Source organism: Phacochoerus africanus, chromosome 11 (assembly GCF_016906955.1).
Source record: "Phacochoerus africanus isolate WHEZ1 chromosome 11, ROS_Pafr_v1, whole genome shotgun sequence".
In the NCBI taxonomy this organism is placed as follows: domain Eukaryota; kingdom Metazoa; phylum Chordata; class Mammalia; order Artiodactyla; family Suidae; genus Phacochoerus; species Phacochoerus africanus.
In genome coordinates this window covers 50,134,406-50,269,231 of record NC_062554.1, presented here as the reverse complement: position 1 = coordinate 50,269,231, position 134,826 = coordinate 50,134,406, and the positions used below count along the sequence as shown (strand labels likewise).

General features: G+C 44.2%; 4 protein-coding genes across 9 annotated transcripts; all 4 read left to right on the top strand.

Annotated features, from left to right (window-relative positions):
• Nucleotides 1–7,560: 7,560 nt before the first annotated feature.
• On the top strand, nucleotides 7,561–8,554 carry LOC125112015 (olfactory receptor 6M1). The gene has a single exon (XM_047754252.1). The coding sequence runs from the start codon at nucleotides 7,705–7,707 to the stop codon at nucleotides 8,521–8,523; it is 819 nt and encodes a 272-aa protein (XP_047610208.1). The 5' UTR covers nucleotides 7,561–7,704; the 3' UTR covers nucleotides 8,524–8,554.
• A 20,216-nt stretch (nucleotides 8,555–28,770) lies between these two features.
• Nucleotides 28,771–29,795, top strand: LOC125112220 (olfactory receptor 6X1). Its single transcript, XM_047754461.1, has one exon. The coding sequence runs from the start codon at nucleotides 28,793–28,795 to the stop codon at nucleotides 29,729–29,731; it is 939 nt and encodes a 312-aa protein (XP_047610417.1). The 5' UTR covers nucleotides 28,771–28,792; the 3' UTR covers nucleotides 29,732–29,795.
• A 7,289-nt stretch (nucleotides 29,796–37,084) lies between these two features.
• Nucleotides 37,085–57,577, top strand: ZNF202 (zinc finger protein 202). The gene is made up of 7 exons (XM_047752941.1): nucleotides 37,085–37,207; nucleotides 51,097–51,590; nucleotides 52,248–52,458; nucleotides 52,804–52,892; nucleotides 54,097–54,226; nucleotides 54,755–54,865; nucleotides 55,449–57,577. Exons 2-7 carry the CDS (start codon nucleotides 51,189–51,191, stop codon nucleotides 56,438–56,440), a joined length of 1,935 nt encoding a protein of 644 aa, XP_047608897.1. The 5' UTR covers nucleotides 37,085–37,207; nucleotides 51,097–51,188; the 3' UTR covers nucleotides 56,441–57,577.
• A 642-nt stretch (nucleotides 57,578–58,219) lies between these two features.
• On the top strand, nucleotides 58,220–134,471 carry SCN3B (sodium voltage-gated channel beta subunit 3). 6 transcript variants are annotated; one of them, XM_047752982.1, is made up of 7 exons: nucleotides 58,220–58,408; nucleotides 104,749–104,841; nucleotides 111,519–111,598; nucleotides 118,434–118,597; nucleotides 122,558–122,783; nucleotides 126,015–126,153; nucleotides 130,066–134,471. In XM_047752982.1, the coding sequence occupies exons 3-7, from the start codon at nucleotides 111,544–111,546 to the stop codon at nucleotides 130,127–130,129; spliced, it is 648 nt and encodes a 215-aa protein (XP_047608938.1). In that variant the 5' UTR covers nucleotides 58,220–58,408; nucleotides 104,749–104,841; nucleotides 111,519–111,543; the 3' UTR covers nucleotides 130,130–134,471. The 6 variants fall into 6 exon arrangements, with proteins under 6 accessions (XP_047608938.1, XP_047608937.1, XP_047608940.1 ...); XM_047752981.1 differs by lacking the exon at nucleotides 58,220–58,408 and adding an exon at nucleotides 97,200–97,376; XM_047752983.1 differs by lacking the exons at nucleotides 58,220–58,408; nucleotides 104,749–104,841 and adding an exon at nucleotides 110,758–111,093.
• Nucleotides 134,472–134,826: the final 355 nt, after the last annotated feature.

The following is a 134,826-nucleotide window of genomic DNA, read 5'->3' as shown; positions in this document are numbered from 1 at the left end:
TGCAGTTGTGGCTTACGTTGGGTCTGCGGCTCAGATCCAATCTGGATATGGCTCAGGTCGCAACTGCAGCTCAGATCTGATCCCCGGCCAGGGAACTCCATGTGCTGCAGCATTGTCAAAAAAAAATTATTGTTTTGAATGGTTAAGGATAGGGGATTGGTTTTGCATTTGTGACTGGGGTATTTAAAGCGGTGAGCATGGGGAAGAAAAGTGTTTAAATGACAATTATTAATATTATTTAAAGGCAATCAGGAGATGCCATTCTATACAATTTACCACTATTCACATTTATTATTTCTTATATATTTTCTCACCATATTTCCCTCTAAACATACACACACCCTCACGTGTTCAGGAAGTGAAGTGTTGCACTCCTCAGCCTGTTCGCCTCCTCTTCACCCGACAGGTGAAGAGGGAGTCCTGGCCTAGGGTTCTGGGGATGACTGAATACATAACACAAGATAGATGAAATGGACTGGACCTTATGAGTCACTTATGTTCACAGCCCAGGGAGGAGGACAGAGCCTGCCACACACAACCACACAGGGGCTGAAGCTCACAAGCAGAGTGAACAATTAACTGCTCAGCTGGCAGAGAACTGAAGCCTTTTAGGTTGAGGCCAGGGTGGGATGCAGGTGGTCTGGCTAACAGGAGAACTAACCAGGTGGGAGACTTTCCTGTTATGGGGAGAGCTTATCTGGCAAGAGCAGGGGAACTCACAGGCTTTAAGTTGTGAGGCTCAAAGATGTCAAGACAACACAAAATGTTAGAACTTAGAATACATCTCCCCAATGGTACTTGAAGTATGTTTTTTTAAAAATGCCCACTCACTCAGAGTTCCTGCTGTGGCTCAGCAGTTAACAAACCCAACTAGTATCCATGAGGACATGGGTCCGATACCTGGCCTTGCTCGGTGGGTTAAGGATCCAGTGCTGCCATGAGCTGTGGTGTAAGCTGCAGACGTGGCTAGGATCCTGCTTGCTGTGACTGCAGTATAGGCCAGCAGCTACAGCTCTGATTTGACCCCTAGCCTGGGAACTTCCATATGCCGTGGGTGTGGCCCTAAAAAGACAAAAAATAAAATAAGATAATAAAATAAAATAAATGCCCACAGGCTCATGTTTTTATTTTGGCTCCATTTTAGAGCTGTTCATTCCACCTCAAGGACCTATGTATTTTCAGTACCTCTCTCTCAGCCTCTGTCTCCCTCTCTCGCTCTCCCTTTCCCTCTCCTTCTCCCTCTCCCTCTTGCGTCCTTTCTCTCTTTGTAAAGATATATATATTTGGAGAAGTATGTATTTTTTATATTTTCAGGCAGAAAAATATTTTTATTATTATTATTATTTATATTTTCGGTCATAAATATTGATAAGGAGGAAATAGGGTCATCCACAGGCTGCACAGCTAGAGGAGGATGTGGAGTAAATGTACAGGAGCAAAGAACAGTAGAATTGGGAGATTATGGTCCAAGACTGATACCTTAAAGTTTGTGATTTCAGAGATTGAGTAATTCAATGTAAAGGCAAAATCTAGTTATAAAAATGGAGTTAATGATTTATGAGGAATGCAGGTGATACTGATGGATAGTAAGATTAAGACATTCAAATTTTAGGAGTTCTCTAGTGGCGTGGCGGATTTGGCATTGTCACCTCTGGTGCAGGTGCCATCCGTGGCCTAGGAATTTTTTGCATGTCACAGGCACAGCCAAAAGAAAAAAAATCAAATTTTTGCATCTTTTTCTGAGCTGTTCATACAGCTATAAAGATTTCCCATAATGACAAATTCTTAGGATGAAGCAGAAGACCATGAACCACTGAAAAAGTCTTTGCTAATTGTGTTTCCAATGATTTCCATGTTTTCCAATGATTTTTACGTTTTCAAAAAGAATTAAAAAAAAAAAAAAAAAACTCCCCCCATTATACTCTTATTTGAACACTCTATGGCAGTTGTTTACTTCATCCTTCTTTCATATGGAAGTTCCCAGGCTAGGGATTCAATCAGAGCTACAGCTGCCGGCCTACACCACTGTCACAGCAAAGCCAGGTCTTAGCCAGACCTACACCACAGCTCATGGCAACACGTGATCCTTAACCCACCTATCGAGGTCAGGGATCTAACCTGCGTACTCATGGATTCTCGTCGGGTTCGTTATGGCTGAACCACGACAGGAACTCCCAGTTTACTTCATTGTTGAAACTCTGTTAGGCACTAAATGACAGAAACAAGGAGACCTTATGAGATTGTGAAATATAGCCTTGGGGTAATCTTATCCAAAATCAGAAGAAAGCGGATATTGGGAGCGAAATAACACCTCCCCCAATAGCAAATAATGAGTGGGAGTTCCCACTGTGGCTAATTGGAAAGGAATCTGACTAGTATCCATGAGGATGCAGGTTCCAATCCCTGGCCTTGATCAGTGGGTTGGGGACCCAGCAGTGAGCTATGGCGTAGGTTGCAGAGGTCACTCAGATTTCACGTTGCTATGGCTGTGGCATAGGCTTGCAGCTGCAGCTCATATTCAACCCCTAGGCCCCTAGCTTGGGAAACTCTATATGCTGAGAGTACCGCCCTAAAAAGCAAAAAAAAAAAAGAATGAGGCTGTTCCTCCAGTTGTATGCCAACAGCTGTGCTCCCCTCCCCCAGCTGTGCATGCAATGGAGGATGTGCATGATCAGTTGAAAGAGACTTAATGGAATCACCGTCCTCACATAAAAGCCAGGTTTAGGATAAGATAAAAGTTACCAGCATTTTCAGTCCTGTGGAGAAGGGTTTTTTGTTGTTTTTTTTTAATCCTATTAGAAAAATATATGCATATTAGAGGATACAGTGAAAGTCTGTGACAAGCTTGTGATTGTGAGAGATAAGCCAGGAGCCTGGAATATCCGTTGAACTAGGCTGAGTTCAGAATAAGGGCTTATCTTTTTTGAACAAGGACAGGACAACGATGAGAAACATAGTGGAATTTACTATGGCCTTATTTTCATCCGGAACTTTAAAAAAAAAAAAGCTCTCTGCTGTTATAGACAAAGTGACTACATGGTAACTGAAACTCTAGAATATTCATTGCTGGAGAATATTTCCTATTGTATCAATAACTTAAGAAGAATGAAAAGTCTGTTTTTAGCTCCTTTGTAGATTTTTCTCAAGTAATCTTTTTTTTTTTTTTTAAACTGGATAAAGCAAAGTACCTGAGAAAATCCCCAAGGAGCCCCTAACAGGTCTATTTGGCACCTTCTAAAACTTTGTGATTAGGTTGTTCAGAACAAACATTCTTTTATAACAGTATTATTAATTAACTTCTTTTGACCCATATCCCCAAGAGCAGTTCCCCATAAATCCCTAAGTCACAGAAGTTGATTTTAAAAATTAAAAGCTATATGGTTCATCTACTTGGAAAGAACATTCATGAAAGAAAAGAAGCTTTACTTTATTTAAAAAAAAATGGAAAAGAATTAACTTTTCTTTCTTAATTCCAGTCATCTTTAACCTGGTGGTTTAGAGGATTCAAGATCATCTGGTAAAAGCTCCAATGGAAAGATTAATATTCTAGTAACCATGAAGGTGGCGTGAGATACCAAAAACTGTACTGACTTCCTTTCACTGGCCATCACCGGGTGAGGACGCTTGAAGAAGGATTCTGCATCATATGATTTAGCTGTATAAGAGGCTATATCTAAAACAGCCCAGGTACTAAGCAATTATAATGGTTGAGAATTAACCAAAGAGACAAAATAAATCCTTCTTGCATGGGGAAAAGTGCTTGAGAATTGAAAATCAATGATTTTGCAGGATAAAAGTACGAATGGAGTCTGAGATGATCTATTCTAATACAGCAATGACCGCCTTATTCACGCAACATTGTCAAGCCACTTAACACAGTTACCACACTCTTTTCTGAAGAAAAACAGACTCTAGAATTTGTATTGTGCTGAACTCACTGGGATGTTGTGGGGCAAAGAGGATTTCAAGATCGTAGAGGTGTTTGGGGATTGTCATGGTGCAAAAGATTAGTGTTCGGTCCATAAGGTCAGTACATGAATATGTATTTGGAAGTTAGAGGGCTTCCCATTCATGATGAGAGCTTTTCATTTAGCCAGTGAGGAAGCACGGTAGTCATTTCCCCACCACTGACGTCATCCAAGCAGTAGTAGCTAGGTGGCTTCGTGCTAAGGACGCTTATTAAGAGGACTCAGGCACTTTAGGATTAGATGGTGTGGCAACCTAGTAAGGCTTATTTTATCTTTGAGATATAGTTCTATGAGCTAGGAATAGATATAGCCAAAAAAATTTTTCAGTGTACAATGCTTAGAATTAATTCATGCACTTAATAATCAAAGTTTGAGCATTTTACTATGTCTGAATGTTAAACACATATTGGGAGAATTTACATCATCTGTACAACTACTGAGATGTAAGTATAATTTTCACGTCTTATTTTTTTATTTTGTTAAATTAATTTCTCTGTGCATAGTCTCTGATCTGTCAATATTCTTAGTGGAGTCAGATGCCAAACTGGAGGGATTCAAATTAAGTGTGCATTAAAAATATTCCTCAGTTAGAAATTAAAATTTTCATAATTTATTGTTATTTATTCAGAAAAAAAGTCACTTTAATTGTTAAAGTTTAAATCCATCCCAATCCTTTTAGACTGAAACCATATTTTTTAGCAAGAATCTGTTAAATATTGTCATACATGATTTAATTTAAACTTCACATCAGCTTATTTTGAATGTTATAATTACTTTCACTTCTCTGATGAAGACACTATGACTTGTTGAAGAATTTAATATAACAAAGATAAAATGATATAAACTGGGACTGGAACTCAGGTTTTTTTTAACTTTATATTAATCTAATTATACATGAATCTTAAAATGTGAAATATCATTGGCCAGTTGAATGACTTCATGGAAATAGTAATATAAAATACACACGAAAATGGCAACAAAATGCCTCATAAAGTTACAAGAGATTTCAATGCTTCTATGTTTGTATACATCCTCACAAGTGGCCATTTCTGGGCCATCATTGATAGAATCACTTGAGAGCTTGTTTTCTAGAAGAAAAGAAGTTGGAATCTTTGAGATAGGGAAGCATGTTGAAAAGTAACTGGTAGTAGGACTCTAAGACATTGAATGGACCTAATCAAGATGTTATCTAATATTCTAATTTTTCAGATAAGATCATTGTAGTTCGGAGCATAAAAGGAGACTTTAAAAAGCACACAAGAGTTCCCGATGCAGGAGTTCCTGTCCTGGTGCAGCAGAAGCAAATCCGACTAGGAACCATGAGGTTGCGGGTTCATCCCTGGCCTTGCTCAGTGGGTTAAGGATCTGGCATTACCATGAGCTGTGGTGTAGGTTGCAGATGTGGCTCGGATCTGGCGTTGCTGTGGCTGTGGCATAGGCCAGCAGCTGTAGCTCCAACTTGACCCATAGCCTGGGAACCTCCATATGCCATGGGTATGGTCCTAAAAAAAAAAAGAAAGAAAAAAGAGTTCCCAATTCGGTGCAGTGGGTTAAGGATCTAGTGTTGCTGTGGCGTAGGTCGCAGATCTGGCTCAGATTCAATCCCTGGCCCCGGGAACATCCATATGCCATGTGTGCAGTTGAAAAAAAATAAACAAAAAAAAATGTTTAAAGCACAGCAGCTTAATCTTGTTAAAGCATCAGCTACCCAGCCCTAAGTATGATGTGGAACTCTTTATTACCTCAGAAAAATAACTCATGAAAGCAATCTATGATTTTATGTTATCTGATGATCTAGGAAGGTAAAAATCTTTCTTGGATTTTGATATGATAGAAATAGTGAGAATAAATATCCTATTGGAAATAAGAGTATTCTAAGGAATGATAACTTCACAAAGACATATGTGCAAGAATATTTACTTGATCATTATATATATAAGCAAGAAATGTCAATCTTCTAAATTACCAACACTAAGCAACTAGCTAAGTATATCACAGTCCCATCCATAGAATCAAACTGTATGACACTTAATAATGATTTTGTAAAGGAAATTTTGGGAGGTGTTAGGTGTGTTTGTTACCCTGATTGTGATGATCTCCTGGGTGTTTGAATATGTCCAAACTCATGAAATTGTACACCCTAAATACATGTGATTCCTTGTATATCAATTGTACCTCAAAAAGCCATTTTTAAAAAAATGACTGTGTAGATTTCTAGTTATTGACGTGAAAAGATGATTGTTATTATTTTAAAAAGCAAGATAAAGCTGATTACCAAAAAATGTTAGTCGCTTATTTTATATGTATATATAATTATTACTTTAAAACAGCCTGGAAATATATACACTAAAATGTGGTCACTGTATCTCTATCAAGTTGAAGTACAGATTATAATTTTTTGCATTTGCATTTTTTATTCTTTGCATTGAAAAAATGTATTTTTGTAATTTAGGAAAAACTTTGAATAAAAAATGAAATAAGGAGAAGTTTTTATCTTGGAGAAAAGGTCAGAGAGGAGGTGGAAACAGGGAAATGAGGGAAGCAGCTGTGACTTATTTATTACAGAGACATTTAGTAAAATCTAGACAGAAAAAGCACTGAAGTCTAAGTTCAAGAATGAGTAGTTTGTTTGTTTGAGGGGGTTGTCTTTTTAGGACCACACCCATAGCATATAAAGGTTCCCAGGCTAGGGGTCGAATCAGAGCTATAGCTGCCAACCTATGCCACAGCCACATCAACTCCAGATCTGAGCCGCATCTGTGACCTTACCCTGGCCTCAGATCCAGTGTTGTCATGAGCTGTGGTGTAGGTCGAAGATGCGGCTCAGATCTGGCATTGCTATGGCTATAGTGTTGCAACTCTGATTGGAGCCCTAGCCTGGGAACCTCCATATGCCATGGGCGCGGCCCCTAAAAAAAAAAAAGACACACCCACCCACAAAGGAAAAACTAGAAAGTAAGAAAATTTCCCTCAGTGACCATAAACTTCAGAATAATAGAAAGGAGTTCTAGTTAAAGCATGAGTCAGTACTTTAGCATGTTTTTAGCTGGGAAAAAAGAAGGTGGACGCATTGAAAAGAACAGAAACTGCAATTAATGAGAAAATAGATTTTTCAATCCAATCTTACTCCTTCATTTTACAGAAGAATTTGTGTCTAAATGGATTTTTTTTTTTGGTTTTTTGGTTTTCTTGTCTTTTCAGGGCCGAACCCGTGGCACATGGAGGTTCCCAGGCTAGGGGTCCAATCAGAGCTGTAGCCTCCAGCCTTCACCAGAGCCACAGCAACACCAGATCCGAGCCGTGTCTTCGACCTACAACACAGATCATGGCAATGCCGGATCCTTAACCCACTGAGCAAGGCCAGAAATCGAACCCACAACCTCATGGTTCCTAGTTGGATTTGTTTCCGCTGAGTCATGCTGGGAACTCCTCTAAATAGTATTTTGACTTTCACAAGTTTGTGCTATAACGACTTTCAGATCAAGGAATATAGCCCTTGAGTCATTTCCCAACATGACACCTTCCACAAGACATTTTCAAAAGATATTTATAAAATTACCTTCTAGGCTGATTTCCTTTTTCTCATTTCTTCAGGGAGACCTACCAGCCACACGTCCCAGTGGCCGAGGGAAATTGGAGCACAGTGACCGGATTCACGCTGACTGCCTTCCCAACCCTCCTGGAGTTTCGAATCCCCCTCTTTGTGGTTCTCTTGTTGACTTACATTCTAACGGCCATGGGGAACATTATCATCATCTCCCTAATATGGGCTGATAATCGCCTCCAAACCCCAATGTACTTCTTCCTCAGTAATTTGTCCTTTCTGGATATTTTATACACCACTGTCATTACCCCAAAGTTGTTAGCCTGCCTCCTAGGAGAGAAGAAAAACATATCCTTCACTGGCTGCATGACTCAGACATATTTCTACTTCTTTCTGGGGACAGTGGAGTTTATCCTGTTGGCGGTGATGTCCTTTGACCGCTACATGGCCATTTGCAACCCCCTGCGCTATACCATCATCATGAACAGCAGGGTCTGCCTCCTGCTGGTCCTGGGCTGCTGGGTGGGGGCCTTCCTGTCCGTGTTGGTACCAACCATAATAGTGACAAGGCTCCCCTACTGCAGCAAAGAAATTAATCATTTTTTCTGTGACATTGCCCCTCTTCTACAGGTGGCCTGCATAGATACTCAGCTCATTGAGAAGATAAACTTTCTCCTGTCTGCCCTTGTCATCCTGAGCTCCCTGGCATTCACTACCGGGTCCTACGCCTACATCATTTCTACCATCCTGCGCATCCCCTCTGCCCAAGGACGTCAGAAAGCTTTTTCTACCTGCGCTTCCCACATCACTGTCGTCTCCATCGCCTACGGGAGCAACATCTTTGTGTATGTGAGACCCAATCAGAACCATTCACTGGACTTTGACAAGGTAGCCGCTGTCCTCATTACTGTGGTGACCCCTCTTCTGAACCCTTTTATTTATAGCTTGAGGAATGAAAAGGTGAAAGAATTATTGAGAGAGGCAATGACCCGAATCATGTCCCTTTACTAAGGAGAACCAGGCATTCGTGCTGAGTACATCACACAATGTTTCTTATCTTCAGCACATTCCTTCTGCATAAATATAGTGCCATGTTGGTATGTCACAAACCAGAGACTATGTCAATAGGATGAGCAATGCGCATACCAAACTTAAAGAAAATTCTGCTTATGTCTGGGGAAAAAATTTTCTTTTTTTTTTTTTAGGGCCACAGGTGCAGCATATGGGAGTTCCCAGGCTAGGGGTCAAATCAGAGCTGCAGTTTTAAATAAGGTGGTTAAGAAAACCTTCTCTGAGAAGGTGACCTTTGAATAAAGATTTGAAGATGAGCATGTGAGCTAAGTGGAGAATACCTGGGAGAAGATGATTACATGAAAGTAGCACAAAGACCTCAAGATTTGGTAAGAGTGTGGGAAGCAAACTCGAGTTCTGTAGCAATCAGTCCCTGGGGGGCAGAGGTCATCGGAAAAGTTCTGCTGTCAGATTCCAGGCACCCGTGCAAGCACCAAGACGAGGAGCCGGGTCCATCAGCACACTGCACTAGAACTAAAAGCCAAGACCCTGGACTCTACTGATCCCATATTACTAATGAATTGGTAATTAAACATATCCACATATCAGCAATAAATATTGACTTCCTGTCAGAAAATGTATAAAGTAAAATTATACATGATTTACCCATAGGATCATTTTGATTTCTTTCAATGAGTTCCTTTCTTAACAACTTTGAAGTTAAAGAATATTTTATGTTTTTAAAGATACATCTGAAATAGTGACAAACCAAATGATTTAGTTGCTTAGTAGACAAATGATTTAGTTGCTTAGTACACTGGTTATCAAAATCTGTCCCCCAAACCAGCAACATCAGCCTCATCTCGGAACATGCTACAAATGAAATTTCTAGGCACATCCCAGGACAGCTGTATCCGAAAATCCAGAGGCAAAGCCCAACAATCTGTGTTCTAACAAGCTTTCCAGATGCTACATTAGCAAGCAAACATTTGAGCCAGGCAGGTAATCATTTTCCAAGACACATATATCATTGTTATTGCTCAAAAAAACCTTTAAACATCACTGGGAAACTTGCCTTGCAATGTACTTGCTATCTGACTTTTTAAATCATGTAGAACACAGTATTATTACTTATCATTATTATGATGATTATCCTTATTCTTATCACAGGTATTAATTAGATCTTATTGGTATCAAATGATTGAATTAGTTACCAAAGCTGAGTTTATTCCTGTCTATGGAGAAGTACTTCACTAGAATACTAGAGAGAACTGCTTAAGTGCTTTTGCTTCCACCCCCACATTCCCCCACCCCAACCCCCAGAGTGGCATATAGACTTCCCAGGCCAGGGATAAGGTCCAAGCCACAGTTTCAACCTCCTACAGTTCCTTAACCCACTGTGCCAGGCCAGGGTCGAACCTGCATCCCAGGGCTCCAGAGACTCGGCTGACCCTTTTGTACCACAGCAGGAACTCATAAGTGTTTTCGTTTTTATGAGGTTTGGACACTTGGTAATGAAATAAGGAACACTGGCATTCTTGTGGCTCAGCAGTAACAACCTGACTAATACCCATGAGGATGCAGGTTTGATCCCTGGCCTTGTTCAGTGGGTCAAGGATCCACCGCTGCGGTGAGCTGTGGTGTAGGCTGGTGGCTACTGCTCTGATTCGACCCCTAGCCTGGGGTTTTTTCTTTCTCCCTCATCTGAGTTATAGTTCTCTATCTTTTCATTTTTATAGGTTTTTGGTGTGGTGACCTTTTTACAAATGATAGAGTTGTAGCCTCTCTTACTTCTGGTGTCTGCCACCTTTGTGGCTGACGTTGGTAAGGGGGCTTGCTGTAGGCTTCCTGATGGGAGGGACTGATGCCTGCCCCCTGGTAGGTAGAGCTGTTTCTTATCCCTCCGGTGGGTGGGGCTTTGTCTCGGGGTGAAATTAGAGGCAGCTGCGTGCCTGGGGGTCTTTAGGCAGCCTATTTACAGGTGGGTGGAGTTGTGATCCCACCTGATTATAGTTTGGCCTGGGGCTTTTCAGCGCTGATGGGTGGCGCCAGATTCTCCCAAAATGGCCACCTCCGGAGGAACTCCCGCTGATGAATATTCCCGTGAGCCTTGCCTCTAGTGTCCTTCCCCCACAAGGAGACCCTGTCACCCCCTGTTTTCCCAGGAGATCCTGCAAGAACTGCAGTCAGGTCAGACCCAGACTCTCACAGAGCCTCCGCTTTGCCCTGGGACCCAGTGCACATGAACGTCTGTGTGCGCCTTTTAAGAACGGGGTCTCCGTTTCCCCCAGTCCCGTGGAGCTCCTGCACACAAGCCCCACTGGCCTTCAATGCCAGATGCTCCAGGGGCTCTTTCTCCCAGTGCCAGATCCCCGCACGTGAGGGTTAGATGTGGGGCTCAGAACTCTCACTCCTGTAGGTGAGTCTCTGTGAACCAGTTAGTTTCCAATCTGTGGGGCTTCCCACCTCGGAGGTATGGGGTTGTTTATATCACGCAATCACCCCTCCTACCTCTTGATGTGGCCTCCTCTTTGTCTTTTGAAGTAGGGTATCTTTTTGAAAGTTTCCAGTCCATTTGGTTGAAGATTGCTCAGCATTTAGTTGTGAATTTTGTTGTTTTTAGGAGAGAAGTTGAGCTCCAGTCCTTCTATTCTGCCATCTTAATCCCATCTCCCCTCGACACCTAGCCTGGGAATTTCCATATTTCCCACCTGTGGCCCTAAAAAGACAAAGAGGAAAAAAAAGAAAGAAAGGAAGGAAGGAAGGAAGAAAGACAGACTTTCAAACCAAGAGTTCCCAGTAGTTATGTTAAAAGCCAGATTTTTTTCTTCCTTTTCTCATTCACCTAAATCATTTATGATTTAAATCTCCTCTCTGGCTTTTTCTGGTTTTGGGGGGGAAGCTTTAGTTTATATGGTTTAATTACCTTTGTGTACGTGATGATTATTTTTCCTCATAACTCATTATTCAGTTGGATATTTAATCATAAAAGATGTGTTGAGTACACTCATTGAATCAGTATAGCATAATCTCTGAATTTATATCTTCATTCTGCTGTTTACTGCCAATAAGACTGTGGGAAATTTATTTGATCTCTCTGTACCTCAGTTTCCTTATCTATAAAATGAATTTTCCTAGTGATTCTATGCTGTAGGGTTATTATATAATAAACTTGAAAGCACTTATATCAGTGCATCACTGAATAAATATTAGCTATCTTTTTAGGACCTTGTAAAAAATTGTTTCTGAAGATACAAAGATATCTTTGTATCTTCATACAGGACATGAAATCTAACCCTAAGTAATTCATACTTTAAGAACAAAAAAATGAGATATAAGAAAATATTGTGAATGACACATTCTAAAAATAAAGGAATTAATACCTTTTTTTTTGGTCTTTTTAGGGCCACACCTATGGCATATGGAGGTTCCCAGGCTAGGGGTCAACCCAAGCTGTAGCCACTGGCCTATACCACAGGCACAGCAAAACCAGATCCAAACCACATCTGCGACCTATACCTCAGCTCATGGCACCGCCAGATCCTTAACCCACCAAGCAAGGCGAGGGATCAAACCTGCATCCTCATGGATACTAGTCAGATTCATTTCTGCTGAGGCACAAAGGGAACTCCAGGAATTAATACTTTTGATTTGGGCCATGGTGGAATCACAGAGGTTTTCTTTAACTTTTTGACTCAAGCAACTAGAAAATGGCAAAAGTACATAAAGTAACAGTTTTCAGACATTGAACAAGTTGTGCAGAATTTTAAAGATCGAGAGAAGTAAAACAAAGCCTTGCAACTGTCCCACTTGCAGGCCGAATGCCGTTCCCTGGCTGCAGCACAAGGATGGAGCTTTTAAACAGAGCCTGGCAGTGTCTCTGAATTGAATAGACAGAAATTAGTGTTCGGGGAGGCCGCTTTGCTCTTTGTTTGTCTTCATAATTAAATTCCATGAGGATGTCCTGACCTTCTTGGGGTTAAATCTGAAAATTGTTTAGTAACACACTCCAACCAAAAGACAGAGTGTAAGACACACACATGCCACCCACCCTCCCACCTCCACTTTTACCTCCCCCTCCAGTCACAGGAGGAGTAATTAACACGTTCACTGAGTTGTACAAAATAGGGGTCACTGCTCACATTGTAGTCTATGACATATTTCAAATTCAAGACCTATTAGGGCCTAGGTGTTTTGGTGCTTTGGATGTGATCAGTGAATCAACTACAAATTTTGATCTTAAGAATCTTTGGATTCACCTTTTCATACATATGTGGGTGATACAGTAAGAGAAGCCTGGAGTTCAGCACAACTGGAATCAGTGGTGTCTCTGCAGAACCAGGAAGCAGGATCAATCCCCCTGCTAGGCACAGTGAGTTGAAGGATCTAGGGTTGCCGCAGGTACGGTGTAGGTAGCAACTGTGGCTGGGATCTGATACCTGGCTAGGCAACTCCATATGCTGCAGGGCAGCCAAAAAAAGGGAGCGGGGAGAGGCCTGAGGTTTCCTGCCACTGAAGACAGGCCCCCTTCCCCATTGTATTTCCCACATTAAGACATTACTGGTATAAGGAAAAGGAGCATGAAGTCCTTATTTCGGGTCTGTGGCTCTAGGTGTTAGGCACAGATGTTCTTTCTTTCCCTGTGAAGCTTTCCTTTGGATTCTTTCCATGCTTCTTTTCTTTTTAATCTTTAAATGCCTTGAAATATTTCTTTCTTTTTTCTTTTTTTTTTGAAATATTTATATCTGATAAATTTTAGATATTTGTTTATGTCCACTTGAAAAGTCAGTTTCTATTTGAAAAGTTTCTATTTGGATATTTCTATGTTTCTATTTGGAAAGTAATTTTCAAAAAGTAATTTTAAGGAGTTCTCTTGTGGCACTGTGGGTTGAGGACCCAGTGTTGTCACTGCGGTGGCTTGGATCTCTGCTGTGATGCAAGTTCCATCCCTGGCCCAGGAACTTCCACATGTCATGGGCACAGCCCAAAAAAGGAAGGTAATTTTATAAAAATGTAAAATAATTTAGGCTCAGGGGGTGGGGGGATGTGCTTGGGCTGTGGGATGGAAATCCTGTGAAGTCAGATTGTTATGATCATTATACAACTACAGATGTGATAAATTCATTTGAGTAATTAAAAAAATTAATTAATTTAAAAAATAAAAAAATAAAGATGTGTGAAGCAAAAAATAATAATAATAATTTAGGCTCATGTCCATTAAAATAACCTTTCTAAATATTGAAAATTAACATATAGAATGAATATTTTTCTACATGTGGTGTATGCACTTTAATCAGTTTTGCCAAAGAATTCTTTTTTTTTTTTTTCAGTTCAGTGTTCCTTTTTTTTTTTTTTTGGTCTTTTTGCCTTTTCTAGGGCCGCTTCCCTCAGCATATGGAGGTTCCCAGGCTACAGGTCTAATCGGAGCTGTAGATGCTGGCCTATGCCAGAGCCAAAGCAACTCGGGATCTGCACCACGTCTATGACCTACACCACAGCTCACTGTGACACCGGATCCTTAGCCCACTGAGCAAGGTCAGGGATCGAACCCACAACCTCATGGTTTCTAGTCGGATTCGTTAACCACTGCACCATGAAGGGAACTCCCAGTGTTACTTTTTAAACATCTACAGTGTTTTTTTTTCAGTTCAGTGTTACTTTTTAAACATCTACAATATTTTTTGCATTCTTCTTTTTTATTCAATGAATTTTATAATATTTATAGTTGTACAACTATCATCACAACCTAATTTTAAAACATTTCCATCCCAAACCCCCAGACATTTTTCATAATTTAAAAAATTGATGTATACACAAGGAGAATGACAAACACAATTTTTGTCATGAGGTAACAGTGACAACATTAAAATAATTGAGTGGAATTACTAACTTCATTCCTGTCACCAATTTGATTTTATACTGTTTGAAACCTTTAAATTTTGGTTTCATTTTATTCAAAATAAACTGGCATCATTCCACAAAACTATTAAGAATTGGAGTGCCAAATATGTCCATGTTTTAAGGTGTTAGGAAATAGCAACTATTGAAAATAAAATCTTACAAACATTTAAGACATTGAAATTTATACATATTAAAAGCAAGGGAAGAATTGAACGAACTATAAAATAAGAACTCCAATGGTGTACAAGACAATTTTAAAATTCTTTAAAAATTTAGGGTAATTTTGTGCATCTATTAGCTCAATTTTTAGGTAACAAATTTCCAGAATTAAAACTACTAGTCTTGGAGTTCCCTATGGTACAGTTGGTTAAGGATCTGGTGTTGTGTCTGCAGTGGCTCAGGTTGCTGCTGTGGCCCAGGTTCCATTCCTGGCCCGGGAGCTTCGGCATGCCAAGGGCAAGGCCAAAAACCAAATAAATAAATAAATAAATAAATTGTCCCCCAGAAATTTCACATTAATTTTTACTAGCAAAAAATATTTATAGAAACTGCCTGTGACTTAAAAAGTATTCCTGAAGGAATATATTAAGCCTATGAAGGTATAATCTTAGAAAACAAAGTTAGATCAATAGATATTAACACAAATTACTGATTATTGCATTATTTTTTTTCTTTTTTTTCCTTCTTTTTTTTGGCCTCCATGCATCATATGGAGTTCCTGGGCCAGGGATCAAATCCAAGTGGCAGCTTCAGCAACGCTGAATTCTTTAACCCACTATACCTGGTGGAAATCAAACCTGCTGTCATTTTGCAATTTTTTTTTTTTTTGGTCTTTTTGTCTTTTTAGGGCTGCACCCCCAGCATATGGAAGTTCCCAGGTTAGAAGTCTAATCAGAGCTGCAGCTGCCAGCCTGTGCCACAGCCACAGCAATGCAGGATCCAAGCTGCTCCTGCAACCTACACCACAGGTCACGGCAACGCTGAATCCTTAACCCACTGAGCAGGGCCAGGGATCGAATCTGCGTCCTCATGGTTACTAGTCAGGTTCATTAACCACTGAGCCACCATGGGAACCCCTCACTTTGTAACATATTTTATTTGTTGTTGTTGTTGTTGTTTTGTCTTTTGTCCTTTTTTGGGGGGGGGGGGCATGCCCGCAGCATATGGAGGTTCTCAGGCTAAGGGTCAAATCAGAGCTGTTGCTGCCGGCCTACACCACAGCTACAGCAACTCTGGATCCGAGCCGCGTCTGTGACCTACACCACAGCTCACGGCAATGCTGGATCCTTAACCCGCAACCTCATGGTTCCTAGTCAGATTCGTTTCCACTGTGCTACAATGGGAACTCCTGTAATATATTTTTAAATGAGGAGATTTTTTTTTAGAAAGGAGAACAGTTTTGTTTGGGGGGGGGTCTTTTGTGGTTTCACATGAATTTTAGAATTTTTTTTCTATTTCTGTAAAAATAAAAAAATGCCACTAGGATTTTGATAGCGATTGCAATGAGTCTGTAGATCACTTTGAGTAGGATGGACACTTTAACAACACTAAGTCTTCTAATCCATGAACATGGATGTCTTTCCATTTATTTGTGTCTTCTTCAATTTCTCACATGAGTGATTTATAGTTTATTTATGATTTTCAGTGTACAAGTCCTTCACTGCCTTGGTTAAGTTTATCTACAAGTATTTTATTCTTTTTCATGGTATTGTAAATAGAATTGTTTGCTTAATTTCCTTTTGGATAGTTTATTGTTAATGAGTAAAAATGCAACTGATTTTTTGTTGCTGTTGTTGGTTCTCTTCTGTGCTTCTTTAGAGCATCAGAGTGGTAAGATATCAAGGATAAGTATGAGAGTGTGAACTTAAGTTATGACCTGAAGCTACTTCTCATCATAAATCCACCTCCTCTAACAGACATGAGGAGCCTGAGTTCATCTTACATCATCTATCATCCAACTCAGCCTATCAAAGAAATCCATTGAGATTGGGCTCCAAGGCCAGCAACAAAGAGCATTCCTTTCCATGGGCTTATCCTCTAGGCGCTCATGGAAGAGGCTGCATCTGCTGAAGACAATTAGTCACAAAATTGAGAATTTGGAGTCCTGGATCCCAACCATCTCTTTCTATTGCTTTCCAACTTAGACACAAATATTAAAATTTTGAGAGAAGTGTATGAGCAAGCATGAGTAATCAATGTTTTTATTGTTTACAGATTATATCATGAATAACAGGAATTTAGTGATGAAGAGTTTAGAGATCAAGTTTTAAATAGTTGGCATTGAAAAATTCAATAACTCACAAAGCAATTTATTTCTGACGTCCAACCTAGAACTGTCTTGGTTTGGGAACAGAATCAAATTCACAGAATGGGAAGACTAAACTTTCATTTAACAAAGAATGATTTTTTAAGAAATTGAAAAGCAGAAGTCTTCCCTATCTGGTGTGACAAGGAGGTCATGCTTGAGCCAATTCTATAAACTCATAGACATATTCTCATTTTCATGAATATCATTAAGGCGTAGGTGACAGAAACTTGTAATTTGGACCTGGGTCACATGGCATGTTGATAGAAAGTCTAGCTGTGCTCTCTGTTCTTCATGTATGAGAATGTACAGCAACTACCTAATGCCAAAAACAGCACTGGCAGAAGGAAGACACAGCTGTCTCCTACACATGGGCTCAAACTGGGATGGACAGAAAAAAGAGCAGCTGACAGAAACAGCTGAGGCTGATGACAAACTCATGCAAATTAAAAGCAAAACCTGACCAGAAAGTAATTCTGGGAAGCCTGAAAATGACAAACTACATGGTGGTTTAGAAATAATCCTGGAGGAGTTCCCATCATGGCTCAGCAGTAAGGAACCTGACTAGTATCCATGAGGACGCAGGTTTGATCCCTGGCCTCACTCAGTGGGTTAAGGATCCAGCGTTGCCATGAGCTGTGATGTAGGTTGTAGATGCGGCTTGGATCTGGCATTGCTGTGGCTGTGGCATAGGTGGCAGCTGCAGCTCCAATTCGGGAACTTCCATATGCCACAGGTGTGGCCCCAAAAAAAAGAAAAGAAAGAAAGAAAAAGAAATAACCCTTGAATGAGAAACAGTTACGCGGGGTACAAATCATGGTCCAGCCACAAACTTGATCAATAGCTTCATGTAAGTCACTAAATTCCCATTTTTCTCAGTTGCCTCAATTATAAAATAAGGTAGTTGTGTCTACTCTATCAGGGCTTCAGCAAATATGTAACAGTGCTTCTCAGTGTCAGGGAGGGGAAAAATTGCCACCCCAACCCCTTTTGAATTCTCGTGGCTGCACTCATAGTAAAATTGGCACAAGACAGATGACCAGGAGAAAAAGAAAAAAGTTTAATTCATGCACACAGAGGTCTCATAAATACAGGACCTGAGAAGTGGACAAAGGAGGCAGTTTTTATACTTTTTAGCCAGAGAAACAACAAATTTGAGAGAAATTGCTAAGAAACTTAGGTTTGAGTGCCTAATTAGTAAGAAATTTAAGCAAAATTTAGGCTTGGGAAAAAAAATTTAAGCTTGGGTAATTAGTTTGTTTTTTGTTTTTTGTTTTTTTAAGTGACAAGATTTGTTTATACAGGCTTCTTGGACCTGAATTATCTATCTCTGGTGATAAGAATATCTTTCTACCTCCCATCATAGGAAGGGTACCTTTCTATGGGATATTTATTCCCTGATTTCAGGGAGATAGTGTTCCTCCTGTATTAGCCATTTCTTAAAAGTAACTTTATTTCAAAATAATAAATATGCAATTGAGTCATATTTAAGGACGGCCTGCCCTGGGCCCCAAAGTCAAATTTAATGTGCATACAAATGGTCTAAAGAAACTTAAAATTGCAAATTTTTATTTACTAGGTTTTGACTGGGGCCCAGTGTTTTTTATTTCCAGTAAGCTCCTGTTAGAGTCAATATTATGTACTTGCATACCACACTTTGTGTAGTAAGGTGCTAGAATTTGTTGTTCCAGTTTTCTTTGTAGGAGCAACCAAATAGAAAACAGCTAAGTGTCTGATTGCCCTTTTAAACTATAGGATGAAAGAGGCAGGTGAGTAGTGCAGAGATTGGGCCAGAAAATTTTACAAGGATCTAAGCACTATGCAAAAATACAAACAACTGAAACCAGGGTTTACCATGCAAATTGTATCAAATATCAAAAGATATGAGGAGTTCCCGTCGTGGCGCAGTGGTTAACGAATCCAACTAGGAACCATGAGATTGCGGGTTCGGTCCCTGCCCTTGCTCAGTGGGTTAACGATCCAGCGTTGCTGTGAGCTGTGGTGTAGGTTGCAGACGCGGCTCGGATCCTGCATTGCTGTGGCTCTAGCGTAGGCCGGTGGCTATAGCTCCGATTCGACCCCTAGCCTGGGAAACTCCATATGCCGCGGGAGCGGCCCAAGAAATAGCAACAGCAACAACTACAACAACAAAAGACAAAAAGACCAAAAAAAAAAAAAAATGAGAGTTGCTGGGAGTTCCCTGGTGGCACAGAGGTTAAGGATTCAGCATTGTCACTGCTGTAGCTTGGGTTCAATCCCTGGCCCCTGGAAATTCCACATGCCATGGTTGAGGCCAAAAAACAAACAAATGAAAAGATATGAACCTCTCTAAGAACTTTTGGGTCAGTAAGGAGAAGCAACTCTAGGGAAATTTCATTTGTAAAATGAGTTATGCTGCTAAAGATAAAGAAATTGGCAAATTTATAGGCAACATCATACTAAACAGGGAAAGCTGGAAGCACTTCCACTAGGGTCAGGGAAAAGATAAGGATGCCCACTCTCACCGCTTTTATTCAACATCATATTAGCAGTCTTAGCCACAGCAATCAAATACAAAAACAAAATTATACTTCAAAAAACAAAGAATCAAACTCATAGGAAAAAAAAAGCTCAAATTTGTGGTTGCCAGAGGCAGGGATTGGGATAGGGGAAATTGGATGAAGGTTGTCAAAAAGTAAAAACTTCAGAGTTCCCATTGTGGCTCAGCCCATTAGAACCTGACATAGTGTCCATGAGGATTCATGTTCAATCCCTGGCCTTATTCAGTGGGTTAAGGATCTGGCATTGCCGCAAGGTGCAGTGTAGTTCATAGATGTGGTTCGGATCTGGTGTTGCTCTGGCTGTGGTATAGGCCAGCAGCTATAGCTCCAACTCGATCCCTAGCCTGGGAAATTCCATATGCCACAGGTGTGGCCCTAAAACAAAAAAAAAGTACAAACTTCCAGTTACAAGATTAAATAAGCACTAGGGATGCAAGGCACAACATGATTAATATAATTACACTGCTATATGTTTTATATATATATATATATATATGAAAGTTGTTAAGAGAATAAATCCTTGTGGAGCAGCGATTTAATGATCTGGTATTGTCACTGTAGCAGCTCAGGTAGCTGCTATGGCATGGGTCTGATCCCTGGCCCAGGAACTTCCACATGCCATGGGCATAGCCAAAAAATTTAAGAAAAATTTTTTTTTCTTTTTCTTGGATTTTGTATCTAAATGATATGATAGACATTCACTAAATTTTGTGGTAATCATTTCATGGTGTATGTAAATCTAATGGCTACTGACCTCCATCAGACAACACCTCTGATCTGGATTTCACCTTTGAGGTAGCTCCCCTAAACTGTAATACACAAGTTTGTTTCCTGAGAAACAGTTAAGGCAGACAGGCATGTTTGTAACTGGTCGTCCTATACCTGTCCAGCTCCTCATTCAGTCCAAAGTTTTGCACTGCCCTGGTTATTTCGTGGTTGAATTGTTGCTACATATTTCTGTCATGAGAGAGCAGGCAATGATTTTCTAAAGGCTCTGCAGGTAAAAAGCAAAGAGACTTTTAAAATACTCTTCCCAGAGTTCTTGTCGTGGCTCAGTGGTTAAGGAATCTGACTAGCATCCATGAGGACCAAAGGTTCAATCCCTGACCTTGCTCAGTGGGTTGAGGATCCAGCATTGCCGTGAGCTGTGGTATAGCTTGCAGACTCAGCTTGGATCCTGCATTGCTGTGACTGTGGTATAGGGTGGCAGCTATAGCTCCAATTTGACCCTTGGCCTGGAAACCATATGCTGTGGGTGCAGCCCTAAAAAAAAAAGCATCATCATCATAATAATAAAATAATAAAATTTAAAAAAATGTTCTTCCCATCTAGCCTCACAGGGCCTCCTCTTCCTGAACTAGGAGCCAAGTTGCAACTCCCCACCTTCTCCCAAGAAAAAAAGATAAGCTTCTGTTTCCATGGAGTTTTTCATGCATGATTTTTGTTGTTTCATGGTAATTGTTGTTAGATTTTGGAAACCATGCTTCCCTCTTGCTTCTTTAGTTTCTCCCAGATTTTTTTTCTGTGAGGGAGCCAGCAGCACATATTGTTTCACCCTGTTGATAGAAACCAGAAGTCTCCAATGTTTATACATATTAACCCAATCTCCATGGCAACATCTTTTCTAAGTCCTTCTCCACTTATTCCTAGTCCCTCCCACTAAGCAAAAACCAATAACCTAGAAAAAGAAGTGGAGCCAAAAGATAAGAAAGAGTAAAACAGTCAGAGATTTTCTTCAAAATTCTTGCTTGGTGATCCTTCCTTCTCACGGGCCCCAAGCTTATACAGAATATCACTTGCTTTTACAGACTGAATTGTGTCCCCTCAAAATTTATAAGTTGAGGCCTTCAATGTGACTATTTTGAGATAGGGCCTTTAAGGAAGTAATTAAGGTTAACCAACGTCATTAGAGACCTAATCCAACACAATCCATCTATAGAAGAGGAAGAAACACCAGACATGTACACAGAGGAAAGGTTACATGGGAAAAGCATAGGAGAAAATGACCAGGAGTTCCCACTGTGACTCAGTGAGTTAAGAACCCAACTAGTATCACTAGCATCCATGAGGATGTGGGTTCGATCCCTGGCCTCTCTCAGTGGGTTAAGGATCCAGCGTTGCCATGAACTATGGTATAGTTTGCAGATGTAGCTTGGATCTGGTGTTGCTGCGGCTGTGGTGTAGGCCAGTAGCTGCAGCTCCAATTGGACCCCTAGCCTGAGAACTTCCATATGCCTTGGATTCAGCCCTAAAAAGATTTTTTTTTGGGGGGGGGGGAATAGCCTAAACATAGATAAAGAAAGCAAGTTAAACTACAGGTACCACCTCACCCTGGTCAGAATGGCCATCACTAATAAGTCCACAAATAACAAATACTAGAGAGGTTGTGGAGAAAAAGGAACCCTCCTACACTGTTGGTGAGAATGTAAATTGGTATAACCACTAAGGAAAACTGTATAGAGTTTCCTCAAAAAAACTAAATATAGAACTATCATATGATCCAGCAATCCCACTGCTGGGAATCTATCCAAATAAAATTATAATTCAAAAAGATACATATGCCTATATATTCATAGCAGCACTATTCACCATAGTCAAGACATGGAGACAACCTAAATGTCCATCAACAGATGAATGGATTAAGATGTTGTACACATACACAATGGAATATACTACTCAGCCATAAAAAAAAAAGAAAAAATAGGGACTTCTCATCATGGTGTGTCAGGAACGAATCCGACTAGGAAACTTGAGGTTGCAGGTTCCCAGCCTCAATCAGTGGATCAAGGATCTGGCATTGCCGTGGGCTATGGTGCCGTGGCTCCAATCCAGCGTTGTTGTAGTGTGGTGTAGGCCAGCAGGTATAGCTCCTATTTGACCCCTAGCCTGGGAACTTCCACATGCCACAAGTGCGGCCCTAAAAAGTAAAACAAACAAACAAAAAGGAGGTCCTATTGTGACTCAAGGGGTTAGGAATCCAACTGGTATCCATGAGGATGCTGGTTGGATATCTGGCCTCGCTCAGTGGGTCAGGGGCCCTGAGTTGCTGTGGCTGTGGTGTAGGCTGCCAGCAGTAGCTCCAATTCGACCTCTAGCCTGGGAACTTATAAAAAGCAAAAAAAAAAAAAAAAAAAAAAAAAGGAAAGAAAATGGGCCACAAAAGAACTTTTTGGCATGCCGAGAACATTCTAAATTTTAAGAAGTGGGAGTTCCCGTCATGGCGCAGTGGTTAATAAATCTGACTAGGAACCATGAGGTTGTGGGTTCGGTCCCTGCCCTTGCTCAGTGGGTTAACGATCTGGCGTTGCCGTGAGCTGTGGTGTAGGTTGCAGACGCGGCTTGGATCCCGTGTTGCTGTGGCTCTGGCATAGGCTGGCAGCTACAGCTCCGATTGGACCCCTAGCCTGGGAACCTCCATGTGCCTGCCGCAGGAGCAGCCCAAGAAATAGCAAAAAGACAAAAAAAAAAAAGTGGTGGTTACATGGGCACATACATTTGTCAAAATTCATTAAATGATAAATTTGAAAAGATTGCATTTTGTTCTGTGTAAATTATAACTCATTAAAATTTATTTTTGGAGGTTACAATTCCAACCCTATTTTCCTGCTTTGCAGAGAGTCCCCCCGAACAACACACCATATCCATCAACTCTCTACATGATCCTCAATACTTTAGGGTCTTGTCTTCACTTATCACGGTAAGATAGTTCCTAAGAAAATCAAATAGTTTTGTTACTCTTGCATTCCTGTATACCTGGCCATTTTTCACATTATCAATCAAAAATCCTACCCTTTATACAATTCAGTTCATCAGAGGATACCATTTAATTATTAAGATACCACTGATTTCTCTTCTTGGAGAAATAGAGAAACTCAAGATCTAAAATTCATAACATAATTGCTTCTCAGACTTCAATTAATTATCTCAGGAGTGCAGGGATGACTGGTACCAATTAGAATTTAGAAAACTGCGAGTTTATGAATTAAGCATAAACTTTTAGCAAGACCTCCCTTTTCTCCTGAGAGTCTCTAGAGCACATCCATGGAGAGTAATATCCCAGAGGAATCAATGAAAATGTCCCAGTAACAAATCATTATTTTGAGACAAAAACTCTTGACCTAGACCAGGGTGAACTGATCTACTAATCACTTAGAATACAATTCTCCTAAACACTGCAGAAATCTTGCCATTTCTTGAAAGCTTCATGAACAGAATTTAATTGCATGACAGCACTTGCCTTAAATTCTAGGAAGAAAGATTCATTTTTCTAGCGCAAAAGAAGAAGGAGATTTTTCTGTTTCAATTAGTCTGCTTTTATAACCAGTCGCTCCTTTTCTTTCAGTCCACTTGTGGACAAGGACACACCTCAGGACCGAAGTGTTTCCCTGGGAATCATTAGTGCTGTGAGTATTGTGTGGCCACAGAGAGGGAATGAATACTATTTGGGGTAAAGCTTTGCTCTTCTCTAGAATGAATAGTTACAGTAGCTTTAATGCCTCGAAGTCTTGATATAAAGTCCAATAAGTGAATTTCAGTCTCATGTAAAAAGTCATAATGATAACTTGGAACTTCCTAGATAAAAGCAGTCCTTTTTTGTTCTTTTTTCTGTCTTTTTAGGGCTGCACCCATGGCATATGGCAGTTCCCAGGCTAGGGGTCATCGAATCCGAGCTATAGCTGCTGGCCTGCCTATGCCACAGCCACAGCAACACAGGATCTGAGGTGCGTCTGCAACCTACACTGCAGCTCATGGCAACACTGGATCATTAACCCACTGGGCAGGGTGGGGATCAAAATTGAATCCTCATGGATACTGATCAGGATCGTTACTGCTGAGCCACAATGGGAACTCTAAAAGCAGTCTTAATTCACTGCATCTTACCCCAGATCATCAGTCCCCTCGGATGAATTTCAAACTGGTTGTCTAAATTCTCATCCCAGCTTAACACAGTTCCCCAAGTAGTGATCCCTGATCCACTTGCCTTGTGCAGCTTATAGTATATATTCTGGGTGCCCCTACTTAAAGGCTGAACTCCATTGGGCATCTTCCAATTCACTACATGATCAAAGTCTTTTAAAAAATTGAACTTGGCCTTTATCAATAATTAAAAAACAGAATAAGGAGTTTCTGTTGTTGCTCAGCAGGTTAAGAACCCAACACATTGTCTGTGAGGATGCAGTCTCAATCCCTGGCCTTGCTCAGTGAGTTAAGGATCCGGTGTTGCCACAAGCTGCTGTGTAGGTCACAGATGTGGCTCATATCTGGTGTTGCTTTGGCTATGCCATGGGCCAGCAGCTGAATCTCCAATTGACCCCTAGCCTGGAAACTTCCATATGCCACAGGTGTGTCCATAAAAAAAAATAAAATAAAAACCAAAATGAAAGAGAGTTCCTGTTGTGGCACAGCAGAAACAAATCCAACTAGTAACCATGAGGTTGCAGGTTCAATCCCTGGCTTTTCTCAGTGGGTTAAGGATCCAGCGTTGCTGTGACCTGTGGTGCAGGTCACAGACGTGGCTTGGATCTGGGGTAGCTGTGGCTGTGGCATAGGCCAGCAGCTGTAGCTCCAATTGGACCCCCAGCCTGGGAACCTCCATATGCCTTGGATGCGGCCCTAAAAAAAAAAAGAATAAGCAAACAAGGCAAAAAAAAGTAAAAACAAGACTTGGGACATACTGCCTTAACCTAAATCCAAAAAAGAAATATGTTAGTATTTTTCTATTTTTTTTCCTTCTTTTGAGACTATGAAAAGATGAAGAAACATGCAGGATGCTTGATTGCAACAACATGGCTCAGAAGAAAATGATTCAACTCCATCCCAAGCCATTGAGCACTAAGTAGGTTAAGAAAGCTATCTATACTCAGGGCAGTCTTGAGAGCTGGGAGAATAACTAGAACCCAGCAGGAAACACATATTCCTGACTGAGGAAAGATGGAGCAGAAAGGCTTGCATGCAGCAAAAATTAGATAAAGAAAATCTGGAAGATGGAGTTCTCTTGTGGTGAAGAGAGTTAAAGTTCTGGCGTTATCACTGTAGAGGCTTGGCTACTGCTGTGGCAGGGGCTCCACCCCAGGTTTGGGAAATTCCACATGCCATGGGTGTGGCCAAAAAAAAAGAGAAAAGAAAAGCCGGAAGTGGCAGTAGACTCGGAGACAAATTATTCAGCAAACAGTCCCCGTTATAACACCTCTCCAGCATTTAAAATATATAGATAGTAACATTTTTAAACCTATGCATGTATCAGTTTATATAAACTTATAGGTAAAGGACAGGGTGTCAACAAACTTTCCACTTATATAAGCATTCAGAAAACATCTTTTGGGAATTTTCTTGTGGCTCAGCATGTTAAGGATCCGGTGTTGTCACTGTAGTGGTCTGGGTCACTGCTGTGACACCAGTTCGATCCTTAGCCCAGGAAATTCCACATACCTTGGGTATGGCCAAAAACAAACAAACACAGAAGACATCTTTTGAATGCTTATTTTGTGCCAAATTCTATGCTTAGGTCCTGCAGATACTATCCCTGCCCTCAAGGGCCTTAGAGTTTATGGAAGAAGCCAAATAAATCATAAACACAATTTTCTAAGTGTTTGTATATAGATAAGCACAAGGCATTATAGAAACAAATAAGAGTAGCACCTTTACTAGACTGGAGATGGGAAGTTAGAGAAGGCTTCCCACCAGGTGGCTCCTTAGCTGAAATGTAGATGTCAGACAGGACTTAGATAATGAAGATATTGGGGAGGGGTCTTCTAGACAAAAGGAACAGAATGAACGATGATTAGGAGACAAGAGAGAGGCTGGCACTTTCAGGGAACTGGAGCAGGGATCAGCAAATTGCTCCTGTAAAGGGCTTGATAGTAAATATTTTAAGCTTTAGGGGCCATGTGATCTTGGTTTCAACTACTCAACTCTGCCACTGTGCACAGAAGCAGCCACAGGCAATATGTAAATGAATTAGTGTGGTTCCAGTAAAACTTTCTTTACAAAAATTAGTGTGGGTCCAGTTGAACTTTCTTTACAAAACATTATATAGTTTGTCAAACTCTGAACCTGGGTCATTCAATAAGTATGGACCATAGATGGGAGAAAGAAAAAGGAAAAATGGCACAAGATCAGGCTGGAAGATGAGGTAGGTAAGGCCAAATCATCAGTAGCCTTGAATGTCATGCTAAGGAGTTTGGATGTTACCCTCAAGGTCCTGACCGTGTCCCCTCTTAAGAGAGCTCAGTCAGCCACCACCTGCAGCCCCTTCCTCCATAAAGCATAGATGAATGTGTATGTGTGCTGAGGAGGAAGGCTGACATCATATTTTACACACACACACACACATTTGTCCCATGTTAAACTCCCTGACTCAGATTCTCCCTTCCAAAAACCACATGAATCCATCTTATAAACTGACTGACAGGAGGCCTGTCCCAGGTGATTAGTTTATGAGAAAATGCCTGGACAAATCTGACTCCTGCTTCAGGCTGGATTCTCTGCTCTGCTCCAGTTCAATTGCACCAACATAAATTGAATTCCTATGTGGAATGCATTTCCCTTCCATTCTCCATTCTCTTTTCCTATTGAACTCCTCTAGGGCTCAGCTTAGGCACCACCCTCTCTGGAAAACCTTCGTTAACCCCCATCTGGGCTGGGGAAGGAGTCTCTTCTGGCTGTTTCCAAAACAATCTGTGCACAACTCCACTTCTTCACTCATTGTGTTATGTTATCATTGTTGTATATGGCCTCTCTCCCAACTAAATGATAAGCTCCTTGATCCCCTAGCAGGACTTGGAACATGGAAGCGCTCAACAAATAAATGCCACTGGTTAATTTCCCAAATTGTGGACTCTGTCTGTCCTGTTTAGAGGGACTAGGCACATGGCCAGCTATATTGGCCATTAGTACAAATTCAGATGCTTCCCTAACACTTGTAGTTTCATGGAAAAGACCTGGTGCTGGTGACATCATAGACTTTCCTGGTCTAGAGAAGAGATGGGATGAGGAGAAAGGACTTTTCTACCCTAAGTTCTCAGAGAATTCATGCTCTCTCAGATGGGGATAGAATTAAGCCCTCTATCAATCAACTTGTAACCTGCCTCTTTAAGCTAAATTTCCTGTTTGAACTTCATGTGATTCATTTCATAGCAATTTACCTTACCCACTGCCAAGAACCATATGAAAGAATATCCTCAATAAGAAAGGAAATAATTTTACTATTCTCTAGTGAATTTTAGTGGAACAGAAAGAAAGTGCTTAGCCTATGAATTTACGTATACAGACAGGAATGCTTGCCTTGGTATAGAAAGATACTTAGAATTACAAAGTAAGGTTTTGATAGGAAATACTTTCCAGGATTTCCAGCTTGTAATCCTTAGCATTTGCTAGCCTTTTCACTTTTTTTAGGTTTCTGTCTACAGATTTTTATCCAGTATACATTTATTTGGTTGTTCTATATATTAGGACCTGATTTAGTTGATCTTGGAATTTTGAATTAAAGTTTACTAAGTTTCCCTACATGCCAAACAATTCTATTCATTTAATTTTGAATATCTTTTTAGTCTACTTTTAAAAAAAACCCTGAGTTAGGAATTCCCGTCATGGCACAGTGGAAACGAATCTGACTAGGAACCATGAAGTTGTGGGTTCAATACCTGGCCTCACTCAGCAGGTTAAGGATCCAGCATTGCCATGAGCTGTGGTGTAGGTCATAGATGCTGCTTGGATCTGTTGTTGCTGTGGCTCTGGCGTAGGCCAGCAGCTATAGCTCCAATTAGACCCCTAGCCTGGGAACCTCCATATGCCACAGGTGTGGCCCTGAAAAGACAAAAAAAAAGTCTGAATTAGAATTTGTAAGGGCTTCTTTAGAAAAACATCTATTATCTGAGTTGTATCTCCCTGCTAATAAAAACAGCAATGATTTTTAGTTATATAAATACATACACATGTGTGTGTGAATAAAATCAGCTCTCTTAAATATATTTGTGATATGTCACTGAGTGGGGGCCAGGGATCAAACCCTCATCCTCATGGAAACCTCGTCAGGTTTGTTTCCCTGTTCATGTTAAATGATCGTGTGGATTATGGACAGATAAGCCATTCCACTCCCACTGCAGTGATTATTCTCATAGGTGTAAGGGTGAAAAAGTACTTTTCCAGTCAAGTGTACTTAGTATTTTCAAAGTCCATTAAAAGCTGGTTTAGGAGGTCCCTTGTGGTGCAGCAGGTTGAGGATCCAGCGTTGTCACTGCAGCAACTCAGGTTGCTGCTTGTTGTGGGTTTGATTCCTGGCCTTGGAACTTTCACATGTCATGGTTGTAGCCAAAAAAAAAAAAAGGCTGGTTTAGGTGGCAAAGAAACAAGCCAAATGATGAATAAGGAAGGAGTGTGTACGTACATGTAGGAGGTGGGGTGTCTGGAAGGACCTTGAATAGAAACAGAATCTTTTTTTTTTTTTTTTTTGGTCTGAACTATATTTGAGTGTGAAATTTTAAGGAGCTGCTTTCTTGCCTGTCTTTCTAGAGTATCCGGGGACATGAGAAATGGCACTGCAATAACAGAGTTCATCCTCCTAGGCTTTCCTGGTATCCAAGGACTACAAGTCCCTCTCTTTATAGTCATCTTTTTCATCTACATATTAACCCTTGCAGGCAATGGGCTCATTATTGCCATTGTCTGGGCTGAGCCCAGGCTACACATTCCCATGTACTTCTTTCTTTGCAACTTGTCCTTCCTGGAGATCTGGTATACTACCACGGTCCTCCCCAAACTGCTAGAAACTCTTGTGGTGGCAAGAACAGCAATCTGTACCCCCTGCTGCCTGCTGCAGGCCTTCTTCCACTTCTTCCTGGGCACCACTGAGTTCTTCATCCTCACCATCATGTCTTTTGACCGTTACCTGGCCATCTGCAAGCCCCTTCACTACCCCACCATCATGTCCAGCAAGCTCTGCCTGCAACTAGCCCTCAGCTCCTGGGTGGTTGGCTTCACCGTTGTCTTTTGTCAGATGGTGCTGCTCATCCAACTGCCATTCTGTGGCAACAATGTCATCAACCACTTCTATTGTGATGTTGGTCCCATCTTGAAAGCTGCCTGTACAGACACAAGCATTTTGGAGCTCCTGGGTCTCTTAGCAACCATCCTGGTGATCCCAGGATCACTCCTCTTCACTATAGTATCTTATATCTATATCCTGTCCACCATCCTACGGATTCCTTCAGCCACTGGCCGCCAGAAGGCTTTTTCTACCTGTGCCTCTCACCTGACCGTTGTCTCCCTGCTCTACGGAGCTGTTTTGTTCATGTACCTGAGACCCACGGCACACTCCTCCTTTAAGATGAATAAGGTGGTGTCGGTGCTGAATACTATTCTCACACCCCTTCTGAATCCCTTTATTTATACAATCAGAAACAAGGAGGTGAAAGGAGCCCTAAGGAAGGCAATGGTTTGCCCAAAGACTCATCATCCAGTGTAAAACATGCACGGCATGGAAATGAACTTAATGCAGATACAAAAATTAAATGGGAGAGAGGATTGTGCAGAAGATAAAGAGGTGAATGCATACAACGATGATTAGGGTCCTCTATAAGAATTTGTTACCTATAAATGGACTGAGAGTCCTGCCGGAAGTGGAAAAGTGACTTAATTCTCCAACAGGGAAATCCCACAATACCTTCAGATGCATGAGGGAGAACTCAGGACTTTCTCAATTATAAGCTGAAAGTAGAAACCACTAAAGTCAGAGACAACTCTTTTTTTTTTTTTTTTTGGTCTCTTGCCTTTTTAGGGCCGCACCCTTGGCATATGGAGGTTCCCAGAATAGGGGTCCAATTGGAGCTGAAGCCGTCAGGCTACACCACAGCAACAGAGGATCTGAGCTGCATCTGCAACCTACACCAGATCTCAGGGCAACACTGGATCCTTAACCCACTGAGCAAGACCAGTGATCAAACCCACGTCCTCATGGATGCTAGTTGGGTTCGCTAACCTCTGAGCCATGACAGGAACTCCCAACTGCAACTTTTTTTAAAGAAAATGTAAGAAAGTCTGTCTTCCTCTTTGTCGAGAATAAGCCCTCTTTGCCTCATCTCCTTGTCAAAGACATAGGCATTCCACACTCCTTTTTCTCAGTACTTAACTTTCTTCTTAGTAGAAGTCTCCTGAAGTCTTCTAATCAATTCTAATGGTCTTTCAAAGACATTTGAGTTGAACCAGGTTTTTGTTTGATAATGTCTCAATAAGAAAACTTCTATCTTGATATGATTCAAATTTTTAGATACACTTAAAGATGTTTATTTGCAGATAACACCAAAACCTGAGGGCCTCATGTGGAAATTCTCAGTTGGATTATGCCAGTTCCTATGCTTCAATCTAGGTAAGCCATGTATTTAGGAAGCCAATAGAAGTCTCAGAGCCAATATAACTCTGAAGCCTTTCTTGCTGGAAAACTTGGCCCCAGGGTTACAGTAAGTTCAGAGCTTACATGTAGAGTTAGCATCTAAGATTCCTTAACCTTGTTCTGGGGGAAGACCACTGGCAGAAAAAGTTTTTTAGAGAAAGATGTTGCAAGTAGGTCAGAGCTATAATAGTATTTGGTTTGTCCCTCTTGCAACAGCAATAAAAGACTATCATTTAAAGCCTATTAAAGTATGATTTCTTTCTTTCTCTCTCTCTCTCTCTTTTTTTTTTTTTTTTTTTTTTTTTTTTGCTTTTTAGGGCAGCACTAGAAGCATATGAGAGTTCCCGGGCTAGGAGTTGAATTGGAGCTGCAGTTGCCAGCCTAAGCCACAGCCACAGCATTGAGGGATCTGAGTCACATCTGCAACCAACATCATAGCTCATGGCAACGCCAGATCCCCAACCCACTGAGTGAGGCCAGGGATTGTACCCACATCCTCATGGATACTAGTCAGATTCATTTCCCCTGTGCCACAATAGGAACTCCAGGATTATGGTATATTTCTTTTAGTATTAAATTGAAAACTGCCAGGAGTTTCCTGGTGGCCTAGTGAGTTAAGGATGCAGGGTTGTCACTGCTTGGTCACTGCTGTAGTAGAAGTTCCCTGGCCTGGGAACTTCTGCAAGCTGTGGACATGGCCAAAAAAGAAAAAAAAAAGAAATTTTCAAATGCGAAACAAAGTGTAGTGAGGTAAAAATGTAATTACCTGATTTTGTCTTAGAGGGGAGCTATCTTGGGGCTGGGCAGGGGAAATTGGTCATTTGAAGGCAAAGAGAAAAATCCAAAGTCCATGAATATTATCAAGATCCCTATCATCAATAAAATAGTTTAAATTGTCCTGAATGAGAAAAAATAAGGGTAATAGCTAGTACCTCTCAGAGAAGAAAATGACAGAGAAAGAAAAGAGCCAAAAAAGATGGAATGCTAGCGGAAAAGCCTGTGGGAGGAAACTGGTAAAATTCTCCTAAGTGGGGGAGCATTATAAAAAGGAGATGCTGGAATTCCCATCATTGCTCAGTGGTTAATGAACCCGACTAGTACCCCTGAGGATGCGGTGTCAATCCCTGGCCTGGCTCAGTGGGTTAAGGACCCAGGGTTGCCTTGAGCTGTGGTGTTAGTCACAAACTCAGCTTGGCTCCTGCAGTGCTGTGGTTGTGGTGTAGGCTGGCAGCTGTAGCTCCGATTCGGCCCCTAGCCTGGGAACTTCCATGTGCCGCTGGTGCAGCCCTAAAAAGACAAAACAAAAACAAACAAAAAACCCACCTTCAGCTAAAAAGAAAGGAAATTGGAGTAATGGTTTGGGGCATCAAAGGGAGGAAAGCAATTCACAAGGAGATGGAAAAGCAAATGTTTTGTAAACACGTTTATGGGTCATGCAGAGACAGTGGGACCCAGGCCCTGCCAGATCTCACCACCACACCTAGCCTGTAATCTTCGCAGACACTGCAACGGAAACACCTCTGGCCTGCACCCAGCCTAAACCCAGATTGGGACTTGAATCGACACAATGGGACTTACTGAGGTTCAGGTTCTTTGCATCTCAGCACAGAAGGAATTCAGCAAGAGACAAAGTAATGAGCAAGAAATAGATTTAAGATAGAATGCTTGTGAGGAAAATAAGCAGGCGGGTGAGGAGCCTCTGCCCCAGAGGATTAGGTGGACTACATTTCTATAATCCAAGGAAACTGGGGAGAGGGAAAGACTGCCTGCTTCCTCATTCTTTGAGTAGACGATAGGCTTACATCATTAGCTTCTCCTTCATATCCGATAAGAGTGTTTAACCCTATGAGATCAAACTAGGACTGTCACGGCCCTTATTCAAATCAGTAGATGGAGAGTTCCCATCCTGGCTCAGTGGTTAACGAATCCCACTAGGAACTATGAGGTTTCGGGTTCAATCCCTGGCCTTGCTCAGTGGGTGAAGGGTACGGCATTGCCGTGAACTGTGGTGTAAGTCACAGACACAGCTTGGATCCTGCGTTGCTGTGGCTGTGGTGTAGGCCCTCAGCCACAGCTCCAATTCGACCCCTAGCCTGGGAACCTCCATAGGCTGCAGGTGCAGCCCTAAAAAGACAAAAGACAAAAAAAGAAAAAAGAAAAAAAAATACACAAATCAGTAGATGGATGGTAACATATGCTATAACGGTGAATCATCTCAGGTTTTCATATAATGAGGGTCTCCTTACTTTGGAATGTCATCTTTCCCTTAAATTCCTCTCCTTGTTCCTTAGGATCTTTATCTTGCTGAACTTGAATGCATACTTCATTTTCTATTTCACTTAATAACCTGAGGCACATCTCGTGCTTTTACTTATGGTTTTATAGTTAAGCAAGGCAATCATTAACTTACAGTGATCTTCCAAAGGTTCCTAGGTTTCCCTCTCTATCTATGGTCCCCTGACTGGAACTTCTATGACTACCTGGGTAACTCTCCTACTCTATCCCTATCAATATCTCTGGTGATAGTGCTCTTCTGGGAATGGGTCCTTTATCTAAATTCCTTAGGCAGCCAAGGGGGAGATAAAAAGAAAGACTTCTTGAATCCTTGTTTCTTAAAAATAGTCAACCCGGGGAGTTCCTATTATGCCACAGTGGAAATGAATCTGACTAGTATCCACAGGATGCAGGTTCAATCCCTGGCCTCACTCAGCGGGTTGAGGATTCCGCATTGCTGTGAGCTGTGGTGTAGATCACAGATGCGGCTCAGATCTGGTGTTGCTGTGGCTGTGGTGTAGGCCGGCAGCTGTAGCTCCGATTTGACTCCTAGCCAGGGAACCTCCATATGCCACGGGTACAGCCTTCAAAAGACAAAAAGCCAAAAAAAAAAAAAAAGTATGGAATTCCCATCGAGGCTCAGTAGAAAAGAATCTGACTAGTACCCATGAGGATGCAGGTTTGATCCCTGTACTCCCTTAGTGGGTCGAGGATCTGGCATTGTTGAGCTGTGGTGTAGGTCACAGACAAGGACTAGATCTGGTGTTGCTGTGGCTGTGTCGTAGGCCAGCGGCTACAGCTCTGATTCGACCCCAGGCCTGGGAACCTCCATATGGCTTGGGTGTGGCCCTAAAAAAAAAAAAAAGTGTATACATTTCTTCAAGTTCCTGGTGGCTCAGTAGGTTGAGGATCTGGCATTGTCACCACTGTGGCTCTGGCTACTGCTGTGGTGCAGGTTTTATCCGTCACCCCAGAACTTCTGCATGGTGTGTGGGCAGCCCAAAAAAAGAGAGCATATGTATTTCCCAGCATTTGTCCCCTAGTGACATGTGCACATATGCATGTAGAATATGTTTATTTTAGAATTGTTCATGATAACAACAGTTGTAAATAACACATATTATCACTAGGCAAATGGCTATTCAGATTGTGGAATGTTATGCAGAAAAGTAGAAGGAATAATGCAGAACTGTAGTATGGGAAGAACTCCAACACCATTTGCTGGGAGAAACTGGCTAGTTGAGGACTTCAACATGAACACACAGACACACACATGCATGTACACACAAAACAGTATATATTCCCCTCTCTCTCTTCTTTTTTTCTGTCTTTTTAGGGCCACACCCGAGGCATATGGAGGTTCCCAGGCTAGGGGTGGAATCAGAGCTGTACACCGCAACTGGCCTACGCCAGAGCCACAGCAACTCCAGATCCGAGCCACATCTGCGATCTACACCACAGCTCATGGCAACACCGGATCCTTAACCCACTGAGCAAGGTCAGAGATTGAACCCGCATTCTCATGGATGCTAGTCAGATTAGTTTCCACTGAGCCAAGAAGGGAACTCCTCTTTCTCTTTTTTCCTTTCTTTTTTAATGGCTGCACCCTCATCATATGGAAGTTCCCAGACCAGGGATTGAGTCTGAGCCACAGCTGCAGGAACACAGGATCCTTTAACTCACTACACCAGGTGGAGGATCCACCCAATGTCTCTAATCAAGCTGCTGCAGTTGGATTGTGTGTGTGTGTGTGTGTGTGTCTGCACTTTTTAGGGCCACACTTATGGCGTAAGGAAGTTCCCAGGCTAGGGGTCAAATTGGAGCTGCAGCTACCGCAGCCTACACCACAGCCCCAGCAATGCGGGATCCAAGCCACATCCGCAAACTACACCACAGCTCATGGCAACGCTAGATCCTTAATCTACCAAGTGAGGCCAGAGATCGAACCACACCTCACGGATACTAGCCAGGTTTATAACCTGCTAAGCCACAATGGGAACTCCCACTGCAGTCTGATTCTTTTTTTTCTTTTTTTTTTTTTTGTCTTTTTGGGGACACACCTGTGGCATATGGAGGTTCCCAGGCTAGGGGTCCAATCGGAGCTACAGCTGCCGGCCTACACCACAGCCACAACGAAGCCAGATCCGAGCCATGTCTGCAACCTACACCACAGCTCACGGCAATGCCGGATCCTTAACCCACTGAGCAAGGCCAGGGATCAAACCTGAAACCTCATGGTTCCTAGTCGGATTTGTTTCTGCTGCGCCACGACGGGAGCTCTCCTGTAGTGCGATTCTTAACTCACTCTGCCACATCGAGAACGCCATCACTATGTATTTTCTATGAATACATACATGTATTGTGCGTAAAAGTACAAAAAGTGGAAGAAAGGGTCATAAGAAGAAACTCATGGTGAGAGAGATGCAGAAGCCGGGATTAGTAAAAGGTCATTAGCTTTATCTGTAATGTTTTAAATATTTAGAAGAACAGATTTATGTATTATTTATGAACTTAATACTTAAAAATACTAAATGAGATATAAAAAGAAAATATCTGGCACACAACAGGCTTTCAAGAACTGCAAATTCTCCCTCCACTGAAAGTGATAAACACCTTGGGTATGAGAAATAAAACACTGCCTGCCATATTGGTAAGCAAAGAATGTCAGTCATCAGAGAGCCATCTCCTAGGGAGAGCTGGAGAGCCCCGAGCTAACTCAGGAAGGAAACAAAGAATACCTTCCATCTAGCAGCCATCAAACTGCAGTCACTCCTGGGAGTTCCTATTGTGGCGCAGCAGAAACAAATCTGACTAGTATCCATGAGGATGTGGGTTCAATCCCTGGCCTCGCTCAGTGGGTTAAGGATCCAGCTTTGCCGTAAGCTGTGGTGTAGGTCCCAGATGCAGCTCAGATTCTGTGTTGCTGTGGTGGCATAGGCCTGCAGCTGTAGCACTGATTTGACCCCTAGCCTGGGAACTTCCATGTGTTGAGGGTGCAGTCCTAAAAAGGAAAAAAACAAAAACAAACCCCCTTGCAGTCACTCCCAAATGTGAGCCCTCAGGATGTAAAAACATAGGACACTGGCCCCAGATAGAGGAGGTGCATATCAAGGAAATGATTTCGGTGAATCCGGACACTTCCATCTTCCCATACATAGAAAAGGGCTAAATTCCTTAACTCGAGATGTCGTTTCCTTTTATTAACAGTTATCTTTTGTTCCTACTCCTTGCCCTTCGTTTCAAAACTCCTATATATCCCAGCCCCCACCTTGCCTTCTCAGAGGGGTTTCTCAAGAGTTGTTTGAAATGCTACCACCCAGGCTACCGCCCTGATTTTACCTCAAATAAAACTTAACTCACAACTCTCGTGTTGTGTATTTTCTGAAGTCAACAGGTTCAAACACAGTAACCAGATCCCTGAAATATGCCCTCTGAAAATAAAAGAGTAAGAGTCCAGGAAAAGAAGACCCTCACGTGGCAAGTGCTGAGTGGTAACTTGGGAGGTGGAACAGAAGGAAAACGGCAGTCACAGGCCGAAACGTCACATCACTGCCCATACAAAAATGAGCAAAGGAGCTCAGGGAAGATAGTCTCTAAAAGACACGAAGAAACACTCAAGGAAAATAGAGGCGATCCATGATGCCATCATTATTCCCTTATTAAGGTTCTACTATGTTCCAACCAGTTCACTCAATGTACCACGTAGCCCTCCGAGTAACGGTACCACAATACCCATTTCAGAAGAGCACTGAGGTTCAGAAGTGGATCTGAGCGATCCCCTACAACTAACGGCGAATACGAGACAGCACTCAACCCCCAAACTGCTCTTTTCTACCACGCTTCGCAGACAATGCAAAAGAAGAAAAAAAAGGAAAAACAAGTCAAGGTATCGGCACCAGAATAAAAACAAAGATCAAAACAGAAACGCGCATAGCCCCTTGGAAAGGGGACGTGTGTAAATCGCGGGCCCCCTTGAGCGAGGGACTGGCGAACAAGGCGGAAGCGGCCGGGCCCAGGCTCTTAGTCCTGGATGCCCCCGGCGCACGACGCCTCAAGGCACGCCGGGCACTGAGAGCCATGCAAACCTCCCAGAGCCTAGAAAGGCTCCAGAGCGGCTAGGAGGCGGGGCGGAGAGCAGCTTCCCGTTCCGGGTGCAAAGGCCCCACGTGTTCCGACCCGCCAGGCCCGGCGCAGCTCGGATCCGGCGGCGCTGCTTCGCCCGGGAGTGGGTGGGGGAGAAGCCGGGGCAGGGGAGGAGCCGCCGGAGCTGTCGGAGCCGTGAGTCCTGGGGGCAGGGCCGGGCCGGGCCGGGCCGGACCGGGCTGGGCTGGAGCGGGCTGGGCCGGACCGAGTGGAGAGGAGGGGGAGGGGTCGGAGACCCCGCCCCCCAGAGCCTGGGGAAATCGTGCAGTCGTGGGGAAGGAGTGGCGGCAGTGTGCTGAGGTGGTCTAGGCGTCGTGGTCTATGTGTCTCCTGGCGGCCGAAGCTCGAACCTCCTGGGACGTGGATGGTCCTCCGGGTTTCTTTCTTTCCAGCCACCGCCCTCCGCCCCCTCCTGAGGCCTGCAGAAACGCTGTTAGTCCGTACCTCCCATTGCTTCCGCGCCAACTGTCCCCCACCCCAACCGTGGGGGGAGTGGTCTAGGCCCCTTCAATTGCCGCAGCTTTCTCCTTACCCCACTTCTTAGTTGGCTCGAGAATCCACCGTAGGCTCCCTGCCCAGGCGAGCCCCGTCACTTTTCAGCACTGGCTGCGCGGCAGCACACGCTTATACACTCACCCGTGATTTTATCACCCGTGATCGTACTAGGCCTTGGAGACCATCCGGCCTGTGGCTTTTCACCTGCTGCTGTAACCAACCTCTCAAGTCAGTGGCTGCTGTCTCTCTACTTGCAACTTTCCTCCCCCCACCCCTACGGCCAGTTTTGGCACTTCTGGGCGCCGCCGCTACCTCCTGCTAGGCAGGAGTATATGGGTCCTGCTCTTGTGTGGTTTGACTAAAAGTTTGTTAGTTCGTATGAAATGGATTTGCTATGTTTTCTCAGAATGGGGTCAGCTAGATTTTCATTTTTCTGGCATTGGATGTTCTTGTCTCCTAGGCACTTTGATAAATAGCACTGTTTTGGTTCTGGGGAGCGATGTTACATCCAGGCTGTACCTTAGAGGCTAGACTTAGGTTGCTTTTTCTCTGTCCACGCTCTGCAAGTGACACTCGGGGCAGCCTAACTCAGAAGCCACAAGGAAAGCTAGTGGAGTCCCTCATCCCCCAACTTCTCTTGCAAGCTGCCCCTTGAGCCTTGGTCCAGAAAGCCAACCCAGAAAGGTTGTGGGGCAGCCATGGGAGGCTTGTTGGTGGGAAGTGTGTGACGGCAGAGCAGTTAGGGTTTGTGACCATTTGTCTTGAGTAACTTTCAGCTTTACTAACTAGTATAAGAGGGTGAGCAAGGTTGGCGGGAGGAAGGGAATTTTTCCTCCTAGGACCACAAACACCTGGAGTTCATAATCTTTCTCCCCTTCTCCTCCAGCTGTACCCCTTTTGCACTTTTTCCATATACTATATTGCAGTAGACAGTCATTTCAAGGGGACATCAAAGTTTCCTATGATGTGAGGGACTCTTGGGCATTACACACAATACAGATGAGGTAGGTTACAGGTTTACAGCATTTTTTTTCCACGTTAATTTGGTGCAGACATAAAACATCTAACAGTCCTAGACTCTTTCTCCTTTAAATTTAGCCAGCACTGGCCAAAGTTGGATCCTTTCTGGCTTGAACCTCCTTTGCCTTAGGTACTGGTGCTCAGACTGATGCATTTTGAGCCTTCTAAGGGCTGTTAAACACAGATCCTTGGGTCCACCCCTAGAGTTACCGATTATAGGTCAGGACTGGGGCTCAATCATTTGCATTTCTAACAAGTTCTTAGGTGCTGGTGCTGCTGGTATGGGTTTCTCACCTTGAGGTTTAGGCATCAAAAGACGTGTGTGTGTGTGTGTGTGTGTGTGTGTGTGTGTGTGTACGTACTTCTGTGCCTGAAACTAGTAATATGATCTTACGTGAGTAATTTAACCACTTAGGTATGAGTTCTTTCATTTGTAAAATTAAGAAAGTGGACTTCCAAAAAACTCCAAATGCTACGTTATCTTATGCCAAATTAAAGCTGGAATATATATGTGTGTGTGTGAGATGAGGCTGAGATCTGGTGTGGGCTGTGGCTGTGGCATAAGCTAGTGGCTACAGCTCTGAAGACCCCTAGCCTGGGAACCTCCATATGCTGTAGGTATGGCCCTAAAAAGACAGGAAAAAAAATAGTAATAACAATAAAAACAATTTCTTTGTGGCATTCAGTGCTGTTGGCTAACTTTTTTTTTGTCTTTTGTCTTTTTTGTTGTTGTTGTTGTTGCTATTTCTTGGGCCGCTCCTGCGGCATATGGAGGTTCCCAGGCTAGGGGTCGAATCGGAGCTGTAGCCACCGGCCTACGCCAGAGCCACAGCAACGCAGGATCCGAGCCGCGTCTGCGACCTACACCACAGCTCAGGGCAACGCCGGATCGTTAACCCACTGAGCAAGGGCAGGGATCGAACCCGCAACCTCATGGTTCCTAGTCGGATTCGTTGACCACTGCTCCACGATGGGAACTCCTAACATTTTAACCATAGTAGAACTTCTTTAAAAATTGAAATCACTCCACTCAAACCCTGCTGCTGCTATGTCAACTAAGTTTGTATAATTTTCCAAATCCTTAGTTGTCATTTTGATAGTCCTCATAGCATCTTCACCAAGATGTAATTCTATCTCAAGAAAATACTTTCTTAGAGTTCCTTTTGTGGCACAGAGGGATCAGTGGTGGGGTCTTGGGATTCTGGGACGCAGGTTCAATCCCCAGCCTGTCATAGTGGGTTAAGGAACTGGCATTGCTACGGCGGCAGCTTAGGTCACAACTGCAACTCAGATCTGATCCCTGACCCAGAAACTCCATGTGCCAAGGGGAAGCCAAAAAAGAAATAAACTTTCTTTGCTCATCCATAAGAAGCAACTCCTCATCCTTGAATTTTTTATCATGAGATTTTAGCAGTTCAGTTGCATCTTCAGGGTCCACTTGTAATTCTAAATCTATTGCTGTTTCTATCACATTTTCAGTTACTTCCTCAAGTAAAGTCTTGAACCCCTCAAAGTCATCCATCACAGTTGGAATTGACTTCTTCCATACTCTTGTTTTTGTTTTTTGGGTTTTGGGTTTTTTTTGTTGTTCGTTTGTTTGTTTTTTTGTCTTTTTATGGCTGCTCCCACAGCATATAGAAGTTCCCAGGAGTTCCTCTTGTGGCTCAGTAGTTAACGCATCTGACTAGGAACCATGAGTTTGCGAGTTCGGTCCCTGGCCTTACTCAGTGGGTTAAGGATCCAGCATTGAAGACTTGGCTCAGATCCCACATTGCTGTGGCTCTGGCATAGACTGGTGGCTACAGCTCCACTTGGCCCTCTAGTCTGGGGACTTCCATGTGTCACAGGTGTGGCCCTAGAAAAGACAAAAAGACAAAAAAAATAGAAGTTCTCAGGCTGGGATCGAATCCGAGCTGTAGCCATTGGCCTACACTGAAGCCACTGCAATGCAGGATCCAAGCCGCATCTGTGACCTACACAGCTCACAGCAACGCTGGACCCTTAACCCACTGAGCGAGGCCAGGGATCAAACCCGCATACTCATGGGTGCCAGTCGGATTTATTTCTGATGAGCCACGATGGGAACTCCCTTCCACACTCCTGTTAATGCTGATATTTTGACCTCTTCCCATGAATCACAAATATTCTTCATGGCATCTAGAATGGTGAGTCCTTTCCAAAAGGTGTTCAATTTACCTTGCCCAGATCCATCAGAGGAATCACTTTTTATGACACCTATAGTCTTACCAAATATAGTTCTTAAATTATAAGAAAGATACTTGAAAGTCAGAGCTGCAGAATGGATGTTGTGGGAGTTCCCATTGTGGCTTAGCAGTTAATAAACCCAACTGAGCCAGTAGCCTGGCAGCTATAGCTCTGATTGGACCCCTAGCCTGGGAACCTCCATATGCCCTGGGTGCGGCCCTAAAATACAAAAAAACAGAGAGTTCCCTTCGTGGCACAGTGGTTAACGAATCCGACTAGGAACCATGAGGTTGCAGATTCGGTCCCTGGCCTTGCTCAGTGGGTTAACGATCCGGCGTTGCCGTGAGCTGTGGTGTAGGTTGCAGACGCGGCTCGGATCCTGCATTGCTGTGGCTCTGGTGTAGGCCAGGGGCTACAGCTCCAATTAGACCCCTAGCCTGGGAACCTCCATATGCTGCAGGAAGTGGCCCAAAGAAATAGCAAAAAAAAAAAAAAAAGATAAAATACAAAAACAAAAAACCAGAATGGTTGTTGTGTTAGCAGGCATGAAAACCATTAACCTTATTGTACATCTCACATCAGCGCTCTTGGGTGACCAGGGGCAAAGTAAAGGAACAATAATACCTTGAAAGAAACCTTTTTTTCTGAGCAGTATATCTTGTCACTGGGTGACAAGTATTTAGCAAACCATGATATAACAGATATGCTGTCATCCAGGCGTGTCGTTCCATTTGGAGAGCGCAGGCAGAGTAGATACAGCATAATTCTTAAGGGCCCTAAGATTTTCAGAGCTTTGGCTTCAGCTTCAAGTCACCAGCTGCATCAGCCTTTCCTTTGAAGCATTGAAGCCAGGCATTGACTTCTCCTCTCGCTACGAAAGTTCTAGATAGCATCTTCTTGCAGTAGAAGTCTGTTTTGTGTACATTGAAAATCTGTAATTTACTGCGGCCACCTTTATTAATTATCTGAGCTAGTTGTTGTGGGTAACTTGCTGCAGCTTCTATATCAGTACTTCTTGCTTCCCTTTGCACTTGGATGTTACAGACATGGCTTCCTTCCTTAAACCTCATGAACCAACCTCTGCTAGTTTCAAATGTTTCTTCTACAGCTTCACTTCTCAGCCTTCATAGAGTTGAAGAGCGTTAGGGCCTTGCTCCGGTTTAGGCTTTGGCTCAAAGAATTGTTCTGGCTGGTGTGATCTTCCATTTACTAAAAGGGGAGTTTACTGAACAGATAACTTTAGTTTAGCTGTCCATTTCTCCACTTTCTTATCATGTATGTTTTCACTGGAGCAGCACTTTTGATTTCCTTCAGGAACTTAACCTTTGTATTCTCACTTGGCTAACTGGTACAAGAGGCCTACCCTTTGGTCCATCACATCTTTTGACATGCCTTCCTCACCAAGCTGAATCATTTCCAGTTTTTGATTTAAAGCAAAAGACATGCAACTCTTCGTTTCACTCGAACACTTAAGGCCCATTGTAGGGTTATTAATTGGCTTAATTTTAGTATTGTTATGTCTTGGGATAGGGAGGCCAAAGAAGAGGGAGAGAGAAAGAGGAATAACCAATGAGTGGAGCAGTCAGAAAGCGCACATCAGTTAAGTCTGCCGTCTTTTATTTACTTTTCTTTTTTTTGGCTGCCCCTCGGCATGTGGAGTTTCCAGGCCAGGGATCAGATCGGAGCTGCGGTTGCAACCTACGCCACAGTTGTGGCAACGCCGGATCCTTTAACCCACTGTGCTGGGCCTGGAATCAGACCTGCATCCTGGCACTGCAGAGATGCCACCAATCCTGTTGTACCACAGTGGGAATTACAAGTTTGCCCATCTTAAATTGGTGCAATTTGTGGCACCCCAAAACAATTACAATAGTACATCAAAGATCACTGATTGTAGATCATTGTAACAAATAAAATAATAATTTAAAAGTTTGAAGTATTGTGAGAATTACCCAAACATGATTACATCAAGTGAACAAATGGTGGAAAAATGGCACCAATTGACATGCTCAACTCAGGGTTGCCACAGACCTTTAATTTATAAAACAAAAGCAAAAAACCACATTATCTGTGAAGCCTCATGTGAAACACATTATAAAGGTGAAACACAGTAAAACAGAGTGTGCCTGTACTGACTGGGTTTTCCTCAAGTTGTCTGTTCTCAGAAGGAGGAGAAAGGACTGTGTTATTGGTAAGAAGCATTGCTAATACAGTCTTAAGCAAAAGAACCTGTCTTTAAAGTTCCACCCCATCTGTGTTCCAAGGATCTTGTTTATTTTATTTTATTTTATTTTATTTTTTGTCTATTTAGGACTGCAACTGCAGCATATGGAGATTCCCAGGCTAGGGGTCAAATCTGAGCTGTAGCCATCAGCCTACACCACAGCCACAGCAACACCAGATCCAAGCCACTTGTGCAGCCTATACCACAGCTCACAGAAATGCCGGATCCTTAACCCGATGAGCGAACCTTCATCCTCATGGATACTATGAATTCAGATTCATTAACTGCTGAGCCACGACAGAACTCCTAAGGATCTTGTTTCAACTTAGCTGATAAGTGCTTTCAAAGCAAGAACTCCTCTTGATTTAACACTTAACCTTGTGTGTAACAGTAAACAGACCAAGATTTTTCCCTGTGCATTTTAACTTTTTTGAATATATGATGAAATTGAATTGAATGAATTTATGATAAAGGGCTCCTTGCTTATTAAAATCTTGGCTTCCTCTCAAAAGGATTTAATGCAACTTGAAGGTAACAGAACAGAATGTGTTGAGCTACCATTTTGCAAGCCCCATGCTGAGCAATTCTGTGTTATTACTTCATTTACTCCTTAAAACAACCATGTGAGGCAGGTAGTAGTAGCCACATTTTGGGGGTTTTTTATAACTTTTTTTTTGTCTTTTTGTCCTTTTAGGGCCGCACCTGCGGCATAGGGAGGTTCCCAGGCTAGGGGTGTAATCGGAGCTACAGCTGCCAGCCTACGCCACAGCTCACGGCAACGCTGGATCCTTAACCCACTGAGCGAGGCCAGGGATCAAACCTGCAGTCTCATAGTTCCTAGTTGGATTCTTTTCCACTGTGCCACCATGGGAACTCCAAGTAGCCACATTTTGAAGTTGGGACTGAGGCTTAGGGAATGTCACCTGGCTAATAAGTGGAGAGAGAGACCCAAACCAGGGCTCTAGGTCCCCTAGCCATTATGTGGAAAGCTGGGTAAACATGTGTATAAGGATAATTAATAGTAAAATAAAAGACTGTTTCCAGTAGGAGGGTCGTAGTGGATAATCTGTAGTTTTAAAGAACAGTGCGGTAGTGGGAAAGGGCAGATGGCAATTTTTTTTTGTCTGAAGGGGTATACGCATCTGCTGAATATAATCATTCAAACTTCTCTGATTACTGTTTTCTCCTGACAGTTAATTATCTCCTTTTACCTAGATACTGTAAGACTACAAACCTTGCTATTCAGGGTCTCAGAAGATCACCCCAAGTAGTAACATTTAGGGTAGAAACCCAGGTATCTTTTCACTGCCTGCAGTTTTCTGTTCTTGTCAGTAGAATTGAGTTAGGGGCTTCCTTCACGGGCACGTGGCATGGACAGAGACGGCTGAACAAAGACTGGAAGAAGGTCTTGCCTTTTCCACACCTCCTCCTCAGTCCTGCCCTAGATGTCCTAGAAACACTCAAGAGACTAGGTTTGGGGCCTGCCCAGGCCTAGGCTTGTGAAGCACCTCTCCAGACATCATTTTAGAGCCTTCTGGAACCACATCTTTCATTCTTCCTGGCCTGGCTTCACAGTCTCTCTGTAGTATCTTGTTGGGTTTTTCTCTTGTCACTGTGGAATCCTTCCAAGGACAGACATTGAGGGAAGGCGTTAGAACAGCAAAGGCAACAAATTACAAGGCAGACTTGTAGTGTAAGCCAGAATAAAATGCAAAGCCCATTTTCTCTCTCGGGTCTGTAGTTAATAAGTTCTCGCAGATCTCAATTAGTCCTGTGAAGTAGGAGAAAGTGGTTGTCTGCGGAGGGCTTTACCCTTTACAAGGCCTCTTGTGCACCTTATTTCAGGAAACCCTTAAAGCAGTTCCAGGTACGTGGGACTCTGGGCTGGGTCGTACATCTTTGGATACCTGATCCGGTGCTCCTTCCACAGCACTGCCCACCTCCTCTTCCATCTCTCGCCCTACCAGGGACAACTCTGGCTCCCCTTATTCCACTGTTGCTGATCTGTTTGCCTCCGTCTCATCTTCCTAGGCTGCCAGAGTAAATACAAAACAAGCAAAGGAACTCGCAATCCATGAATTTTGAAGAGCATTTACAATCAGCAGGTTTTATGTGATGCAGTTGAAATCTTTCTTTGGTGAGCAAAGCCCTCTTAAGAGCAATGCATATTTTATAGAATCTATAGTAGGGAATCTTGTGGACTGAGCTATATGAAAACAATGAGAGTCCCTAGCCTGCTTCACTGGGCATGTTCTCCAAATTTTAAGATAATAGAGATCCCTTCATTGCACCCAGACACCCCGTAAATCAGTTCCATCTCTACCTGCCTTGCAGATGTTGGGATTGGGAAGCTTGAATAAATTATCAGTTTTTGTAGTTGCATTAAGTTACTTGGTGTCTAGTTTTCTGCTTATTAAGGTTGATTCAGATCTTCATTGGAGGGAGTTCCTGCTGTGGTGCATAGATTAAGGGTGTGAGTTGTCTCTGCAATGGCTTGGGTTGGATCCCCAGCCCAATGCAGTGAGCTAAGGATCTGGCATGTCCACAGCTGTGGCATAGGTTGCGGCTGCGGCAAGGGTGTGATCCCAGGCCTAGGAACCTCCTTATGCTTTGGGTGTGGCCAAAAAAGAAAAAAAAAAAAGATCTTCAAAGGAATTTTTTTTTTTATTTCAAACACACAGCTTTGTGTGACTTGTATATGGGTTATTCCAAGGCAGCCTGATTCCTTGGGATGAGTTGTAGTTTCATGACTTTAGGAACCACTAAGAGTATCCTGTTTTATTCACAATCCAAACGACAAATGTTTTTTCCTTATTTATTCATTTGTCTACCACTGTTTAGTGGACAAATGAACGAATAAGAATAAGCTACTGGATCTCTTCTTCCGAAGCAAGACTTAAAAAGACTTAATGTGTTCTGTGCCCGAATACTTGTGTGATAGGCATTGAGCTGGTGTATGGTCCTGTCCTCAGAGCTTTACAGTCTGGAGAATTAAACAGGAGGATGAAGGTTCTTACTGCACAGAAAGATGGATATTTATGTGTGCTCTGAGATAGGGTCCAAGTCCCTGTGCAGGCAATCTGGAAGGACCAAGGAAAGCAGATTTGAAGGATGAGGAGATTTAACCAAGTAAAGGGGATGGAAAAAGGGTATTTGGGAGTTCCCGTCGTGACGCAGTAGTTAACGAATCCGACTAGGAACCATGAGGTTGTGGGTTCGATCCCTGGCCTTGCTCAGTGGGTTAAGGATCCGGCGTTGCCATGAGCTGTGGCATAGGCCGCAGACGCGGCTTGGATCCCGCGTTGCTGTGGCTCTGGCGTAGGCCGGTGGCTACAGCTCCAATTAGACCCCTAGCCTGGGAACCTCCATATGCCTCGGGAAGCGGCCCTAGAAAAGGCAAAAAGACCAAAAAAAAAAGGATATTTGAGGTAGAGTCAACAGCGTTATGAAAGCCCAGTGAGGGCGTAGAAAAGAGCAGTACATTTTGAGCAGTGACCTTCAACCGAGCGGCACTTATGGGCGAAGAGCGGTGGGTAGGGCCCAGGTCTTGAAGGCCCTTGAGAATCAAATTGCAAGGAGTTTAAATTTTGTCCTGTGGAATGTATGAAGCTGTTGACTGATTTTTGTATGTGAGAAAGTTCACCACTCCGACATAACTGCAGTTCTACAGGAGGAGTTAATGTGGACATGGCTGTTGCCCATTTTTAAATGCTGTCGCTCCCCTGTTCCCCTGCCCCCAAGCTAAAGGTGAGTTCCAGAAATAAAAGCTAGAAGAGGTTCCAGAAATAAAAGCTAGAAGAGGGAGTACATTCTGACTCTGCCACAGCCCATGAAAATTTCAAATCAAAATAAAGGCATCTAGCATTTGGAGTTCTGATCTCCAGCAAGGAGATAAGAATTGGGGACTGGCAGGGATGGGGTGGACTGTGGAGTAGAACCAGCTGCCAGCCCGGAGCCATCAAGGGCTACGCCATAAAAATCTGTCTACTAATCAAGCAGAAAGGGCCAGGAAGTGTTGGCTTCCTTAGCCTTGGGTGGGACAAAAATTGCTCAGAGGCTGAGGCCCCAGTAGTACGCTGTCAGCATAATTCAGAAATACTCCGAGAAGTTCAGATCATTGAAACCATTAGTACTTAGGTAGAAGCAAATTAAATTTTGTTCAGAGGGCTCACTTTTATAACTTAGGGCTCTCAGGACTCTCAAAGAAAATAGTCAGAAAACATAAAAAATTACAAACCACCAGTGAAAACAAACCACCATAAAGTAGGGTAGATTGAGTAAGTAAGAAAATTAGCACATGAAGATCTAGGAAGTAACTAAAACACCATGGTAGTGAAGTAACAAATATCAGAGGGTAATGGAAAAATGAAATAGGCGCACATGAAAAGCAATTTAAGAGACAGATAATAAAAATGAATAATTTGGTCTTTGAGATTAAACGCTTTTGATGGGCAGCAGTGCATGGTAACCTCAAAGGCGAACCTGAGGTAGTTGTAGTGAAGCACGAAAAGATTGGAAAATGAAGAACCCCTCAGGTGGCACATGGCAAGGAGACTGGAAGGGCTGGCACCAGGAAGACCACTGGTGAAACTTGAACCAAGTGGTTCACCTAACATGTAAGTGCCAGTGCCATCACAGGGGCTGAGGATATCTTTTTTTTTTTTTCTTTTCTTTTTTGGCCAGCCAGCAGCATGTGGAGATCCCAGGCTAGGGATTAGATCTGAGTCACAGTTGCTCTGCGGCAAGGCAGGATCCTTAACCCACTGTGCCAGGCCAGGTATCAAACCTGCATCCCAGTGCTCCACACACACCCCCTTGCCATCCCATTGCAGCACAGTGGGAACTCTGTACCATCTTTTTATTTTTATTTATTTATTTTTATTTTTTGCTTTTTAGAGCAGCACCCGCAGCATGTGGAGTTTCCCAGGCTAGGGGTCAAATGGGAGCTACAGCTGCCGGCCTACACCAGAGCCACAGCAATGCAGGATCTGAGCCGCGTCTGCGACCTACACCACAGCTCACAGCAATGCCAGATCCTTGACCCACTGAGCGAGGCCAGGGATCGAACCCGCAACCTCATGGTTCCTAGTCGGATTCATTTCCGCTGTGCCATGACAGGAACTCCTGTACCATCTTTTTAAAAAGAGGTCCTGTCTGCTCATTAGTGGGTCATAATGGCTCTACCAGGGGAATAGCGGTGGAGATGAGATGGGTGGATTTGAAAGATTTAGAAGGTAGAATTAACAAGATTTGGTGAATAAAAAAGAGTAGAAACATATGGAAGAAAAGATTGATTCTTCCTGTTAAGGTAGGAAGAAAACCCCAAAGTAGAGGCTTATTCATTTAGATGCATTTTTTCGGTGTGTTTTGTTATTTAGATATTAGAGGTTGGTCAAAGCACAGTCCCCATCTTCAAGGAGTTTCACAGGAAAGATAAACAATAGCTGTGTAACCTGACAGGTTTTGTGATACGGATGTGCCCAGGTTGCTAGGGAAGCAGAATAATTTCTAACCATGTCTAAGGGTAGAGGGGGAATGGAATCAAAGAAGCATCTAGAAGATGTGGAGCCTTAGCTAACAATATCTTGAAAGACAAGTTTAACCTAATGAAAGAGGCAGAAGGATTGGCGTGTTCAAAATCCTAAAAGATAGGGCTTTTTTGTGTTTCACATGCACAGTGTGTGTGTGTGTGTGCATGTGTGTGTGTGTGTGTGTGTGTGTGTGTTTGAAAGGATTGGAGAGGAAGGCAAAGGAAGTAACAGGGTGAAGGTCAACCTTACACATAATACTTAGAAGTTGGTATTTCACTTACCAGATGCGGAGGAGTGAGGATCTTAACTAGAGAAGGGGCAGGACCAGATTTGCCAAGAGCACTCACTTTTGTGATTCACTCACTGAGTGGTAACTTAAAGGAAACAAATCTGGAGGCAGGTAGCTCACACTTTAGAGGCAGTTGCAGTAAGTAATCCAGAGAAGAACGGATGAAGACCTAAACTATAAATCCTGGGAGTGAAGAAGAGGGAACCTGTTGAGAAGAAATAGGAATACACACACAGCATTTCATGCAGGAGGAACAGACTTACGGGCTTGGAGTCCTGGAAAGATACAGGGGGGAGGTCAGAAGTGCATTCATTATAGCAGGTGATACAGGGAAAAGGGGAGACTCTGAGGCTTGAAAAATAAATTGTGGGCTGGTTGAGAAAAGCTTCATGTGCCATGCCAGGAATTTTGGCACTGATCTTACTAACAGTGCACAGTTACTATTTTTAAATGTTGAGTGATGCTGTTGGAACTACAATTTAGGAAGATAAGAGTTACCACTGGGCACGGCCACTCTTCTAAGCCCTTCCCAGATATTCATCATAGTAACCCTGTTAGATGGATCCCATCTGTACCTCCCTTCTGCAGATGGGGAAACAGACAAAGAACTTGACCATGGCCCCACACCTAGTAAACAGTACAGCCAGGATTCTCAGTCTTTTTTTTTTTTTTTGGCTTTTTGTCTTTTTAGGGCTGCACCCATGGCATATGGAGGTTCCCCAGCTAGGAGTCCAATCAGAGCCGTAGCCACCAGCCTACGCCACAGCCACAGCAACTCGGGATCCAAGCCGAGTCTGTGACCTACACCACAGCTCACAGCAACGCCGGATCCTTAACCCACTGAGCAAGGCCAGGGATCGAACCCGCAACCTCATGGTTCCTAGTCGGATTCATTTCCTCTTCGCCACAACAGGAACTCCAGGATTCTCACTCTTAACCTTCCACAGCCTAGGTGTTTCTCAGCCAGGACGCTCATCAGAACGACAGGTAGCATTTCTAAAGATACAGTTGCCAAGATTGACTTGAACCAGAATATCTGGAGGATTGACGTAGAATTCTGCGTTTTGCAAAAGCTCCACAAGTCTGTTGTGCTTTGCTCAGAACTGAGTACTACAGGGATCCCAGATAGGAAGTTATGGCAGTAAGCCAGGCAAGAGATGAGGGCTCAAACTCAGGCAGAAGGAAACAGATTTAGAGGCTTAAGAGGTAAAATTGGTTTAATGAGCCGTAAACAATGGGGAAGAGTCAGAGTCGAAGCCAAAGATTATAAAGTTGAGTGTTTACTTAAAAAGTGATGATCTTGGCCAAGAGAGGGTTCCAAGAGGAGGGGTGGGTGTGGGAGCCAGAACTATGAATTTAGTTTTGAGCACTTAAGTTTGAGGGTCTGGAGGTCTTCCACTTAAAGATATCTTAAGAGGAAGGTTGCTTTTGGGGGTGTGCCTATGTGCCACCCACTGTGTAAGTGCTTTCTTCACTTTATCTCATACAATCCTCCCTTCAAATCTCTGAGAGTCCCCGTTTTTTAATTTTTTTGTCTTTTCTAGGGCCGAACCCGTGGCACAAGGAGGTTCTCAGGCTAGGGGTCCAATCGGAGCTGTGGCCGCCGGCCTACACCACAGCCACAGCAATGCGGGATCCGAGCCACATCTGCAACCTACAGCACAGCTCATGGCAACGCCGGGTCCTTAACCCACTGAGCGAGGCGAGGGATCGAATCCACAACCTCATGGTTCCTAGTTGGATTCGTTAACCACTGAGCCACGACAGGAGCTCCCCGAGAGTCCCCGTTTTACAGAAGAAATTAATACGGAGTGTGGTTCAGTTCACAGTGAAACTCCATCAAGCATTTTCCCTGTTTATTTCAGCCCTGTTGATGTATCTCTCCTTAGACTATATACCCTGGTGTGTGTAAAACATTGTGGTCAGTACCACATTTTTAGCAGGGGATTGTGAGTGTGCTTTCTCCTAGCCGTTTTCCTATCAAGTTCAGAAGTTTCATGAAGTAGAAATGCAGTGTTTTTGTATTTTCCTGTGGTGTGTGAACCTTGCCTAGGAAGAGGAGCGGGAGAACCTACCCTCAGGCGTAGATCAAACTATTCCAACTAGATCTGTTTACACCATGTAGTTATCGAGATGGGGGGAAGGGGATTTAAGTTTGAGCAAGTGTGATGTGTACAGAATTACGATCGAGCTCAGAACTCTTATTCCTGTGTTTACTGCCACACTCATACTACTGTCTGTCTTTCCTTCTTTACCCCAGGTCCCTTGGGAGAAACCCCTTGTGCCCAGGCTGAGACGGAGGGAATGACGGTGTGAGCTCTAGATGGTGTGAGACCACCCTGGAGCCGGACAATGGCTACAGCCTTGGAACCAGAGGACCAGGACCTGTGGGAAGAAGAGGGAATTCTGATGGTGAAATTGGAGGATGATTTCACCTGTAGGCCAGAGTCTGTCTCACAGAGGGATGACCCTGTGCTTGAGACATCACACCAGAACTTCCGACGCTTTCGCTACCAGGAGGCAGCAAGCCCTCGAGAAGCTCTCATCCGACTCCGAGAACTGTGTCATCAGTGGCTGAGGCCAGAGAGGAGGACAAAGGAGCAGATCTTAGAGCTGCTCGTGCTGGAACAGTTCCTTACCGTCCTGCCTGGCGAATTGCAGAGCTGGGTGCGGGGCCAGAGGCCAGAGAGCGGCGAGGAGGCAGTGACACTGGTGGAGGGTTTGCAGAAACAACCCAGGAGACCAAGGCGGTGGGTGAGGAGGGGGAGTCCTGATCTGTGTGATGTGGAGGGGGTCCATTTGCTGGAAGGATGGATTTGCTCACAAAAATTACCCCATAAATTTAATTGGCTCTGCCCTTGGCCTGAACCTAGATCCATATGCTCCCGGGGACAGAGGAGTGCACATGTTTGTGTGTGTGTGAGTGTGACTTTCTGGTTTTTGAAATACCTGCCTAGGGACCATCTTTCCTGACACGTCTTTAGTTTTCCCATCTTTGGATCTTGAATCTCCATTTCCTGGGGAGGACAATTTTGTGACTTGCTCAGAGGTTCTCAGACCCTCCGTCAGAGAATCCCCCTTCCAGGACACCATAGAGGGAAGCACACAACAGAGAGTTGCAGGTGGGGTAGGCGAAGATGGGGAGGTCGGACCTTAGAGCCCTGGGGATGGACAGGGTTTTGGGAAATGAGAAAGCTGCACAGTGTCTGACTGTTGACTGTCTCCCGTCTTGTCCTGGTGGGATTAACCTCAGCTCTGTCCTTGCCTGGCCCAGGGGGCCCAGAGTTTCCCCTCCTCATCTGGGTCCCTCTGGGAGTTTTTCTCTCGGCAGCTTCTCCTAAAATAGTCCCTGATGACAACCAAGACTTTCCTCCTGACTCCATGGTGACTGGAAGTTGGAATTATTCCCAGGTGACTGTCCATGTTCATGGCCAGGAGGTCCTGTCAGAGGAGACAGTGCATCCAGGAGCAGAGCCCGAGTCACCTAGTGAGCTTCAGGATCCTGCACAGACCTTGACCCCCGAGGAGTCCCCTGAGGAGACCACACAGAGCCCAGATCTGGGGGCACCAGAAGAGCAGAGCCTGTGCCAGGAGTTGGAGTTCCAGCCCCTGCAGGAGAGCGGTGGGAAGCCTCAGCAGAAAGGGGGGATTGTGGCAGAGTGAGGGGAGGGGGCACTTTCTCCCATACTGAGGAGGCTGGGTAGATGGTAAGGGGAGGAAGTCATAGGACACAGGGAGTCGAGAGGAGTCAGCACTAGCCAGAGGCCCCCTGTGAGCAGGTTGTCTAGCAGGGCTCTTGGTTATTCTCCTGGCATTCCCACAGGTGGTGGCGTTGGGATGACTCGAGCTACCCTTAGGCCAGTGTCTTGATCCCACCTTCCCACCAAAGACGATGGGGACACTCAGCTCTTTGCCACCTGTAGGGCTGCCCTGCCTTTAGCTGATCTCTGCTTTCTTTCCTTCCCAGAGGTTTCAGTGCCCCAGAACCCAGCCCTTCCCGAAGAGAGGAACCCTGCAAACCCAGAGGTGGTGGCCCTTCTAACTGCTCTATCACAGGTATGCCTTGGTTTCTGTTTATACCACAGAGAATTTGAGGAATCACTAGGCATTAGCCATCACTGAACAGGTCAGAAGGGACACAGATTTCCACTCTCCTTTTGCCAGTTTGAGTCCTCACTTCTGCATGTGCCAGGGGTTGAGATCATTTATAACATCGCAGTTGGCTCCTCAGGCTCCAAAGCCTTTGGATTTCCCACCAACCAGAGGGACAAACAAAACGGGATTATTTTGTAACATCCAGTACCACTTGGAAGTTGTCCAGCGAGAGTTTATGTTTGGTTTTAAGGAATAAACTTGATAGTCATTTGCAAGGATGCGGAAATGATTTCAGATTTGGGGTGCTGTCCTCTTCCAGGGGCTGTGTTCAGTCAGGCCATGACATTTATGAAGCATCCACCATGGTCAGGGACCTCGAAACTAAACTAGACTAAGCTAATGTGGCTGGAGAAAAAAGGAAGAGAGTTCATCTTTGTTTTATAGTTTGTAGTCTAACTGAAGAAGCAAGTCCTGTTTATGTTATGCTCTGTGAAAGGGATGTGTGATGAGGTGAAGTTGGTTAGGGAAAGTGTCCTAAAGATGAATTTCTGTAGAAAGGTAGGTAGCATTAGTGCATCAGTGGGGAGTTGAATGATGACTTCTAAGACTGTTCTTGTGTTTTATTTTTTATTTTTATTTATTTATTTTCTTTTTATGGCTGCACCTGTAGCACATGGAAGTTCCAGTGCAGATTGGGACTGCAGCTGTGGCCTACACCACAGCCACAGCAACACTGGATCCGAGTGTCATCTGCGACCACACTGCAGCTTGCAGCAACACTGGCTCCTTAACTCACTGAGCAAGGCCAGGGATCAAACCTGCATCCTCACAGCAACAACACAGGTCCTTAACCCGCTGAGCCACAATGGGAACTCCTTTTCTTGTATTTAAACAATATCCTCAGGAAGAAGAACATAGTCTGATGCTGAGCGAAAGTTGTGGGATGGAGGGAGCAGGAAGAGGGCCAGTGCAAAGGCAGGAACGTGGGAAGTAGTGACAGAGGGTGAAGCACAGATTTCCTGAAAGGGAGGGAACCAAGCATCGCATTTGAGTGTCTTCGTCTCCTGGGTGGACTCTGCCCGTATCAGTACCCCTTCATTCCAAAGAACAAAATACGAGGCTCCATGAAGAATCAGATTTTAATGAAATCCTTGTGTTGTTTCAGGGATTGGTAACTTTCAAGGATGTGGCTGTATGCTTCTCCCAGGACCAGTGGAGTGATCTGGATCCAACCCAGAAAGAGTTCTATGGGGAATATGTCTTGGAAGAGGACTGTGGAATTGTGGTCTCCCTGTGTAAGGAATTTCAAGTGTTTCTAGAGTGTCAGATCTTTTCTTGTTGGAAATTAAGGGCGTCTTGAGACCTTAGATTTTATGTATTCCGCTTCTCTTGTGGCAGCCCCGCCAGTGAGGTTGAAGGAGAGCTGAGGAAGATGATGATATCCTTCTTAGTTAAAGGGAAGAGACAGTGCCTAGAAAGTGGTTGAAAACCTCTAACAACACAATAAAGCTAAAGTGTAGATTTAGTATGAGTTTTAGTTTAGTGTAAGTGGGTAAGCATCTCAGTTTTGAAACAAGCACTGAATTAAGTTGGAGATCATCTGCTTACCTGAGTATGGGAAAAGGATGACACTGACAGCTGTGTGATTATTGAGTTACGGGTGAAAGGCCAGAGCTATGCAGCACCCATGAGAGGTGCTGAAGGTTTGCCCTACTGACCTGCCTGTGTGTTTGTCCTATAATCTGTCAAACAGAAAAGATCTGCTCTTGACACAGGGAACTGTGGAACCAGTCGTGATGTCCTGTTTTCCCTCTCTCGAGCAGCATTTCCAATCCCCAGACTAGACGAGATCGCCCACATTGAAGAAGAAGAGCGTTCGACCCCAGATATCCCAGAGCCTCAAGAGCCAGACATCCTGAGTTTCACATACACAGGTGAGAGGCGGTGAAGGGAGTCTTCCCAACTTCCCTGCCCCACCGCCGCCCCAGCTGGCAGTTCTCTGGCCAGCGTTCCTCTCGCCTCCAGGGGGACCCCTCTCACCAGTTCTTCTAACAATGTCAGCCAATCCTGCTGTCTCCCTCGGAAGCCAGATTCTCCCGTTGCCCCGCCCCGCTTCACCCCATCATGGTTTGAGGGATCTGTAATGCAAAATGGTAACAGAAAAAATAATAATAATTAAAAAAAAAAAAAAAGGAACATGTGGAATTACAGCTCTACCATTTTCTAAGCAGTTCACTTAAACTCTTGATCCCCAAGTTCCACATTTGTAAAAGGAGGATAATGGTATGTGTCCACATGAAGGCTGGTGGCAGCACGAGATCATCTCTGAGAAAGTGCCTAGCACATGCAGGCCTTCGGTGGACTGGTTATTTCCTTCTTCCCCGGCCTCTCGCACTGAGAAATAAGGAACTCTCTCTGTATGGTCTTGCCCTCCCCAGACTCTTGTAGATCTCCCCGTTATGCAGAAGGCATCATCGCCTCTGCAGCTTGTCCTCTCCTCCTCTCTCCCTTCTCCAGGAGACAGGAGTGAAGACGAGGAAGAGTATCCTGAGCACGAAGATGTGAGCGTGGAGGATCTGCACAGGTCTGTTCTGGGAGACACGGAAGTTCACCAGACCCCAGACTGGGAGATCGTCTTCGAAGACAGTCCAGGCAGACTTAACGGAAGAAGATGTGGCACAAACACATCTCAGGTTAATAGCTTAACGAGTCTTCGGGAAACCCTGCCTCTCCAGCCCGTGTCAGGGAGGCACCATGACTGTCCTGTGTGCGGGAAAAGCTTCACGTGTAACTCGCACCTTGTCAGACACCTGAGAACTCACACAGGGGAGAAGCCCTATAAGTGTATGGAGTGCGGGAAAAGTTACACTCGGAGCTCACACCTCGCCAGGCACCAAAAGGTTCACAAGATGAGCGCCTCTTATAAATATCCCCTAAACCGCAAGAATGCAGATGAGCCCTCCCCTCTGGTCCAGGCCGAGAGAATCCCACCCATTGAGAAACCCTACAGATGTGACGACTGTGGGAAACACTTCCGCTGGACCTCAGACCTGGTCAGGCACCAGCGGACACACACAGGGGAAAAGCCCTTCTTCTGTACTATTTGTGGCAAAAGCTTCAGCCAGAAATCCGTGCTCACAACACACCAAAGAATCCACCTTGGGGGCAAACCCTACCTGTGCGGGGAGTGTGGCGAGGACTTCAGCGACCACAGGCGGTACCTGGCTCACCGCAAGACGCATGCGGCCGAGGAGCTCTATCTGTGCAGCGAGTGTGGGCGCTGCTTCAGCCACAGCGCCGCCTTTGCCAAGCACCTGAGGGGACACGCCTCGGTGAGGCCGTGCCGATGCACCGAGTGTGGGAAAAGCTTCAGTCGCAGGGACCACCTGGTCAGGCATCAAAGGACACACACTGGTGAGAAGCCGTTCACGTGCTCTACCTGCGGGAAGAGCTTCAGCAGAGGCTACCACTTAATCAGGCACCAGAGGACCCACTCAGAAAAGACATAGCCAGGCCCCCATGGGCAGACACCTGCCTTCAGCCGCTTGCCAGGGGTGGGCCAGGAGAAGCCCGCTTGTCGGCCTGGGAAGACCTTTTCTAGGGGGTCGGCCCAGATCTCTGTAACCTCTTCCCATGACTAAACAAGCCCCTGGGCAGAACCTCTCAGCCTTCTACACCTTGAGGAGATTTTCTTGCCAGAGTTCACCTGAATTGAGGCCTCTCCTTGCCTTCACCTCACGGGTGCAAAGTGGGAGCATTAGAAGACTTAAGAGGTTGTGGTTTTATATTTGCCCCCCAAACAGGCTGTTACTTATCCTAAAGACTTGTTAACAGCCTCCAGTTCACAGTGGCCCAGGACAAGCTCTGAGGTTTGGTAAGGGACCAGCCTTTAGGATTCTGTCCTTACTGGGCTCAAATTTTAAAGCACACAGCCCTGAACTCAAGGCAGGTGATCGGCATCCTGATGGCTCTGCCGCCCTTACCCAGGTCAACTGCACACACCTCTCACTGATTCCCCCCTTCACCATGCACTTTGCTTTCATTCCGGGGAGAGTTGCGTGAGGTGTCTGATGGGCAAAAACGTCAAGGCTACTTCCTTTGGACCTTGTTAGGCTCCTCCCTTCTCCATTGTCAGAATGACACCAGGTGCCAGATGCAGCTTGAAAGGAGGACCTAGTCAGAAGCCTCTTTGCTCGTGGGGTTTTTTCCCTGTCAGAATGTTCACACCTAGCCCTCCTGTTCTACCAGTCTCTTGGCTTTGTCCCCAGTACTTACTCTGCCACAGGTGAGATTTGGGTGCTGAGGGATTCGGTCAAGCCTAATTAAAGTCATGAAATCATATACACTCCCACACACATACAAGCCCACCCACCCCATCCTCTTCACATGGGTCTGTGAGGGGATGTTGAAACAGTGTCAGAGGCACTTTAATCATTGTAGGATCGTGATGGACTGGGTCACTTCATTTATGTGAAGAAAGCTGGAGATCTGAGCTCAGATTCTGGGAAAATTAAAAAGTTGTTGCTGCTGTCCAAGGCCATCCAGACTTCTCCCGATACCCCACCCCCATCATCCCCTCTTCGTTCTCTGACACCAGGGAAACCTGGGCCCTGAAGAATTTCCCTGGAGTAAATGGCTTTCATGTATTTGCATTGTTTGCTTTGTCTTAAGTGATTCATTTCCATGTACTTAAGAATGAAGGAGCCTGGTAAAGGATGAGGCATAATAGTTTCGAACCTCAGCCCTCGATTGTGGGCTTGGCAAGGACCGGGGAGCCCGTCCTCCATAAATGGAGCACAGGGTGCGGGATTAAAGCATGAGAAGGGAGACTGTCTTCTGTGCCTGGTTTCTTCTGCTTCTCAAACCAGTATGTGCCAGTGTTCACCAGAGGGACGTGGGTGGGATTAACAAGGCCACAAGCTTAAGAGCTCAGCAAGGAAATTCTCATTCTGGTCAGTAACAATACTCTAGGTGACTGGTTTGGTTAATTCGGTCAGCTGTTGTCTTTCTGGAAGTACACACACAAGAAATTAAAAAAGGAACACTGGGGAGTTCCTGTTGTGACACAGTGGAAATGAGTCCAACTAGTATCCATAAGCATGTGGGTTCAATCCCTGGCCTTGCTCATTGATCTGGTGTTGCCATGAGCTGTGGTGTAGGTTACAGACGCAGCTCAGATCCCGTGTGGCTGTGGCTATGGCGTGGGCCAGCAGCTGTAGCTCTGATTTGACCCCTAGCCTGGGAACTTGCATACTCCATGGTTGAGACTCTGAAAAGCCAAAAAAAAAAAAAAAGTTGGCAGCCAGGTTCCTTGGTTTCTGGGGCTTTCTATTTCACCCATTCACTCTCCCCAGGTTCTGGAGACTTCTGAAGATTATCCATACAGAGAGCTCTGGGAGGACAGAGTAATTTTCCATGAGGATAGAGAAAGCTTGGAGTGGTTAGCCGAGCCACTGGGGCAATCTGTGCTCATTGAGGTAAGATCTGAGTCTGGGGTTTGCAGAAGAGACTTCTGATGTGCAGACATTTCTGAACCATAGCTAAGATCTCAGCACGGTTTGTCCTGGGCAATATGCCACAGTGGTATAAAGTAATTTCTCCTAGATCATAATTTATGGACGTTGATACAATTCTGGAGGTAACAGATTTGACTTTTAATTTGCTGATTTGTCTGCCTTACTGCAATAGGTAAAACTCTATCAAAAGAATTACCCATAAAGCAAAGTTTGAGAGATGGCCCAATGTGTTGGGAAATCAAATCGTTCTTTTATTGCTGATCCCCCCTGCAAAGTCTCATATGTTGGCACTAAATCTCTGGTCTCTTGTAAATGACTGTGTTTTCTGAGGTTCCTGGAGGGGCATGTCGTCTCCTAAATCTGAGCATGCACAGAACCACAGTCTCTAGCAACGGTTCCAGTACAGGAGCCTGGAACCAGCCAGAAGCAGTACAGTCAAACACAGGCCGTTGGAGCCCAAGATGCCCTGACCTTCCCCACGGGGTTCTCTGTAGAATTCTGTGCAGGTTCCTGAACACCTTACTAATAGTAAAAGTGTCTTGAGGAGGAAAAAGGCAAGACTTTGAAGGTCTTTGGAGGAAGATAGAAGGTAGTCTAAACAGCCCAGAGAATTGCAAGATTGTCGGAAATGAAGTGATTTGCTAACAAAGTTATGAAAATATTAAGAGCACTTGGCACCTAGTTTAAGAATAACCCAAGGAGGAGTTCCCGTCGTGGCGCAGTGGTTAACGAATCCGACTAGGAACCATGAGGTTGCAGGTTAGGTCCCTGCCCTTGCTCAGTGGGTTAACAATCCGGCGTTGCCATGAGCTGTGGTGTAGGTTGCAGACGCGGCTTGGATCCCGCGTTGCTGTGGCTCTGGCGTAGGCCAGTGGCTACAGCTCCGATTCGACCCCTAGCCTGGGAACCTCCATATGCCGAGGGGGCGGCCCAAGAAATAGCAACAACAACAACAACAAAAAAGACAAAAGACCAAAAAAAAAAAAAAGAAATAACCCAAGGAAAATTCACCTTCTCCACTGTGAAGTCCCAAAAATCAATGGAAAGAGATAAAAGGCAAAATATACTTTTATTACCTGGAACTTAATCTTCAGACTTTAGAGTAGAATCTAGTGATCTCAGGATATCTGTTTACACAACATAATTTAATTATTTATGGGCAATAAGGATCCATGTTTCAAGGTTATAGAATACATTCTCAAACAGGTTTAAAATAATTGCCAGTGTAAAGAGTAATGAAGTAAGTCTTTTTTTTTTTCCTCTCTGTTTTAGGGCTGCACCTGCGGCATATGGAGGTTCCCAGGCTAGGGGTCAAACCAGAGCTACAGCCACTGGCCTGTGCCATAGCAACACCAGATCCAAGCCACATCTGCAGCCTACACTACAGCTCATGGCAACACTGGATCCTTAACCCACGAGGGAGGCCAGGGATCAAACCTGAAACCTTATGGTTCCTAGTGGATTCATTTCTGTTGCTCCATGACGGGAACTCTCCAAGAGTAATTAAGTCTTAACAAATACCAGATGAATATTATATAGAAGAAATCTTGGAGCACAATATTTATTTGAAAACCCACAACAAAAAATTTAAGTTATATGTTTGGAGACTTTAAAATGTCCATATGAATAACTTGCCTTAAAAAAGATCACTTGAGAGAAAGTAGAGTACCATTGACTAAGATGCCAAAACCAGCCTCTACACTGGTACCAATTAAGACAAGAGTTGGGTGAAGCAGAAGGAACAGCTTTATTTGTTTTACCAGGCAAAGGAGGCCACGGCAGGTTAATGCCTCAAAACTGTGTCTACCCTTGAGAGGGGATAGCAAGAGATTTTATAGGTTTAGCTTGAAGCAGGGTGTGGGGGGCTGTTGATAAGGATTAGGGTGCCCACATTCTCCCTCCATGGATCATTTCAAAGTCATCAAGGCGAGTCAGGTGGTCCAGTGACAACTTCTGGTGGTCTTCAGGGTTGTTGCACCTTGACCTTCTCTCTCCAGTGAAGATGACTCACAAAAGAAAGGAGGTGTTAGAGAATGTTTCAGAGGAAAGGAAAACACCAGCTGCAATATAACCCTGACGAGAGCTACTTTGGGAGTTTCCAAAGTAGCTCAGTAACAAAGCCGACTAGTATCAATGCGGTTGAGGGTTTGATCCCTGGTCTTGCTCAGTGGGTTAAGGATCCGGTGTTCTTGTGAGCTGTGGTGTATACAAAGACACAGCTCGGATCTGGAGTTGCTGTGGCTGTGACATGGGCTGACTCAATTGACCCCTGGCTGGGGGACTTCCTCATGCCATGGGTGCAGCCCTAAAAAAACAAACAAACAAAAAGTAACCATTTGTCAAAGTAATTAATGATGAAAGAAATCCTTTGTGAAAAGCTGGTTAGAGTAAGTTAGTGGACCAAGGCAGGACATAACATAATGGAGACTGTTTAGTTAGTTTTTGGCTCTAACAATATTTCCTAAGCAAGAACTCTTGAGTCAGCCTTGTGAGACTGAGGGGAGGCCTGGGAGGCTAAGGGAAAAGCCTTTTTGTTGCTGGTCCACTGGTGCTGAATAGAAACTCTCGGAGAGGTTTGGGTGAAGGAGAAAAAAAATAGCTTTATTCCTTTGCCAAGAAAAGGAAGTTCACAGCATGCCTTAAAGACTGCCCCACCCCCACTCCCTTTGGGGGAGAATAGGAGATGGTTTATAGTTTAGGCCTGGAAAATAGGGCCGCAGATAAGGATCAGGGTAGGTACAAGCTTGTATTGTCTTTCAAAGCTAGTGTTTAGTGGCTCCAGGACTGGTTCTGGTGGTCCTTCTTTCTGGAATGAAGAATGCTTCATTAGCGAGTTTCCGTCAGGTCTCAGTGGGTTAAGGATCTGGCGTTGCCGTGAGCTGTGGTGTAGGTTGCAGATGCAGCTTGGATCTTTTTTTTTTAATATATATATATATTAAATGGTTTTTTTTTTTCATTATATCTTTTACAGTGTTCTGTCAATTTTCTACCGTACAGCATGGTGACCCAGTTACACATAAATGGTTTTTATTTTTTTTTCATTATAGTTCCCCCCGCCTCCCCGGCTTGGATCTTGTGTGGCTATGGCTGTGGTCTAGGCCAGCGGCTGTAGCTCCAATTCAACCCCTAGCCTGGGAACTTCTGTAAGCTGTAGAAGGGGCCCTTAAAAAAAAAAAAAAAAAAGAATGCTTTATTTACATCTTCCATTTGTTGGGAGTTTTAGTTCTGCAGAACTCAAAGATATTGTTAAATTCTTTGAGGAGGGACCAGGACCCTGCCCTAAAGCTGCACTGTTATTTCTGACTGCTCCTCCATGGTCTCTACATCCCCTCCTTTCTCTGGTTTGATCAAACTCATGGGAGGTGAATGAGGCCTATTTCCTAAAAAGCAATGGAGGGCATAGAAGGGCTTTTGCATCCCAGAGCCCCATAGGGGCCCTGCTCGGTTACATTTTCAAAACACAAGGATTCAGGGGCTTGCACACGGTTTCAGTAAGTCTGAGAGGGAGTTCCCATCATGGCACAGCGGAAACAAATCCAACTAGTATCCATGAAGATGCAGATTCAATCCCTGGCCTTGCTCAGGAGATGAAGGATCCGGTGTTGCCGTTGCGTTGTGGTGTAGGTTGCGGACACGGCTCAGAATCCGTGTTTCTGTGGCTGTGGCGTAGGTTGGCAGCTGTAGCTACGATTGACCCCTAGCCTAAGAACCACCATATGCTGTGGTGCAGCCCTTAAAAAAAAAAAAAAGTCTGAGATATCTACTAGATATCTAGTGGAGATGTTGTGTAAGTAGCCATATATGAGTCTGGAGAGAGGAAGTATAGTATCCACCCATTCATTTATTGCTTGCCTGCTTGTGCTAAGCATTGTGTTAGGTACAATGATTACTAAGAGCTTTGCTTCCAAGAATTCTTGAGCTGGTGGCAAAGAATGGCCTCTAACCTAGCGTATAAGATGTGCTAAATAGATACATTAGCATAGGAAAGGGGTGGTCAGCTTTGCCTGTAGAGACAATTCACAGAAGACCGAGGCAGAACAGAGGCAGTAGTGGTTAAGGGGTGAGGGTGGAGGCCCCCTGGATAAATAGACCTAAATTTGAATCCTGTCTCCATCATTTATTAGCTATAAGACCTTGAACATGTAAATTACTTCACCTCTCTAAAGGTTCTCAAATGTTAAATTGGGAATATTCATAGAACGCTTAGAAGCCGACACTTTTATTAGTTGTCATAGTTACCCAAATTGCCTGGTGACTGGACAGATGATAAGCCTGGCTGCTACTGCCCACCTGCCCCACCCCCCCCATCTCCCCAGAAGAGATCACCGGCAGATCTGGAGAGCCTTGGCTTTTCTCAGTGGCTCAACTCCCTTTTTTCTGTCTTTTTAGGGCCACATCCTTGGCATATGGAGGTTCCCACAGCCACACGGGATCCCAGCCTCATCTGTGACCTACACAGACCATCACAGCTCATGGCAACTCTGTATCCTTAACCTACTGAGCAAGGCCAGGGATCAAACATGCGTCCTCATGGATGCTAGTCAGATGCATTTTTGCTAAGCCACGATGGGAACTCCCAGTGGCTCAACTCCTTCCCACCTTTCCTTAGGATCATTGAGAAAGCGGCTTGTCTCAAGACCGTTTGAATGTCTCTGTTCTTACAAATCCAGAAGTCATTGAAGGAGAGAGTGTTATACTTCAAAACAGTTTTCCCTAAGGCACAAAATACAATGAGGAAAAAAAATTCTCTCTTTACTTAGATTCACTATGTCTACACCGACTTGTCAGAAGGAGTTATCTAAGGGGGCCCAGATAATCAGTATCAGCCTTAAACTATCCTGAAGTTTGCAGCCACCCTTTAAAATTTAGTAATATAAATGCCTTCCATTTTCAAGTAAATCTTTTTCTGCCTCAGATAAAGTAAGTTCCACATAGTCTCGTCCTTTTCCACAAAGGATCTTAAATATCCCAACCATGTGTTGAATCTTTCCATTCTAGTCCCAGCGTGGTACCCAGATATCTTCTCCAACCCAAGCCAAAAGCGGCACACTATTAGGACCCAAAGTGTCTCCAACCTACCTCTCTCATTTGTCCTACTCTTTCAAGAATCCAGAGAGTTAAAGGACAAAAAGGATTAGCCCAGCACCACCCCCACACCCACAAAGCTTAGAAAATGCAGAGGTGCCCAGAACCAGTGCTATTGCTGCAGCATGACCAATTCCATTCCACAGATGGACTGTTCCCAAACCACGCTGGGTTATTTGATGCATATTGCCTTCTAAGCCCACTGTCGACTAAAAAAAATGGCACAACCTGAAAGTTAAGTTTTATTTGGGGCAAAATTAGGACTTAGCCCAGGCGTCAGGATGTCAGGTAGCCCTGAGGAGGTGAGGGGAGAGCTAAGATATATAGGAATTTTTGCAACAAAGGGAAGATAGTAGGAACAGAAGATTTACGAAAAAACCAGATTTCCAAAACAGTTTCTATGGGAAAAAGTAAAGGTCTAGTCTTCCTGGAATCACTCCTTTGATATGCACCTCAGCTGAGGGCCAGTGTTTGTTTCCTTTCTGAGTTCCCTCAGGGCTCACCCAGCCCACTCTTGGGAGTGGCTGCACTCAAGGAGGACCGGCACTTGTTTTGTTTTGTCCACTTAACTCCAGCCCAGGAGGCAGTATTTCAGACAGCTCTGAAATACTCCCTCTGCACCCCCACCCCCCCAAGAGGAAAGGGGGAGTATCAAGATAGAAGTCAGGTGAAGGGGAAGGTTCCTGCAGCCAGGCACACATCTTACAGAAGGTTGCTGCTCGTCTTGTGAAGGTTACTTCTAGTCACAGACATCAGTCATCATGAAGGACTTTGGTGTTTTTCTAGATATGAGAGGATGCAAGAATTGGGCTCATAAAAATCTCCTAAAAACATCTAATGATCTGAAGACGTGTTCTTCCGTTTTCCCAGAGCACACTCCTGGCCTCCACACTGAGCTCCGCTCAGAGGGTGCTGCGGGTGGGCAGTTGCTTATGATTTAATCCCTGTTGAGGCTGATGGCAAGTGCCAAACTCCAGTTCACAGCCCATTGCTGTTTCCAAGTGTAATTAATAGCAGAGATTTATGTAACTAAAGGGAAGAAAGCGTAAGTTTTAAAAAATGATAAAAAGATGATGGTTTTGGCTTCTCTGGAGTACAAGTCAATCCAAGTCCATAATTTACACTGACAGAAACCCCCTCTTAAAAATATTCCTATGTCCTGGGGGGAAATTCATCTGCCAGGCTCCTCTCTTGAAGAACTGCTTTTGAAATCCTGCTTTTCTGGCATGATTTTGAAGTTCCTTGGCCAGTTTGTGGGTTTTCTCTGAGAAATCCCTTCTTTTAGAATTTATGCTATGTATTTCAAATCTCTTAATTTCCCTTCCAGCTACCACTTAATTCCTGCACATCTGGCTTCTCATTGCTGAATTCTTTGGTGTGAGCGGTAGTAAGAGTCTTTCCCTTGATTTACAGCCCCCACTTCCTTATGTTCCAAAGTCCCCCAGGCAGAGTTGATAGGTTTGTGTCTCTGCCCCTCCCCAAATCCCAATCCTTTTATCTTTTTTTTTTTTTTTCCATTTTCAGCAAAATCCAAAGTCTTTCCTAGCTCTGTGATGCTGATTCTTTCCAGTCTTGTAAATCAGGGATTCAAAATTAAACAATATGGTAGAAACTTGCTCATCCTATATGACTGGAATCAGTAACTTGTCAGTTAATCAACAAACCTGACAGATCATTTAAAATAATGCATACTTTCATGCTATACATTTTATTTTAATTTCAAACCTTTAAATCTGTGTTTATTTTGCAATTTGTCAAGTCAGGATTGCCTGGTATTTAGTCTGAGTTTAAATCTGGTCCCACTATTTACCACTTAGGTGATTCTGGAGATTAATGAGAACAAACACTAAGTGTTCTGCAAACATTCAATTCCTTTTTTTTTTTTTTTTTTTTTGCTTTTTAGGGCTGTACCTGTGGCACTTGCAGGTTCCCAGGCTATGGGTCAAATCAGAGCTACAGCTGCTGGCCTATGCCACAGCCACAGCCACGCCAGATCTGAGCCATGTCTGTGAGTTACACCGCAGCTCATGGCAACACTGGATCCTTGACCCACTGATAGAGGCCAGGGATCAAACCCGCATCCTCAGGGATACTGGTTTCTGCTGCGCCACAACCAATTTATTCTTTTTAAGATCACTATTTTATTAGCTTTTTTAGGGATGCCCTAGCAAGACAAACTGAGCAGCTTAAAACAACAGAAATTTATTCTCTTAAACTTCTAGAGGCTACAGTTTCAAAATCAAGGTGTCAGAAGAGCCAGGCTCTCTGAAGATTCTAGGAAAGAACTCCTGCTTGCCTCTTCCTAGATGTTGGTGGTTACTGGCAATCTTTAGCTTACACCTGCATCACTCTGATTTCAGAGTGACAGCAGTGCATGATGGCTTGAAGCAAAATCTTAATTCTCTGCTCAGGAATTGAACCTGGGCAACCTGGATTAAAACCAGGAGTCCTAGCTGAAACTGACAGCACTAACGGCCTTACTCTAGCCAAAACACAGACTGGGACTTGAACCCACAGTTTTTTAATTTAATTTTATTTTATTTTATTTTATTTGTCTTTTTGCTATTTCTTTGGGCCGCTTCCTCGGCATATGGAGGTTCCCAGGCTAGGGGTCTAATCGGAGCTGTAGCCACCGGCCTACCCCAGAGCCACAGCAACGCAGGATCCGAGCCGCGTCTGCAACCTACATCACAGCTCACGGCAATGCCGGATCGTTAACCCACTGAGCAAGGGCAGGGACCGAACCCGCAACCTCATGGTTCCTAGTCGGATTCGTTAACCACTGCGCCACGACGGGAACTCCAGAACCCACAGTTTTAAATTAAGATCACTCACCTGGTGTCGGGACTCACTGAGGATCAGGTTCTTCATGCCTCCATGCGGAAGGAATTCAGTGAGAGACAAAGTGATAGGCAAGAAATAGATTTATCAAGGGAGTTCCCATTGTGGCGCAGTGGAAATGAATCCGATTGGTAACCATGAAGTCTCAGGTTCGATCCCTGGCCTCTCTCAGTGGGTTAAGGATCTGGCTTTGCCATGAGCTGTGGTGTAGGTCAAAGATGAGGCTTGTATCCCCAGCGTTTCTGTGGCTCTGGTGTAGGCCGGCAGCTGTAGCTCCAATTCGACCCCTAGCCTGGGAATCTCCATATGCCTCGAGTGTGGCCCTAAAAAAATATTTATTTATTTATTTATTTATTTATTTATTTATTTATTAAGATAGGACACTTGTGAGAGATGCAAGAGGGCAGGCAAGGAGGTGAGGAGGCTCTGCCCCGAGGATTAGGTAGGCTACAGTTTTATTATCCAAGGGGAGTAGGGGTTGGAAAAGACCACCTCTTCCTCTTTGAGCAGTATCTCCTCCTTAAGTATCCAGTAAGGTGTGTATTCAGATCAGCAGAAGAGTGGTCCTCAAACTCCTGCCCCTGGTCTGAACCTGAATGCAGGCCTTATCCCATCCCCCACCCAATGACTTTTGACAGTTGTCACACCTCCACTAGTCAATCAGGACTGCCTTGTTCTGATGGCTTTCTTGAGCAATTATTAACTTATAGTGGTCTCCCAAAGTCCCCTAGGTTTCGATCTCTATCTGTGGTCCCTTATTGAACTTCCACAACTACCTGTTCCTACTCCATCCCTATCATAGCCACTAGACCAGCTAGAGGCTAGAAGCAGAATTGCCCTTATTCTTGCCCCCCTGTTGAAAGCAAGAATGTTTCAATGAGGCAAAGACTGTAAAAACAGGTATAAAGTTTATTGTTAGAAACACAGTACAACATGTGGGAGAGCACACAGAAAATACTCTATTTTTCTGGAGTTCCCGTTGTGGCGCAGTGGTTAACAAATCCGACTAGGAACCATGAGGTTTCCGGTTCGATCCCTGGCCTTGCTCAGTGGGTTAAGGATCCGGCGTTGCCGTGAGCTGTGGTGCACGTTGCTGACAGGCTCGGAACCCGCGTTGCTATAGCTCTGGCGTAGGCCGGCATCTGTAGCTCTGATTAGACCCCTAGCCTGGGAACCTCCATATGCCGCAGGAGCGGCCCAAGAAATGGCAAAAAGACAAAAAAAGAAAATACTCTATTTTTCTAAGCAGAAGTGAAGCAGTAATACACACCCAAATGAGTGAGGGTGCGGGTGTCGCTCACAGTGAAGAGTGCACCAGAGAGGTGATTTAATTCACTGATATAGGGCAGTTCTTCTGGGTCTCTGTCTTCCTTTGGCCAGTTATTTTATTTTTCATACTTGGCCCTCCCGGGCTCTCTCCAGATCCACGTGCGCATCCTTTGGCCAAGGTGGATTCCAAAGCATGGCAGGAAGATTATCCAGACTTATTAGGGCCTGGCACTCCCTCACTTTCTGACCCAGAAGTTTGGTTGGGGTCTCCCTAACCCTGAGGATGGGGAGCAGGTGACCTCTTTGTTCTTCTGTCCAAGCAGGGCTCAGCCCCTCTTTTGATCCTGTCATTGCAATTATTTAACTGTTCACAGAAGACAAGTACCAGTTACTTGCCTCGTGCCTGTTGTTATTTCTACCTTGAAGTAGAGATAGGTGGCTGGTAGTAAATGCTTGTCCTGGAGCCCACCTATCTCCCGCCTCAGAAAGTGTCAACAAGAGACTAGTTGTACCTATCTTCTGCCTCAGGAAGTGTAAATACGAGGCTAGTTGCAGTTGTCTAATCCTGGAGCCCATCCATCTCCATCTCAATTCTATCACCTGCCTTTGGCTTCTTGTGGCAGTCTTCCCTCTCTGTGTGTCTCTATGTCTCCCAATCTCCCTCTCCCAGTAATTGGATTTAGGGCCAATCCCACTGTGACCTCATCTCGACTTGATTGCGTTGGCAAAGACCCTATTTCCAAATAAGGTCACTTTCATGGGTATCAGGATTAGGACTTCAGCAAATCTTTTGGGGGATCCAAATCAACCCACTAAACCTGAGAAGAAAAAAATTACTGACTATCTGATTTCACAGATAAGGCAATTACAGCCCAAAGAGATTAATTTCCCTAAGGTTATGTAACTGGAGAGTAGTAGAAATTATATTTAAATTCATCTCCCACTCGGTCTTTCAATTCTGTTCTTAACCAGGGAGTCTAACTAAAAGACTCCCTCTAAATAGAAGAAAGAACCTAAGGGTGGGGAGTGCTATGCCTGACACCACCAAACCAAAGCCAGGGAGTTCCCGTCGTGGCGCAGTGGTTAACGAATCCGACTAGGAACCATGAGGTTGCTGGTTCGGTCCCTGCCCTTGCTCAGTGGGTTAACGATCCAGAGTTGCCCTGAGCTGTGGTGTAGGTTGCAGACGCGGCTCGGATCCCGCGTTGTTGTGGCTCTGGTGTAGGCCTGTGGCTACAGCTCCGATTCAACCCCTAGCCTGGGAACCTCCATATGCCGCGGGAGCGGCCCAAGAAATAGCAACAACAACAACAACAAAAGACAAAAGACAAAAAAAAAAAAAAAAACAACCCAAAGCCAGAACTCTGATCTGCCCTGGGCCAAGCAAATGAATCTAAATCCCCAAGGGCAGGTTCCTCTGGCCCGCAGACCTGCAGTTGCACTTGCAGTTTAAGGAATTACCACTAGAGGTCGAAGCCCACTCCTGGAGGCTCTTTCCCTCCGCAGGGACCCCAGGTCTGCAAAGCCATGCATTAGGTGGAAAAAAAGAGGGAAATGTCTGGCGTCCCAGGTTTTTGAAAACTCCCTCTTGCTGCCTCAAATTGTCAGAAGATAGATGTACAAAATCTGTTGTCTTTGGACCTCAACAACCACCCAGAAACATTTAGGCTGAGAGATAGTCTGTTCACCTCTGACACTGATCTGAGATTGCTGATCTAAACAGACAGTAAAAGTGATCATGGTGCCTAAGGAATTCCATACAAAAATACAGCACAATGCCCATGGACTTTTTTCTTGTTACACCTTAAACCCAATAGCCTCTCTCAGAAATGAAAAGGGAAGGAATTGTGTCCTCACTAATGCCAGCATCACCAAATCCATTATTCTTCCTGAAAGTGACCAGCCCCTATCCACCAAAATCAGAAACTTCTGGTTTGCCCAAGATTCTTTCATCTCCCCTCCACCCTATGTCCCAGCAGTGATGCTAATTGACCCACATCTGTACCTTCCTCTCATTTCTCCTCATTCCCCCACCCTCACTGCAAGGTTCAGGCCTCATCAGGTGCTTTATTATAATGTCATTCCAATGGACTTCGCTGCTTCCTCTGTTACCCCTCCATGACTCTCGTCTATATGATTGCCAGCAAACATTCTAAATATTAAATTGGATGATGTTACTTCTCAGCATAAAATTGCTCAGTGGGAACTACCATATAATCCAACAATCCCATTCCTGGGCATACATTCAGAGAAAACCATAATCTGAAAAGATACATGCACCCCAGTGTTCATTGCAGCAGTGTTTACAATAGCCAAGACATGGAAGCAACCTAAATGTCCATCGACAGAGAAATATATACACACACATGCCTAGAGATGATTATACTAAGTAAGACAGAGAAAGACAAACATGTTACCACTTATATGTGGAATCTAAAAAAATGATACAAATGAACTTATTTACAAAATAGAAACAGACTTAGTGTTTGAAAATAAGCTTATGGTTACCAAAGAGGACAGGTGAGGGGAGAGATGGGTTGGGATTTAGGATTGGCATTCGCACACTATTGTACATGGAATGGATGGTCAACAGGGACTTGCTGTATATAGCAGAGGGAAGTTTACTCCATACTCTGTGACAGCCCATATTGGAAAGGAATCTGAAAAAAATGGGTAAATGTATATGTATAACTGAATCACTTTGCTGTACAGCAGAAATTAGTACAACACTGTCAATCAACTATACCTCAACTTTTTTTTTTTTTGCTTTTTAGGACCACGCTTGTGCCACATGGACGTTCCCAGGCTAGGGGTCAAATCTGAGCTACAGCTGCCATCCTGCGCCATAGCTACACAGGATCTAAGCTGTGTCTGTGACCTACACCACAGCTCACAGCCATGCCAGATCCTTAACCCACTGAGCAAGGCCAGGGATTGAGCCCGCAACCTCATGGTTACTAGTCCGATTTGTTTCCACCGTGCCTCAATACAATTTTTAAAGAATGAATAAAATAAAATTGCTTCCCAGCACATTCAAGGTGAAATACGAACACCCTAGCATGCAGGCTCTTCTGTCCATGTCCTACTTGCCCACTGGTTCCTTTTTATTTTGAAAAACTGAATTCGTGGCTCACATCCTCCCAGAAGTTTGCTCTTCTTTTTCCTTCATAAACTTCTCACAGGGCCCTTTGATCGCTGTAATCCTCTGTTAACTTCTCTCTTGGTTTTATTTGCCTAACACCAAGCACAATTCTTGGTGCACACTAGGAAGTCAATAGCTGATTACTGAGTAGTGATGTGATGTCTGCAAAAGTGTAGGAGAGTGTGTGAAAGTAGAATCATCCAGTCATAGCCACTTTTTGGGAACTGATATAGTAGAGGATAAAAAGATGTGGAGACCCCGCCCCTACTCAGCAACTTCGTGAAGATATTATTTGGGGGAGAGGACCAGGAAATACTTCCTTTGACCAGGTATCACATAACGACAAACTCCTCAAGGGGAAAGAAGTGGAGAAGAAAGTAAGATAATCGATTGAGAATTTAGCTCCAAACCCCATCACAGAACTTGAGTTAATGTGGCTGAACCCCATGTCCTGCCTTCTCCTCAAAGCCCAAATCTGAGTGTCACCTCTGAGCACTCCATGTGAAGAAACTCCAGAATAAATCTGCTCACAAGTAGTGCTAGAGGCAAGGCATGAAAGAATATGCACTCTGTGCTTAGAGTAGAGCAAGTCTAAGACACCCGCAAAGGCTTTTCTCAGAAAGGAGTCATGCTCCGCCCCAGACCTGTGCTATCTAACAACATGGCAGCGTCCAAGGCGTTTTTATCTGTGGGTGAAGAGACACTACCATGTTTCAGCCTGATCCATCCATTGCTGTCATTCTTCTGTCAGTCAGTGGATTGAGAAATAGAAGGACTGAGAAGAACAGTGAGCTTGGGCACCTCCCCTCCACCTCAGTAGGCTTCAGGGAAGAGTATTTTTACCTAGGACCATCTCGTTTTATTGTAACCTTAATAAAGGCTGGGGCCTTATGTGGCCCACTGTCTACGATATTTTCGTTCAAGGGAAAAATGTATATAAATCCAAATTTTGAAATATAATGTATATTTTTACTGCAGGTTTCTTTAGAGCAGTCAGGTTTTAGAGCACTTTGGGTTCTTAGTACCTAAACAATACCTGGCACATAGGAAGAGCCTGATAAATATCTGTTGAGCAATGAAGGAAGGAACAGATACCTTACTTTAAAGCCATTTATTAACAATACCTTATTACTCCAGGAGTTCCCATCGTGGCTCAGTGGTTAACGAACCCAACTAATATCTTTGAGGATGCGGATTTGATTCCTGGCCTCCCTCAGTGGGTTAAGGATCTGGTGTTGCCATGAGCTGTGGTGTAGGTCGGAGACATGACTTGGATCTGGCGTTGCTGTGGCTCTGGTGTAGGCCAGCAGCTGCAGCTCCAATTTGACCCCTAGCCTGGGAACCTCCATATGCCACAGGTGCAGCCTTGAAAACACAAAAGATCAAAAAAAAAAAAAAAGAAAATAAATACCTTACTCTGACTTTTTAAAATTTCTCCATTACTTGTTTATGAGCTCCTCGTCTTGAATATACTTTGGGGTATATCCTAGCACTTACCAGGAGGCTGGACTATAATAAAAACAGATTATTTTGGAATTCCTATGTGGCATAGTGGGTTAAGGATCTGACATTGCCACAGCTGAAGCATAGGTCACAGCTGCAGCTATGTATCTATCCCTGGCCCAGGAATTTCCATATGTCTTGAGTGTAGCTGAAAAAGAAAAAAAAGAACAGATTGTTTTATTTATGAATATCACATAGTTTTTGAAAATGTGATTACTGAAGAAGTTTAAGTCCCTCAGTGGACTTGAAGAAATTAAAGTATGTATGCAAAAAATATTTACTTTTTTTTTTTCTTTTTAATCTTCTGACCATGCCTGGAGCATGTGGAAGTTCCAGGGCCAGGGATCAAACCTGCACCACAGCAGTGACCCAAGCTGCTGCAATAACAATGCTGGCCCTTTAAACCACAGCACCACAGGAGAAATCCTGAAAAAAAGTTTTAAATCAAGTATTAAGAGGAGGAGTTCCCTTTGTGTCTCAGTGGGTTAGGATCCAGCATTGCCGTGAGCTGTGGTGCAGGCCAGCAGCTACAGCTCCAGTTAGACTCCCTAGCCTGGAAACTATCATTTGCCACAGGTGTGGCCCTCAAAAACAAACAAACAAACAAAAAAGGTGTCCAGCAACAATATAAAGTATAATTTAGAAGTTCCAGCGGGATTGGTGGCATCTTGGCAGCGCCAGTGCGCATATTCCATCTCCGGCCCTGCACAGCGGGTCAAGGATCCAGCATTGTCGAAACTGTGCCTCGGATCATATCCCTGGCCCAGGAACTCCATATGCTGAAGGGCAGCCAAAAAAATAAAAAAAATAAATAAAAATTTAAAAAAATCATATGTAAGGGAAAGCTCAAACAGAAAGCCTAATGAATTACCTAGAGCACTGGCTTTGCAACCTCCACTTCTAATTCACTCTGTTGACACCAGATGGCGGTATTTTATCATGATCAACAGTGGTGGCCTTTTGCTAATTTCCAGTGGGAGGCACAAAGAATTCACAAAAGAATGACACATAGACCTTGATATCAAAAAGTTTATTATCTATTGGGAGAGTAGATAGCTATACAGGTAATGAAAAAGTACCATAATAATGACACAAAATAATGGCTAACATATTTTAAGGGACAAAAATTCTGAAAAGGCACTTCAGAAACAAGAATACAGATAGAAAGTACAAAAAAGTGATCAACATTATTAGTCTTCAGAATGCAGATTAAAAGGTCAGAGAAATGCTAATATATCCCCAATAAGAATGACTGAAATGAAAAGGACTTAGAAAACCGAGTGAAGTTGAGGCTGTGAAGGGTCTGGGAACCTTACACACTGCTGTGGGGAATGCAAACTCAAAGGTGATATATCTGTTTGGCATTTCTACTAAAGCTAATCTTACAAACACCTATGACCTAGCAGTTCCACTCCTGGGTGTAAACCAACAGAAGTGAGTGTTTATGTGCACCAGAGACGTGCACAGGTATGTTCATAGCAGATTCTTTATGATAGCAATATCATAGCAGATATATTATGACAACATATGTATGACTGGATCACTTCACTGTGCAGCAGAAATTGATAGAACATTGTAAATCGACTATAATAGAAAAAATAAAATCTTAAAAAAAATCACAGGGAGTTCCCATTGTGGCTCAGCAGTGACGAGCCCAACTAGAATCCATGGGGACGTGGGTTCCATCCCTGGCCTTTCTCAGTAGGTTACAGACCCAGCGTTGCCATGAGCTGTGGTGTGGGTTGCTGGTGCAGCTCGGATCCTGCATTGCTCTGGCTGTGGCTGTGGTGTAGGCTGGCAGCTGCAGCTCCAATTCTACCCCTAGCCTGGGAGCTCCCGTGTGCCACAGGTGTAGCCCTGGAAAAAAAAAAGTAATGCAAAATATGAATAAAGTATGGTACCTACACAGTATATGCGATAAGTAAAATACTATACAGCAATGAAGAACAAAATACTGCTTCCCAAAGCAACAAGGATGAATCTCACTAAATAATGTTGATTGAAAGAAGCCAGACCACAAAGATCACATACTATATGATTACATTTAGGTGAAGTTTGGGAACCAAAAAAAAAAAGAATCTAGACTGATAAAGGTCAGAATATTGGTTATTTGGGAGAGCAGGGTAAATATTGAGAGAAAGGAGGCAGAAATGAGCAGAAGGTTGTGCTAGAAATATAAGTCTTGATCAAGGGGTTGATACTCAGGTAAATACAGATATAATGTTTTGAACTGTATAAGATTTGTACACTTCATCACATGTTATTCTTCAATAAACAAATTTAAAAAGTAGCAGTAGGTATGGATGAAAAAGGAAAAAAAAAAGCAATAGTTAACATCACTGAATGTTTATTAAGTACAAGGCATTTTGTCAATACATACATTATCTCAGTCATCGCAATAATTATTTTTTCCCAGCTCTACTGAAATATGACATATAGCATTATATCAATTTAAGGTGTAAAGGTGGTAATTTAATATATATACGTTATAAAACCATTACCATAATAAATTAGTTAATCACATCCATCATTTCACAAAGTTGCAGTGTGTGTATGTGTGTGTGTGTGGAGAATTTTTAATATCTACTCTCATAGCAACTTTCAAGTATACAATATGGTATTGTAGGTTTGGGTTTTTTTTGATGTCGTTGGGTGTTTTTGGTTTTTTGTTTGTTTTTGCTGTTTAGGGCCACACCTGCGGCATATGGAAGTTCTCAGCCCAGGGATCGAATCAGATCTCTGCTGCTGGCCTACACCACAGCCACAGCAACACAGGATCAGAGTCACATCTGCGACCTACACCACAGCTCACAGCAATGCCAGATCCTTAAGCCACTGAGCAAGGCCAGGGATCGAACCCACAACCTCATGGTTCCTAGTCGGATTTGTTAACTACTGCGCCACGACGGGAACTCCATGGTGTCATCACAATAATTCTAAGAGGGATGTCCAGATACTAACCCAGTTTACAGATCAGGAAGCTGAGGCTTAGAGAGCTTAGGAACCTGCCCTGGTGCACATAACCTGTGTATGGCAGAGGGGGCACCTAGACATGTCTGGTTATAAAGTCCAAGCTCTAGTCCATTATTTAATGGTTTTCCCATTTTACAAGGCTCAGTAGGAGGAATGACTTCTGTCTTACGGGGAAATAGATTAGCAAAGACTTCAAAGAAACAAGTAAACCAAAATGTTATTGGTTTCTTTGCCTCCTACTAGAACTACGGAACCCTGGATTTGAGAGGATGTGTAGACATCATCTATTCTAGTCCAATCCTTTATTTTATTTGTGAAGGAAATAAAGTTCAGAGTGGCAACGATACTCATGTAAGCCTAGCAAAGAACAGAGTTAAGATCAATTGGAAAGGAGTTCCCATGGTGGCTCAATGGTTAACAAATCCTACTAGGAACCATGAGGTTGTGGGTTCGATCCCTGGCCTTGCTCAGTGGGTTAAGGATCCGGCATTGCCGTGAGCTGTGGTGTAGGTCACAGATGTGGCTCGGATCCTGTGTTGCTGTGGCTGTAGTGTAGGCCGGCGGCTACAGCTCTGATTCGATCCCTAGCCTGGGAACCTCCTTATGCTGCGGGAGTGGCCCAAGAAATGGCAAAAAGACAAAAAAGACAAAAAAAAACAATTGGAAAATAGCTGACCTTAATCAGAGAGCTGGCCACCCAGAAGTAACTGATAGAGCCAATATCTGAATCCAGACAGGGGGGACCCCAGAGCCTGTTCTCTTCACCACTGTGTTATACAGGGCTCTGACTCTTAGCTCCGTGCTCCAGCCACTGCCCTAGGCTGTCTCCCCACAATACACTGACAAGTCAGCACATTCAGAGAGTGGTCACAGTCAAGTAGAGGTGGGGAGGCAGCCAGGGAGACTGGCATACTTGCAATGTCAAATCGGGCCAAATCCAAATGCAGACAAATTGGGCAGCTAATTGAGAATCGCCAAAGTCAACTTTGAGCAGAAAGAAAGCAGCATTGGGACACCACCTAATTTAAACCAAGGGATGATTTCAAGACTTGAATTTAGACCCAAAGGGAGAAAAGCTTAGCTTCAGAAAAGTGTGATTAAGGCATAAAAAATCCAGTTTGGATCAATGCCGAGACCAGCTCAGCAGGATGAGGCTGAAGAACGGGTGCTGTGGAACTTAAGGAAAAAAAGTTAACATAAAACAAGACACAGAGACATTTATCTTAAGTAAAGGTGGGAACCAGGGGACTCAAGGTCTCAGGGACCAAGAGCCCTGCCTCAAGAAACCACACTGCTTTTATTGTGCTCTTGAGGATTACGTCAAGTGAAAAGGGGGTTGTAGGTGCAGGATATAGGTTTTTAAAATTATTTTATAAGTTCTTTTATTATTTTAAAAGTCACTTAGCTGGTAGATGGTTAAACTTTTACTCTAAACTTTAGGCATTTAAGAATCATTAGCATTTGAGTTACCTATCTATGCATAGCGTTTCAGAGAATCCTCACTGTGCCTCCGCAAACAGCATGCCTCTTTGCGGCAACCCTTTTTGCCTAGGTTTGTACCTTGGTCCTCTTTGCTAATGCATATTCTGTTAACGATCACTCATAAACCACTTGGCCATGAGGTTACTCTTTCTCTTATTCTTTAGAGGGCATATCATGCTTATGCAAATGGCGTGCCAATCTGCACAGGTCCGGAGTGCCTAGACCAATGTATTATGTCTTCATTTAGGTGACCCTGCGAATAACCCATTCCTTTAGGTCTTTGTTCTTAAGCTTAAGTCATTTACCATCACCGTGACTGTTTCTCAAGCAGGAAGACGGGACAAAGTAAGGAAGGACAAGATGGAGTCTTCAGCAAAGAGGCTAAGAAAATATTATAAAAACATGTCTCACAACACATCAAAGTAGTAGATGTGACTTCCTCACAGCACTAGAGTAAGATGCCACCAACGCGGGATCAAAAGCTTATCCCAGGAGTTCCTGTCCTGGCACAACAGAAGCGAATCTGACTGGGAACCATGAGGTTGTGGGTTCGATCCCTGGCCTTGCTCAGTGGGTTAAGGATCCGGCATTGTCTTGAACTGTGATGTAGGTCACAGACATGGCTCGGATCTGGCGTTGCTATGTTGTGGTGTAGGCCAGCTGCTGTAGCTCTGATTTGACCCCTAGCCTGGGAACTTTCGTATGCCATGAGTGCGGCCCTAAAAAAGCAAAAAAAGCTTGTCTCAGCCTCCCTCTCCTGCTCCCTCTCCACTCTTTCCACAGGCCCCTCCCTCTTCCCCAGCAGAAGTTCTTCCTAGCATTTCTTAGAACTTCTGCAGTACCTTGCCCACTTCTCAAAGTTCCATTTCATCTATCTATACTGATGGTCTTTGCCTTGGTACAGTTGACCTGTTGAATCTTGCCTGCATTGTATTACTCTGTTATGGCAGCTGTAACAAATTACCACAAATTTGGGCTTAAAACAATAGCACTTTATCCTCACATAGTTCTAGAGACCAGAAATCCAAAGCCAGTATTGCTGAGCCAAAGTCAACCTGTCATTGTCGCTGCACTCCCTCTGGGGGCCCTAGGGGAGACTGTTCCTTGCCTCTTCCAGCTTCAGGTGGCTGCCTCCACACTCCTGGGCTTGCGGCTGCCTCCGCACTCCTGGGCTTGCGGCTGCCTCTCTCCAATCTTTGCCTCCATCCCAGGCCTGTGTGTGCTTCATCTCCCTCTGCCTCCCTCTTATAAAGCCCCACCCAGACCATCCTGAGAATCTCCTCCTTATAAGCTACTTAATTTAGTCACATGTAATCATAAAATAGTATGCACTCTGTTTCCAAATAAAATGATCTTTTCAAATTCCAGGGATCTGGATTTAATCTCTTTGGGTGGCTCTTATTCAGCCTACTAGTTTTTCGTTTGTTTGTTTGTTTGTTTGTTTGTTTGTTTGTTTTGCCTTTTGTCTTAGGGCTGCACCCTTGGCACATGGAGGTTCCCAGGCTAGGGGTAGAATTGGAGTTGCAGCTGCCAGGCTACACCACAGCCACAGCAACGCCAGATCCTTAACCCACCAAGTGAGGCCAGGGATTGAACCCACATCTGCATGGATACTAGTTGGGTTCGTTAACCACTGAGCCACTACAGGAACTCCCAGCCTACTGATTTTTAAGCCCTAAAACTGCAGAAAGATAGATTTAAAAATAAAAAAAATAACCCAACCCTTTCTAAAAAGCCACTAAAAATATCACCACTATCCAGAAGAATTCCTCTCTTAAACTCTCTTCAATCTGGCTTTTTCCCTCACCATCCCCCGAAAATACCCTTGTTTAGGCTGCCAAATCCAGTGATGGTTTCTCAGCTCTGATGCTATTGTAGCAGCACTTGACACAGTCGAGCACTTCCTCCTTCTTTTCTGGCTATTTCTTTTCAGCCTTCTCTCCCGGACCATCATTTTCATATGGCTTCGGAGCATCAGAGTGTCCGTGGCTCCATCCTTGGACCTCTTTCCACTCTTACTTGTTGAGTGATATAATTCAGTCCCCCAGCTTTAAAGCCTCTGATAGCCTGATGGTTCCCAAGCTTACATCTCCATCCCAGTCTTTTCTCTAAACCTCCAACTTTAATATAGAAGAGCTGTTTCTCACTGGCCTGGGAACCTCCACATGCCGTGGGAGGAGGAGGAGGAAGAGGAGGGGGAAGGAGAGGTGGGAGGAGGGGAACTTCTTGACATTGCCGTCTGCCTGTCTAACGGGTATCTCCGTTTTAACATGTCCCAAGCTAACCTCTTTATTCTGCGCTCCCCAAACCTCCACTTTCCCCAGTGTTCCCCCTTTCAGAAGATACTGCCCAACCACTCACTCCAAGAAACTGGGGGATCATTCTTGACCTCTCTTTTCTCATATATCCTACAGCCAATCTATCAGCAAATGTTCCTGGTTCTGTCTTTCAAAATGTTCTGACCAGTACTACTTCTGTCCAGCTTGACCACTATCACCTAGTCTAAGCCTCTGTCACTTCTTTCCTGGACTGTTACATTAGCCTTCTCATTGGTCTCCCTTCTTTTTCCCAGGCCTCCTTTCAATCTGAGTAACCACAGAGATTATTTTAAACTCAAACCCATCATATATTTCCCTTCTCAAAATGTTCCAATAGCCTCCCACCATATTTAAAATAAAATTGAAATTCCTTCCCATGGTCCACGATGCATCTCCAGTCTTCATTCCTTAATATTTCTGACCTTACTCTTTACACCCCAAGCAATTTGGCTGCCTGCTGTTCCTCACATTTGCTGTTCTCATCCCTGGCCTCCAGATCTGTGTACTTCCTGTTTCCTCTCCTGGACCGCTTTTCCCCAGTGTTGGTCCAGCTCACCCCTTGACCACATCCAAGTCTGTTCAATTGTCATTTCCTCCAGGAGATCTCTCCTGACACTCTACTTAATAGCATTCCTATCACCCTCTTGCCAAAAATTTTATTAAGACCTAATGTTAAAATATGTGTCTGTTTACCTAATCGATTTTTCTATCTCCCCCACTACACCATTGGTTTTCTGGGAGCAGGGAATGTGTCTGTTTCTGTTCATCACCAGATTTCTAGAGCCTAGAACAGTGCCTGACAGAATAGGAACATGTTGGACATTTTAAAAGAAATGAATGAGTGAGTGTTTTAAAGATTTCGGAAGGCAAATGACTGGGCTATAAAAGGTAAGCTTTTGGAAGGGACCGCTCTCCACTCCTCTGCAACCACAAACTCAGAGGCTAGTAGCTGTGCTTTCTTCCAGCTTGAACACACCCACATGCTGGGGCTGAATGTTAGCTCTGCATCAGCAGCAGCTGCCTCCTCCCCCATCTCAGCTTTCCAGCCAGCCTCCCAGGGGAAGTGGGCAGGGAGGCCATGAGGTAGAAATAGCTACCTCCCGAGAGCAGAGCTAATAACAGGCTGTCCTTCTGTTACAGCAACTGCTGTGACATGCAAATGCTATGTTGTTTCAAAAAAAGAAGAGTAACCTATTGGGATTCTTTGTAAATTAATTTTTATTTTATTTTATTATTTATTTATTTGTGTCTTAGGGCTGTACCCACAGCACATGGAGGTTCCCAGGCCAGGGGTCCAATCAGAGCTGTAAGCCACCAGTCTACACCACAGCCACAGCAATGTGGGATCCAAGCCGCATTGGGTTTTTTTTTGTCTTTTTGTCTTTTTGTTGTTGTTGTTGTTGCTATTTCTTGGGCCGCTCCCGCGGCATATGGAGGTTTCCAGGCTAGGGGTCGAATCGGAGCTGTAGCCACCGGCCTATGCCAGAGCCACAGCAACGCGGGATCCAACCTGCGTCTGCAACCTACACCACAGCTCAGGGCAACGCCGGATCGTTAACCCACTGAGCAAGGGCAGGGACCGAACCCTCAACCTCATGGTTCCTAGTCGGATTCGTTAACCACTGCGCCACGACGGGAACTCCCAAGCCGCATTGTTGACCTATACCACAGCTCAGGGCAACGCCGGATCCTTAACCCACTGAGCAAGGCCAGGATCAAACCTATATCCTCGTAGATCCTAGTTGGGTTCGTTAACTGCTGAGCCCTGAAGGGAACTCTGGGATTCTTTGTAAATTCTTAGCAGACAAAGCTTCATCCAATGCCCACTGGGGCAGTACTTGAAAAAGAATGCAGCCACAGGGTAAATGCTGTCCGCATTCCCCCGAGAGGGGGGCTCCGGGGCTCAGAGGCCCAACAGAATGCCTTTCTTCCACTTCAGACACTACTTCCACCCCCACCCCTCCCCCCAGGGGAAGTCGGTGTTCAACCCAGGGGCCAGGAAAAACCCATATAAAGTAGAGGAGCAGCATAACACATTAATGAACAACTGAAGTTTTAGAGGCAAGCCTCAGTTTGAATTTCCAAAGTATATTACTAGCTGTGTATTTGTGAGAAAATCACTTAAGAAGCTTCAATTTCCTTATCCATAAAATCAAAATAATGTCTACCTCCCAGGGCCATTAGGAGGATGGAATGCTCTAGCCCAGCACAGGATGGCAGTGACGAGTACTCAGCATAATTAACTGTATTTGGCTTTACGAAGATGTGGAGGGCAAGGAGGGGAGCAGTCCAGGCTGGTATACAGGACACCCTATGACATGATTGACACTGGAGTGTGACCAGTCAGTGCTGTGGAAGCCATGAATTATAGAATGATAGGGTCACAAAAGACTCTGGAGATGTTAAAATGAAAACAAAACCAAAATCCTCGCATTTAAAGAAAAAAAAAAAGAAAGAAAGAAAAAGGAAATAGGTCTAGAAAGATGAACTGATTTGCCCAGAGTCACACAGCTCACAGCTGTTTAATGGCAGAGCCAGAGCTGGATCCCGGATCTCAGACTTCCTTCCCTTCTTTCGCTCTTACCAGTGCTCCTTGGTGTTTCCAACAGCCTAGGTGACCTGTAAGCCCTCCGGCTCCCACCTCTCCGAGGCTTCAAACAGCACAGCAGGTCCAGCTGTTTCAGCAGAGGAGCTCAGACCCAGACTTTCTGCCCTGCAGTCCCCACTCCCCCTTCCTTCATCCATTATGGCTGATGACCCCCAAACTCCTAGCACCCTGCTCCCTCTCAGCAGAACCCCGGGTGGCCCTCGGGCCTGTTGCAGAAGAGAATGTTCACTGGGGGTGATGTCAGGGACTGCAGGGTGGATCTGAAGGCCCTGTGCTTGCTCGCCTGGCTTTCCAGGAAAGGCCTTTGTAGAGCCTCTGAGTCCTTTCCTATCCTTAATTAAGCCCTTAATTAAGCTGGTTGGTGATGCCGCAGAGATAGAGTTTCCATAAATGGAAAACAAAGACAAACCATCCAAATCTCTTAGGTCAAAGGCCACATGCCTGGAACTGTCCATCTACTCCTCTCGTCTTTCTGCTCCTTCTCCTTCAAATGTTTGTTGAAATAGCATCTCTCCTGCTGAGTCTTTCAAATGGAGGAATCATTCTGAACCAGGGTTCAAATCCTTAGTTGCCCCTCACTGGGCCTCATTTTTCCCATCTGTAAAATGGGAACAATCATATTATTTACTTCACAGGGTTATCGTGAGATTGTGGACTCATAACTGCAAAGCATTTACATAAATGTCTGTAGCCGGGCAGACCCTTAATAAACACACTCTATGGTTACGATGATGATGATGATGGAGAGGAAGACAGACCTCTCCCAATTTAAGCAGGAATTTACTGTGGGATTCCAACTGCCCCATAATATGTATTTCTCCGTCTTCCTGCCCATAACTAAGTATATTTTAGTGCATTATCTAATATAATCCTCTTCACTGGTCTCTTGACTATTGGTCAGTGTCTGATTTAGGAGAAGGTCCCCGCTGGGCAGGAACTAGACCTAGTTAATCTCTGAACCTTACTCCCCTCCTCTGTCAAATGGATCTAATCCCTTATGATTTGCTTAAAAGATTAACCAAAATAGCATCATAGAATAACTGGTAAATAATACTGTCACCCTCATCCTGATTATCTGTCTAGGTAACCTGACTAGTATTAGGTTTATTATAGGAAATTGACCTTTTTATAGATAAAAACAGTCAAATATCAGCAATTTCATATGGCTCAATCTTATAGTAGTAACAATAATTGTAATAAAAACAATAAGAGCATCCAAGATTTATTTAATGCTTTTATTTATTTATTTATTCACTTATTTTGCTTTTTAGGGCCGAACCTGTGGCATATGGAGGTGCCCAGGCTAGGGGTCTAATCGAAGCTGTAGCTGCCAGCCTACACTACAGCTATAGCAACGCCAGATCCAAGCTGCGTCTGCAACCTACACCACAGCTCATGGCAATGCCCAATCCTTAACCCGCTGAGCGAGGCCAGGGATCAAACCTGCATCTTCATGGATGCTAGTCAGACTTGTTAACCATTGAGCCAGGACAGGAACTCCTATTTAATGCTTTTATATGCCAGGCACTGCCCTGGCATGACATGTTTCACGTGGATTATGTCATTTAGTATCTATGACCCTATGAGGTATATACCTTTATCACACCATAAATCAAATGAAAAAGCCCTGAGAAGTTTAGTAAGTGTCCAAAGGCAACACAGCTAGTAATGGGACACAAGCCTAGGATGTTAAATTCTGCGTTCACATATCAAACACTCTCTAGTGCTAGGTCTTCTTCATCCAGGATGCTACCTTGTCCTTTTTTTTTTTTAATTTTTTTTGCATGTGGTTGAGTTACATGTTTCATGTGTACAGCAAAGTGATTCAGATACACACACACACACACACACACACACACGCACGCACGCACGCACGCTCTCTCTCTCTCTTTTCCAGATTTTTTTTTTCATTATATGTTGTTGCAAGATATTGAAAATAGTTTCCTGTGCTATACAGTAGGTCCTTGTTGTTTATCTATTTTTATATATAGTAGTGTGTATCTCTTAATCCCAAACTCCTAATTTATATCTCCCACTTCCTCTTTGGTAACCATAAATTTGTTTTCTTTTTTTTTTTTTTTTTTGTCTTTTTGCTATCTCTTGGGCCACTCCCGCGGCATATGGAGGTTCCCAGGCTAGGGGTCGAATCGGAGCTGTAGCCACCGGCCTACGCCAGAGCCACAGCAACGCGGGATCCAAGCCGCGTCTGCAACCTACACCACAGCTCAGGGCAACGCCGGATCGTTAACCCACTGAGCAAGGGCAGGGAATTTGTTAACCACTGCACCACGACGGCAACTCCATAAATTTGTTTTCTATGTGAGTCTATTTTTGTTTTTTAAATAAGTTGATTTGCACCACTTTTTAGATTCTAATATAAATTATACCATGTGATATTTCTTTTTCTGACTTACTTCACTTAGCATGAGGGTCTTTAGATCCGTCCAAGTGGCTACAAATAGCATTGTTTCATTCTTTTTTTGTGGCTGAATAACATTCCATTGTATATATGTACCACATCTTTTTATCCATTTATCTGTCAGTAGACATCTAGGTAGCTTCCATGTCTTGGCTATTATAAATAGTGTGCTGCTATGAACATTGGGGTGCATATATCTTTTCCAATTGAAGTTTTCTCCACATGCAGGAGTGGGATTTCTAGATCATATGGTAATTCTATTTTTAGTTTTTTAAGGAAAGTCCATACTGTTTTCCATAGTGGCTGCACCAGTTTACATTCCCACCAACAGTGCAGGAGGGTTCCTTTTCTCCACACCCTCTCCTTCTTCCTATACTTGCACCCTTAAGTCCTCAAGGACCCAGGCAATGACTAGACTCCTGCCACCTGATGAGAAAATGCCCTAATGCTTCCTTTTGTCTGCCGGGTCCCTGAGTATGGCTTACTCCTAGTTTCTCCATCACTGCCTTCTATCTATCCAAGGAACACTCCACCATTGTTCATGTTGGGCCTCCCCGATGGAACATGCTTCACTGGAGCAGCTCCCCATCATATGTGCTGTCCTTTTCATCATACACCATGTCCTGCTTACCAGACTTCAGCTAAGTCTGTCTCCTCAGCCCCTCCCCATCCCTAGGAGGGTGCTAGTGTTATATCCATATCCATCTCCTCTGTCCTGCTGGCTTAGGCAGATCACACCTAACATTGCTCATGCGCATGATGCCAGGGGGAGAATCCTGGAGATGGTGAGAGCATGAGATCTGGTCCCTGCATACAAAGGGCTTGCAATCTTATTGGCAGACAGAATACAGAAAAAGAAATACAGGAGTTTCCGTCGTGGCTCAGTGGTTAACGAATCTGACTAGCATCCATGAGGACGAAGGTTCGATCCCTGGCCTTGGTCAGTGGGTTGAGCATCCAGCGTTGCCGTGAGCTGTGGTGTAGTTCACAGACGGTGGCTCGGATCTGATGTTGCTGTGGCTGTGGTATAGGCCAGCCACTACAACTCTAATTAGACCCCTAGCCTGGGAACCTCCATATGCTGCGGGTGCAGCCCTAAAAAGCAAAAAAAGAAAAAGGAATACAAGCTAGTGCATGGTAAGCAATGATTGAGTGGCACAAACATTTATCATGCAGTAAAGATTTAGCATTAAGAAGAAAGTGAAGAATTGTGGCCAGGAGACAGTCCGAACAGTTGCTGTGCCAAGCCCAGTATCCCAGTGTTAAAAGGAGTCTGATTGCGTACAGGGGGAGCTCACCTAAAAGGTCAGGGTGGCAAAGCAGCTCTGTGGCAGTAGCTGAATCCCATTTCTTTGCCCACTACGTGTGATCCTGAGCCTCTCATTCACAAACAGTCCAGCGACCGAAATTGAAATTCTCCCCTGTGCCTAGCCTGACTGGGCCAGAGTAAACTGCAGCCTGAAAAGCCACTCTTTCTTTCTGTTTGGACCCACACAAACCAGGCATTTCAGGCAATTTTTTTTTCCAGCCTCCCTTCTCCTAGCTGAATAAACCTCATTTATCTGACGCTATTAAGTCTGTGCACAGGCAGGTATCAGGCATGACCAGGAAATCAATATGAGCTGGTTAAATAAGATATTTCCTCCCTCTTCTGCTCATCTAAATGGGGAGCGATTCCAGCGGTGATCAGAGAACCATCACTCATTGTCTTCTTCTCTCTCCATGCATATGGCAAACACAGAAATTATTTTCTGCCAAGAATATGTACTAAAGTTAAATTCAAAGACTTTCATCATGTGATGAAGCCCCATCTAAAATTTCCTTTATGTCTTGGAGTTCCCATCGTGGCGCAGTGGTTAACGAATCCGACTAGGAACCATGAGGTTGCAGGTTCGGTCCCTGCCCTTGCTCAGTGGGTTAACAATCCGGTGTTGCCGTGAGCTGTGGTGTAGGTTGCAGACGCGGCTCGGATCCCACGTTGCTATGGCTCTGGCGTAGGCCAGCAGCTATAGCTCCGATTGGACCCCTAGCCTGGGAACCTCCACATGCCGAGGGAGCAGCCCAAGAAATGGCAAAAAGACAAAAAAATAAAATAAAATAAAATTTCCTTCATGTCTTGAAAGCAGTTATAGAATTGGTTCTAGAAAAGGATGTGAAAGAGAGATTAGAGATTCACTGGGTGGAGGTGCATGAAATATTCAGTCCCTCTATTTCCAGACAGAACTACATGGGAACCATCTGTATTTGTCTCTAAGATTCTCAGAGACCTTTACTTCCACACTCCATTCTAAAGACTTATACCTGTGTTCGTCAGGACTTTTTTCCTACACCCAGCTTTCATTCATCCAAGAAGATTTATCACTGATGATAGCATTTTTCCTGAGCCTCTGTTGTTCAGTGGGGTTTTAGAACTTGGCTGCCTTGTGACTAAAGAACAGGCTGCATTCACCATCACTGGAAGAAATGGGTGCTGGACAGAGTTGAGAAAGAAAGACACTGCTCTTAGTCATATCACAGGAGACGGAGCGGCCTAAACAAGATGCTTATTTTCTCACAGTTCCAGAGCTTAGACATCCAAGATCAAGATGCCAGCATGGTTGGTGTCTTGTGAGAGCTCCCTCCCTGGGTGGCAGATGGCTACCTGCTCACCATGTGCTCACCTGACCTCTTCTCTGTGCAGCAAGAGTGCTGCTGTCTCTTCCCATAAGGACACTAATCTTATGGTAAGGGCCCCACCTTCATTACCTCATCTAACCTATTACCACCCAAAGTCCTCATCTCCAAAACCATCCTATTGGGGGTAAAAGGAGGAGACAGTTCCATCCAAGATAGCACTGTGCTATAGATTCTCTCGGTTACTCTGTGAACCATGTGATCAGGTACAGAAGGGTCCATTAGGTACAGGATCACAAATCTTTTTATTATTTTATTGAAGAATAGTTGATTTACCATGTTGTATTAATTAATTTCTGCTATAGAGCAAAGTGATTCAGATATATATATATTCTTTTTCATTTTTTTCATTATGGTTTATCACATGCTATTGAATACAGTTCCCAGGGCTATATACAGTAGGACCTTGATCAGGACCACAAATTTCTTTGACGGCTTTTCTTACGTTTTCTCAGGCAGCTGTGGTTGGTGTGATGTGGGTAGTTTCAGTGTTGTGGCATGATCCACACTGGACTTGCAGTCAAAAGAAAAGGTTTCAGAGTTTCCATTGTGGCTCGGCGGGTTAAGAACCCAACATAGTCTCCCTGAGGATGTGGCTTTGATCCTTGGCCTCGCTCAGTGGGCTAAGGATCCTTGCGGCAAGCAAGCTGTGATGTAGGTCACAGATGCGGCTCGGATCTGGTGTCGCTGTGGCTGTGGCACAGGCTAGCAGCTGCAGCTCTGATTTGACCCACAGCCTGGAAGCTTCCATATGCCACAGGTGCAGCCCAAGGAAGGAAGAAAGAAAAGGCTTCAATCATCTTATACCCATTAGGATGCTATTATCAAAAACACAAAATAGTGTTGGCAAGGATGTGGGAAAATTGCAACATTCCTGCAGTGCTGGTGGGATTGTTAAATTGTGCAACCACTACAGAAAACAGTATGGCGGTTCCTCAAAAAATTAAGTGTGGAATTAGCATGTGACTCAGCAATTCCACTTCTGGGTATATATTCAAAAGAATTGAAAGCAAAATCTTGAAGAGATATTTGTACACTCATGTTCAATGTAGCATTATTCACAATAGCCAAGAGGTAGAAGCAACGCAGAGGTCCATCAGCAGATGAATGGATACACAAAATGTGTGTTTGGGAGTTCCTGTCATGGTTCAGGGTAACGAATCCAACTACTATCCATGAGGATATGGGTTCAATCCCTGGCCTCCCTCAGTGGGTTAAGAATCTGGCGTTGCTGTGAGCTGTGGTGCAGTTTGCAGACACGGTTCGGATCTGGCGTTGCTGTAGCTGTGGAGCAGGCTGGCAGCTACAGCTCCCATTTGACCCCTAGCCTGGGAACCTCCATATGCCATGCGTGCGCCCCCTAAAAAAAAAAGACAAAAAAATCGGTTGTTTATGTACATACAATGGAATATTATTCAGCCTTAAAAAGGAAGAAAATCTTATCACATACTATAACACGGATGAACCTTGAAGACATCATGCTAACGAAATAAGCCTCTCACAAACAGCAAAAACTGTATGAGTCCATTTATAGTATATCTAAAGTAGTGAAGGTCATAGAAACAGAAAATAGAATGTTAGTTACCAGGGGCTAGAGGAGGAGAAAAGGGGGCGTTCTCGCTGAATGGGTACAGAATTCCAATTTTGCAAGACGAAAAACTTCTTGAGATATGTTGCACAACAATGTGAACACTTAACACTTACTGAACCGTGCACTTAGAAATGGTAAAGATTAGGAGTTCCCGTCGTGGCGCAGTGGTTAACGAATCCGACTAGGAACCATGAGGTTGCGGGTTCGGTCCCTGCCCTTGCTCAGTGGGTTAACGATCTGGCGTTGCCGTGAGCTGTGGTGTAGGTTGCAGACGCGGCTCGGATCCCACGTTGCTGTGGCTCTGGCGTAGGCCAGCGGCTACAGCTCCGATTCGACCCCTAGCCTGGGAACCTCCATATGCCGCGGGAGCGGCCCAAGAAATAGCAACAACAACAACAACAGAAACAACAACCAAAAAAAATAAAATTAAATTAAAAAAAAAAAAAGAAAGAAATGGTAAAGATTGGAGTTCCCGTCGTGGCGCAGTGGTTAACGAATCCGACTAGGAACCATGAGGTTGCGGGTTCAATCCCTGGCCTCGCTCAGCGGGTTAATGATCCGGCGTTGCCGTGAGCTGTGGTGTAGGTTGCAGACTCGGCTCGGATCCCGCGTTGCTGTGGCTCTGGCATAGGCCAGCGGCTACAGCTCCAATTGGACCCCTAGCCTGGGAACCTCCATATGCTGTGGAAGCAGCCCAAAGAAATAGCAAAAAGACAAAAAAAAAAAAAAAAAAAAAGAAATGGTAAAGATGGGAGTTCCCGTTTTGGCACAGCAGAAACAAATCCGACTAGTAACCATGAGGATGCAGGTTCAATCCCTGGCCTTGCTCAGTGGGTTAAGGATCCGGCGTTGCTGTGAGCTGTGGTGTAGGTTGTAGATGTGGCTTGAATCTGAAAGCATAGCTGTGGCTATGATGTAGGCCAGCAGCTGCAGCTCCAATTCTACCCCTAGCCTGGGAACTTTCATATGCTGTGGGTTCGGCCCTAAAAAGCAAAAAAAAAAAAAAAAAGATGGTAAATTTAAGTTATGTGTGTGTTTTTTTTTAAACCACAATTAAAAATAAAACACATAGGTCTAAAGTCCAACCTCAGGCAGCTGCTAGCAATGAGAGAGTCATTTAAACTTTCAAAACCTCAGTTCCTTTATCTGTAAAACAGGGAGTAATAATGTCTATCTCTCAGAGTTACAGTAAAATCTAAGTAAGATAAAGTGTTTGGGAGGGTTGTGGACAATTAAGTATGAATAGAAGTAGTGCACTAATATTGTTGTTGTTAGAAATTCCTCTGCCACAATTCCAACAATATCAAATGCATTGGTTACCCAGAAGTGTTTGGGATGTTTGTTTTTCGGGCAGCACCCATGGCATGAGGAAGTTCCCCGGCCAGGGATTGAACCTGTGCCACAGCAGTGATCTGATCCACAGCAGTAATGCCAGATCCTTAAGCTGATGAGCTACCAGGGAACTCCCCTAGATGTGCTTTAATTCTGGCCTCTGTAAGGAACCTTATGCAATGTAGGTAAAAGAATGGCTTGCCATATCAATTCCCAGTTTTGGAGGTTGGTGTAAGTTTTATTTTATTTTATTTTATTTTATTTTGCTTTTTAGGACCACACCTGCAGCATAGGGAAGTTACCAGTCTAGGGGTAGAATCAGAGCTGCAGCTCCAGGCCTATGCTACAGCCATAGCTACACTGGATCCAAGGCACACCTGCGACCTACACCACAGCTCACAGTAACACCGAATCCTTAACCCACTGAGCAAGTACAGGGATTGCACCCACATCTTCATGGATACTAGTTGGGTCCATTACCACTGAGCCACAATGGGAACTCCCTACACACTTTAGATTAAAAAAAAAAAAAAAAAAAAAAAAAAAAGGAGTTCCCGTCGTGGCGCAGTGGTTAACGAATCCGACTAGGAACCATGAGGTTGCGGGTTCGGTCCCTGCCCTTGCTCAGTGGGTTAACGATCTGGCGTTGCCGTGAGCTGTGGTGTAGGTTGCAGACGCGGCTCGGATCCCACGTTGCTGTGGCTCTGGCGTAGGCCGGTGGCTACAGCTCCGATTGGACCCCTAGCCTGGGAACCTCCATATGCCATGGGAGTGGCACAAGAAATAAGACAAAAAAAAAAAAAATCCCCAAGCACATTACACTTTTCAAAGAATCTTAAATGGATTACCTAATTTAAAACATCTTTGTAAAGACCAAAGAAGAGCAAAGTTCTAAAGTTCAGAAACCCTGAGAAATTATCATTTAAATCTCTTTCCCCCCACAACTTGCTTTTCTAGTTACTAATTGCAACTCTCCGAGGCTTCCCTTTAGCACAGACTAAGGTAAATGAAGGAGGATAGGTGGAATTGAGACTTCTTATCCCACAGGTAATTGAGATCAGGGTTTTGGATGCATGTGCCCCCTCGTGTTTGTGAGGTGGATAGTGGTCCAAAATAGAACAGAAAAGTAAAAATCAGGGCAGGTAGCAACAGCCTCAAATACTCCATAACCCAAAGGCAAGCATGACAACCATGCATAGGAAGTCAATGAGAGAGAGAGTCTGTGTGCATCAGAGGGAGAAAGAGAGAAGGACGGAGGGAGGGAGGGAGTGGGGGCGGGAGCTGTAGAGAGGAGAGACGTACCTATTTTGCAAAAGTCATCAAACTTTGAAGTCAAACATTGTTGCACCATCACCACCACTCCCCCACAGCTGCCCCATTACCCTGGTTACACATCAGAAAAATAAATTATTTACTGTATGTGCCCATGTCAGAAATTCTGATTAATTTCATCTGGGGTAGGGTTTAAGAATTAGCATTTTCCAGAGCTGCATAGATGATTCTTATATATAATCAGAGAACCACTGGGACATACCTTCCATCAGCTTAGATGAAGTTAGACAGAATTCATCATTGATGAAGCCGTTTGATCGTGAACCTAGGAAATTCATAAATATTATCTCCTGAACTTTAGAAAATAACAAAGTCTTTGAGTTACATATGGTGAATTAAACATGAGTTCATTTACACTCCCTCCTGGGTTGCCGGTGAAATAATAGTAAATGTCTTAAACCCATAAGGACAGACAGCACAGAGAGGAGAAACCAACAGACAAGAGATACCAGCTAAGTTTTGGAACATGGAATGCAAAAAGAGGAATAGAAACTACCTTCATAGAAGTCAGCTGGAAAAGCTACAACCTAAGTGTTTGTGGAGGGGAACATGGATGAGAGTCAAGCTGATTTGTGTTCAAGAATATTTGAAAAGGCTCAGAGACTGGAGGCTGCAGATACTAAGAAAGAACAGGGGTGGAGCTAAAAACAGGAGGATTTGGTTGACCTGTATAATACTGCCTGTATATACTGCCTCTATAATGGACAGTTAGGTACTCACGTTCTCTCCCCCAGTACGAGAAGTCTGGGGCCCCCTCCTTCATAGAAGGACTAGGGTATGCTCTGGAAAAACCATATCAAGAGTCTTCAGACAGGATACCAGCACGGTGGAAAATCGGAAAGAGGAGCTGTGCTGAAAAGACAGAGATTCAGTGGAAGCCTAGACAATCTTCTTTGGCAGCCAGCCCCTTCAGTGGCTTGGCCTCAGGAATGCCGACAGCCAGATTCTTTCCAAGCAAAAGATTGGACAGTCTTTCTCTGGAGAGACCGGAGAACCCTAAGGGAAAAAACCCTATAAAATAAAGTTTATAGTACTCACAATAAAACAGCTGGTAATCTGTCACATCTCCATAGACTCTCATAGATGTGACACTGATTACTCCTGAGATCCCAATCAGCTTTTCAGAGCCTCGCTCAGAATGAATAGCTAAGGATCTCCAGATCCTTGAAGAAAGCTTCCAACCAACTATAAAAAAACAAAACAGATGAAATGGAAGGCAAAGGAAATAGAGACCAAAATATATATTTATATTATGGAGTTCCTGTTGTGGCTCAGAGGTAATGAACCTGACTAGGATCTATGAGGATGTGGGTTTGATCCCTGGCCTCAATCAGTGGGTTAAGGATCCGGTGTTGCCATGAGCTGTGGTGTAGATCACAGATATCGCTTGGATTCTGTGTGGCTATGGCTGTGGTGTAGGCTGGAAGCTGCAGCTTCAAATTGACCCCTAGCCTGGGAACTTCCATGTGCCACAGGTGCGGCCCTCAAAAAAAAAATTACACTTATGATTAATATTCTCGGAGAAGAAAGAGAGGATAGTGTATGAGATAAACTCTCAGCAAACAAGAAAGAGTTCTCAGGAAATAACAATGTGATAGCTCCACATCTCCAGAGATGGACCCGGATGAACTGTCTTCCCGATATCCACACCCTGGCATAGTCCTCTCCCACGTGGAATCTGGTGTGGCCCTGTGACTCTCTCTGACCAACAGGCTGGGACAGAGATGCTGTTGGGCCAGCTTTTAGCCTAAGCCTTAGGGATACCTGCCAGCTTCTGCTTTTGGAAGCCTGAGCTGCTGTAGAAAGTCTGAGTGCTCTGCTGGGGAGACCCCACATGGATCGGTCCTGAGGAGAGAGGAAAGTCCTGAGACCACAGAGGGCAAGAGAGGCTCAGCCCTGCCTATGTCCTACTGGAGTTGTCTTCCCATCATCTGGCCAAGGCAGATGTAAGGAAAAAACTATGCTGGATATTCCAGCCCCATCCACCCCCTGACTGAGAGGGAGACACATGCAAGGTCCCTCGTGAGACAGATGAGCCCCAGTCAACCCACGGAATCATGAAAAATAATCAAATGCTTGCTGTTCTAAACCATTAAGTAACAGATGGTGTGTTATGCAGCAAATATAAAATAATTGCCAACATTTAAAAATTGGATCTGAATGGTATCAGATTTCTTTTTTTTCTTTCTTTCTTCTTTTCTTTTCTTTTTCGTGGCTGCACCTATGGCATGTGGAAGTTCCTGGGCTAGGGCTGGGGGTCGAATTGGAGCTGCAGCTGCCAGCCTACACCAAAGCTTGTGGTAATGCCAGATCCTTAACCCAAGGAGTGAGGCAGGGATCAAACCCACATCCTCACAGACATTATTTTGGGTTCTTAACCCACTGAGCTGCAATGGGAACTTCCAGATTTCTTAATAACAACCTTGAAAGCTAGAAAATAGTTGCATGGTAGCTTGAAAATCCAGGGTGGAGGTGAGGGCTTATTACTTCAATCTACGATTTTACACTTAGTAAAATTAGCCATCAAACATAAGGTTGGATTAAAGAAGATTTCATGCAAGATCTCAAAAATTTACATCCTACGCAACCCTTCTCAGGAAGCAATTGTCACGCATGAGTCAGTGGCATGAAGTTCTCCACAAGGGACAATTTTGCCCTCCAGGGACATTCAGCAATGTCTGGAGACAATTTGGATTGTCACAAATAGAAGAGGGGCTGCTACTGGCATCCAGGAGGTTGAAGTCAGGAACGTTGCTAAATATCCTAATAAAGGCAGGACAGCCTTCTACAACAAAGAATTATCTGGCCCCAAATGTCAATAGCAGTGAAGCTGAGAAATCTTGGATTAAATCAAGAAAGGAGATTTATACTAGGGAATAAAATTTCCAACACAGTGCATTTGGAAAGGAAAGTCCCAGAACTGCAACTGTATTATAGGCTTAGAGGACAGCCAGTCCAAATTGGAAAAGGATCATAAAATGTTCCAGTAGAACTAGAACAGGAAGGGGGAAAAAGGGGGGGTTCCTGTTGTGCAGCGGAAACAAATCAGACTAGTGTCCATGAGGATGCAGGTTCCATCCCTGGCCTCGCTCAGTAGGCTGGGGATCCAGTGTTGCCGTGAGCTGTGGTGTAGGTTGCAGACACGGCTCAGATCCGGCGTTGCTGTGGCTGTGGCACAGGCCAGCAGCTTCAGCTCCAACCCCTAGCTGCAGACCCCTAGCCTGGGAACTTCCATAAGCCTCGGGTGTGGCTCTAAAAAGCAAGCAAGCAAGCAAGCAAGAAAGGAAGCAAAGGGGTGGGGGTGGGGGGACTGGAATGACTGGAATGATATCTGATTATTTGACTATGTGGAAACAGTACTGGGAGGGGAATTGAGTTCTTTTGAAGTAAGTCATCCAACAGCGAGGGGTTGGCCCAGTGATTCAGCCACAGTCAGTGCTCATAAGGCTGAAGTTCACCCCTGCTGCACCCGAAGTGCAGGCTCTGTGTTATCATTTCAAAAACGATTTCCTTCTTCTGTCACTCCATCCACCCTCACAGAGACGTTCTCCATCTCCCACTCTGACTCTCCAAACCCAGACTTGCTCCAGCCTCTCTGACCCTGTTATTTTCTCCATGCTTGGGTTTAGTGAACACACAGCCTCCTTCTACTTAAAAGGTAGCCCACATCCTTGCTCAAGGCATCTTATTTTTCTCCTGTAACTTCCAGAGATTTGACCTACTTACCTCTATTCTCTTTAGCTGCTTCCTTTGGGTTTTCTTTCCATGCCGCATTTCTTCAGCTTATGGAAAAGGATCTCCTGCAGGCAGTGTAGTCTATGCCAGAAGACTAAGGGGCCAGAAGACTAAGGCATTTTTAAAAAATTATTTTTATTTTTCATTTTTTCAGATTCCCTATTTTTTTTAATTTATTTTGAAGCAATTATAGACTCACAGAATTTGCAAGAATCAAGTACAAATAAATAGTCTCACTCTTCAACCAGCTAAATATTCCTATTTCCGTGGTCCTTAGTCTAGAAGCTACCTTAAGAATCGTTGGATTATGCCTCTGTTTTCAGCTGGACAAGTCTCAACAATCCTAAACAAATGAGAGTTTATCAAATTTTTAAATTAAATTTTATTTTTTCCCCAAATAATAAATATACATAATTTTTAATTTTAAAAAATACTTATTTTTATTGAAGTGTAGTTGATTTACAATGTGTTAGTTTCAGGTGTACAGCAAAGTGAATCAGTCATATATATAAATATATATATAACTACATGTATATATATTCTTTTTCAGATTCCTTTCCCTTACAGGTTATTACAAAACATTGAATATAGTTCCCTGTGCTATACAGTAGGTGCTTGATAAATATACATAATTTTAAAGCCAAATAATACTGCAAGGCTTATAACAATAAAAGCTCCCCCTGCTTTTTCCCTCTCAACTCCTAAATTCCATTCCCTCAGGGCAACCACTTGAATCTCTTTTTTAGTCATTTCTTCTATTTTCCTCCGTATAGCAAAACAGTATTATTCCTGTGCTGCTGTATCTTTCTTTATGTCTCAATTTTAGGCATATATATATATATATATTTCCTATTACAGTAGATGAGGGTGTTACACACTCACTCTGAGTTCCCCTTCTCTGTCCTCCCCCTCTGATTCCAGAAGTGATGTTCCAGACATTTAGTAACTGCTAGAGATCATGCAGAACAGTAATTGGCTGCCTGGCCATACCAATGCATATCAGAGAAATAGCACGTTATTTGTTTAAATTGGTAAACAGCCTTGGAGTTCCCTTCATGGCTTAGCGGAAACAAATATGACTAGTAACCATGAGGACGCAGGTTTGATCCCTGGCTTCCCTGAGTGGATTAAGGATCCAGTGTTGCCGTGAGCTGTTGTGTAGGTCACAAATGTGGCTTGGATCTGGCATTGCTGTGGCTGTTGCATGGGCCGGCGGCTACAGCTCCGATTCGACCCCTAGCCTGGGGATCTCCATATGCTGCAGGTGCGGCCCTAAAAATACAAAAAAAACAAACAAAAAAACCCCAATGAAACAAAACAAACAAGCCTAGAATAGTAGAAAAACGCTCAAATTCTGGACACAGACTGCCTCAGTTCAAATCCTACTTCTGCTACTATTTGCTGTGCAACCTCAGGCAAACTGCTTTATTGTGCCTTTGCTGGAAATAATAACAGAATCTGGGGATAATAACAGTGGCTACGCTGTAAAATTTTTATGAGTGTTCAATGAGTAAATATAAATAAAGCACTTGGAACGGTGCTTTACAAAGCCATATGTGTTTGCTATTATCATTATTTTATGATTATGGTATTACTACTACATAAGACCTTCTTGCTGAACCAAGAGAATATGATGATTTTTTTCCTCTTTTATGACCCTGCACTGAATCTGCCCACTCTTCAAAAGAACTCTCAATTCTCCCAATACTGTTTCTACATAGTCAAATAATCAGGTATGGTTCCAGTTCCCCATAGAGGGAGCTCTGCCTGCTTCCTCTGCTCCTCCTGCAACCAAGTCACTGGACGATGAGGAGGACTGTAATCCCTGCCTGTCTCCCATAGAGGGCGGTCTGCCCCTCCCTCAGTTCTCTCTCCACCCGGCCTTGTAATAACAGTCTTCATCAAAACCTCCATTTGCACAGAACCTTTTCTTTTGTTCAAAAACGTTTCACATCTGTGACCTTATTTGAGCCTCATGGTTCATTTGTAAGGTCGTCGGGGAAGGTGTTTTTAAAGGTAAGGGAAATAAGAAATACAGGGGTTTTACAGATTTGTGATATATGGTGCTACATTTCAGGTCTCTGGGCTGTGGCAGTCAACTCTGAAATATGAATTGCGGTCACTTGTTTCCTACTGGACCATATCAACTCTCTGCCACAGATTCTTCTGCAATGTGATGTACAGGGGTTGAGAATTTCAGAGAGAAAAGCTACCAGCAAAATCCAGCCTCACAGAAAGAACTCTGCTTTTCAAGGAGTCAAAATGATGAAGAAAAAACATCTTGTTTGTGGGTTTTATTTTTCTTAAGAAAGGAAAGGGAAATATGTAAATTTCACTCCAACTGGTTTTATGTTTTCAGGTAATTCCTGAGTGTTAGTCATACATGGGTCCTGGATTAATCAGAATTTATTTTTATCTCCTAACCTTCCGTCTGAAGCTTAGAGCGCTGTTCTTTGCCTGCTGGGTGAGGTTGCCATAGAAACCCGTTCAGGGGAAGCAGTAGCTCTTTATGGTGTTGTGACTGCAAGCAGGGACTGAAGCAGACCAGCCACTCCCAGACAGAGAATACTCTGGAACTCGGAAAGTACTCATCCCCTCTACTCCGGGATGTCCTGCATCCAAACAGGTCAGTGTCCAGCCACACAAAAGGAAAGAACCTTTTGCTCCCTGAAGCCTGACCTTCATTAGCCCTCACTGGAGGTTGGCTGGGAAGCCCAGATTAAAATTACCAGCACCAGAGAACACTGCTCTCCTGGAGCTGACATGGAGAAATTCCAGCCAGGGCCAGGGATCAAACCCATGCCACAGCAGCGATCTGAACTGCTGCATACTGCAGTGACCACGCCATATCCTTAACCCGTTACACAACAAGAGCACGCCAATGAACACAGAGTGTGTATGTTATATTTTACGCATTCATGACATACCTAACTTTTCCTTATGTTTTTTGATATTTCTAGGCTATGTGGTTTGTCTGTGAGTTTTTCAAATTGTCACAAATCTCCAGAGTTCCCATTGTGGCTCAGTGGTTAATGAACCCAGCTAGCATCCATGAGGACTCAGTTCAATCCCTGGCCTCACTCAGTGGGTTAAGGATCCAGTGTTTCCATGAACTGTGGTGTAGGTCGCAGACGCGGCTCGGATCCCGAGTTGCTGTGGCTGTGGCGTAGGCCAGCGGCTACAGCTCTGATTGGACCCCTAGCCTGGGAACCTCCATGTGCTGTGGGTACAGCCCTAAAAAGACCAAAAAAAAAAAAAAAATTGTCACAAATCTTCAAAATATTTCCCAATACATTTATTGAAAAAAAAAATCTGCTTATGAGTGGATCATGCAGTCAAACCTGTATTGTTCAAGGATCAGCTGTATATATGATATATATGCAACCCATACCCAGAAGGCCAGAAAGATGGGCTCTTTATCAAGAGGAGTCATAGATTCTTGTGATCCTTCTGGCATTAATTCTCTGGCCCTTCCAGCTTGCCATGTTCAGGCCTAGCACACAAGCCAGGGCCAGAAAGTTATAGGTGTGTACGGAAAATAGCCTTCACCATATAGAGGTGGGTGCTGAGCAGATGGGGTGGGAAGTGAAGGAAGCCATATTGGATGCGTCATTCTAATTATAGTGGGGAACCTTCCCTCTCTCTCTTTGTTGTTGTTGGTTGTACCTGGGGCATGCCAAACTTCCTGGGCCAGGGATGGAACCCTTGCCACAGTGGTGACAACTCGGATCCTTAATCTGCTGCACCATGAGGGAACTCCTGGGGAAACTTCTTAATGAAGAACTCCTGGGGAGCCTTCTTAATGACCTTAGAGTCAAATGCTTTTATGCTGTATCTGACCTCAGTTTCTTACAATTTGTGTTCAAATATTTCTTTTCTTTCCTCTTCTTTTTTTTTTTGTCTTTTTTGTCTTTTCTAGGGCTGCACCTGTAGCAGGTGGAAGTTCCCAGGCTAGGGGTCCAATAAGAGCTGTAGCCGCTGGCCTACGCCACAGCCACAGCAACTCGGGATCTGAGCCGAGTCTGCAACCTACACCACAGTTCATGGAAACACTGGATCCTTAACCCACTGAGCGAGGTCAGGGATCAAACCCGCAATCTCATGGTTCCTAGTCAGATTCATTAACCACTGAGCCACCAGGGACTCCTGAAAACAAATATTTCTGAGTCACTCTTCATCTCTGAGCCTAGGTTTACTTTCAAATCTCTGCTTCCTGGATGTGCCTCCTATTGGTTGGCAAGAGTAGCAAAGTCCAGGTAAAGGTCACAAAGACACCACTTCTGGGGGCAGAATGGAAGTTACACACCTAGAGCTGGGCAGATATGGTGGCCAGTCCATGCCTGGGTCAAGTGCAGTGTTGCCAGGCAGTCCCCTAAGGAATAGTCGCAGTGGAGGATTTGATGCTGTCATCCTTCCCCCTTACCCCCCATCCACAGTTTTTACAAATTCAACCTGTAGAGGCAGCTCCAGTCCAAGTGGACACTCAGAACCAGCCTTGTCTGGTTGGGAGCAGACACTCAGCCATATCCACAGCAGAGGTGACTTCTGAAGAGAATCTAAATAAAGCTCCCAATCGACAGCTGTTCCGAATGCTCATCTTACCTCACTAGACTGGAATGAATTTTGTGCTGTGTTGGAACAGGAACTTCTAGGAAAGCTGTGGATACACTGCCCTTCATTCCACTGAGGGCTGTCAAGTGAGCTGAGCCTAGGGGCTGAGGAGTAGAAGTTGGGGCTTCTCAGTTCCATGTATGAATAAACATTACATTAGCTGGCAAAGAGTGTTAGCTGTTACTCTGCCTCCTTCCTGCCCACAAGGAGAAAGAGGAAAGAGAGAGAGAGAAAGAAAAGAAAAGAAAAAGAAGGATAGAAAAAAGAGAAGGGAGGAAAGAAGTAAGGGAGAAAAAAGGGAAAGAACCAGAAAGGAAGAAAAATGAGGGAGTTCCCATTGTGGCTCAGCGGTAACAAACCTGACTAGTAACCATGAAGATGCGGGTTTGACCCCTGGCCTCTCTCAGTGCATTAAAGATCAGTGTTGCTATGAGCTGTGGTGTAGGTTGCAGCCACAACTCAGATCTCAGATCTGGCATTGCTGTGGCTGTGGTGTAGGCCAGCTGCTGCAGCTCTGATTCGACCCCTAGTCCGGGAACCTCCGCAGCTGCATCCCTGAAAAGACAAAAAAGAAAAAGAAAAATGAAGGACAGAAAGGAAAACAACACAGAAATGAGAAAGTGCTGAACTCCTTTTCCCTCCCTTTACGCTGGTCCTGAAGATGTTGACCGAAGTAGTAGGCCTTTGGTGATGAGATTTAAAGAACCAGTTTCCTTACTCCTAGTTTCCATTTTAATCTACACACAAAAACAGGACCAAGGGTAAGGCACTTTCTGCCCACATAAAAACAAAAGGCATTTTCTCCTCCCTCTGAGATTTGACTCCACCCTCAAGGCCTGGAAGGCTCTCAGGGGACTGCCGGCAGTGCACGGTTGCTTATTTATTGGGTTGTATTTATGCATCATAAATGTTGGTTTGTGTAGAAGGCCTATGATGTTATTAGAGCTCAGCTTCGTCCTTTTATGAATGAACTTCCCCCCCCCATTTTGACTTTATGTCTTTCATTTCTATTAACTGAATGTCTTCTTACTTTCTTCCCACACTAAATCCCTTAGTACTAAGTCTTAAGGGGGGCTGTGTGCTCCACTTCTATTTCCCTGGAAGAGAGGCATTCATTATCCCTGCTCCCCACTGCCATTTTCAGACCATGGTTTTGTCTTCAGGACTCAGTTCAGCTCTTGCTTTATGGAGTTCATACCAGTCATTATGGCACTCCTGCACCCTCTTCAAAGTTCTCTGCCAACTTCCCTAGAATTCACCATCTTCTTCAGTGACTTCTCCGTCTGAGAATGGCTGTTCTCTCTTCTTATCCCCTCCATTGCCTCCATGAAGGTCAATAATCCATGCTCTGGTTGCCACTGTGCTGTGGGTTTGATGCCTGGACCAGGAACTTCCTCACACTGTGGGGACATCAGGGAAAAAAAAAAAAAAAAGTTCTGCCAACTTTCAATCCAGTCCAGCTCAACATTTAGTGAATTTAGTAAAGAATCGTTGACTTACTGGAGTTCCCGTCGTGGCGCAGTGGTTAATGAATCTGACTAGGAACCATGAGTTTGCAGGTTCGATCCCTGCCCTTGCTCAGTGGGTTAATGATCTGGCGTTGCCGTGAGCTGTGGTGTAGGTCACAGACGCGGCTCGGATCCCAAGTTGCTGTGGCTCTAGTGTAGGCTGGCAGCTACAGCTCCGATTCGACCCCTAGCCTGGGAACCTCCATATGCCTTGGGAGCGGCCCAAGGAATGGCAAAAAGACAAACAAACAAACAAAAAAAGAATTGTTGACTTACTGACGTGGCTATGAACTTGAAATCTCTCCCTCGGTTTCTTTCTTTTGAATGCCTTAACTATCTATCTTGATTTTATTGCTTTGCAGTAATATTTGCTTGTTGGAAAAAATCATTCAAATTTGTACAAAAGTATATATCAAAAAAATGGAGTTATCCTGATCTCCTTAATAGCAATGTCCTCATCTTCAATGCAGCCTGGTCACTTAAGCAGCACCCCCACTATGCAGACTTGCTTATCCTGAAGATGTCAACCCCCCAAATATCCTCTTCGGCAATGATCTTCTACCCTTCCTTCTCTCTCAATTGAGTGCACCTCCTAAAATTGCTTCTTATTGTCATCACCAGTCACTCTGATTTGTTATTGTCTTTTTCTAGCTTCTCTGTTTGACTTGGCATGTAATTAACCATTTCACAAACACTAACTACCATTCCAGGATGCCGCAAAACTTTGAACTTCTGCTCCACTCCCAGCCTTCAGGAAGAGTTGCCAAGTGTTACTGGAAAAAGCCTTGAAGATTCATCACAGATCTATTTGTTGGGTTGACAGATACTCACATCTGATTTCACTCACCTTTTATTAATTAATCATCCCACTTCCTAGAGGCTTCTCTTTTGTTTTCCTCAAGGCTTCAGTTCTGCCCAACTTCCCACCCCTAACATGACTTTTCAGCCTGTTTCACGGATATATAATCTCTCATTTGAGCATCTTCAAATTCATTTCTTCCTACCTCAACATCTCTGTGTATCCTTCCTCTTTCTCTTCTTCTTTCTCTAAATCTCAGGTTAACTCCTCAGCCTTCCTTCTTGGTACTGAGTTCCTGCATCAGTTATTTCCCTTTTCTTGCACCTTCTGTTTTTCCCTCTGAGTTGACTTCTAAGCTTCTGCCCATCTGACCTTCCCTAAGAAAATCCTAAAGTTTCCTCTCATCACTTTCCTATCTCTCTTTCATTCCCACTATCAAATGCTTTGAAAGTATAGTCAACCAATCACACCCACTAGTTTTGTACCAGCACCTCTTGCTTAACCTCTTCCATTTTGTACTGCCCCCCTCTCTCCTCCATTGAAACTCCTCCTGAGGTCATCAGTGCTTTCCTAATTACCGAGTCTCACAGGCAGTTTTCCCCATTCACTCCCGGCTGCATCATCCATTGGTGTGAGACAGTCCCTCTCTTTACCCCCTGACACAACACTATTTTGATCTCCTCCTGTCACTTCGATCACACTTTTTCCATCTCTGTCCCCTGTCCCACCGTTTTCTCCACCCTCCTAAATTAAGATAGCTTCAGATCTCCTATCTCTTTATAATCTCCCTTTCAAATATCCATTCCCATTACTTCAATTATCACTCCATGCGAATGACTTTCCAGTCGTGATCACCAACTGATGATCTCTTCTAAGGACTAAATTTAGATGTCCAGATAACCTATCAGTATCTGAAACACAGCATATACCAAGCAAGATCCAATATCCATCCATTTTCCCCCCTAAGTCACTCCTAATGGCATAAACATTTTCCCCATGGACCATGACTAGAGTGACCTTTCCTCCTTTGCCCCACATCTGGGCATTTGCCAAATCCCATGAATTATACCTTCACGTTTTCTCCCCAATCAGACCCCTCCTACTCCCTACATCGGCCCTTCCTTCCCTCTTACTATATCAACTGCAATTATTTCTCTTATTTTTCCTATTCAGTATCTCCTATTCTACCAGATTAATTTTCCTAAACTCATTTCATATCACCTGACTCACATGCTTTAAAATCTCCCATTAAATCAACTATAACAAAAAAAAATCTCCCATGGTCCCAATTATCTCTCGAACTAAGTATAAACTTCTGCAGTAGGCCTTGAAGAATATTAACTTATTTTTCCAGCATTACCCACCATTATTTCTCTAAATGTGTCCAGTGTTCAGATAAACTAAATCATTCACTTTCTTCATCTCAGGTGTGAAACTTTTCTGCTTCAATGCTTTTGCTCATGTTGTTCTCCTGTCAAGAACATCTTGATTTTCAGTCACTTCCTGCTGAAATCCTATCTTTGCTTTGGGAAAGTTTAAATGTACCTTTTTCATGTTCCTTTTACTGCTTGAGATGTAAACTGCCTTTCATCTGGTCTATATTTTACTCTTAATCTACTTTGTATCATAACCGTTTGTGAACATACCATGTTCTTACCGCTGATGTCTTTTCTTCACTACAGATTGTGTCTCTAATACTATTTTTAGAGTTCCCAATGTGGCTTAGCAGGTTAAGAGGCTGACGTAGTGTGCAACATTGCGTCTGTGAGAATGCAAGTTCAATCCCTGGCCTCACTCGGTAGGTTAAGGGCCCGGCCTTGCCACAAGCTGAGGCATAGGTCACAGATGCAACTCAGATCTGGTGTTGCAGTTGCTGTGGTGTAGACTGGCAGCTGTAGCTCCGATTTGACCCCTATAGCCCGAGAACTTACATATGTTGCAGGTGTGGCCCTAAAAATAATAAAATAATTAAAAAATTAAAAAACACTATTTTCCAAGTACTGTGCTTGTTTCTGCAGATTCAAAGATAAATAAAAATTTCCTAATTTCCCTGGGAAATTCAAACCGCCCTTACCCAAGGGACAATTGTATTATGTTTCTCATTCACCCAGAAGATGAGTGAGATCCTATTGTTACTCCTTAAAGGGTGGAAAACAGAAAGTAGAGCCCCCTACATGTTTATGGCAAGGGAGAGTGTGTCTGCAAATCCTCGTATCGGAATCCTGGATGCAAATCTTTGTTCTAGAAGGGAGACCACAGAGGTGATGGAGACAGACCCCAAAGCACCAGGCTATTTGGCGAAAGCAGTGGTAGGAGTGTGTTCTCTGGTTGCTGAGGGAGCCATCTCCAGCAAGGAGTGGGAGCAGGAAAGAATAAGTCTGAAGGCATGATGAAGGAACTTGGCAGCTACTCAGCTCAGACAGATTTTTCTCAGAATGACTTCATTAATTATTCCGAAACACAAAATCTGGTGCTATGCCTTTCCCAAACATTAGGCATAGCCACATGTTCTTGCAAGTACTTACAGAAAGGCAATAACTTTTAGAAGCTATGTTATTGTTTCATACAGTATGGAAATAGATGCCCATCCCTTATTCTCCTTCAAGTCTTAGAGTTAGTCCATTAAGCTCTATCTGGCCATGTACAGCTGCTGGGGAAATCTGGATGCATGGGTGTGGTGAATGAGGAATATCAAAGAACTGAAAACGGAAAATTGTTGCTTCTGCTGTACACATTCAAGTTGAATGGCCAAGTCATTTAACATCTCTTGAGTTTAGTTTCCTGCAAAGAAGATAGTAATAGTGTCTACTCCTTGTTGATGACAAAAGGAGAAGAAAATAATATTTATTAAGTTTGTACTAAGAGCCAGGCATTGTGCCAGGTGATTTATATGTTGAATTCATTTAATTGTCATAAATAGCTCTGGGTAAATAGTATTATTATCCTCATTTTATGGCCAAAGAAACTAATGCTCAGAGGAATTAAATAACTTGCCCAAGATTACAGAGGTGACAAGGAGAGTATCCAGGATAAACCTGTCTGATCCCAAAGATATCACTCTTTTTTATTACTCCATTTAGCCCAAAATCACGACCTGACTTGAAAATGGCAGGGTCATTCAGTGGAAAGTGCCTCAAATTAAGAACCAGCTGAGTGCCACCTGCAACTACAAGGTAAGCCTTTCAGAGCACGCATTCATTCCCAATCTAATTTTCTCTTCTCTGGGAAATTCTACTCATCTACTCAAATATTACCTATTTCAAAACTTTCCCAGCTGTCTCCTCACTCCTCCGCCACAGGACATAATCTATGATTACATCTTCAAGGGCTATGTATATGATAGCCCTTGCCAAGAGGGAGAAGGGATGGACTGGGAATCTGGGGTTAATATATGCAAACTATTACATTTGGAATGGATAAGCAGTGAGGTCCTAGTTGTCTAGCACAGGGAACTATATCCAGTCTCTTGGGATAGACTCTAGTGGAAAATAATATAAGAAAGGAAATGTATGTCTATGTATGATTGGGTCACTTTGCTATACAGCAGAAGTTGGCTCAACATTGTAAATCAACTCTACTCTAATAATTTACAAAAGATTGTTGTGAGGATTAAAGACATTAATCCATATGAAGAACCTAACATGGTTTGGGCCAAAGTGTGCCTTCAAATACCATGATGATGAGATAATGATGTTGATGGTGATAATGATGATAGAGGCGATGGTAATCATGAAAAGCTGATTATTTCTCATCCTCTGAAGTTAACAGCTGAGCACATCTCTCTAAGGATTAAAAAAAAAAAAAAAACCTAGAAGGAGCCTAACACTTCTTGATTTTTTAGGACAGTTACAAAATCCAAAACATATCCACATACACAATATTTCACTTGTGCTCCCAGCACCTCTGAGAGGCAGACAATTAGAGAAACAGAATTGGTTCAGAGAGGTTCAGTGACAATGTCAGTACCATTAAGGATAGAACGAGGCACAGGACACAAGTCTCCTGTCCCAGACTTGGGCTTCATTATGCAGTTTCTGTCTCCTCTTTTTCAATAATGTTTCTGATGAGCATTGAGTCCTGTCCCAAATATCAGGACAACTCATATTTATAGGCAGCAAAGATAAAAATGATACTTATTTCTCCAAGAGAATTTTTCTTTCTACCTAGCCTGAGAGCTCCAGAAACACGGATGCTAAAAATGCAGAAAAAATTATGCCAGGCTAATAGTAACAATTGAAATATATTAAACTCTTCTTCCAAGGCACCTGAAGTACCTTATCACCAATTGTATTTTCTCTTTTCCCTTTCAAATGTTTGGATTATCGTAACAACCTATTGACAGCTTCCTCATTGATGTGTAGCCATGAGTTTCCAGGGGATTGGTTAAGAGCAGGGTAACACTGGCTTTTTTTGTACACAGGGTGTGTTATGACTGGTGGGGGAGGGGTCCTCTTGGGTGTCAGGAAAGTTCTGGCTTCCCTAATCATTCAGGTGGAATTCGATTCTATTCAACAGACATTTTTGGCCCCATCTCACCTGTCAGGGTCTCTGCCCTGTGCAGCTGCAGAAAGAGATTGCATAGTCCGGTTACCATGTCACTGTTTCCTGTTCTAATCCCAAACATCCCTTGGCTGATGACAATAAGCACATAGCTGGCAGGAGAATAAGGAATGATGTGGGGAAGCCCGATATCTCTCAGGTCCATATGTGCTTTTGGCTACGCTTTTAAATAAACAGGCTTCCCCCCCTCATCCCATGGGGTGTGCACTATTTTTCAAAATCCACTTCGAATAGCAGAAGCAGGTCACTTGACTTGCCTACCCTGGGCTCTGATTTCTGCATCTTGACTCTAAGTTCAGGCATGTGTTGATCTTGAAATACTTCTCCTTGATGCATCTCTGTATCAAGAAGGACCCCAGGGTGATTCCAGGCTGGTTCTCCTGTCCTCAGTTCCGCTGACCCTTCCCACGCCTTACTCTCTGAATAATTTTGCTTCCTATTCTACCAAGATCTCTCTGCCTGTCTGTCTATCTGTATATCTATCTATCTAAGGTCTCATACTTTGTCTTTACTCACAATGTCACTGCCACTACTGTTACTAATTTTTCCCCTGTGCTCTTAGTGAAATGGCTTTCTTTCCTCAGGAAAACAAACTTCTCCATGCATAGCTCAGACATCATTCCTTTTTCCCTATCAGAGACATTCCTTCCTTCCACCTCAAAAGTCTCTGAAAACCTCAGGCTCCCTATTCCTCCCTCCTCTTCCCCAATCTCAGAGCACAATTAGCTGAAGTCCCCTCCAAGGAGGAGGGTCCCCCAAGTCTAGATCTTATCTCTTCCCTGCATCTTTCTGGACCTTCTCCCATTCCTCTACTTTTTTTCCTGTTCTCTCTATTGATTATGGCTTCAATGCTTCACTCTTTCCACACTGTCCTCACTCAGTCCTCCAGCCATTTATTCATTCATTCAGGATTCATAGAGCATCAAATATCTGCCTGGTACCAATCCAGGCATAGCGGTCCCACAGGGAACAGAGCAAACAAGGATGCTTTCATGGAGCTTACACCCTGAGAGGAAGAAACAGAAAATAAGCAAGTACATAAATGTAAAATAAGATAATTATGGATAGTGAGAGAAGAAGAGAAGAGCCAAAAAGTGGGTAATGAGATAGAGAGTAGCTTCAGGTGTGGGAAGTGGGTAGGAAGTTTAGAAAGTGTGTCTGAGAAAAAGTCACTTGAGGCAAGACCAGAATGAATAAGAAACCAGCCATAGAATGAAGAGCATTCTGGGTAGAGGGCAGGTCTGGTGCAAAGGCTCTATTATGGGAAAGAGCTTGATAAGTTTGAGGTACATTTTTTAAAAGTCAAGTGTAACTGGAACATTGTGGACAAGACAGAGAAGGGTAGACATGAGTGTCAAGAGATAGGCAGGCTCAGAGCAGGCCTTGCTAGACCGCAATGAGGATTCTAGATTTTATTAGTTTATTATTCAGTGAGATGCTATTGAAGAGCTTTAAGCAAGAAAGGTGCATGATATCTTGGAATACAGAGCGTGTCTGGCTACTGTTTATAGAGTAGAAACTAAGTTTCACTATCAACTCTAAGGGGAAGATAATCATCAAATTGGAAAAGGTTAAAAAAAAGCCCCAAAGTCAAACAAATAACAACAGCCCCCTCAAAAAAAACCCCCAAAAAACCCAACAAGAGCAAAAAAGGATTGAAATCGAAATGGCAGAAAGAAAGAGGAAAGAGTAACTTAATTCAAATGAGTTAAAACCTCTCAGAACAATGCCAGATGTACTTTAGGGAACTTAAGGTACTTGTGAAAGTGACTGAACGTTACTGCCAAAAATCAAAGGAAATGTCAGAAGACTGAAAAGACCAAATGCTCCTGTTTTCAATAGAGGAGAGACAGGGGAAGCGGTTTACGCAAACTAGAAGCAAGTACATCGTTCTTAAAATCTCATGTAAGGTTCTCAAAGTGACTATGTAAAATGGGGTTTGTAAACATTTAGAGAAGAACACTGTGATGAAAGACAATCGGCACAAATAGGCATAAGAAAAACATGTAAGATTAAGCTAGTTCCTGCTGCAGTAGTGTAGTGGTTGATAGAATTACCAGACTGAAAATATATCATTCTTTGTATTTGGGTGAGGCTTTCAATAAAATCATAGAATCTCAAAGATAATTGGAACTTTATCAATAATCTATTCCTACTTTCTAACCTACAGAATTTTTTTTTTCTACAACAGCCCATTAATTCTTTGGATAACAACTACTTGAACAGAATAAATGGTAATTCATTCTAGTTTGGAATAACTTGAAATATATTGATGAAAATCTGTTTCTGTATATAAACCTTAGATCCTACCTCTCCTCTGGATCATTGTAAGTCTAATTCGTCTCATATATACCCCTTGTTTTCAATTTTCAGAATGTGTGAGGGAGGAAAAAGTAGGGAGATTTGCTTGGGTATTTATTTGTCTCATTAGTCAAACTAGAGTGAGGTCTCTAAAACCATGCTAAAGAACTCGTCTTTGTTTTTTCTGTCCATTAAAAAATATATATCTATATTTGGGTCAAGTGATCATCAAGCCAGAAATAAAACAAAACTAGAGATGTCAGATGATTAAATCTACATTCAATACAAGTGTTACTAGCAGGTGATAATTGGTTAAAACGAATACATTTTAACAGCAGTAATTACAGAGGTTTTCTCCCAAGATTCCCTGTATAAGTACAGGATGACTTGGCAACAGGTTGAGTGAAAAATACTTAAGGATTTTAATTGACCGTAGCTCATTATAAGTGAGCTATGGCAAATGTGGCTGAAGAGACATAAGCAAGTGTGGCCATGATTCCTCTGGATTTATGTTGGTCAGTCCTCCACAGGAAGCATTAGCTCCTGTTCTGGATGTCACTTGGAGAACCATGCAGACAAACTAAAAATCCTTCCGAGAAAGTGCCAGGGAGTTGAGGGTTGGAAACAACTAAGAAATATGCTGGAAGAAACTTATGAAGCGTAGCTCCCCCAAAAAGGCTGGAGTGGGGTGTGGGGAAGCATAGCGTTCTCTCTCTCTCTTTTCATCTTTTTAGGGCTGCCCCCATGGCACATGGAGGTTTCCCAGGCTAGGTCGAATTGGAGCTGCAGCCACTGGCCTACACCGCAGCCACAGCAACGCCAGATCCGAGCCATGTCTGCGACCTGTACACCACAGCTCATGGCAACACCGTATCCTTAATCCACTGAGCAAGGCCAGGGATCGAACCCTCATCCTCCTGGATGCTAGTCAGATTTGTTTCTGCTGAGCCACGATGAGAGCTCCCAAGCATAGCTGTTTTAAGGAAAACAGTTTGCGGACAACTTAATGGAGGAAGGAGGAGTGTACAGAATTCGATGGAATATAAACATTTTTAAACATTAGAAGGGACTGACTCATGAGGTAGTAAGCTCTCATCACTGACAAAGGCCGAGCATGTGTATCAGGAATGTCCTTGGAGGATTCAAGAATTGCAAAGGAAGTTGAATTAAGTCGAGTTTTAACTTCTCATCCAAGTCTAACACACTGTGATTCTTTGGTCTTCAAAGAAACATAGAGTTTATGGCGTGGTGGCTCCCTGCCCAGGAAGAAGGACATTCAGTTGCTCTGTGACATGTTAGGAGAGAGAATTTCCTGAGGATGGTTCACTTACAGTCAGCTGTTCCTCTGCTGTTCTTTTTTGGTATATCAATGTCAAACTTCCCCTTTTGGAAAGGGAGCAGTAGGGAATGAGAAGGGAGAAGAAGTTCTTGTATTAATCTTTCACTTCAGTTCCAGGCATTCCTAATCTATTATGTCAATTTGAGTTAATAACTAAATTTAAAGGGTCAGGTTTCCCTGCCAGAGATGGGGTGGGGCATTGAAACAGCTGCTAGGCACTAGGGTGAGGCTAATGGTTGGAAGAAACCAAACCACAGCATGTTTTTAAACTTAAAAAAAAAAAAGTGATTAGCTCAAGAGGGAGTTTCCCCACCTCCAAGTGTTGCACTGATATTTAATTCACCTCACCGGGTGAGGAGGTGAACGTGGAAACAGGTGTGCCGCACTCCTACCCCACTTCTAAGCAGGTATTATTTTTCTGCGTTCAGTGTGCCCAGAACCAATTAATCAAGGCTAGACGAAGGATATACCCGGAGAACAGGAGGGGATGGGGTCGGGGGAGAGAAGCTGGGAGCCATGTACAGTGTACATAGCAGATGACATCATTGCCTGAAAGAGATTCGGCCCTCCTCTTCCCGGAGCTGGAGGCGAGCATGTCTGTATAGGAGCAGGAGTGGTGAATTGGTGGGAGGAGGCGTGCCCGTGTTGAGAGGAGAGGTGTGAGATGTGACAGGGAGACCTGGAGACAGCCCGCAAGCAGAGAAATCGCGGGGGCTGAGGTGTTTGCGCCGCTCGGAGCTCCGCCCCCAGCTCGGCCGCCGGGATCGGCCCTGGGAGGGGCACGCCTGTTTGGGGGTGGGGAGTGTTGCACGAGGGGGTGGGTCTGTGGTGGCTGTGGGGGTGGAGAGCCGCCTGCGCATGTCAAGGCTGACAGAGCATACACGGTCAAGGGGGCCTGGAGAAGGGCAGCTGGTCACTAGCCACACAGGGTCGGGGCCCCGGCTCGATTCCCGGGAGCTCCGGAAGAGGGGCCCACCCCCACCCCACCGCCCCACCTCTGAAATCGCCAGCCAAACAGGAGCTTCCTCCTCCTTCCCGGCCCCTCCGGACTTCTCCGGGAAGCCTCAGCGGTTGTGGACGGGAACGAATTTTGTAGCTCAGACGGCGGCCCCGGAGGCTTCGGGTGTGAGGGCACGCCCAGCCGGAGAAGCCGGCCAGGGCGGAGGAAGCTGGAGCTCCCGGGTCTGGGTGGATCCAAGGTCGGAGCGTAGCTATTCGTAGGGAGGTGAGAGGTGGATCAACATGGACCCCTTCGACAGCCCAGCCGCCTAGAGCCGGCCTGCTGCTCACTTCGGAGCTGAGCTTTCCCCGAGGCGCAAACAAGAGAAGCTGCGGAGCAACTGAATTGGAAGTTCCGGGGTGGGCGGGGAAGGTACTGTCCGTGGTGCTGAGCCGAATCCCAGCAACGGGCTCCAGGGAGAGAGGCGCGCCAAGCTGCTGCTCGGCTCCCTCGAATGAGGGCGGTCTGTAGGGTGGCTTGGAGCTGAAACCCCCGCCCGGCTCAAGAAGCCCTCAGAGCTTCCCCGGTCACCGGCACTTGGCCATTATTTCAGTCAGAAAGTCGCCCCCTTGGGGCAGTTCGTCCCAGAGGGTTTCCTCGAAAGTATCCGAGAGGGAGCAATTGTTGACCCAGGGAATCTCTCTGTTTAGCCCAGGAAGCCACCTGCCGAAGAAGATGCCTGCCTTCAACAGCTTGTTTCCCCTGGCTTCCCTCGTGCTCATCTTGTGGGGTAAGTACTGGCACCCTGCCATGCGACATGCAGGTAACAGTAATAATGCTAACAAGAATAACACTGATGTCGTTGGTGACAAAAAAAGGAGCCTGGTTGGCTTCCCTCTGTGCATGTCTGCCAGACATGGGATCCAGAGGGGTTCCATGAGAGCTGGGATTTTGAGATGGGAAAAAGGCCTCCCCAGTGCCCAGCTGCTTTATTCCTAAACCTCCCTTGGTGGTTTTTCCACCCTTCCTCCCGTTTCCTGTTAATTCCAAAGTATTCTTTCCCTTTCCCGTTGCTGAAAGAGAATGCAATCACATTCATTATAAAAAAAATCTTGGTTGCAATTAATTTCGTTTCTTAATGTGGAGTCATTGGAGCTTCAAATTAATTTTTATGTATTAAAAAACCAGAGGCATGTATTTTGAGAGTGAAAATAGTTGTTGATCTACCTGTTTAATTTTAATAAGGGAAACAGGCTTCAGCCATTTGCAGCTACATATTAGATATATAGGCACCTGAGAATTGTATCTTCTTTTTCCTAAACATGTGGAGCTAAGGTGCTTTGGTGTTTGGGGAGCTTTTTTTTTTTTTTTTTTTTTTTGCCTTCAGCAATAAATAGGTTTTTGCTTATCTGCTGTGAAGGGGTGAGGTGACCTTCTCTCTCCAAATAAGGGAGTCCTATACTTGTTACAGTAAGGCTGAGCAGAGCGGTATTAGAGATGGGCTTGGAGTGGGGTGCCTGCATGTGTGTAGTGGGAGTTAATGAGTCTACATGTATGTCTGAATATGCGATTGAGAAAATGCTTTACTGTGTATCCCTCAGTGTTTGAATGTGTGTGCTAGTGTATGTCTGAGCATGTTAGTATAGGCATCGAAATGGATTGATGAGGATGTAGTACTGTGTGTGTGTATGTGTGTGTGTGATGTGTATTTGTGTAGTTCTGGGCATCTCAGTCTTGGTGACTTTGATTAGATCCTCAGGTCAAATATATTTGATACATTGCTTTACATAATCTTAGCTACCTTCCTCTATGCTAAAAATAAAAAACCAGGATAATTAGATGTGAGTGTGCATACCTGCCTTATTAAAACTGGGGATGTGTTCTATGGTTGGCATGGAACTTAGTCTGCCAGTGCAGTGGCAGATAATGCTGATCAGATCTGAATCGCCTCTTTACCTTAGTATCACTTTATTAAGCCTCCAGGACTAACTATGGTTGCCAGCATTATCTGGATTTTGCATGTGACCAGAAGCAGAGCCAAGCTTCCTGTTGAACAAAATGCCGATGAGACAGGCTGGGAAGGACAAAGGGGGAGAGTAATGCCAGTCCCAAAGGCAGATTAACCGCCATCCATCCCCAGTAGAGTAGACCAGACCTGAAGATAAAGCAGACATAATAGGTTGCCAATGATCTCACCTGCCTTGAGGACTTAAGGCTGAGATTTATTTCCCCAGGGGAGGCTAAGACTAGGGACCTGAGGCTTAGGAGCAGTGAATTTAGCTGCATGAGAAAGAATGTGGGTAAAGCAATGGGAGATGATGTAGAGAGGGTTGGCGTGAGATTCTACAGGGTCTTTCTTCCCAAATTCTAATCTAAGTTTTTAGCATCCTTGCCTGAATTCTAGTAGAGGGGGAGAACATACTATAGTCTAAACACCTCTTGAGAATTTACAAAGCCTAGATTGGAGTCTTAGCTCTGCCACTAGCTTGCTATGTAATAACCTTAGAATAGCTGGTTCCTCATATACACGTTTTTTGGAGATACATAAGTTTGGCAGTTGGGGCAGATGATATCTAACATCTCTTTTAACTACACAATTGGAATGTTAGGGAAATATTTACAGAATACTGCTAAAATTGGCAGAGTGCCCAGTCCTCCTCCCTGATCCTCAGTCTCCCTGCAAAAAACGTTTGGAAGAAGTGTACATATTACACCTATCCTTGTCCATCCTCAGCTTTTCAACATTGGCTCACCAAATTCAGAAGCCACAGAAGGGAAAGAGGGATGATTCAGGAAGCCTTGCCATTAAATGTAAGAGAGAGGGCCTTTGCTTCACGAATGCAGTTTCATTTTATTTGCGTGTAATTCCAGTATTGGAAAGCACTTTGCTTAGATGCCCTCTCCCTCTCCAAGTTGATTTGTCACATGATGCAAATATGAATGGAATGGAATCTTGTCCTTTTTTTTTTTTTTTTGGCTTTTTGTCTTTTTAGGGCCACACCCACAGCATATGGAGGTTCCCAGGCTAGGGGTCCAATCGGATCTGTAGTTGTTGGCCTACGCCACAGCCACAGCAACTCCAGATCCGAGCCATGTCTGCGACCCACACCACAGCTCAAGGCAACACCGGATCCTCAAACCACTGAGCGAGGCCAGGGATTGGACCGGAAACCTCATGGTTCCTAGTCAGATTTGTTTCCACTGCACCACAATGGGAACTCTTTTTTTGTGTGTGTGTGTGTGTCTAGAGACCATTCTTCTATTTTCTGCATGAATTGAACAAAATTCTCTCATTTCCTTCAATAAGTATATGGTAATAATAGTAATCCTACCTTGCCTGGTGCTTTACAGTTTACAAAGCAATTTTCAGCCTATTACTTCTTTTGGCCCCCATATCAATCCTATGGTGGTATTCAGGAAAGGTAGATTATTTCCAATTTAGAGATGAGAAAACGAGTACAGGGGAGGGGAAAGGACTTTCTAGAGGACTTTTGCCTCTTGACTTCAATCTCCCAGAGCTTGTTCTAGCTCCTCTTATGGACACATGTGATGCTATGCAGGATTGCCAGATGGGCACTGGTCCTCTCATTCCTCTTTGGAACCACCCTTCCACCCCTCTCTCATGCCATTGCCTTCCCTAGAGCCCTACTCATTCTTCACCTCCTAGTGTCTGCTCTGCTCTTCCTCTCCAAGTCCACTTCCCCAGTTGTCTGTTGTGTTGGAAATATTTTTCTCTCTTCCCCCTGCGTCCCATTCTTTCAAGTCTCTGCTTGGTGACTGGCTAATTTGATAAATCAAGTCATTTCACGGTGTTAATTTCTACAAATAATGCCATTTATTGCCCCCTTTTGGAAGGTATTTACACTCTAATCAAAGCCTTTATTATCTTAGCACAAAGGAAAGCATTCTAGAGCAAAGTCAATAGAGGCAATATCCAAAGAAGAAAAAGATTTGGAGTTATTAGAGGGGTTGGTTACATACACATTACTATCTACCTCATAATAGATTGATGCTATTCCTTAGTTAAATATAACCATCATTAATTTAGTCTTCCTTCTCATGTTTCCTCATTATTACTGTAGAAATTGAAGAGGAGACCAAAGGTCAACTGATTTGGCCAAGATTATTCCAGGAGTTTCTTATTTACAGTCTTCAATATGGGGGTGAATATCTACCATAGGTACAGTCTTTTCTTGGATTTCATGGAAAGAGAGGCAGTGGTATCCTGGAGACTCACAAGATGGAGAAATATACCTTACCTCTTGATGGAAGAGGCAGCAAGTCATATTGCAAAGGGAACGCAATCAAAGATGAGAGGATTTTGTAGCCATTTTGCAGTGCTCTGTCTAGGGCCTCCTGAATTGAATTGATCCTATGAGCAGAGTTCTTTCTTAGGACTTCAAACTGGACTTTGGCAAGGAGGAGGGGATTAGTAGGGCTTGCTCTCTGATGATATTTTGGATTACTGTCATAGCGGCAGCTCAGAACAGAGCAGCTGCCATGCCACACTCACCATCCTGACTGCACATATTCTGCCTTCTCTCCTTTAACTATAAACGAACTAACTGTGTTTCTATTTAAGAACAACTCTTTGGAGTTCCCGTTGTGGCTCAGCGGTAACAAAGCTGACTAGTATCCATAAGGATGTGGATTTGATCCCTGGCCTCACTCAGTGGGTTAAGGATCCATGAGCTGTGGTGCAGGTCATAGAAGTGGCTTAGATCTGGCATGGCTGTGGCGTAGGCTGGCAGCTGCAGCTCCGACTTGACCCCTAGCCTGGGAGCCCCCATGTGTTGCAAGTGGAGCCCTAAAAAGAAAAAAAAAAAAAAAGAACAGCTCATTTACTTGTTCATTAGAGGACATCACCTCTCACCACTTCAAGGAGATTAGTCCAGGAAACTATCCTTTTCAAACCCCAACAGCTCTACTGCCATCTTTATCCAAGAAAAATCACTGAACTGTCTCAGTCTAATCACTGTACCAGCCTCTTAACTATACTTTTTGCTTCCATACTTGTCCTTCCTCACCTCTTCAGTTTATTCTCAACACAGCAGTCAGATCGTGTAATTTTGTATAAATCATGTTTTTCCACTCAGAACCCTCCAGTGCTCCCATCTCACTCAAAGCAAAAGCCGTACTTCTAATCATGGTCTTCAAAGAGCCATGTGATCTGGCCCTGGCTTATTTCTCCTACCGTGTCTCCTATCCCACTTTGTTCCCCATGCTGTTATTGTGCTCTCTGCTTTCACCAACCCTAGGATTCCCACCCTAGGATTCTCAAGTTGCTGTTTCCTCTGCACATCTTCACCTGCTCGATGTCACCTTCTCAGTGTGGCTGTCACCAACAGCCCTTTTCAAATTCTATCTCCTCTCCTCTGTTTTATTTCTTCCTGTAATTGCACTTATTGCAGTTTTATGTTGTTTACTTTCTCTCTCTCTCTGGAATGTGGGCTCCATGAGAGCAGGGATGGTTTCTCATTTGTTCCCTGTTGTGTTCTTGGTGCCTAGAGCAGTGCCTGGCACACAGTAAGCGCTCAGTGTATTTGTTGAATAAGTGAACAGATAAAAGAAAGATAAAATAACATTAACAAATGACATTTCTACAAAGCACATTGATAGAAATCATTCCAGGAGTTCCCGTCGTGGCTCAGTGGAATGAATCCGACTAGGAACCATAAGGATGCAGGTTTGATCCCTGGCCTCGCTCAGTGGGTTAAGGATCTGGCATTGCCATGAGCTGTGGTGTAGGTTGCAGACGCGGCTCAGATCTGGCGTTGCTGTGGCTGTGGTATAGGCTGGCAGCTGTAAGCTCCAATTAGACCCTTAGCCTGAGAATTTCCATATGCTGCAGGTGCAGCCCTAAAAAGCAGGAAAAAAAAAAGAATATAGAAAAAAAGAAAAAGCTGTTAACAAATCTAAAAAAAAAACCTATTTGGTAAGAGGGCTTACATCCTATGCAGAAGATTCAAAAATGAGAGGAACCCCAAGGATTCTTTTTTTTTTTTTTCTTTTTAGGGCTGCGCCTGGGCGTATGGAGGTTCCCAGACTAGGGGTCTAATTGGAGCTACAGCTGCTGGCCACAGCCACAGCCACAGCCACAGCAATGCCAGATCCAAGCCACGTGTGCAACCTGCACCACAGCTCACAGCAATGCCGGATCCTTAACCCACCGATTGAGGCCAGGGATCAAACCCACAACCTCATGGTTCCTAGTTGGGTTCACTTCCACTGCACCACGATGGGAATGCCCCCACAAGGATTCTTGTATCAGAACTTCTAACCCCTTCTGATGCTACCTTCCCATTAACTAATAATTAATAAAAATAGAACCCCTAAGAAATGAAATATTATACATTGAAATTTGTTATTTCAAGTATTACAATTTCAATATTACAGTATTACAATTTGAAATTGAAATTCAGCTAAGCACCCTATCCCCACCTTTGTAAGCACCCACGTCCCCTGCTCTGTTCTTACCTGATTTTGCCCAAGACCCTTCTCCATCTTGCCTTCCTCTGCACATACACTCTGTGAAAACTTACTTTTGTGTGTACAATAAGACACCCTGTACTGATCACAATAGTCCATATTTGTTCTGAACAGCACAGAGGAACCGTTCCTCCTTTGTTCTGCACTCTGTACATCTGTTAATGCAGCCCACATTTGCACTTGCTTCCTTGGAAGCCACATACCACTTTTGATTCATTCTGAATTTGAATTCATTCTGATGTACTTACCCTTTTTCAGGGGTCATGACTTTCTAAAGGGCAGGAGCCATAAGTCCAGACCTCCGTGTGGCATGCAGGGTGCCTCCCCATCTGACCCCTCACCCCATTTTTAACTTTCTCTCTCTTTCATCCTCTGTGTAAAGCATCACCCCAGCCCCATGATCAGGTCACCATTCTCTTCCTGGCTGCTTCATCCTCCACATGCATAGAATTACCTACATTTTCCATAAAACACAGATATGATTATATCTCTCCGTGGCTTTAAAACATGTGACCCCTCCTGTTGCAAAGGACATGCAGAGGTCTTCACAGCATGGGTCCCATCTACCTTTCTAGCCTCAAGTCTCAGCATCCTCTCTTCCTCTCTCCCCACCCCAAGCAGAAATAACTGCCCCTCCTCTGGGAACAGAGCATGTCCTGGTATGTCACTTGCCATGGTCTGGGTTAATGAAACCTAGGAGCATGTGTTCCCTGCTAGAGATTATAAATGCCTTTAGGGCATGGTGAATGTTTTGTTTCTCAGCATTAGGCTTGGCATAGGGTAGCTTTCAGTGGATGTTGGTTGAATGAGGGGGTGCATGGATATTCAATGGATGGGTGCACGGGTGCTCTGTTTCCAGCCTAGATCTAAGTCTTTGAGGGCAGCGGCCAGGTATGTGGTGCACCTTATCCCCACTGCTCCCGGGGAGGCTTTCGGTCAATGCCATCTCATCCATGGCTCCTTTGGCCCACTCCCTGCCTGTCATGAGAATGCGGCCTTGGGAGCATACACGCGTGCATGCTCTTTGCCAGTTTGTCTAATGATTCTTCCTTCTCTCTCTCCTCCCTCCCTCCTTGCTTCCCATTGCCTCTCCCCAACATCTCCTGTCCCTTCTCTGTCATCCGGCCCCTCTCCAGTCGGCATCTGCGTCCCCGTGTGTGTGGAAGTGCCCTCGGAGACGGAGGCTGTTCAGGGCAACCCCATGAAGCTGCGCTGCATCTCCTGCATGAAGAGGGAGGAGGTGGAGGCCACCACGGTGGTGGAGTGGTTCTACAGGCCCGAGGGCGGTAAAGATTTTCTTGTATGTCTGACTGCTGACTCTGGCCTTTCTTTTGCTGGCTTCTGCTGTCATGTGCCTGGCTCCCGAGAGTCTGGGGAATGATGATCTGACAAACACTGGCTCTTTCTCTGCAAAGCACGGATGGCTCCTCAGCAGATAACTGACAGCCTTAGTTTAGCCCGGCCTCCGTGAAAGGGAGGGCGCTCAGCCAGCTGCGAGCATTCCTGGTTACAAGCAGGGCAAGGAGAAGAAGGAGTTAAATAGTGTTAAAACCTACTGTGTGCCAGTCACCCTACTAGGCATTTTGCAGGTGTTCTCATTTGCCTTTTTTTTTGTCTTTTTGCCTTTTCTAGGGCTGCTCCTGTGGCATATGGAGGTTCCCAGGTTAGGGGTCTAATCGAAGCTGTAGCCACCAGCCTACGCCAGAGCCACAGCAACGCCAGATCCGAGCCGCGTCTGTGACCTACACCACAGCTCACGGCAATGCCGGATCGTTAACCCACTGAGCAAGGCCAGGGATCGAACCTGCAACCTCATGGTTCCTAGTCGGATTCGTTAACCACTGAGCCACAATGGGAACTCCAGCAGGTGTTCTCATTTGATCTCTGCTTCATCCTACTGGGTGGATTAAATGAGTAGAGAAATTGAAATAACAGTAAGGGTCATTAAATAACATAGCTTAACTCTTTTAACTCTCCATGCCCAGTGAAATAAGAGCAACAGGGATGACCAAGGCTGATGTTAAATGGTACACATGCATCAGTGGGTGGCATATTCAAATAGTCCTATAGTGGCTACATGGGCCAAGCCTACATACATTCACTGTCTCTGGAGCCAGGCTGCCTAGGATTGATTTTTTTTTTTTTTTTAATTTAAGGCTGCACCTGCAGCATATGGAGGTTCTCAGGCTAGGGATCAAATCAGAGTTTCAGCTGCCAGCCCACACCACAGCAATCAACACCAGATATGAGCTGAGTCTGCGACCTACACGGCAGCTCACGGCAATGCCAGATCCTTAACCCACTGAGCAAGGCCAGGGATCATACCCGCAACCTCATGGAATCTAGTCGGATTCGTTACTGCTGAGCCACAGTGGGAACTCCCTGGGGTTGATTCTTGACTCCAAAAGCTATTAACTCTGTGTCCTTGGACAAATTGCTTAACCTCTCTGTGCCTCAGTTTCCTCATCTCTAAAATGGGGCTATAAACTGTACCTATTTCACTGAGCCAGGATGCATGAACTATACTTTTTTTTCTGGAGTTATTTTATTATTATTATTATTATTATTATTATTAAAGTATAGTTGTCAAGTTCTGTTGTACAAAAAAGTGACCCAATCACACACATTTCCCTGTGCTGTACAGTAGGATCCCACTGCATATCCATTTCACATATAACAGTTTGCATTAAAAAAAAAAAAACCAAATGCCCATCCATTCCACTCCCCCTCCTTTCCCCCTTGGGAACCTCAAGTCTGCTTTTCTTGGCCGTGATTTGTTTCTGTTTTTTGTTTGTTTGTTATTTTTAGATAGGATCATCTCCATATTTTAGATTCTACAAATAAGTGATATCATATGTTATTTGTCTTTCTGTTTTTGGCTTACTTCACTTAGTATGAGAGTCTCTAGATCTATCCATATTGCTGCAAAAGGCATTAGTTTGTCTTTTTATGGATGAGTAATATTCCATTGTGTATATGTACCACATCTTCTTAATCCATTCATCTGTCAGTGGACATTTAGGTTGTTTCCATGTCTTGGCTATTGTGAATAGTGCTGCAATGAACATCGGGGTACATGTATCTTTTTCAACAAAAGTTTTGTCCAGATATATGCCCAGCAGTGGGATTTCTGGGTCATATGGTAGTTCTTTCTATATTTAGTTTCCTGAGGTACCTCCATACTGTTTTCCATAGTGGTTGGACCAATTTATATTGCCACCAGCAGTGGAGAACGTACTTATTCTCCACACCCTCTCCGGCATTTGTTATTTGTTCACTTGTTAATGATGGCCATTCTGACTGGTGTGAGGTGATGAGCTATGATTTTTAATGCATTTAGAATAGTTCTGGAGTTCCTGCTGTATGGCACTGGGAACTATTTCTAGTCACTTATGATGGAGCATGATGATGTGAGAAAAAAGAATGTATACATGTTATGTATAACTGGGTCACCTTGCTGTACAGTAGAAAATTGACAAAACACTGTGAACCAGCTACAATGGAAAAAATAAAAATCATTATTAAAAAAAAAAGAGGAGTTCCCGTCGTGGCACAGTGGTTAACGAATCCGACTAGGAACCATGAGGTTGCAGGTTCAATCCCTGCCCTTGCTCAGTGGGTTAACGATCCGGCGTTGCCGTGAGCTGTGGTGTAGGTTGCAGACGCAGCTCGGATCCAGCGTTGCTGTGGCTCTGGTGTAGACTGGCGGCTACAGCTCCGATTAGACCCCTAGCCTGGGAACCTCCATATGCCCCGGGAGCGGCCCAAGAAATAGCAAAAAGACAAAAAAAAAATAAAAATAAAAATAAAAAATAAAAAAAAGAATAGTTCTGGAGTATAGGAAGCACTATATAAGTGAGAAAATATGCATAAATAGGGCAACTGAGGCTTAAAGAAGTTAGTAAGAAAGAGCTTAGATTTGAACCAAGTTATCTGACAGCAGATTCAAAGCCCCTTTTACTGCACTGCCTTGTCTTCCTGGAGACAAGTTTTTTCTCCATGAAGACTTAGTGGACACAATATTAGGATGAATTTCAGTTTTGCCTGCTCTTCTGTCTAGCTCTCCTGAAGCTGGACTCATTTCCAGCTCTAGGCTGAGTGTGCCATTCTGATGTAGATTTGCTCCAATCAGGTGTCAGACCTGGGACCAGTCAACTTCCCAGCCCCCAGCTCAGGGCTCACTGTGACCCAGGCTAGTGCCCAGGTTACAGGAGTCTTAAAGTCTTGACCAGATGCAAAGGTTCCCATGAGCCTCAGGTCTGGTCATATGCCAGCCACCTGCTCTGCTTCGGGCCTGCCCAAAGTGAGGAGAAGGTGGCACAGAGGGAGGAAAAGAAACTTTAAAAATTATGCTGGAAATACAGAGCAATGCTAATAGAAATTTTGGTGAAGATGAAAATGTCCCCTATTTGTGCTGTCCAGTATAGTAGCCACTGGCCGCATGTGGAATTGAACACCTGAAACTAGTAGCTAGTGCAACTGAGAAACTGAATTTTACATTTTATTTAATCCCTAGTAATTTGAAATTTAATGTAAGTAGTCGCACAGGGCAAGCAAAGACTAGAGTGAACAGCACAGCTGTAGAGAAACACACACACACACACACACACACTCTCAACACACAGAGATACACTGGAAGGTGGAAGTGTTTGGGACAAGAAATGTCAAGACTAGATTTCAGTTCTGGTCCAGCCCAGAGGGGAAGACCTGATGTTTGCACATCACCTGGACATTCTCTGGGCCACTTTAGGATCCTGCATCTCCTCCCTGTGACCTGGCCCTGGTTGCCCACAACCCCTCAGTGGGGACCAGCTCAGAGAATCCCATTTGGAGGCCAGAGCTGTCAGATGCCTCATGACAAATGAAACTGCCTCTCTGCCTCCATCCCTCACTGGCTGCCCCCAGGACACATCTTTCTCCCTTGTTCTCTCTTTTTGCCTCCTTCCAATCTTTCCTTCCTCTCAGTGTCCCCCTCTGGTCTCCTGTACATTTCACTCACCTTCCTCTGTTCTCTTTCTTCCCACCCCATTTTCCTGCCTACCCCTTCCTGCCGCAACCACATACCCTGACAACCTGTTCGCCTTCGCCCCTCTTTCCCCCTCTTCCCTGCCCCCTCGGCACCTCCTGTCCCACTCCCACCTTCGGGAGCTCCTTGTGACATTGTAACCCCATGCCCCATTCTGGTCCTTTCCCCTGCCCTGTCCCCATCTCTACCCTGTCTTCTCTCCTCACCCTACCCCCTCTGCCTCTCTACCTGCAGATCTACGAGTATCGGAACGGCCAGCAGGAGGTGGAGAGCCCCTTCCAGGGACGCCTGCAGTGGAATGGGAGCAAAGACTTGCAGGACGTGTCCATCACAGTGCTCAATGTCACTCTCAACGACTCTGGCCTCTACACTTGCAACGTGTCACGGGAGTTTGAGTTCGAGGCTCATCGGCCCTTTGTGAAGACCACCCGGCTGATCCCCCTTCGAGTCACTGAGGAGGGTAAGTCTCGAGGGTGCCCTGCTCTCAGTGGAAGGGGGACAGTGGGTTTCCCCACAAGTGAGCCCCTTTCAGAATGCAACCCCCCGGTATTTGGAGTGGTCTAAAAATGTCACCACTGCCTGGTCATCCTGTAGTGGCCAGCTTCTTGCAAGTGCCTGAGGGCTGGCCTCTCTGTGCCTTCCTTTCCTCAAAGCAAAAAAGTGTGGAGAGGACAGTGTGCTATGATCTTTACCTGGTCCAGGATTCTTATCCTTAGAGAAAGAGGACAGCCTCCATGAGGCCTCAAATGGACAAAACAGCTACACTTTCTTCTCTGGCCCGCATTGAATCCCTGACTCAGTGGGCTCAGAGAAATCTCATGAGTTACCTGGAGGTCATCTACCCTCCTGTCTGGGAGTCATACCTGCCTCCAAACCAGTGGTGTTCAAATTTCAGCCAGCCTCAGATTCCCCCACAGGACTTCTTAAACCCAGCCTTTCTGATTCCATAGATGGAGCCTGAGAAATTGACTAACAAATTGCCAGGCAGTGCCGATGCTGCCAGGGACTGCGCTTTGAGAACCACTGCTCTCAACCAGTCTGGCAGTCTCTGTCTTCTGCCTCCCTTCACCATAATCACACAAGCAGCCCCTTCTCCATCCGTGGTGTCTCTCATGATATAACCCCATTCTCAGCTGGGAAAAGGGGAAACATATCTAGCTCTCTAGTCGTTACATTTTTCTGATTTCTTACCACCGCCTGTTGCTTGTTAGGGTGGGAAGCCCTTTCATCAGTGTAACTCAAATGTTTCTGTTGCATGACACCAGTCTTGAGGGTGAACTTAGAACAGTCTTTAAAATTTTTTTAAAGTATAGTTGATTTACAGTGTTGTGCCAATTTCTGCTGTATAGCAAAGTGACCCAATCATACATAGATACACATTCGTTTTCTTGTATTATCTTCCAAGATAATCCCAAGAGATTGGATATAGTTCCCTGTGCTGTATAGTAGGATCTCGTTGCTTATCCATTCTAAATGTAATAATAGTTTGTATCTACTAACTGCAAACTCCCAGTCCATCCACTCCCTCCCCCTTCTGCTGGGCAACCACAAGTCGGTTCTCCATGTCTGTGAGTTTATTTCTATTCTGTAGACAGGTTCATTTGTGCTACTTTTTAGATTCCACATATAAGTAATATCATATGGTACTTGTCTTTCACTTTTTGATGTACTTTCCTTAGTATGAGAATGTCTAGTTGCATCCATGTTGCTGCAAATGGCATTATTTTGTTCTTTTTTGTGGCTGAGTAGTATTCCATTGTGTATACGTAGCACATCTTCTTAATCCATTCATCTGTTGGTAGACATGTCGGTTGTTTCCATGTCTTGAGAACTTCCTGTTCTGCTTTCAGTTGGGCTCATTATTCAGAAAACTGGGGTGGAGGGGCCTCCTTACAGATGTCAGAAGAGTGATAGATGCATCTCCCTTTGTGTTTTCTCACCTAGCCTAAATGATAACTTCATTTTGCTTAGCCTTTCTCAGGCAATCTATCTCCAGCCCATTCTTAGCATTTTGGCTGCCCCAAGAGGCAGGGTGGGAACAGGCAAAAGGTGTGGGGCAGAAGGGAAAAGGGTCAAATTAAAGCCAGGCTCTTCCTAGAAAAGGGTGCCAGGAATCCTGACTTCCAGGCCACAAGCTTATTTATTTTTTTTTATCATGTAATGGTGATAAAATTCATGCACATCAGAGTAAGTGAGGCCATGGTTTAGTCATGACTTAGACAACAAGACTAAAAACAGAAGGTAGGTCAGTCCTGACTGGGTACAACGACTCTCAGGCCAGTCTGTTGGGCTCAGACCTGACGAGCCACTTCCCCTCTCCAAGCCTATCTCCTCTTGTGTAAAGCAAAGAGGATGGACTGGAAAGCTCTCTAAGGTGTTTTCCAGTTCAGAAGTTCCATTATCCTCTTCGGTTTACACACCTCTGCTCCCTGGGGAAAGGTGGCGGGCGCCCCCTACTGTTCACCTCCAGGACAGTCAGCTGGTGACTACCTGGCACTAGGAAGCCACCTCTGTCTCCACTTCCTGCTCTCAGAGGCTTTTTGCCTCCAGAGACTCTCGTGTAGCTGATAGAAAGTGCAGCAAAGTGGAGCCAGTCTGCCTACCAGACACCAGAGCCAGACTTGGATAAGAATAGATGAAAACACACTTGTTATCAGAGTCTCAGAGTCTCTTGGGATGTTAGGGCTGGGAGGAAGCTTGGCTCTCTTTTAAAACAGGGGTCCGGAACAAAGAGCCTGTATCAGCATCACCCAGGGGCTTTCTGTCAGTGTAGACAGCTCTGTACCACTGCTGCAGGTGTGAGTTCAGTAGGCCTCTGTGCCATCTCGCAAATGTAAGTTGAAATGACTCCCCATATGATTGGAGGGTGCAGCTCTGGTCCCTCATTCTGTGGCTGGGAGACAGCTCTGGAGGATAAGGGCTTGCCTGGGCACATGAAGCACCTTAGCACCAGAAGCAGGATCTTTGCATTTATTTGCTCTGTTTCTACTGCATCTTTTTCCTCCAGCACATCTCACTCTCTGCCACTTTTTTTTTTTTTTGTCTTTTTAGGGCCACTCCTGGAGCATATGGAATTTACAGGCTAGGGATCTGATCGGAGCTACAGCCGCTGGCCTACGCCACAGCCACAGTCAGATCCAAGCTGCATCTGTGTCCTACACCACAGCTCACGGCAATGCCGGATCCTTACTTAACCCACTGAGCGAGGCCAGGGATCGAACCCACAACCTCATGGTTAATAGTTGGATTCGTTTCTGCTGAGCCACGATAGGAACTCCCCCACAAGCTATTCTTAAATTTGCTAGGTAACATCTGGTGTGCATTATTATCCTCACCTTACAAATTAAATAAGCGAGTCTCGAATCAGGAAAAGGACTGTTCACACACCAGGAAGTAGGAAAATTGGGACCCAGCCAAATGTATCTCATCGAGCTCCAGGATTCCTTTCTCTGCTCTACTGCCTCTTCGCCACCCACCCTTCTTCCTCACCCATCCCCGCAGAGCCTCTGAGGAAAGTCAGTGAGAAAGCCGGCAGACAGGAGAGGTAGAGGGTATTAAATCTCTGATACCTTCTTGAGGTCCTTTAGACCCAGTGGTTATTTAAGACCTAAAAGTAGGCCTCCTCTGACCCCAGTGACAGCCCTGGGGTTGTTGGGCACGCAGAGTCTGAGCCTCCCTCTCCCCCTTGCAGCTGGAGAGGACTTCACCTCTGTGGTCTCAGAAATCATGATGTACATCCTCCTGGTCTTCCTCACCTTGTGGCTGCTCATCGAGATGATATATTGCTACAGGAAGGTCTCAAAGGCCGAAGAGGCAGCCCAAGAAAATGCGTAAGTCTAAAGACGCCAAGGCAATGATAGCTTGCACCTTCGGAGCGCTCGCCTCATGGGTGAAGTGCGAAGCAATTTACATAGCCCTTTGCTTGCCTCCCAACCTCTGTCAAGGTGGGCAGCATTAATACACCCATTTTACCAGACGAGACGACTGAGCCTGGAAAAGTTTGCCCAAGACCATTGTTTGCCCAAGACCATTGACTGCATACCTGCTGACGCTTGCCCCGCACTTTTTAAAAAAACTTTATTGAGGCATAGTTGTTTTGGAATGTTGTGTTAATTTCTGCTATACAGCAAAGTGATATTCAGTTGTACATATATGTTCTTTTTCATTTTTTTTTAATGGCGGCACCCATAGCATATGGAAGTTCCAAGGCCAGGGATTGAATCCAAGCCACAGCTGTGGCAATGTCAGATCCTTCAACCCACTGTGCCAGGCTGGGGATCGAACCCATGCCTCTGCAGGGACCTGAGCTGCTGTAGTCAGATTCTTAACCCACTGTGCCATAGCAGGAACTCTTTTTTTCTGTTATAGTTTACCATAGGATATTGAATATAGTTCCCTGTGCTATAGAGTAGGACCTTGCTATTTATCTATCCTATGTATAATAGTTTGCATCTGCTAATCCCAAATGCCCAATCTATCCCTCCCCAACTGACCCTCCCCCTCGGCAATCTCAAGTCTCTTCTCTATGTCTGTGAGTCTGTTTCTCTTTCATACATAAGTCCATTTGTGTCCTACTTTTGATTCCACATGTAAGTGATTTCATATGGTATTTGTCTTTCTCTGACATACTTCACTTAGTGTGATAATCTCTGGGCCCATCCACATTGCTGCACATGTGCCCTACACTCTTAACCACTATGTAAAGCCTATCAGCTGCTGCCACAGTCCAGTAACATTAACATTTTTATGACCATTTTGTAGATGCCGAAGCAGCTCATAGAGGCTAAGTGGCTTGCTGAGGCCACACAGATAATGAGAGGAAAGGCTGGGTCACGCTAATGTACGTGCTCTTCCTGTCACTTTCATTTGTTTGCTGTAAGCCACAGAGTTCATTAGGCCACCCGGGCACTGCCCTTTATTAGCTCCAGAGCTCCAAATATGTCCTTCCCCTTGGAGGGGGGCAGCCGTTGAATACCCAGAGAGGGGCTCTCTTTCTCCAATGTCCAGGCTGTACCTTCGCCATTTTCACCAAGGCCCTAGTCACCTAGGATGAGGACATGTAACAAATGATGGGGTCTCAGTGTCTAAGGGGCTATGTTGGCCTGTGATTTGGGGAGAGGAAGGATAGAAAATAACCCTCACAGATGTACACAGCTGAGGCTTAACCTAAAAACGCTAGGCTACAATCATCTGGAAATGTTTGATAAAATAAAGTACAATTTTTCATGATATCTATGATCCCAAGAAAGTAAGAAATTATAGCTCATCAAAATAAAGTATCATTTTTCATAATATCCTTCATCTCAGGAAAGTAAAAAACTGTAACTGACCAGAGAGAAAGATAGAAAGAAATGATACGCTGGGAGGCTGTCATTCCTGGTGACCTAGGTGATCAGATTTTAGTGCTTGAGTATAGCAAGTGCCCACAATTGGACAGGAAGTGGCCGCATTGGACAGGAAGTGCCCGTGCATAGGAAGTACCTGTACTTAGAGAGTTCCCATGCTTGGACAGAAAGTACCTATGATCGGGCTTGCACAAGAAACAGAGTTGGAACTGAGGTCACCAGGAGAGCCAGGATCCATACAACTCATGCAAAGGATAGATCAGAACATAATCAGTCCACCAGCCCAGGGAACATAGCTATCATAGCCTAATGCCAAGCAGAAACATAAAAGATTCTCGAGAATTGGTAACCACAAGCCTGCTCTCACAATGTTTGGGATTTAAGTTTATACTATCCATATGATCCAGGAACCTCTAAGCTGAGAAATTCAATTAAAAAAAATAGTCCCCAAACAGTGATAGTCAGGTGGAAGCAAATGAAAAACTACTCTGAAGGGACCCACTTTCCGCTGAGGCTTCGCTGTTCTCCAGATAAAGCATTGCTGAGTCTCATTCCGCAGTCTGATCCAAAACTAATAGACACAGCAGCAGACAATTCAGTGTGAGCAAGAGAGGTAACAAATGGCAGGATTAAGTCCTAGGAACTTCAGACACAAGAAGGACCTGATAGAATATAGGAAATGTTTGTTTGAAAAAGCTAAAACAATGAAAGGAGGAACCCAAGTATAAGACTAGCATGAGTTGCTAAGAAAAAACAACAGGCAGATTTGAACAGGAGTGAAAAAAATCTGGAAATGAAAAATACCGTCAGCAAATTTTTTTTTTTTTTTTGTCTTTTCTAGGGCCACACCCACGGCATATGGAGGTTCCCAGGCTAGGGGTTGTATCGGAGCCATAGCCGCCGGCCTACACCAGAGCCACAGCAACGCCAGATCCGAGCCGCCTCTGTGACCTCACCACAGCTCACGGCAACACCAGATCCTTAACCCACTGAGCAAGGCCAGGGATCGAACCCACAACCTCATGGTTCCTAGTCGGATTTGTTAACCACTGAGCCATGACAAGAACTCCCAATCAGCAAAATTTATAACTCAATAGATTGCTTCACCAGAGATTAGATACTGGTAACCAGAAGATAAACGTAAGGCAGTTCCACAGAATGAAGCACAGAGATATAAAAAGATGTAATATCATAAAGAAATATGAAGAATTGAGAAGATTTATTAGAATAGAAAAGAGGATATGGAGGGAAAACAATATTCAGAGATACTGTGGCTCTAAAAAGACCAAAAAAAAAAAAAAGGTCACACAGAAGGTCAAAGGCCAAAACTACTCTAAGCCAAAGGATGGCCAGATAGTAAATATTTTAGGCTTTGCTGTCTCATATTGCCCTTTGATTTTATTTGTTTGCAAGCCCTTAAGCAAGTAAGAACCATTATCAGCCCATACACCATAGTTTGCCTGTTTGAAATAACAATAAATTTGGGGGAGGTGGCTGGTGGTACTTTTCCTATCAGATATGAAGATTTCTTATAGAGTTATTAGAGAATTTACGATACTGATAGAGACACATAATACAGACAAACAGAACAAGGCAGAGAGCCTGCAGACAGGTTAATCCCTATATAAAAAACTGAAGGAAGAATGAACTGTCCAGTTAATGGTATAAGGACAATTCCTTATCCATATAGAAAATACAATAAAATTAGATTCCTCATCTCTCACACTAAACAAAAATAGTGAGTGGATTTCAAGGAAAGATGAAATGTAAAACTCTAAAATTCTATTAGGAAATATAAGAGTATCTTTATTACCTTGGAAGTGGGAGGATTTCTTAAAATACAAAAGGCACAAGTCAGGGACAAAATGGTAATTTTGATTACACTGTATGTATAGACAAACATCAGACTGGGAGAAGATATTTTCAAGACATGAAACCATCAAAGAAACATTAATGAGAAAAAGACAGATATCTCAGAAGAAAAACTGGTAAAGTACATGAACAGTCATCTTACAGAAGTAGAAACCCACACTGCGTATAAACTTAGGAAAAGATGCTCGACTTTCCCAGTAATCAGGGAAGTGAAAATTAAAGCATCCTTAAAATATAATCTGACATCCATCAGTGTGGCTGATTTAATTTAACAATACTAAATCCTGAGGACAATGTGGATAAATGGGAAGACTCACATTGCTGGTGGAAGAAAAAAATGAAACTATTATTCTAGTCTGCTGAAAGGGCCATTCTCATTTTCTCTTGGGTAACACAGCCAGAAGGAAATGCAGAGCTGTTCTGTAGGCATCCTCGTTCCTGTGCCCTTGCACCTCCCCCTTTCCTGTGTTTCCACCTCAGGGTACCAAACACACTGATTTTCTTCCCCCGTCTTTCCTCCAACAGGTCTGACTACCTGGCCATCCCATCAGAGAACAAAGAGAACTCTGCGGTGCCAGTGGAGGAATAGAAGGGGTGACTTGAGGTGATGTACAGGGAAGGGAGGGGCAGGTAGCTCAGGATGGTAGGTTGTACAGGTGACACTGTCACCCACCAATCAAAATGACTTTAAATTTGGTCCTTTAGATTAGATTTCTACCCTACCCAGAGTCCCCACCCTCAGAACACATCTTTAAGTTGATGCCCAAGTCATAAAGCTCTGTGTGAGGTCGAGTCCTTTGGAAGGTGAATTGCTTTGGCCTGAGTGTTGGGGCAACTTGAACTTCTGACCCATAGTGACCAAAAATAATTCCCTGACTCCCTCCTATGTAAGGATCATGGATTTTGTCAAAGAGTCTTTGGCTGGGCTGGACTGAGCTGGAACTTCTCAGTGAGTTGTTTTGTCATTGGTAGGTGGCCTGAACACTGAAGGACTGGCTATCCTAGGTTCAGTGATGCCAGCAGCATCAGGAGGCTGCCCCAGGGGCCACATCACTTCCCTTCATGCCTCCATCCTTCAGCTCACTCATCATCCATCCACTCACCTCCGACTTGCTAACCCCATCAGACCTATACACCAGAAGACCTTGCCAGAACTGAGGAGCCAACATGTCTACACAGACTCAACCTCACCCTGTCCTGGCTATCAGGCAAGCGGCTCCCATGCCAACTGACTCCTCCCCTGATCTCCACCCGACTTTGAACACATGCCGTGGGCAGTATATCCACCTGCCCCTTACTGGCTGGAGCTGGCTCGTTCTCCATTGCTGCAAGTGAATGCATGTCTTAGTGGAAGGAAGCAGGAATGGTCAGTTGGGGTTAAAGCAAAAGAGTGTCATGAAATGGGATTTACTGATGTCAGTTTTTCTAAGTTCCTGGCCCACGGGGCTGGAGCATCAGAGCAAAGCATGCCTTTTTGGGCCTTCCAGTGATAGAAAGTTCGTTAAGCATGGACTAAACTATTCTCTGGAGCTTGGCTCCAGGGCTAGACACCGATAGGTCTCAAAGGCCTGGGTTAATCTCAGTCCTTGAAGAAGCCAAGCGTAGGCAACCGGTTTAGTCACACATGTTTGTAATCCTCACACGGTAACATGTGTGTGCCTTCCCAGGCGAGCACACTTCCTGAGATGGCCAGGTGGCAATACTTCCCTGTGGGCACTGGAACTGAAATCGCAAAGTTCTTCCTCTCAGAATTTCTGTGGATCAGTATTATTACTCATTTTACAGGAGGCAACTGAGACTCAGACAGAGCTTAACAAAATAAGAGACTTCAAAGGATAACCTGGAGCAGATAAGGCCTTAAGTGCCGCCCGGTGTACACTTCCCGAGATGGGATAATTGTGTTTCTGCAAATTGAGTTTGGCTATGGCTCTTTCCCAAGCCCAGAATTAGGTGGGTTGCCTGGCTAAGGTTAACTCATATTGATTCAGGTAACTAGCCCTTGGCCAGAAAGGAAGAGAGAAGGATATGAGGTAGATGTGAAGAATTTCTCTACTGAAAAGATTTGTGACTCTGAAACCTCCCCCGGAAAGGGAATGCACCTGGGAATGATGCTTAACCAAGACACATGTTTTTAGTGAGACGGATGATGAGCAAATGGGTGCAGTGATGGGGGAGGGGTAAGCTTGGTGACTTCCAAAAATTTCACCTGGGAATTCAGTGTCCAGGAGTCTTTTCCAGATGTTAGGAGAGCAGATAAACACTGGACAAATGTTAGCCACTGTCTTATGATTCACTTTGAGTAACTGGTGTTAAATGTGGTGTCCTCGGGCACTCTGTGATGAGGGAGGGAAGGATGCTACATGGGATATAAGAAGATGAAGGTGATGGGATTCCGTGGCCAAGATGTCCCTCAGATCCAGGCAGATTTCTGGGGAAAGATCCTATCCCTTGGCTTTGGGCCTGACCTTGACAGAGTCAGTTTTTCTTCTCTCTGCCATTCCTGGGGAAGTATTTGAAACAAGTCCTTGTTGACATATTCATGAGTCTGAGTTTACTGAAGAAAATACTTTCTTTCAATAAATTCAAGACCTTTCTCATTGGTAATTTCCCACATAATTCCTCTGAAATAGGGGACAGAATGTTGATTTCTTTTACTTTAGAGTGAGGGAAACTGGCCTGGATTACTGTGCGGTTTCCCCAGCCACATGGCTGGTGGGTGACAGCTTGCTGTAGAAGCAAGCTACCTTCTAGCACTCCACTCCGCTGCTGCTTCAGTAGGCTGTGCGTCTCACTTGTGACCAAATATGCATGTTTGTCTTGTTTCTTTTTGAAAAGCCAATTGCCTGAGTGATTTTTAATGCAGCTGAATGATACCTCTTTTTTTCTTCTTTGTCTTTTGCAAGTAATCTTCCCTAGTCTTTTCCTTCTCCTAATGCCTCAACTTGTCATCCTCAATACTTTATTAAGCTCTGTGCTTTCCCAAGCCTTTTTATTTCAGTTATCTTATTTCTTCCCCACAACTAGCGCTGCGAGGTGGATATTGCTAATATGGGAACAGATGAAGAAACAGGCTGTCTGAGGCTAAGATGCTTTACCAAATCATAAGTTCATGTGGCTGGTAAGCAGAGAGCTAGAATCTGGGTCTTCTGACCCCCAGCCCAGGTCTCTCCATGGAGACCACGGCTGCTTCCTTTCCTCTCATTATTTTTACCTTTATCAAAACCTTGCCTCTCTTGCTTGTCCCGAGATGTTCAACATGTTCTCCCGCCCCAAGCCCACCACCACTTTGCTTCTTGGCCCTTGCTCTGTATGTGCTTTGACAGTCTATCTCATGTTGCTTTTCCCTTTCTCCTTGGCTTGTGCCGCGTTCTTTCTCCTGAACTGCAGTTGAACTCCTTCCTGGAGACCTGATCATGACTCTAAATCCACAAGGTACTGTGATCACCAGCCTACTTCAAGTCCTCACTCTCTCCCCATCGCTCCCCATCTCCCTACAGAGGGCCCTGACGCACGTGCACTGCTCTGGAAGCTTTGTCTGGCATGCTGTTCTTATTCAAGGGCTTAGAAATGTTCTCAAGGGCTATTATCACTTTAGGAACCCTATCTGTTGTCTTGGTGCTGGGTATTCCCCATGACTGATCCTTAACCACACATTTTTTTACTAAAGGCTCAGCCAGGCTGGGTCTGGTTTTCCCTTTCCTTTGGATGTTGATGGCCATGAACTTCATTACTCAACTCAGTTGACCCCCGTGAGCACCCTCCCCGCTGAGCTTTACCATCGGCTCAGCCTTGCGTCACAGCTCCAACTTCTGTGTGGAAAGACCTCGACAGTCAATACCTGTTCCTACGCCGGCCTTTCTTTTCAGACCGTCTAAAAGCACTATCCTTTAGAGTCACCACCCCCAAACATCCACACACCCAGACTTCTGATTCTCAGAGTTTCTAGTTTCTCCTTTGATGCCAAATAAGACACGTTAGTAGAAAAGGAATTTTTCAAAGCAGGGATATGCTGGAAGTATGTGTAGAGCTATGAATGGTGAAGAGAAGCGATAGTAGCTCCCTCCCTTCTCCCCAAATTAGATCAAAAAGAAAAATATACCCATCTCAGAATCTGTCATAAATCAGAGGGAAGAGGGCCATGAGACTACATTGTGGCAGGAAGAAGCAGGGAGCTAGACACATTTCACAACAGGTCATGGTTCCCCTTTCCCAAGTTAAGTGGAAATGGAAAAATAAAATAAAAAGCACCTTCCTTTCCTCTCCTTTTGTAAATGAAAACTCTCTAACCGGGTGAATTCTCTTAGGCACTGGCTATGTATCTGAATACCACTTGGCATGTCATGACTCTGATCATGCATTCATTCTGCATTTTAGCACCCACTCTGTGTTAAGCACCAGTCTCAACCCTGTGTGTGCCTCGTGGCCTTAGGTTTTAAAAATAGCACCACCCAAGGCCTTTCCTAATCTCTGCTGTGGTAGATGACTTACGTTTAGCCCCTCTACCCGTCCTTGAGTCTATCGGAGGACCCAGGAGATAAGCGCTTTAAGCAGGCCTAAGTTGTAGATTAGCCTCAACCCCTATCTTAGGCCAGCTAAGCTCAAAGCCTGTATTACTTTATCTTTCTTTTCCCCAAGTTACCACTTGGCAAGAGATGTCTCTGATGGGCAGTGTTTGTGCCGGGGCGGGAGGCTGCTGAAGGTTGAGTGCTTGTAGGTTTGTGATGCGCCATCAAACACGACCAGCAAACTCATGCAGTCCTGGAACTGATGGGGCTCATTGCTATGTTGTCACCTTCTTGCTGCTTTCTCTTGATTTTCCACAGCCAATCTTTCTCTGAACACTAGAAATGTCGTTCCCGACCACCCAATGCCTGTATGTGGTGTTTTTCAGTAAACTCCCTGTTCACATTAATAAAGTGTCTATAAACACCGCTGGCTCTGGTTGTGCTCCACTGTGTGTGTCTGCCATGTGTACCATGGCTTCACCTTCCTTCCCAGCCTGCATCAGTTCCTGAAGTCTCAATCACTGGCTATATGCCCAGAGAAGGAAAAACACATTCACTGCTCTAGGGTTAAACATAGCATCTCCCTTCCTTCTCAGCCCCAATGCAGATGAGTCCAAGAGTCACTGCGTTCTCTCCTCAATCAAATCAAACAAGTCTCCTGCCAGGTGGTGAGGGGATCCCAGCGAGGAAGGCAGGGGTCACTCCCTCACCGGGTTAGCTAACATAAGGGACTAAAGCAAAACTGTCCCCCAACGTCCATCGTCTTAGATGTGCCAAGGCC

What these genes read in the sequence shown, in the direction of transcription:
- LOC125112220 (XM_047754461.1), top strand. Translation starts at nt 28,793, where the DNA reads ATGAGAAATGGCACTGCAATAACAGAGTTCATCCTCCTAGGCTTTCCT.
- LOC125112015 (XM_047754252.1), top strand. Translation starts at nt 7,705, where the DNA reads ATGGGGAACATTATCATCATCTCCCTAATATGGGCTGATAATCGCCTC.
- SCN3B (XM_047752982.1), top strand. Translation starts at nt 111,544, where the DNA reads ATGCCTGCCTTCAACAGCTTGTTTCCCCTGGCTTCCCTCGTGCTCATC. An exon ending in CCTCGTGCTCATCTTGTGGG is followed by an intron (nt 111,599 to 118,433) that starts GTAAGTACTGGC and finishes GCCCCTCTCCAG; the next exon opens with TCGGCATCTGCGTCCCCGTG. An exon ending in AGGGCGGTAAAGATTTTCTT is followed by an intron (nt 118,598 to 122,557) that starts GTATGTCTGACT and finishes CTCTACCTGCAG; the next exon opens with ATCTACGAGTATCGGAACGG.
- ZNF202 (XM_047752941.1), top strand. Translation starts at nt 51,189, where the DNA reads ATGGCTACAGCCTTGGAACCAGAGGACCAGGACCTGTGGGAAGAAGAG. An exon ending in TTCTAACTGCTCTATCACAG is followed by an intron (nt 52,893 to 54,096) that starts GTATGCCTTGGT and finishes GTGTTGTTTCAG; the next exon opens with GGATTGGTAACTTTCAAGGA. An exon ending in CCTGAGTTTCACATACACAG is followed by an intron (nt 54,866 to 55,448) that starts GTGAGAGGCGGT and finishes TCCCTTCTCCAG; the next exon opens with GAGACAGGAGTGAAGACGAG.